The sequence below is a fragment of the Ictidomys tridecemlineatus genome, chromosome 10 (genome assembly GCF_052094955.1).
Source record: "Ictidomys tridecemlineatus isolate mIctTri1 chromosome 10, mIctTri1.hap1, whole genome shotgun sequence".
NCBI classification, from domain to species: domain Eukaryota; kingdom Metazoa; phylum Chordata; class Mammalia; order Rodentia; family Sciuridae; genus Ictidomys; species Ictidomys tridecemlineatus.
In genome coordinates, this window is record NC_135486.1 from 44977966 (window position 1) to 45114689 (window position 136724).

General features: G+C 39.4%; 1 protein-coding gene and 1 non-coding gene across 4 annotated transcripts; one reads left to right on the forward strand and one right to left on the reverse strand.

Annotated features, from left to right (window-relative positions):
• The first annotated feature begins 4955 nt into the window (after window positions 1-4955).
• Window positions 4956-89700, forward strand: Tgfb2 (transforming growth factor beta 2). 3 transcript variants are annotated; one of them, XM_021732985.3, is made up of 8 exons: window positions 4956-6755; window positions 20893-20976; window positions 57335-57498; window positions 80257-80389; window positions 80511-80621; window positions 82122-82299; window positions 83389-83542; window positions 86935-89700. In XM_021732985.3, exons 1-8 carry the CDS (start codon window positions 6410-6412, stop codon window positions 87091-87093), a joined length of 1329 nt encoding a protein of 442 aa, XP_021588660.1. In that variant the 5' UTR covers window positions 4956-6409; the 3' UTR covers window positions 87094-89700. The 3 variants fall into 3 exon arrangements, with proteins under 3 accessions (XP_021588660.1, XP_021588661.2, XP_013218146.1); XM_021732986.3 differs by having other exon boundaries at window positions 82237-82299; window positions 86935-87168; XM_013362692.4 differs by lacking the exon at window positions 20893-20976 and having other exon boundaries at window positions 4957-6755.
• LOC120887787 (U6 spliceosomal RNA) lies at window positions 68612-68713 on the reverse strand. The gene has a single exon (XR_005731110.1). It is a non-coding gene; the product is annotated as a U6 spliceosomal RNA (small nuclear RNA).
• Window positions 89701-136724: the final 47024 nt, after the last annotated feature.

Genomic DNA, 136724 nt, shown 5'->3' on the forward strand with positions numbered 1-136724 from the left:
AATTTTACAAAACTGTCCATTTAGCTGTGCTTATAAATTATTAACAAACTTTTGCTGTTTAGAAATACTTATTTACTAGTTTTTTCTTCTATTATAAAAATTTTATTAAGGTTTTCTTTTCTGTCATCTGGTATTTTTTGCTTTGTTTTCATTTTTAATTTCAGACCAAAGAAGCAGAAAGGCAAAGTTGATTGATATACATGGATTTGCTAGTGGAAATTGACACATTTTGGAATTGTGCATAATCTATGAAGCCCACTGAGATGATGACAAAAAAAAATTCATCTAAAGATCATACATCTTTAAAAAACATTTCTATTTTATATTAGTCATACTCAATTATGAAAACATATCTTTTTTCTCTTTCATATACCTTCTCGTTTCCTTCCTTTTATTTTTATTTTTACTTTTTTGAAATACTTCTCTCCCCGACCCTGCCCTCCACAACCTAGTTCTTGGTTCTTGCTTTTTAAGTGATCCATGAACTGTGAGGTGGTGGGTAAGTGAGGCAGGAGATTATGAAAGGGCATGTGTCAAACACTGCCCTAATCTGAAAGAAATTCTGTTGCTGGCTTCCTTTGTCAGCATTAGCATTTATTAAGCATATGTCTATATTCGTATGCTATCTCCCAACTGTCCCCATATGTTTGATTGCTTTTTCTCAGTCACTAAATGCTGTTTTAGTGGATGGATTTTACCAGGGGCAGAAATTAAAGGCTGCATTAATTTCAGAATATCCTGGAGATGACATAGGCCAGACTGCTGACAATTCGCCTCCTAATGTAAAACTTTCCTCTGGAATTCTCACAGACAACTGAAAATGCAGAGATATGAGTGACCGAAAAGCCACAAGTAGTAATCAATCAGTTAATCATAATCCTAGAGGGTGAGATGATGTTTCCACAGTGGATCATTGAAGTGTGATGCATTTATCTCTTTAAAGTCTTGCGGCCTACTGGCATGCTCTGCTTTTCCCTCTCCCTGTCTCTTGAATGTATCATTTATCTGTTTACCACCTCTGATCTCTTTAAGCCCTTCTCTTTCCAGTTAGCCCTCTGGCTATTGTTGCCTCCTATTTCTTTATCACCTCTCACTTAGATTAACCCATAGATAAAAAATAGAAATGTACTGGATTACTTTTCATGGGGAAATCACTAATCTTTCAATTTCGTTATTCTAAGGTAAAAATGACCCAGAAGAATAATTTATTATTCTGTAGATAATAGTTATTATTCCATAAACTTGTTTGTAAAAAAAAATGTATGCAGGGCATGAAAAAAATGGACTCCAAACATTGATTTTGGATTTTGGAATCAGATAAAGTTACAAGTAAGACTGTAAAAACGTTCAGTGTATTTTTCATATTAAATGATTATTTTGCATTTATCAAGTGTTACTATTTGATGAAAAATGTGATTCATTATGCGGCTAGGGTTATGGCTCAGTGGTAGAGCGCTTGCCTCGCATGTGTGGGGCACCAAGCTCAATCCTCAGTACCACATAAATAAATTTAAGAAAAAAGGTATTATGTCCATCTACAACTAAAAAATTTTTTTTAATATGATTCATTATAGTAGTTTCCTATATCTGTCCTCTGTACCTCCTGGTTTTAATGCCAGAAACTTTTGAGGAAAGCTTTTAAAACTTAGAAATGAAGTTACCCTTTGATGAGAATTAGGACTTATTAGATCAGATGCTCTTGCATGGCCCATAGGGGTGAAACTGCAGGTCAGGGATGAGTTTTGTTCAATCTCTTGTAGGAATTGCACATGACTGAAATGAGTAGACCCATTAATGAACAGAGAAGAGCTACTGGCTGAATAGCTGCACCCTGTCCTCTGTTCTGGAAACAAACAAATAAAAAACCCATTTTAGGGCATTAATTAATAAGAGAACTTAATGTTGAATGCTTAACCTCTCTTTGGTAGTCATTTAGCCTTCTATTTGCCAAGTGTGTTTTCTTGTCCTTTTACAGTAACTGGGTACAAAATACTTTAATGTACATATGATAATTAAATAATGATCATGTGCCCAAAGAAACTGCTAGGAGGAACAACCATGAAGCAAATTCTTATTGAGTTATTTCCTGGCCTTTTCATTCTATTTATGTTTGCTAAAGAGTGGAGGCCAGATGTATTTTACTACAAATTCCCTGACAATTGAAGAAGGAATAGGTTAAGGTAATTGTAAGTAACCTTTAATGAGCACATACTAAGTCCCAGGTATTTTCATAAGTACTTTTTCCACCTTGTGTAATTTAATCCTCACAGTAATGTTATGTGGTGCATACTCTGTAAATACTCACATAGCTAACAGTATCCAAGTAATTGGTCAAAATTACAAAGCCAAAAAGGGACAGGAATTTGAACCCAAGAAATTTTGCTTCTGGAGCCTGCCCTTTTGAACACTGTGCTCCTCTGCCTCCTTGAGGTAATCAAGACAGTGTATATAGTTTACTCTTTTAGAGTCCCTAGCACAGAATCATAGAAAATTTAGTGAATGATTTGCTTTTTGAATACAGAGATGAAAAGGCCTTGAGTTATTTAATAGATGAAGGATTCCTTTATGATAACCAGAGAGAAAGCTCTTGCAGTCATGCCTGTTCCACCCTGAATAAACTGCTCACCTAAGAGATAGAAAGGGGGGTCTCTTCCTCTCCTACACGGGGGACACTCTGCCCATTCCCCTCACCTGAAGAATTTACCATTCCCTTTCTGTCTCACCCTCCTGGACTTTGGGGAAATTAAAGCAGCCTCTTATAAATAGGTCAGAGGTCTTAGGTCTAAGGGGCATTAAGTAAGCAATATGTGTTCAACAAACTAAGCATTATGAACCAAGTGTGGATGTTTATGTTGGGAAGGGGGTGGTTATCAGAAGAACTTATGGCTTATGTTGTTTTCCAGAAGTATAGATGGGCTTTTGCTGCTCTACCCACACTCTGATCACAGTCCATGAAAAAACAGGTGCATCTGTGTAAATACCACAAAGGTAGTCTCTAAATACAGTGAGAGTGCTCACTGACTTGACGGGAAGCTGAACCCACATCCTCGATGGAATATGCTGACAGCTAACTCAGGAAGCCAACCATATTCCAAAGTGACATCGTACTCCGCAGCTCTTTTGTAGTTCCTGCTGTTTGTTCTATAATTGCTCCAGCCATAAGAATCTTCACTTTTTGTCTTCTATATAGCTTGATTACTGCAGCTCTCAGACTGAAAGGAATGACTTCACTTAAAGTGAAGGAAGGGCTTCACTATGAACCTCCATCTTCAAGGGAGTTAAGTTTACTGCACAATTTTCAGAGTTTCTTAATGTAATAATGAGGATTATGATTCTCTAAAAGGGCAAGAGAGTATCCTATATCTCCCCAACTTTTTGACCATAGAATTCTTGTTTGTCAGAAAGTATTCTGGGATCGGGGTTTCTTAAAAGTACACAATGCATAAGGATGTAGTGGATTCTGATGCAAAATCCAGCTCTACCACTTACTGTTTTTTTTTTTTTTTTTTGTAATTTGTTTTGTTTTTTGGTTGGTACTGGGGATTGAATCCAGGAGCAATTTGCCACTGAGCTACATCCCCAACCCTTTTATTTATTTTGAGACAAGACCTTGGTATGTTGCCAAGGCTGGTCTTGAACTTGCTATCTTTCCTGCCTCAACCTCCTGAGTCTTTGGGATTACTGGTGTACATCACGTGCCTGACTTACTGTGATATCAAACAACATATTTAACTTCTCTGTGCCTCAGTCTCTTCATCTACAAAATGTGGATAATAATATCCTACATTACTATGTGTGATGTATGTTAGCTGTTATTGTTATTATTCAGTCCTCTACTGATATAGGCCCCATACACATCTAAAGTTTAAATCCCAAAAGCTTTAAATCACAAGGAATTTTCTGAAACGTTTGAACTAGGGAATATCTGGACTAGGGAGTAATCTAGAGGTCTTGAATTTGGGGGAAAACTCAACAGAGTTTCCAGTTTAAATCATCTGTCTAGTCAGTATGGCCACAGAGTCATGCTAAAATTAAAATGTTGACTTTGAGCAACTAAAGGTAAAATAAAAAGGGAAAATTGAACAGTGGCAAGAATTATGCTTGTATTCATTAATTTGGACAAGGTTGAAGTAGAAAATGTCAAGTTATGAGTAGTGTAAAACAGTAGACATCAAACGCTTAAAATTCCAGTTTCCTGGATATAAACCGTGGAAAGAATGAAGTTGGTTGATAATGTCTAGTCTAGGAAGAAGAAGAGAAAGCCATACAAGAAATGGTCTAGGCAGCAAATTAAGAAGATGATATCCATGCCTTCAAAATAGTGAAACAAACATAACATCCTTTAGGTTAAAAAAAAAAAAGATGGATCTCTGTTTTCCAACCATCTCACAATCAAACGGAGGATTAGGTTGTAAACAACAAGCTAATAATTTTTTAAAAGGCTTCAGAATAACAGCCAGTTATGAAATCCACAAAATTAAGGATAGGTCAAGAATCAGACTGGAAGGCATGTTTTCAGGGCTAGCCTAGCCCTCAGTGCACTGTTGCTTCCTCCTGTGTGTGTGTGTGTGTGTGTGTGTGTGTGTGTGTGTGTGTGTGTGTACACGCGTGCACAGAATACAGAAGAGAAAACTTAATTCCAGAGCCAGCTATTCAATCTAGGAGGCTGCGAATGAACCACACTAAGTAAAAACGGAATGCTTGATATACGTCCTTCAATAGACACAGCCAAAATGCCTATGGACAGTAAATAACCGTAAATCACTGTTGTCAAGGCGCACGCTCCACTCTCCCTCCCTTCCCAACAACCGTCCCCATTTCCACACCCCCCTCACAGTTCGGGAGAGCTCGTGGTCTAAGTAACTAGAGGACTTCTGACTGTAATCCTAGCACGTCACTTTGTTGAAGGCAAACACGTGGTTCGGAGAGAACTTATAAATCTCTCCTCCCGGCAAGATCGTGATGTTATCTGCTGGCAGCAGAAGGTTCGCCCCGAGCGGAGCTCCAGAAGCTCCCGACCAGAGAGAGAGAGAGAGGACTGGAGGCGAGAGAGCGAGCCAGGGAGCAGAGCAAGGGCTCAAATGAAAGAAGCATTGAGAGAGGGATGGAGAACATTAGTATAACGGTCTAGGGAGCCATTCTGGGATAAAGTGAGGTGCTGGCCGGCTAAAGAAAGGAGGAAAAAGAAAGAAAGTGTATTTCAGGGCGGCAAGTGCCTATCTAACCTTAGACAGAAAGTCCAAGCGGGATAGAAGCCAGGAGCAGTTGGGGAAGGGTGGGAGTCCAAGGGAACCCCTACGCAACTCCCTTAGGAATAAAGCTCCGCAGCCAGCGCGTCCCTGGGGCTGCTGTTGCAGTCCGTAGCGGGTGAAAGCGACCGGGGCGGTTGATCGTCAGTTGCCGGGTTGGCCTTTGGAGCGAGAGGAGAAGGAGGAGCAGAAGGAGGGAGCTGGAGGCTGGACGCGTTTGCAGGAGGCGGCGGCGGCGCGGCAGCAGCAGCAGCAACGTGGAGTAACCGAGCGGGTCGGCGCGCGAGGGCCCGGGTGTAGGCCACAGCGCGCCGCTCCGGGAGCATTAATTTGCGGCCTCGGCAGCCTCTGCTGGCCCTGCGGCACCGGAGCGAGTCCCCAACGCGCGGTGCGAAGCGCATCTGCCTCCCTGCGGCGCTCCAGGCTCGCCCGCAGCGCGTGCACGCACACGCGCCCGCGCGGACACACACACACACACACACACACACACACACACACACACACACACACACACACACACACGTGCGCTCCTCTGCTCCGGAGCTGCTGCTGCTCTTGCTCTCAGCGCCGCAGTGGAAGGCACGGCCGAATCTCTCCTTCTTTAAATACATTAATTACAGCCCGGGTCAGCATCGGCGGCCCGCTCACAACGCTCCCGACGCCCCTCCCGACAGTTCGCCAGCTGCCAGCCCCGGGAACTTTTCATCTCTTCCCTTTTGGCTGGAGGAGCCGAGTTCAGATCCGCCACTCGGCACCCGAGACTGACACACTGAACTCCATTTCCTCCTCTTAAATTTATTTCTGCTTAATAGCCACTCGACTCTTTTTCCCCCCCCTCATCTCGTCGCTCCAAGAAAACTTTTTCTTACTCCGTAAAGTCAGGGTTCCATTGCCCATCCCATATTAATATTTCCACTTTTGGAACAACTTGCATTTTCTTTTTTTTTTAAGGAATTCAGGCAAGATACATTTTTCTACTCAGCATTGACTCGATTGTTTGCAAAAGTTTCGTATTAAAAACAAACAAACAATTCTACCCAATCTATGCTTTGAGAATTATTGGCTTCTATTTCTTTTTTTTTCTTCTTCTTCTTTTTTTAACCTAAAAAAAAAAAAACACTTTTTTTCCACCTTTTTTTTTTTTTTTTTTACAAAAAAAAATGCACTACTGTCTACTGAGCGCTTTTCTGATCCTGCATCTGGTCACGGTCGCGCTCAGCCTGTCTACCTGCAGCACACTCGATATGGACCAGTTTATGCGCAAGAGGATCGAGGCGATCCGCGGGCAGATCCTGAGCAAGCTGAAGCTCACCAGCCCTCCTGAAGACTACCCTGAGCCCGAGGAGGTTCCCCCGGAGGTGATTTCCATCTACAACAGCACTAGGGACTTGCTCCAGGAGAAAGCGAGCCGAAGGGCGGCCGCCTGCGAGCGCGAGAGAAGCGACGAGGAGTACTACGCCAAGGAGGTTTACAAAATAGACATGCCGTCCTTCTTCCCCTCCGAAAGTAAGTACTGTTTCTCGCTTCCCCAAGGCTTAACGCTGGCCCGGAGCTCTCAGAACCGCAGCAGCTCTGGGAATCGCCCTTCCCTCTCTGGGTCCGGGTTTGCTCTTTTCCGGTTCTGTCCTTCGTCCCATTCACCTCCCATCCAGTCGTGTGCTGGAGACCCTCACTGTCTGCCGTGTTTTTTTCTCCACCTCTCCCTTCCCCCAACGCCTCGGTCCTTTTTAAGGAGTTATTCTCCTTTGCTCTTCCCTGACATCCTCAATTCGGCCACCAGTTAGGAAGCAACCTTCTTCTGTCAAACTGTTGGCGTTCCCCGGAGCAGGAGTTAAACTCAGAGGATCTTAGTAGCTTGTTTTCTTTGCCCCATTGGCGTGGAGCACGAAGGGTTAAAAAAAAGTGGCTCCAAACTAGCCTCTCCGGAAGGCGCCCCCTTTCCGAGCCGACCTATCAGCTGGTTCCCCGGAGCCACCTCTATTGTCTCTCACTCCCCTAAAAATGTCAGCATCGCCAAAACAAAACCCGATTTGGAGACTCCTCGAAAAACCTTTCAGTACTTGATGTATCTATTGCAAGCTCTAGGTGTTTACATTCCCCCTAGGCAAACCCTTGTAATCACGTCCCCTTTTGACTTCACCTGGAGCGGTAGAAAGAACAGCTTCGTTTCTGACGTTTTTTAAGAAGGTTTTACTCCACTTTGTTTTTTCAGAATTCACCAACCATGCCTTCTTAAAATCGCTGGGTAGCAGGTCATTTTTCTTAGGGGTCTATCGTTGATCATTTTAAACCTTGAGCTCTGTACTCCTGCCCTTTCATAAGTTTTCTGCAGTGCCTTTGGTGCATTCCTAAATCTAAGACAGCTAATTTTAAAACAATAATAATGTTTATTATTATTATTATTATGCTTCCCTGAAAGCAGTGTCCTCAAAACTGGCTGGCACACACACAGTAGCACTGAGAGTGAAATGATTTATTGTGGAGTTCTTTGGGGAGGAGAGTAGTATAGAATTATCTCAGATTTCTTTAAAGAAAGAGCAACAGCAGCAGCAGCAGCAGCCAGTGATACCTGAAAGGGTTAAATACCAGGAAAAACTAGAAGAAAAAAGTGAAATACACTTCAGCATTTGAGTATTCCAAATCCTAAGTCATAAACTTTTCATTGGTTGCCCATTTCTCTCCTCCCCTTTCCATGCCCTATATACTTGCTGGCTGCCTTTGGGAAGTCTCCGGGTCTTGCCTAAATAGATAATACAGCCATCTTGGTAATTTTATCACCGAAATTCTAATTACTGGGTGGTGCTTTTCTTTTTTAATATTTATTTTTATTTTGACAAGTCTCAACGATGTGACTTGCCATGTCTTGTATTAATGGCCTTGGAATGTCTGCCCATATGTCTAACCCCAGTCTTTCTGGACACCTTTCTTTTGCTGCAGTTGTCTTCTCTTGTTATTCAATGGCAGAAAGAGATACAGGGAATCCTGGCAAGCAGGATAATTTTATTATCGTAATTATGGCACTGTCCACAACATCAATGACAAAATACACTCCACCCTGGTTATTCCCCTTGGGAAGCAAAACTCTCTATCTGGGATGGAGCCAAGGAGATATTAGGAAAGAAAGTTCATTGTACTTAGTCCAAAACCATTGAGACTGAACAAAGAGTTGAGTCAGTTTGCTCTCTCTAGCACATGCACTGGTTCTACTGGTATTTGGGGAGACAAGCAAATGTTATGTAGGACCTGGATAACTCATCCTTCAGTGTGTACATGCAAAAGCTCAAATGAACTGCCATGTGTTACAACACTGAGAGGTCTGATCTCACCATTCTATGGATGTGGAAAGAGCAAGTTATCCAAGAAGGCATTCATTCTGAGTTCTCTCAAGCATTCTTAAGTCTGAGAGATGAAGATGAGCTGAGACAGTCCAATCCAGGATCATGGTCATCAACAGATTGGAAAAATTCCTGGATTATTAGGAGGATTTCAGAATATGGCATCTAAGACCAGTGTGTGGGTTCTCCTTTCCATTCTGCCCTCAGCTTCCAGACAAATTAAAACCTCTGATGAGATCAGGATAAAAAATAGACTATCGGTGTTCAATAAACAAATACAGGCTGTAAAAAGCCTGTGGACTGTATGGAAGTTTAGGAGCAGAAAACCATATTAATAGCAGAGTTGTTACTACTGTGCAAGAACTGTGGATCATTTTATAGAAAGTAGGTTAACTGATTTTCCAGCACTTTCTAGTTATTCTGGAATACAGTGAACTCTTCCAAAAAAAAAAAAAAGTAAGAAAAGAAAAAAAATTACTCCACCATATTTTTTAAAAGCAAGTTAAAAGTACAGCGTTGGCTTTTATACCAACTTTCCCTCTTACAGACTTTTCTGCCTAGCTTTTAAATCGCCTGTCACTGAATTGCTGCAGGGAGGGTGTGCGCCTGTCATTTCTTGCAGTGGATCCGGTGAGGGTCACAAGTCTCAGAGATGAAGGCATGGGAAAGATCACTGGTTCATTTTTTTACCACCGACTTATTAGTGTTCAGGGAGTGACTTCAGCTCAAGTATTACAAATATGCTCTAATTATACTCAATGAGCTATATATCACTACAGATTGCTGATAGCCCTTTGTGGGACATTTTATGAAGTTCAGACTAAATATTTTTAGCAATGTGGAGATTTAAAAGTAAAAATATAAGAGATATTGTATATGCCCTCAGGCATATTTTGTCTTAAATATTATCCTTGGCTAAGTGTACTATATAAATACAGTAAATATGAATAGAACTGGTCAGGTGCCAAGCTCCTAGTATGAATTTTAGTCAAGAATGTATTTATGGGATATAAATAATACTGTGTCAACATTTAAAGAAGGGGTCTGATTAGTTTTGAATTTATTCATATTGATCTTTTCACATGCTGTTAGTTTAAGACTCAAAGTGGAGTTAGGCTAAGGTTTACTGATGGTTTGCCCAGTGGGAATTAAGTGAACTTTGAATAGTTTGACAATCCATTTGAAGTCAATTCAAAAGACACTGCACCAGGTTTTAGAAATTTAGAGAGTGTTGAATCAAAGTAGCATCTGTCTACAGGCTTGGACATTCAGAAAGAAAAAAAGAAAGGAAGAGACAGGTTTTCAGTTTCTTTCTCTCTTCTATTTTCATTGTAACAAATCAAGTAATGTTCCAACTATGGAAACCCTCACCTTCCCACCCCCACCATCTCTGCAGGGACAGTTGGCAATGTCTGAAGACATTTTTTGGTTGTCATGACTAGGGGTGGAGTAGTACTACTGGTATTCATTGGGTAGAAGCCAAGGATGTTTCTAACCTTCCTATAAAGCACAGGACTGCTCCTCCTTCCTCCATATATCAAGAATTATCTGGCCCCAAATTTCAGTATTGCCCATGGTTAGGAGCTCTGGAACCCTGGTATTTATCTTGGCCCACTGAATTCTGTTAGTAGTACCATTTTAGAAGTAATAACAAAAGTAAAAGATCTTTGTGACCAAATAATATTAAAATCAAAGCATTGAATATGACAATCAGAAAGTTATCTAATTAAATAGAATATTAATTAGACCATTTTGTATGGTGTATACTTGAATATTGTGATCTTAACATCACCTACATTAGGGACATTGACATTTTCCTTTTATTTAGTTAAGAAATGGTGTTGACCCTTCCATGAGTAGCCTCACTCAGCAACAGTATGATGTTAGTCAGAACACAGCAAAAAAAGAAGTGAGGAATTACCTTGGATTTTCCTTTCAAGTAAAATAAGCTGTTTTGTGTTAATGAAGAGTTGAATCGCCAACCTAGGGAACTGGAGAAAATAATCATTTTTGTTTATTCTATCATACTAATTTAGATAAACTAAAATATTCAGCTTAAAAAAATCACAATGAGGTTACCTTTGTAATTGTTTCACACAAATGCTAAACATTTAATACCAAGCATTCTGTTTTTCTATTTTCCTGTAATTTTCCTAGTGAAATTTTGGAATATAAAATGAATACCAATGACACTGGTTTTGGGGAATGTGACTTAGTCTTCTCTTCATGAATATGTCTCTCTCTATACAAATGGCTGGTCTGTTGGCCAACTGCCCAATGAAGGAAAATGTTAGCAATTGCTGGAATACAGTAGCATATTTGGTTTATGTAGTATTTTTGTTTTATTTTTTTAAAGGTTTTCTCATTGTGTTTGTATGTGTGTGTGTGTGTGTGTGTGTGTGTGTGTGAGAGAGAGAGAGAGAGAGAGAGAGAGAGAGAGAGAGAGATGAGATCAAAGAACAGACATGAACTCTTTGACTTCCAGAAAGATTTATTTATGTGCAACAGACCAAACTTTAATTCCTTCTCTTTTATTGCATCATTGCTTGTACTAACTCTGGTACCTAATTGTGGTTACATTTAAGTTAGGCCCCATTCTCCTCTTTCAGGATTTCCTCTTTTTTACTTTTCAGACTAGAAAAAAAAAAGTCCTCAGTTTTTAACCGAAACAGTTAGATAGTTTTTGTTGCCAACGTAGGCCAGCTGGCCTTATGCTTCTCCTGAGGAGACCCTGCTGGATAGAGGCTGGTCTTCAGAGAAGCTTGAGGGGTGTCCCAGGACCACCTGACCTCTTAGAAGGAACCCTGGGGTCCTCTCTGTCTCCACAGCGACCCCTGTGGACTACCCAAGGAGCTGCACTTTTTGAATTACAGTTTCTCCCTGGTGAAAAGACGATGATGTAACCTAGTCACAGCATCTTCCATATAAAGATATGAAAGAATGACAGATCATTTTTCCTAGAGGAAACGGGAATGTGAGAAAAAGCCTAATGACTCACTGTTGAACCCACATCAAATCTGGGTTAGAACTGAGGAGTTCATTGACTCCTAGGCCTTTGCCCAGAGATTACAACACACTTCAGGCTGCAATTTTATAAGGTTCCGGAAGATAGACTGGAGGAGCCTACCTCTGGGAGAGGTGTGCAGGTCACCACTTGGGTGTGACTCCGGCCTGACTTCTACCCCAATGTCACCCCTACCGTTCTTTGGAGGTTCAGGAGTAAGGTGAACTGCAACCAGGAGAATGTGCTGAAGATAGCCCTTGCTGCTCTCTTGATGGAGAATTTCCGGTCCTGAGGGGATCCTGCAGAGATCACTTGGATCTGCCAGATGTGCTTTCCCTGCTTCGGCAGCCCTTCTGCTTTAGGGTGTATTCCATTTTGCAGATTCTGAACAGCTTGATGAAACATGGCCCTGGCTGAGATAAACAAATATTTCCATTGTCATTTTGAAAGCACATGGTGTGCTTTTGGTTTTTCGAGTGTCCTTTAAACAAATAGTTTTTAACCTAGGAATTCGATGTTCTCCAAGTATTTTACCTTAAGTTTGATAATACATTAGGGATTCTTTGATGGGCTTGTTTAGACTGAAAGGCTTGCTTCTGTCATTTGTTTACATGAAATCTGCATCAGGCTCCAACCACTAGCTACTTCTGTTCCTCATTCATTTTGTTTCTTTTTCTGATGTCTGATCTCCAGAAATGGGTGTTTGACTGCGCTTCTCCAGCACCTTGCTGCCTGGATTGGCTGCGTGGCCTTAACTCAGCACAGGGCTTGCTCCTAACCTCTTCCTCCCAACCTGTGATTTGTCTTCTTGCTCTTTGCTATGATATGCATGAAAGTCTACTGCTTATACATCATGTCCCTGTTCCACACTCAGCTGAGTCTCTGGGAGACAGAAGCCACTTCACTTTAGTGGGCCATAGTTTCTTCACTGGGCCACCTGCTTCCTGGAGGTGCAGAGGATTGAGATGATGTTTACAAGGAAACACCTGGCACAGCTGTGTTGGACATGTAGCAGGGCTGTGCAGGGCAGCTCTTATTCACTGAATGGCAAACACCATTGGCTTTAAGATGCACTGTTATTTTATGTGCCACTGAGAAAGATGTATCACTCCAGTTAATGCTAAGATGGCATTGATGATAAAAGAAAATCTGGACTTTAGAGATACTAAAATGTGATTTTAAAAAAAATGACGCCTGGAAACTGCTTCCACTTCAGACTTCCATTCCCTTTTTTCTTTGTAAGTTCCAATCAGTGAATCTAGTTTCCTTGTTCACTCTAGTTTCCTGGTTCTTTAGGTGACCTTTGCTATTTATGGTCAGGGCACATAGAATGGCAGGGCTGGTAATCTACTATATGAGAAGGCCTTGAGAGTTTAGGCTTCTTTGATTCTGCTTTCTTAGATGACATCCAAAACCTTTCAAGGTCTGGCCCCACCTTTGCTCAGCCCCTTCTCTTACTAAAGTCTGACATGAAAATCACATTCCCACTATATCACCTTCTTTGGTTTACACAAACGAGCCATTTATTTTTATGCTCCTGAGCCATTGTTGTTGCTGTTTCTTCCACTGGGAGTATTTCTTCTTTTTTTTTTTTTTTGCATCACTGGGAATTGAACTCAGGGGTGCTCTACCACTGATGACATCCCAGCCCGTATGTATGCATGTATGCATGTATGTATGTATTTAAAGTCAGGGTCTCACAAAGTTGCCCAGGCTGACCTTGAACTTGGGATCCTCCTGCCTTGACTTCCCAAGTAACTGGGATTATAGGTGAGTGCCACTGTGCCCAGGTGAGATCTGTCTTTTATCACTTATTTAGTAAGATGTCACCTCCTTAAGAGGCCTTCTTTGATTTCCTAGTCTTGCTGAATTGGCTCTCATACTGCACCATCACCATCTTAAGTTTTATCTCTATCTCTGCCTCTTTTGTTCTTCATAATTTCTCACTGTGCTCTGGGCTGTCTTCTTTATTGGTTTGTAAATGTTCTCGGAATAGGAACTGAGCAGTCTAACTTCTCTGCACTCTTACAGAACCTCGCTTAGTGTCTTTGTTCAATAAATATTTAACAGATGAATGAGCACTAAGACTGAACCACCAGAGGATCTGAGTTCAAAGAGTCTGGACCAGGTGACATGGAACTGAAATCTGCTCACCTTCAATTTCAGGGAAGATATACTTAATGGGTATCACGGGCTAAGAGGCAGCCTAGGGCTTCTTGTGACCTTACATTTCCTGTTGCCCATTTTTCAGACCATAATGAAAATGATGGTGATGATAATGGTGAAAGCTAACCTTTATTGATACGTCCTCTGCAGAGATTTAAATACTTTATGTGTATGTTCTAGTTTCTTCATCTTCACAAACATCCCTTTGAGGTTAGCACTGATATTTTTTCCCTTTAATATCTGAGGACATGGATATTTCTATTTCTAGCAGTGATGTGTTATAGAAGTAAGGCTTTCAGTCACCACAGATAGAAGAAACCATAATGCAGAATAGAAGCCCTAATACAGAACCCAGAAAATGGAGAACATGACTTTTCTTGACCTCTTGAAAAATAATGCAGTGCATCTGGGACAGAATGGTGACTCTCCTCGCAAGAATTAAATTTACATGAGTTTGGCTCTATTTTCCCTACCTCTAACATATTCAGCTTTTATCTCTGTATTTGATTGATCCCCAAATTGGAGATTTATCAATTGATAAATTTTTGAATTTTTCCCTGTAACTTTTTTTCCCCCATAAATTTTTGACAGATTTGATTGATAGGACATTCCTCTAGTCTCTTTCAGAGAGTTGTGTTTGGGAAAGCAGGATGGTGCCATACATGAGCATGGGCTTCAAAGCTGGACAGATCCAATAAGTAAAGAAGGAAGAAGAACAAACAAGGGAATTGCACTAAAGGAATCTCAGAGGTTAAAAGGGAAACATCGAAGCCGAGAAGTCCTACTGTAGAATGGGTGTGGTGGTGCACACCTGTGATCTTAGCTACTCAGGAGGCTGAGGCAGAACCATCACAGATTGGAGGTCAGCCTGGACAATTTAGTGAGACCCTGTCTCAAATAAAAGTTTTAAAAAGGCTGGAGATATAGTTCCATGTTAGAGTGCCTGCTTAGCATGTACATGGTTCAATCTTCAGTACAAAAAAAAAAAAAAATGTCCTACCATAGTCACAATGGTTAAAAAGTGGTCCTGTTTTGGTTACAGATTGGCTCTGTCCTTGAGAGTTATCAGAACTGTCTCATTGACATTCAAGTTGCTTCCTGCAGAGTTCAGATCTGGGCTCTGCCTTTGTTGGCCTAGTAGCTGGGGTTGGAGCCCCTTCACTTGACCTGGCTCAGTTTCTTCACTGGGTGAAGATGGCGGTTATAAAGTCTTGGTGAGGAGGCGTGTGAGGAAGCACCTAATGCAGCTGCTCCTGGCCCTTCCAGTCCCACCCCTCCCCACAGGTTCCTTTTCTTCCTTCTTCCTTTGGCGAGAGTCTCTGTGGAGGAAGAAGCCAGGACATTTGGAGCCAAGACTGAGCCTGGTTTGGCAGCTGTGGCTAGACTTGGATAGACCTCATTTCACCTTCATTACCTAGCATTAGCCACAGCAGTTTCTGAGCTGTCAGGTGAAAAGGGCCTTAGCAATGGAGTGACATTAGGAGAAGAGGTCTCAAAGAGGAAGCGGCATGAAGGAAAGTGGAGGGACTGTACAGGAGAAATGAAAACCTGGGTGCTGGTATCAGAGAGCAAAGCCACCCTGAAACCTCAGAGCGTTGTTGGCAGGGCAAGGTGTTCACTGAGAACTGAGTTAGCTTCTGGCTTTGCTGGGGCTACCCAGGAACACCACTTCACTGATGTGAGAAAGCATTGCTGTCTGACAGGAATTGAATTGCTTGGATTTTGTGTCTCTTACAAGAAGGGAAAGCCTTATGGTGCTGAGAAAGAGATCCTCTGTGGACTGGGACCATCCCTTCCTCTGTTCTCTCAAAAATGAGCACTTGGATTTGTTATGCCTGATAAGTAAGAAATGTTTGGCTTAGATGTTCCTTTGACCACAGCGACTGAGAAACAGAAGGCAAACGGAAAATGCTTTTTGGATGTTGTGAAGCCCAAATTTTCTGAAAATAGTTTGAACACATTTCCAAGCCTCCACAGGCAGCTGTTTTCTTTCACACTAGCATGTTCCACACATCTCTGTTCCCTGGGAGAGGGTCCTTGTTGCCCCAGGAATTCCTGGGTCCTTGTGTGTTGGTAATGGGGGAGCAAGTTGTTCCCAAAGAAGTGACGCTGTGTTCTTGAAAGAAAAATCATGGAGCAGCTATTTGAGAAAAGGGGTTGCTTTCTTGGAGTTGTTGTTTGTTTCAGGAAATACTACAGCATCTTTCTGGTTTCATGAAAGCAAATGAAAGATGCTGGGACTTCAACCTTGGCTTTGGCCACCTGGCTTTCCCTGTTACCACCCTGACCAATACCACATCTGTCTTGACAAATTAGTTCACAGATAATCACTCATTCCTGACTTTAGGCTATTCTAGCCATCTTTGTTACCTCATCTTGTGAACAAGAATGCGGAGTTTGGTTGTGAGAAGGACACTAAAATGACCACAGGATCCACTGACCTTTGCAAAAATTTATCTGAAAAAACAAGATCATTGTAATTTTGTAGTGTGTTTTATGAGTACTGAAATGTTTCCTGTTGCCAGAATATAAATGGGAATATTCTGGAAAGTATAATTTAATTTTTAAATTTCGGATTCGTTTCAGTATTGGTTATTTCAATCCTTCTTAGAACAAGTTTATCAGAGATGATTCTGTCTACACCATTGTAGCTGTAACTTGGCATTCCTTCCATTGGAGGGATTCTTTCTCATACCGTCATTAGTTTCTTTCTGTTGACTTAGTCACATTTTCACTTCTGCTTTGACATCTTCATGGCAATCTCACTGGACTCATTTTTACTTTTTTAATAATGAACTCTTATAATTAAGCTGCTGGCTCATAAAGCCCATAAGAAAGAAAGGTCAATGACTTATTCTGATTTTACATTATTATTATTATTATTATTATTATTATTATTATTATTATTATTATTCCAGAGGCATTTCACCACTGAGCTACATCCCAGCCCTTTCTTTTATTTTTTATTTTGAGACTTGGTCTTGCTAAGTTGCTTAGGACCTAGCTAAGTTGCTAAGGCTGGCATTAAACTTGTGATCCTCCTGCCGCAGCCTCCTGAGCCACTGGGGTTACAGGCATGCACCACTGCATCCAGCTTGATTCTACTTTAGGAGGAGGAAAAAACAATCATAGACAGAGGACATTTTATTTCTTTGCAGAGGATGGATGATTTAGTGAAGGAACTGTCTCCTTGGATGTCTCTCTTTTAGGACTTTTTGGGCAAATCTTTCCACATCCAGGTGAATCATCCCTTGGTTCTTTTGGCTCCGAAATTTGGGAAGGATGAAGAAAGGAGTGCTTCTGAGCTCCCAACTTCTACCTGCAAGTGGCAAGGCAGAACCAGAACTGAATTATAGCCGTCCTTTTAGGCTGCCTGTCCATCAAACTCCATCACCATAGGTTGCTGGCACTGTCTACACCCTGTTTTATATCTGAGACACCTTGAGGCATTTTTTTAAAAAAAAATCTTACCTATTTGAAAAGTAATTTTGTCACTCATTTGGTCCTCTTTAGTATTAAACCTTCAGTTGTTAAATGTGTGGGCCATAGCCATGAACTAAGGTCTGACTTCCCACTGTTTTACCAACTAGACTTGAGTTTCTTTCTCCATGGAATGAGGTGACTGGTGCTCATTTGTCTTGGAGAGAGGTACATTTCAGAATTCCACTGTCAGAAAATAATGAAATAATGAAACTATGCATGTAGAGTCATGTCAAATGTCATTAATTCTTATTCTAAAATAGGGTCTCAAACCAAGTTGACCCCAAATCATTGTATATTTGGAACAGTTTTCCCTTTCTCAGTAATACTTGCTGGAAATTCTCTAAAAAGAGTTTAGTGTCAGGAAGAAAGATAGCATCCATGTTTAGAATTGTTAAAATTACAAGAGATGCATTGTGTTGTTGGAAGGGTTGAGAGGACTAGAGCAGGAGCTAATTTGACATAAAGTTTATTGAAGCAATTTTAGTGGGATTGAAGCATTTTAAGGAAATTTTTAATTCTGAGACAGGATCTCACTAAATTTCTGAGGCTGACCTTGAACTTGTGATACTCCTGCCTCAGCCTCTTGAGTAGCTGGGATTACAGGATTACACCACCACCACTGACGGCATTGAAGCATTTTTAATTCTGCTTAAGATATTACAGCAAGAATGGCTTTATTTCTAGCTAATAGACATTTTCACATTATATAAAACTGTTGCTTACTCAGAACATATATAAACCTTATGAGGAGATACTTTTTCCTTGACCCACCTAGATGGATTGCTTTGAGGTCAAATGATGTTTTATAAATGGCCTTTCTAACCTATAAGTCACAAAGACCTGGACGAATGATTCTCAAATTTACCATGCGAAAAATCAAGCATGGTGCTTATTAGTAAATGTAAACTCCTAAGCCTTTTTCTCCCACCCCATCTCCAAATTATTATTCAGTGGTTTGAAGTTAAGCTTCAGCAACCTGCATCTTGACAAGCAGGCCGGGTGATTCTCTCTCAAATGATTCAGAAACACACTCTGGAAACATTGTTGCTTTGTTGTTTTATTTCTGAGCTGTGTTGTCACAGGCAAAACTGAACCCCAACACTTATAATTCATATCAGAATCATTTAGTTATTTTGTAAATCACCTATACCAAATTTTAATTCTGGGACTCCTATTTTATAACTTGTATAACCCATAGTTGCCCATTTATTAATTATGAGTGCCCAGAGTCTTCTAAAAAGCACTTTCTCTAAGACTATAAATGTCTCAGATGTTTATAGTGTTTCACGTTTTACAAACTATTTCCCATATATCTAGAGCTTCACTGATCTTAAAAAAAAAAAATCCATTCCCCAATACTGCTTCAGTCATGTAGATGACTGAAAATTGATAACTTAAAAACTAAGGACTGCTTTCTGAGGCCTGAGTAGTCACTATTCGCATCTTTATGTCTTCATCCAATTCATGATCTTTTTTAAAAATATTTTTTTTAGTTGTGGATGGACATAGTATCTTTATTTTATTTATTTTTATGCAATGCTGAGGCTTGAACCCAGTGCCTCACATGCAAGGCAAGCACTCTACCACTGAGCTACAACCCAGCCCCAATTCATGATCTTAATTGCTAAGGCTCTGCTTGAAAATAAAACAGAAAAAAAGAAAGAAAAGAAATAATTTTAAGACTGCAACTTTATAGCAGAATGAAAGTAAACCAAAGGGGCATATTTAAGTCAAGCATGCTGGAAATTGTAAATGACAGTAGTCACGTCACCTTGTTCCTACCTGTGACCTGGGTGACCTAGGGCAGTGTCAGGGATCTGAATCCCATGGATAGAACTGTCCCTCTTCTGTACCACGGCATCCAGTGGCCTGAAGAAGGTGCTGTTTCCCAGGAAAAGGATTGAAATCCCCCCAAGAAATGCATAGGGCCATAGTTTGGAGAAAAAGTATTACTAACCAAGCGACTTACTTTGCATCTTCTACCTTCCTTTGGTTATTTTCTTGTGGATTTTTATTTAGGATAACTTTCAGCATCTCTTTTTAAAGACCAACTTTGAATGAGAAATCTTTGATTGCTAATCTTGTGACAAACAGTTTATACCCAGTGTAGCTTCCTGTCTTTGCTGACTGGTTATTTGAGGGAATATTCTCCCTATCAGGCTGTGGAGAAAGCTCTTAAAATAAACAGCATGGTTGCTTCTTGGTAGGAACATATGGGAACAGATGTCAGCTGGAAGCAGCATATGGTGGCATCAGGGTAGCAGAATGTGTTTCTAACAGCCCAGATGCTAGGCCTTCATTTCCATGCCACACTGGCCACAGAGAACCCTAATCTCAATGAAAGAGTGTGTTGGCTAGACCGCATAATCCATGTATGTGTGAAAAAGTGTCACTGGGGTCTTTGTAGGAGGCTGAATGTTGGAGATGGTAAGTTGCAGAGTATGGGAAAGGCTGACACTATCTATGTTAAAATTGAGTGATAAAAGGCACAGATCTGGCAAAAAAAAAAAAAAGAGAATTCCATGAAGCCTTTGTTTTTTTATCCAAAGAAGGGTTCAATTCAGGTCTGAATAGTGACAGTGTTACTTGCAGAAGATATGCCCTGCATATATAAAAGATGCATAGTTTCTATCTATGCAAGGAGCCAGGACAGAATTATATCATGCCAGGCCTAGGAGGACTCAGTTACATAGCTAATATGATTGCATTCCTTAATCATTTTTATTTGCCAGTCTTTTTTTAAATATAACATCTCATTCCCATCTTACAAAAACTCTCGGAGATAGCAGTATGTCTGCCTCAACTTGTAGGCACTGAAGTTCAGGTAAACTCCAGGGCTTGTCCAAAGATTCATGGGAAATCAATGATAGAATGGGGATTTTTAGCCCATATCTTCTCATCCAAAGCTCCTACTATAGGCAGGAAAGCCTTTGAACACTCAAGAATGTTTTTTTTTCTTCAATTTGAGACATTTTTTTTTTTGGTGTAGTTTTGTCTCTAAGAATCAGGTGGGAAATATCCAAATTGCTTTTATTTTAAGGAAAGTGAAGCTCAGAATTTCTGGATGTCATACTCTGAGGGGAGAAATGTTTAATCCATTTCAAAGAGCTCCAGTTTTCGAAACTGTAGCTAAGCAGCTACAACCAATATGCCCTTATACTTTTGACTCATTTCAAGTCAGAGTTTTCATATGCCAGTTAAAAATAATGACAGGTGGTTTTCAAGAACTCTAAAAATCTAGGCCAGCCAAAGAAACACCAGGTATTATTCTTAATGAGTAGGCTGTTTTTTTGTCAAAGAGGGTCAAGACCTTTCTTATTCATCTTTAGTATAACTCAAGGTATTTATTTTACTATTTTAGTTTATAAATTGTGCATTGTCATTTCAATGTTAGAGTGTGTTAAAGGGAAAACAGAATCCAGGAGTCTGATAGCTGGTTAAGGGAGGCCAGGAGATCTGGGAGACCAGAATCCAGAATCCTCTATAGATCTTTGTGTGTGATCTCCTGACCCTGGGTTGCAGGGACCTTGTATATTTGGGTGGGGGCAATAAGAACATTCAGCGAGTCCCTCTTCTACTTTGAGTCTTTGTATAGTTCTGTGTCGGGCCTCTCTTCAGTAAAATAGCTAATGACTGTGCTTTTTAAAACTCCTAGCTGTCTGCCCAGTTGTTACAACACCCTCTGGCTCAGTGGGCAGCTTGTGCGCCAGACAGTCCCAGGTGCTCTGTGGGTACCTTGGTGAGTACACTCGTCTGCTTTATTCCTCGTTTGACGTGGTGATATCAAGTCCGTCTTTGGTTTCTGTCTCCTGTGGGGTGTACATTAGAGGCTAAATAGGATTCTGAAATGCAGCCTTGTAGCTGAGTTTATCACAAAGGTGTCTGACATTTTCTAGTCAGAGTTTACATGAGAAGAGCTGATGAACAGCTTGGAAGATGTGCCATGACTTGACTGTAGCTTGTGAAAGTATTACTTGGGGGTAATGAAATATGTGTTCCAAGGGACACAGAGGGATTGGAAATATTGATCTCCTGATCCACAGAGAGGCTTCTCTGGAGAGTTGAACAGTATAGCCTGAATGTCAAAGGAAGGTTGTTTTTTCATATCTTGTTTATGTGTATGTTGCTATTCCCGACACATAGTAGTTGCTTAATTACTGTTTTTGTTCTGAACTAAAGGGGGAAAAGGAGATTTTCCTCTCCTTTGAGGTTTTTGCAGGAGGCCTAAGGGAGAGTTATGCTGATGCCATTATTTGTGACTTTCATATTGACATGTCTAAGTTGCATGAGAAAATGGACTGACAGGGGTCCATCCTCAGCTAATTGGACTTGAGCTTGCTGCTTGCTTGAACTATTTATCCCTGACCCTCACACAAAGTGCAGGCTTCTCAGAGCCAGTGCAATGGGTTAGGAAAAGGAGCACCAAAGCCAGAGGTCTCTACCTCTTTCTGATTTGGGACATAATTGTATTGCCACCAGCATTTATTGAATGCCTTCTGTATGCTGGGCAATGAGTCTGGACCTAAGAATAGAGCTTGAGTGATCCTAGCATTCAATAAATTCAGTGGCTGAGTTTTCCCCAAATCCTGCTTAGGAAAACAAGAAACAGACTCACAATCCTGGCATTAGTTAACCACCTGTATTTGAGGCCCTGAGAAAGTTTTAATTATGTTGATTGTAAATGTGGGAGGGCGGTGACCTGGATAGAGACAAAGGAAATGTTTCTATTTTTCTGATAGAAGCCTGGTTCCCTGGATATCCTATTCTGTAACTTACCGTGCTTAATCTTTCTTCTTAGGAATCAATATAGTTTATTTACAGTGGCCTATGCTGGGATTTCCTCAAAGGGGGAAAAAATGAAAGAAAAAAAAAAACAACAACACCCTGATTCTGTTGAGAGTACATGTTTATTTTACTACAGAAACCCTAAGAGTGGCTAGAAGCTGCTATATGAATGAAGAGTGAAAGATTTAATGCATGCTTTAAAAGCCCCCTTTTACCAGTTTGGTGGTTCATGTCTATAGTCCCTGCAATGGGTTGGAAAGAGGTAGGGAGGCTGAGGCAGGAGGTTTGCAAGTTAGAAGCCCCAGTAATTTAAAGAGGCCCTAAGCGACCTATTGAGAACTTGCTTCAAATTAAAGAAATAAAAATAAAAAGTTTTAAAAGGCTGGGAATATAAAAGGAAGGAGGGAGGGAGAGAGAAAATTTGAAAGAAAGAAAGAAAATTCAAACTCAATAAAGAAAGATAATTAAAAATCCCTTTTGTGAGACAAACTATATTTGAATTTGAATTTTATTTCACTCCTTAAACCCAAAAGTGGAATGTCCAGTTTTTCCCTGCCCATTGACTGGCTTGTTGGAAGGAAGAGAAGGGGAAAGAAGGAAGGAAAAATTTGTTGGAGAACCCCATGTTGCTAGTCCTCATCCTGATTCTTGTCATGTTGGTTGGGCAGGGAAGGCCAGGAGGGCAATCCCCAATCTTCAGGAAGTTGGGGTTTGGAGAGCTAAATGCCTCGTCCTTGGTCACAGATCTAGATGCTGTCACCCGTTCATTAGGTCCCTTTCTTCCCTCCTGCTGTGGACTGATTTCCTTTTCATCCCTCCCTCTGGTAGTAGAGAGGTCTTCCTTGGTTCTTCCGTTGGTTTTTCTTCTGAGAGTCTCCTTCTTACTTGGGGTGATTTTTTTTAACACCTTTATTTACTTGTTTATTTTTATGTGGTGCTGAGGATCGAACCCCGGATCTCGCACTTGTGAGGGGAGCGCTCCACCGCTGAGCCGCAACCCCAGCCCTTGGTGTTATTTTTTTTTTATCACTTGTTTGTTTCAAACTTCCCTTTTCCTTTGGGGAAAAACACGGGAAGCCCGCCTGCCCTGAAAAGACCAATCGTTTCTCCAAGGGTGTGGCCAGGTAGATGGGGCACGGCTCCACGTGGATTCTCATGAGTGGGAGGCTCTTTACTTCCCAGCCCCCAGCTGACCCTTCTCAGACCTTCCATGCAAGACAGTGGGGCTCTGCATGTCTTGTTTTGTCTTTCTTTCTTCCTTTCTCTTTTCTTTCTTTCTTTCTTTCTTTCTTTCTTTCTTTCTTTCTTTCTTTCTTTCTTTCTTCCTTCCTTCCTTCCTTCCTTCCTTCCTTCCTTCCTTCCTTCCTTCCTTCCTTCCTTCCTTTCTTTCTTTCTTTCTTTCTTTCTTTCTTTTTTTTTTTGTCTCTGTTCTTAGAAATAGTAATTGAGTAAAAATGTAAGTGAGCGTATGCCAGGGGGCAAGCATCCAGGGTCAGGGTGAATTTCTCCATGCTGAGTGTGATTCTGAACACTCGTTAAGTGGAGTGGGCCCATGCCAAGCAGCTCGAGGGCCATCCCTGTCACCTTGTGTGACCGCCTCTCAGTTCCAAGGAGATGCTGGGCGTGGCTGGAGGCATTGTGGAGCCTGTGGTGCCTCTTTCTTTCCTCCCTCTGTAACCTAAGTGTGGTTGATAGCTTCATGTCAGACACAGATGCTGATGGTGGCTCTGGGGCTCCATTGCCTTGAAATAAGAACAACAGGGAAGATGAAATGGCCCACGTCCTCACAGACCATGTGGTTGCACAATCACTTTTCTCTTTCTAAATTCATTACCCCCAATAATATTGGTGGAGGTTAGGATGACCTGCCTAAAGTTTCCTAATAAGATAGAGGAATCCAGGGCTGGGGTTGTGGCTCAGCCATAGAGTGCTCGCCTCACATGTGCAATGCCCTGGGTTCGATCCTCAGCACCACCTAAACATAAAAAGCAAATAAAATAAAAAAGATATTGTGCTCAACTGCAACTAATAGATAAATAAATAAATAAATGTTTTTTTCAAAAAAGATAGAAGAATCCAGAGGACAGGCAATAGAGACAGTGTCTCTACATGAATGAATGGATGTACAATCATGAAGGTGAATTCCACTTTTTAAGTACTTACTGAGTAAGAGGCTTTTAAGTAACTCAGTTAAGATGTAAAGATGTTGTTCAAAGCGTGGCTTGTATTTGTATCTCCTGAGGCATCTTAAAAGCAGATTCCCTGGCCCTGTCTCAGAGTCAGAATGGCTGGGTGGGCAGAGCTGGGGACTTTGCATAGTCCAAACAGACAGTGCAGGTGCTTCTGGCCTTGAGGATGTTTGCAGCTGTGTGAGGCAGCAGATGCAGGCCTGTTTACTTGTAGACATCCTGCAGGGAGGATGCAGATCAGTGAGGCTTCTGTTTGATCAGCTGGCCCTGTAAGCATGGGACCCTGAATCTACAGCCCTTGTGGAGTTTTTGCTAGGTGCTTTTCCTTTTTCTAAGTTCATCCAAGAACTGAGTTAGTCCTGTTGCTAATAGTATCACATAAATCCCTTGCTCATTGTTCATCACAGAGGGGGGACACTGACTGTGCAAGGAAGTAAAAAGGGTCATGTAGAGAGGGTGGCAGATGCCCAGTTTGGAGATTATGCAGGGGAGTGAATTCTTTCACCCAAGAGCCTTTCACTCCAGGCAATCATGGAGTGGGAAGGGGATTTTTGAAGTGAATATTTAATGCATATGTGACACATAGTCTATAATGTATAAGTTAATGTATAATTCCCTGGGGTAGTGTTTGGTCAAAGCACTGCCATCCTCTTTACGGCCAGAATCCCGTTCTGACACATTCCATGGGGTTAGGATCTAGCCAACAATGGAATGTAAACTCTATTATCTCAGCCAAACTCAGTTTCAGTGAACTACAGTTTTCTCAATCCAAATGGTGTTTTCTTCAAGCAGAAGTATTAGAGCAGGTGAGAATCTGACCAAGCTATTAATAAGTAAAGTTAATGATAAATGACTTGGTATTTGATTTGTGCAACCCTGGGCCTCCTGGTATTCTGCTGTGATTTTTGAACCACCCAGTATTTTGAATCCAACCATGCAGTATGAATATTTTATGATTTGGGTAGTGTGTGTGTGTGTGTGTGTGTGTGTGTGTGTGTGTGGTGTGTGTGTTTTGTCATCCTACCATTTAATGAAATATCTAGTTCTCCTAGGTGGTCTGCATCATTTAAAGCCTATGTGGCTATTAAAATATAAGAAAAGATAACTTTCCAACACGTCTTCAAGCAAAAGATCTCTCTATATTATTTAAAAATATAGATAGGGTTCTAAAATAAATGTCCAGTGCATGCAGAGATCTTTGGCAGGTAAAAGAGGACATCCTTATGATATACTAATTTATTCAGTGGTATTTATTGTGTGTCTACTTGTATCAGGCACTCATGGATGATAGGCATGGATGATATACCACCTGTGAGTAAAACAATAAAAATCCTTGCCTCTGTTGAGCTTATGTTCTGTAGAAGAGGGAAGAAAATTAATAATAGAGGTTAAATAAGAATGATAGCATTTGATGAATGTTATGGGGGAACGAGTAGAACAAGTTTAGGATAGAGAAGTGAATTATGATTTTAAATAAGCAGGCCGTAGAAGAGTTAAGGCAGCATTTAAACAGACTTGAAGGAGATCAGAAAGTTATGTGGGGAAGAGCGTTTTTGGCAGAGGGAACTGCTAGGCTATTTCTGGCCTGTTCTAGGATTATCAGAAGTGTCCTCAAAGATGAGATTAGAAAGATCATGAGTGACAATTCACGTGGGACCTCGTAGGCCATTCTAAGGTCTGTGACTTTTTTTTCTCTGAATAAGATGGGGAGAACGGTGGTTTTCGCCAAGGGCCCACTATGGCTATTAGATTGGGAGTGGAACTTAGGGTGGCCAGGGTAGAAGTGGTAAGTACATGAGCAGCCTTGGTAATGCACTGGCTGGAACTTGGTGACTGCAATTCTAGGTAAAACCACACAGGAATCTCAGACATTCCTTGTGCCGAGTTCTTTCTTCAGCAGATAGTTTGAGAGGTTCTTTATGTAGATTCTGTTTTTTTGTCTGTTTGGTGGTTTTTAATAGTCCTGAGTTATTGGCAACTCACCTCCTTCCTTTCTGGCAAGGAGTTGACGCTGTGTGAAAATAGTCCTGTAGGTCTCCGATCTTGTGCTGACCAGCGGGCTGTGGCAGCTGTTGGAGTTTATACTTGCTGTAATGCCTGGTAATAGGCCCCCTGGACTCCGTAGCCAGGGACACCTGGCACTAAACTCATAGGTGACCATGCTTTAGCCTTCAAGAATGACAAACTACCTTTCCAAGTCAGACTTGGAAGGATTTTTGGATCTGTCCAGCTATGCCTAGTGCAGGAAATGGAAGTGCCCTTGCCTAAATGTTGAAATGGGGTCATAAGCCAGGGAATTTGTAAAACTATGTCTCTTATCAGTCAAAAAGCATTTCTTTTGGAGCAGAATTTGCTTTCTAATTCTTAAGTTTTGCATGGCAAGAATTACACTGGGATTCATCCATCTGTATAAGAAATATTGATTGAATCTCCTGGGTGCCACATGAAGCGTAGATCCTGTCCTTGGGGAGCCTACAACTTAGTGAGGAAGTCCGGCAGCCCAAACCAACCAAACCAAAATGCCAACTCTGTGTGGTTGATCACAAGTGAGACATCTGAAAAGCCAGAAGAAGAATTGTTTAACTTGGCCCAGAAAGGTGAAAGAAGTCTTCTTGTGGGAGCTGATATTTGCCTCCTGAAAGATGACCTTTGAGATTGTAGTTTGGCCATCAAGCAGCAATAGGAAGCTGTTTTATGTTTTCTGGAAGGAGAATGTGTTAGTCAGCTTTTCATCTCTGTGACAAAATACCTGAGAAAAACAACTTAAAGAAGGAAAGATTTATTTTGGCTTATGGTTTCAGAGTTTTTAGTCCAAGGTCAGCTGGCTCCATTGCTTTGGGCTTGAGGTGAGGCAGAACATCATGGTGGAAGGGTGTGGTGGAAGAAAGCATTGGCTCCTGAGGGCCAGGAAGCAGAGAGAGAAAGAACAAGGAAGATGTCAGGGACAAGATGTATACTTTTAGGGCACATTTCTAGTAGTCCCAGCTCCTACAGTTCCCACCTCCTTCTGAAAATGTTATCAAATTATAAATCTATCTATAGATTCATTTACTAATGAGGGTAGAGCTCTTATGATCCATTGGCCTTCCCTAGAGTCCCACTGCTGAAAACTGTTTCATTGGGGACTAAACCTTCATTCAACACATGAGCCTTTGGGCAACATTCAAGATCCAAACCATAACAAAGAAGGTTTGTCCTTGCATATCGCTTCTTCCTATGTGAGCTTGCATAACCCCTATCTTGATGAATCATGAAACTGCAAGAAAGCTTAGTGTGGTCTTTGGAAAAATTGATTTATTTTTTAAGAGAATCTTGAAATGCTGGGTTTGGAGAATAGTCCAATATGTTTATGTCAAGTATTTATTATTCAAAGCGAATATGTTCAGAAGACATGCTTGGCCTGTTGTATATGAACATCCGTGTAACGATGTGCTGCGGTATAGTGGGACTCTGTGGAATAAAGCACTGTTTTACAATTTCAAGGTCACTTTCTAGGGCTTTCCTCTCAGTTTCAGTTGTATACAATAAAAAAATTCTCTCTTATGCATAGATTTTTCATTCATTCAACTTTGTGCGTTGGCTAAGCTTTGCTTATGTAATCTCCATTCTGGGACCCGGGCCAAGGGAATAGGCCCCCTAATCTGAGCATGCTTATCCCATGGCAGAACCATGAGATATGGTTGTTGCCCCAAATCACGTTCACTGGCTAAAGCAAGTCAAGTGTCCATGCCTGATTTTTGTTGTTGTTGTTGTTGTTGTTGTTGTTCATGCACAAGGGAGAGGTAACATGGGGATTGACCTAGAGAAAAGGGACAGCCAAAATTTTGAACAAATGATAGTTTACTATAGATAGTAAAGGAGATGGGAAAGAAGATTTCACCCCTGTTAAAAACTTGATATTGTGAGAAGGACATGATCAGAGCCACACGGTTGCTGTATTGGTGAAATTATGGGAAGCTTGATAATAGATATTTACTAAATACTTAGTAGGTTGATTTTATAAGGTCAATATAAATGTTAATTCCCTCCATTTTTATAAATGACTTGCCCCTCCAATATAGAGCAAGTTTATCTACATAAAAAGCACAGTTGGAAGGACCAGGTTTCTGAAGCAAGTCCTGATGTGTTATGTGAAGTTTATATATGTCAGGGAAAGTGAAACTCAGGCTCACCTCCAAAACATGTAGTGACATCCCTTAGCCTTAGGGTCTTAGATTGCCACCCTGGTTCTGACATGCCCAGCAGTATCTGTAAGATGTTGTCCACGGTAAGGATTCAGGCTAAGTTTCCATGAGAGTATAAGTCTGGAGATGTTTAACTGTTTGCTAGAGGGAGCATGATTTTCCTGCCTCTTATCTCTCTTGTGTGAGTCCCATGCCAACTTACACATCATGTACCGTGTCAGTCCCTAGAATGTTGTCTAGCCTGAATCTTGGTCCCCTGAAAGGGACCCAACAGGTAGATTGTTTGTCACACTCCTACCTGTTGTATCCAGTGAGCAAACTGAAAAGTAACCTTGTCTAGCATGGGGCATTTGCTGTGTGGACCCCAACACAGTTACAGCTCTCTTCTCTGACAGCCCCTGACTGTGCAAGGTAGCTTGATGCTTGCAAGTTCGTAAATAATTATCTCCACAGCCTATTCTTAGTAGCAACAGATGCTAAGCTTTTCCAGCCTGCTCTCAGGGTCAGTGGTGGGAAAGAGGAGAAAAAAAATGAAAGCATTGTTTTGCACATGGCTGGACATCTGTATTTCTGAATTGCCCTGTAGTGGGTATGATGCAACTGCTGGAGCTGTTTTGCTGAATGTGAACTTTGTCCACCAACTGGAGTCTAAATTGGTTTTGGATCCTTCTGAAATCTAAATGGCCAGACCATATTTTTCTAATATTCAGTTGGATTGTATCTTTGCTCTGAAGTGGAGCTGACTTCTAATGTGTTCACATGAGCAGCAGGGGTTGCTTCTCTGTTTTCCTGGTCTGTGTACTTGTTTTCCCAAGACTGCTACTTACTTCTTCCATTATCCATATTTGGGAGACCAGGAAAGTAGTTCCCTGTGGAACCCAGGCCACTGGGACTTCGAGGATGGTTAATTCTAGTGCTATTGTTAGGCAGAAAACAGATTGCTTTTCAGAAGTTAAACAGGTGAATCACCTAGGACAGCTAATCTATCAGGTATCAGGTATGCTGGTAGCATGGCAGACTTGGACTTGGGCTTTATATTTCAAAGTGTTTGGGTTCTAGGTTGGAAACTCCCAACTGTCAAGGCTGTGGTTTGTCTTTAGTGACTCTAGTGAAGAAGTATTTGACTTCACTATGCACCAAAATCACCTGGTGAACATTGAATGTATTACATATCTTATTTACCTCCAGAAATTCTGTCTCAGTTGGTTCACCTTTTTAGCTTTAAAAACCTCTCTAGGTGATTCTAATGCACAACCAGATCTGGGAACTTCTGTTTTGGGGATGTACATAGCTTTTCATAAAACTGTGTGGCTCTGTCTAGCTATCCATGTTTTATTTTGCATGAATTTCTGTATCAAACCAGCATCTATTTAAGTAGGGCTATTGATGGATGGGGAGCATGGATTCTGTCTTCAATAATAATATTACCGGTAACAATGCTAAACATCAGTTACTGCATAGTCATATTAGACACTGGATTAATCTCTGTATTAACACTCTACATAAACTCCACTGTCACTGTCAATTTTATGGATAAGAAAGTTGAAGCTTACAGACATTGTATTTAATTTCCCCAAGTTATACAACTGATAAACGATAGAGTCAGACCTTGAACTTGATCTGTCTGACTCTACAGCTCATCCTATTAATCACTCACTTAGGAGGATAAACTAAATTTAAATAATTTTTTGAAAGAATGAAATATCAAAAGAGGAGAATCAACCAAGTGAAAACCATAGTCATATCTGCATGTGTTAAGGAATCATTCTTTTCTAACAAAGAAAAAGAGTTGTGTTTGGATGTGTTTCTTTCCTTCTTATTATTTTTTTCTTTTGCAAATAATATTTTTCTCCTAAAAACATGTGGAACTTAAAGGCAGGCAGCAGATCCTGTGGGTTTGAATGCTGGTATTAGAATTAAGCAGTGGCCTCTGAGCTTAACTCAGGCACATTCTTCGTATTCCCCATTTAAAGAATGGAAATAGTTTCTTCTGATATGAATTTATATGGAGGATAAGTGCATCCCTGCAGTTATTCTCTTGCCCAGGCTGGGTAATAATTAGAGTATGCAATATAAAATCCTGGTGTTTTTCATTTGGTTCCCTGGACAGAACAACTGTTTTTTGTTTTGTTTTGTTTTCAAGCTGGTAAATCTGAGGAATTGCTTTTAACTTAGATGACTGCATTGATTCTCTGATGCCTATTAAAAGATTAGAATAGTACCAGCACCTATCATTGGGCAGGACTCTAGAAATTCCATAACCATTTCCTGGAAGACCTGTCAGTCCCCATACATAGGAAGGAATGTTGCAGATTGAGCCATCCAATAAATATTTGTTAAGCAAAGGACTGAACAGATTTTGCAAATATGGGTCACAATAAAAGTAGCATCCTGCACATTGCTAAGGACTTCTTGGGAGATGAGGGAGGTCTTAGTGGATTGTCATGCTCCCACTTTCTTCATGGGGGTCCCATGGCCAACTCTTAATTGCCTACCTGGAGGGACTCTGTATAAACCAAGCATAGCAATATTAATAGGCTTTAAAAAGAATCTCGTCATCACTAGCCTCTGTTTATATCTTTCAGCCTTGATGAAAGAATACTGACTTTTTCTTCCCCTAAGTAGTATTTTTCATATTAGAAGTTAGAAAAAGTTCAGTGTCCCCAGGGCACATAAGGAGCAGGAGAAAAACAGCTTGCCAGCTCATGTGAAAGATGAGAAGTTCGACTTCAGTGCCTTTGTATCCCCTGCTCTGGGGACACCTGGATGAGCCCCTGCTCCCTCTGTGAGTTCAAACTTCTGTCACTGGTGCTATAAAGGGACATTTAGGCCTGTGTTTGTGGGTCTGTAGCCAGACAGCACAAGTATTTTTAGGGCTCTTTTTGTCTCAATTTGATTTCTGCTTGAAACTTTAACACATACAGGCTGCACCAAATGACTTTTAAAGTACTCTCCGGGTAGTGTAGGAGGTTTGGATTAATACTACAGCCTTTAAACAGTTTTTTCTTTCTTTCTTTCTTTTTCCCTTTCTTTCCTTCTTTTTATTGCTAAATATCCAACAGGCTGAACGGAGGAAATTCAAGTCTAACCCTGGAGGGACCCCTGTTTAGTCATCTGTCTAGACAGACGGAGTTCATATAATAGGCCTCTCTGTTTCTTTTGCTTTGTATGACAGACGGTGGTCCCTTTCTTTCAACTTAGTGAAGATGTCAACCTTTGTTTTGTTGATCCCAACCTGCTGTTGATAAGCCAAGAAAGTGACTCAGCCATGAGCCAACAATGACTCTTGAGTGTGACAGGCTGTGATCTCATAGAAGACAAATACAGGTTTTGCATTAAAGGCGACTTGGGCAAAATCCTGACTGTGTTACAGGAGGACAGTCAGTTTACCCTTTGTGTACTTCATTTTTCTTTTCTCCAAAATGAGGATTAAGTTATAAAAAGAAAACCCTGCTCTTCATCTTTCTTTTAAGATAGAAGTGATCTGACATATAAAGATACCTTGCACATAGTAGGGGCTGAATAAATTTTAATTCATTCATTTGTCACTCATCATTTCAAGCCTTTAGCTTTCTTGCTTTCCTATTCTGAGAACCTATTGAAAAAATATGAATTCTAGCTCATGTTTTTAATATCAAGATGACATACTTTGAGGACAGCAAGTGATATTTTTTTCAAAGTTTAAAAATATTAAAAAGTCCTACCAGTTTCCGTGACAGGAAAATAATACTGGGGATATTGTTTAAAAATGTGAGGCATCTAAAAAATAGTACAGTTCATAAAACCAAAGAGAGGAATGGAAGTTGGCAGAGGCTGGGGTAGGGAACAGGGAGTTACTAATCAATAGGTATAAAGTATCAATTAAGCTAGATGAATAAGTGCTACAGCTCTGTTATACAGTGTATCTCTGGTAGACAATAATATATTGCACATTTAAAATTTTGTTGAAAAAGTAGATATCATATTGTTTTTAACAAAAACAATAAAAATGGCCAGAATAAGGCAGAATTGAATTATTTGTCATCTTAGGAGGGATGGAAACTCTCGAACTTGCCTAGAAGGACTGTACATATCAGTAACTTTTTTTTATACCTAAGTGGCATGTTAGTCATCTCACTTTTTAGTCATTTCACTTTTAAGTTCCACGTGCATTGACCCTAAAAACAAGGATCTAAAAAATGTTTAATTTTGTTTAATTCATTAACATTCACTGAGCAAATACTGTGGCAAGAACTCGGTGCCTCAACTAAAAAGATGAATTAAAAAAAAAAAAAAAGAAGGCTGGGGTTGTGGCTCGGTGGTAGAGTACTTGCCTAGCACATATGAGGCTCTGGGTTCAAGCCTTAGCACCACAATAAGAGTAAATAAATAAAGGTACTATGTCCATCTACAACTAAAAGAAATAAAAATAAAAACAACAAAAAAATTAAAAATGAGGTAAGAAGGATTGAAGCTCTCCTAAAACAAGAATTTCAGACTTCCCAATGGGAAGATGCTAGGATCACAGGATCCAGGTTTAAGTGGAGGTACTGCTGCTTCTAGAGACATAACCTTGGGCAAGTTCCCTTTTTAAGCCTCAGTTTCTTTTCTCCTATTCAAATGGGGTAATTTGGGTGAGTATATGATAAAGGACATACTCCCAATAACTAGTAGCCTTGCTTTCGGTATTGTTGTTCCTTGTTATTCTATTATCCCTGTCTTCCCATAGATTAGAGCCTATTTGTGGAGACAAATTTGTAAACCAACAATCCTACACAAAGAAAAAAAAATTAAATGCCAAATGGTGTTTACAATCAAAATACAATGGGAACACACAGGAAGGGGAGGGGGGTGGTTAATGAAACCAGCTTGTAAGGGAAACTACCCCTGATGTTCACAGAACCACATGTCTGTTTGAGCCATGAATAGCCCCAGTCTTTATATGAAAAAGGATATAGAAAATGCAGCCTGTTTGTCAGCTGTTGGAGGGCAGAAGCAAATGTGGATAGTAAAACTTCTCACATTAATGTATCGCTCAGGACATCTTCCTACACTGAAATTCCAATAGGATCCAGGGCTTTACGTGGCTTGTGGCTTTGGATATGGTACGTCTGAGTCATGTCTCTTTCAATACAACTGTAATCAATAAAAATCCCTTTGTGGTTAACCACAGGGCATCCCTGCGCACCACCCCCACCCCCACATCAGCGCTAAGATTCAATTTAGTGCTCCTCCCCCTAATAGACTTCACATCGGGAGGCACTTGGCACTTCTCCAAGTACAAAGAACAGAGTCCTACTCTTGCTGACCCCTGTTACTCTGATGTCAGACTTCACTCAATCTGGACCCTGGGAAGATGAGTCCAGCCTGATACCCCGGGTGGGGAGAAGCCCCCCAATTTCATGGGAACACAGGAGAGACACTTCCCAAGGATGTAGCCTGAGGTCCCAGAGAGGCATCCCCAAGTCCAAAAGTCTTTTCTTCTAACTCATATAGCTCTGGCCTCTTCCTATATCCTCTTTAAAGTGAAGGATGAGACAAGGGTCCTCATCGGCCACCACCTCCTTAGCTGTGATTCGTTCTGTATGTCCTAGTGTGTTGTGTTTCTTTTTCTCACCTGGAAGTGACCTGAGGCACAGCATGAGTGGTCGGTGCACAGGGAGGATGGGAGGAGAGGAGGCATGAAAGGCCTAGAAGGGAGCCTCCAGCTCCCAGGGTCTGTGGCCAGCACCCATCTGGCACAGCACTTCCTGAGCCAGCTGAGCTGAGAAGGGTGCCTGCCAGCAGAGTCCAGTTGTCACCCAGCAGTCCTTGAAGCATGACTTCTGCCACCTACAGAGGACAGCTGGCTTCTCTGTTAACCTTTCATAGCAAAAGCCCACTGAAAGAATGTGGTGTGTTTAACCTTATGAAAACGCTGCTTCTCTCTCTGTTCCTCCCTAAAGCACAAAGTTAGCATTCCCATGTTTCTTTCAAGGTTGTCGCTTGGGAGGAGATTTCATTTAAAAGTTCTGAGGTTAAATATCTGGAAATGGTCTCCTTTTTCTGTTCACACATCTGAGGGAGATGTTCTCTGAGTTTTGACATCGGAAGAGGGAGGCTGAAGCTCTAATCTCCTTTTACCATTGACCTTCACTTGCTTTGGTTGTTGACAAGAGATGGATCTAGAAATGTCCAGTTGTGATCCACTTCTAGTATTTACTTAGTGAATCAGTTTACTCTTTGTTAAGTACCTATTTCCTGCCTCTTTTCTCCATACCTGTATTTGGTCAATAACAACAACAGTAATAATAACAAGCATACTGCTTCTTGTCTGCAAAGTACTCTTCTGTGCATATTAGAGACGGATTCACTGGATCCCGGCAGGATTATCATTTTCTGCATTTCACATATGAGGAAACCAGAGGGGAGAGAGATTAAGAACTTGATGGAAGCATTAAATGGCAGACCAGTGACACCCCACCTACCACTGTCATCATTACCCACTTCTAATCATGTGACCTAAAGCAGCAGTGTGGTGCATTGGTTAAGGCACAGACTCTGCACTGAAAATGGCCCAGGTCTAAAAGTCTGCAGAAAGACATTGTACTCTAGAAATAGATTCCACCTGATCTAGATCAGTGTACTCTCACACCAACTTAAAAACCTTCATGGTGCACACATATGCCGAACTCCTTAGGGTCTGAAACTGGGAAGAGTAACCAGCCTGCCAAGTTCTCTTTAGATGACTTTTTTCCTTTCTTTTTTTTTTTTTTTAAAAGCTAACCCCTTTGATTAGCAAACAGTACAAATGTTTATAGAGTTGGAAGATTTTTAATATCTTTATTTGAATTGCACAGAGCGGCCAAATGTAATTTGGCCCCAGGCTGCAGAGTGTATGTGTCTGGGTGCCAAGAAGCAACTGCACTCCGCCTGGAGTGCCACGCATTCCAGACCTGTTACCTTGTAAGTGTAATATTTACCAGATTTTTGCTTCATCTGGAGATGAAGAGCAGAGCTGAATAGAGAGAGTGGGGGGTGGGTCAGGCTGCTGGGAAGGAAGCTCAGCGTTCAGAGGAATCCTTCAATGAGTAGGTAGCTGGGAAGGTGAACGAAGATTTGCCAGAAACAGCCTTTTGGTTGGCAACTCTGGTGTCTGGGAAGAAATCATAGAGGCTAATGTATTCGGGTGCTTGACGTGTGTCAGGCACAGTGCTAAATGCACCATCCTTTTTTATCCTCAATTCTATGAAGTAGACACTGCTCTTACCCTTTTTATAGACAGGGCAGGTGCTGCTGTGAGGGGTAAGTGGAGAATACCCAGCATCAATTCTGTGCTGCCTCAAGGTCTCTCTTTACTATAGTAAAAGGGGTATAGAGCAAGAGTGAATGCATCACCCTGAGCCAGAATGAGCCAGGGCCCTCCCTGCATCTTCTACCATGTTTCATTCCTTAACCTCCCCAATGGCCCTGAAGGTTAGGTGTTACTGATACCTTCAATATGAGAAAACTGAGGCCTAAAAGGTTAAGACATCTGCCAAGGGCTACACCGTTATGTGGAAGGGACAGAGTATGGTTTCGGGTCTGCTGAATCCTTAAATCGCTTCATGTTAATACACGGCATCTTCCTTTGGCACCACTGACAAGATCAAGCAAAAAAAAAAAAAAAAAAAAACCCTAAAACTCTGGACAAGCTCCTCTCTCTATGATGTTCCTAAAAGAAAAGGGGCTTGAGGCAGAGTTCCAGATGGTCTGTTCGGATCCCTGTACATCAATAAACAGCGCCAGTAAATGAGATCATGTTGGTAGGAGTGGTGTGTGTGTGTGTGTGTGTGTGTGTGTGTGTGTGTGTGTGTGTGTGTGTGTGTGTAATACCCAGGATCAATTCTGCGCTGCCCCAAGGTCTCTCTTTACTTTGGTAAAGATGGTATAGACCAAGGAGTGAGCGTACCACACAGGGCACGTGTGCACACACATGCAGAGGGGCATTGAGGGCTAGAGCAGAGAATTATTTTCAAATGGAAGAAATCAGCAGTTGCCAGAGAAGCACATGTGCGGTGTCCTATGTTTTTTTCCCATCATCACTTCCTCTGATGAGTAAAGATTTAAGAAGTGCCTGTGGGTCAGCAAAGGAGGGAGAGTGAATGCTGATTTCTAGTTCTTTCCTGCCTTTACCAGATGGGGGCCTCCATTAGTATCCTTAATGTGCCTGAAAAAAAAATTTTTTTTAACGTGTTTGTGTGAAATGAACTGCTGTGTTGAAAAGGACCCCTCCACCCACCCTGGCCCCTCCACCTCTTGCAGTGCCCAAGTCTGTCTTCCAAGGAGGCCGGAATTACAAACACAAGAGACTTCTTGCTCCAAGGCCCCTTGCGAGGGCCCTTATTCAGCTACTGCTCCCTTTGCTTTTGGAGATTATGCTTTGGTTGAATCTCACCCAAGAACCAATATTTTTAGTTGAAGCTGGAAAATTATAAAAGCAAAGGTGTGAAGTGAAGCTGTTGGGTGAGTGCTGTTTGTGGAAAGACAGTCACCCCCAGTGAGGAGGACATGTGCTCAAGACACAGGCTCGGATTCCAGCAGGAACACCTCCATCAAGGTGCTCAGTGATGGGAGGCAGACGAAGTGGTAGTCGTAAGCCATGGGTGGTACCTCCACATTAAAGTAGACAAGTTGTTTTTTTCTGTAGAAAATGGGATTTTCCTCTACTGGCTTTCATGCCCCTGTGTCAGGTTTGGACATTAGGACAATGGAAATTATCCAAAGGATAATTTTCCATCATTTGAAATATTAAAGTAGAAGACAAATGGATTGACGTGCTTGTAATGAACAAGCCAGTCTTTGGGTAGAGGAGTTGGGTTTTGGAAGACAACTTGAACTCGTCAACTCCTGCTCCCAACCTAATGCATGATCATCTTCAAATGCCACCTCTGGTTTTCTTAAACACTTGAATCTTCAATGGGCATTCATTTATAAGCACTGGTGATATGTGGAGGTATGACATGCTTTTCCTTTTTTGGCTACTTATCTTTGTTTTTGAAAATAAATGTCCATGGGGATGAGGAGGTTGTTGTATGAAATATGCCTACTGCACGTTGTTCTGGGAATCTTCTTGAACAAATAAGTTTTGCACATGCCTGTATTCCCAGTGGTTCAGGAGGCTGAGGCAGGAGGATTGTGAGTTCAAAGTCAGCTTCAGCAACTTAGTGAGGCCATAAGCAACTCAGGGAGACCCTATCTATAAATAAGGTATAAAAAAGGGCCGGGGATGTAGCTCAGTAATTAAGTTCCCCTGGGTTCAATCCTCAGTACCAAAAAAAAAAAAAAAAATCTTAATTGAACACCAGATAAGAAAGAAAATGAGAATAAAAGGAAAAAAGAAAGGCAATTCCCAACTAGGAAGCAAGAAAACTGTATTAGAAGCTCAAATTGTTGGATTCTGTCCCTAGATATTACAGGAAAGCACTAGGATCAGATTTGTGATGAATCAGGGGTTTAATCTGAAGTCTATGAGCATGAATGGACCTACATTGAGGCAGGATCTGGAACTTCTGTTTTGTCAACGTATAATCCTACAGGGATTTGCTAGTGACCTTTAAGAAGATCCAAAAAACAAAACAGGAAAACATGTCTTGTTTTTTAATGCATTGACTATTGCAAATATAAACCCTCATTCAGAAAAATACAGCATTTAGAAATACAATAGCAGGTTTGCTAATTTGCCTTTCAGAGGTCCCTTTTCATTTTCTTTTTTGATGGGGAAGTAGTTATAGGAGAAGTAAGAATGTGAATGGCAGGAGGGTGAGGTGTCGCAGGCAATATCACACAGGCCCCTATTGGCTTCAGAGGCAAATAAAAATTCTTACCAAGAACTGGCAGCCCTTGCATAAGTCCTTCATCCTTTATGCTTGGGATGTTTGGGAGTTTTTTTACTGGAGGATTTAATCAACCTGTCAGAGGACTCACAAGATTCAGTGACATGTTCCATGAGTCAGAGATTAGAAGTTGCAACAAAATCAACGGCTGGCTTCTGAAGAACTTTCCATGAAAGGCATTTTTCAAGAAAGAAACATCACCTTTGGATTTCCCCATCCCCAAAGGTAGAGAGTAAACACATCCTGACAGAAAGCACCACATTCCCAGAATCATTGTGAAATGACACAAGCGTGTTTTCTCTGTCCTTTTCCTTCCTTTTGACATCACAGTTTCTCACTTAGGAAGATTTTCTGGTTGTTGTAGCAGTTCCGTAAAAATGAGATATAGAGAAAGTTGACTGGGTTTGATTAGATTATGTAAAGTAATTCATGGTTTTCCCCTTCTCTTCTACAATATCTTGATTCATTAAAAAGAAAAAAAATGGAATTAAATAAATAGCATATCTATTTTGAATGTACTGGATGTGTGTCTTATTTTTAGTGTCTGTATCTTGCCACTCATTATTTTATAGGGTTGGAAGTTACAATCTTTTTCCGGTAGATAATTAAAATAGCTATCTATATTGGAATAGAAGTAGAACAACATGAGAATATCATGACTGAAAAGCATTAGCAGGCACGTGGGATATTGGAAATTCTTAGAAAAACAAATATGTTAAATGCAGTCTATGCTATTAAGTGTTGTAAAACAAGATTTTGTACAATACGCATCTTACTTTTGAAGTGAAGTACTAAAAGTAGTCCATCATAAGTCACTTCTACTCTGGCTCCACCACTTATTAGCTCTGTGACCTTGGATAATTGTTTAATTCAAGCAGGATGGTGTCATACAATGAGAATGGACTTTGGAGACAGACAAACCCAATAAGTAAAGGAAGGAAAATAAATAAAAGGGAATTGCACCAAAAGAATCTCAGAGGTTGAAAGAGAAGTGATAGCATCAAAGACAAGAAGTTCTACTCCAGGTCTCTGGCAGTTGTTAAAAAGTGGTCCTGTTTTGGTTAGCAGTTTGGCTCTCTGAGTACAAGTTATCAGAACTGTCTTGTTCTCCTTAGCCTTGGTCTCCTCACCTGTAAATGGAAATAAAAATAAAATCTACCTTAGAGTCCTGATGAAGCATAAACATGAAAATCCAAGTAAGACTCAGCTGCTGTATCGGCCCCTTACATATCGAAAGGTTGGCTTTCCAGGTAGTAGATTTAACAACATTCCTTTGCATCACATCATCCTTCCTTAGGTTCAGTAATAGTCCACTTACATTCGTAGGGTCTGCTCAGAACAGAACAGAAGGTAAAACTAAAATCCGTTAAGAATGGATGGTCACCATGAACTTGGAACATGACCTGTAGGGAGGATAGGTGAAGCCACAATGTTTCTGACAGATGAAATGAATTGGCTGCAGGTGCTTCAGAGGCTTCCTGAGAGCACATTGCATCCCTATGCAGTAATCATTCATGGGGCTGATGATACGGTGATCTCACATCACCCCCTTGAGAGTGGCCTGGGTCTTATGCATTGAAATCTGAAGAAACCTTTCCCAGTTTGAGCTGAATATGGTGAGTAGGAAGCGTGCACATTAGAAGTTAGGACCTGGATTTGATTCTTTTTTCCTCTTGCTTACTCATACTTTTGGTTATTAGCTCTGAACTTCAGTTTCTTTATCTGCAAAATGGGAGATCTCTCTCAAAAGTTGCATGGAATTGGATAAGATCATGCAAGCAAATGCTTGTTACTTTGAATGACCTCTAGGGGAAGTATGGGCTGCAGATTCTTATTCAGTAGGAGTAAGTTTGAGTGCAGTGATGACACTTTGAACTTATTTATCATTACACATTTAGCAATAGTGCTTTCACGTGCATGATTGTATTTGAGTCTGGCCAGCGCCTGTAAAGTGATCCCCAGTTCACAAGGCACCGTGAGGTTATGGACCTTCCCTGAAGTAGCACAACTTCAGAAGCTAGTAGGAAATTCTTCCTAAGAAATGGCAATCTTTGGTAGAATGCCCTCTTTCCTTTGACAATGTGATTCAGGAGATTTTTACCAAAGATTTTAATGTGACTGCAGGTCAGAACTAAAGCCAAAGTCTCTTCACTTACCTGAAACAGACAACCTTGAATTGGGAGCTAGAAAATGACACACGAAGTAGGGCCTGAGCTGGTGACAGGCTGGTGAAAACGTGCAGTCACGTGGACCTTGTAGCATCTCCTTCAGAATCTGAACTATGCTTTTTATAAGCTTGGTCTTTGGACTCTGATTGCTGCTTGGCGCCTTCTCATATTTTTCCTTTAAGGAAAACTGAACATTCAAACTGTTAAACTGGTGGATTTGTCTAATAAACCTCAGTATCACAAGTCATCTAGTTCTGTCACGAGAAGCCAGCTACTCCCAGGGATATCCTTAGCTCCTTTGTAGCTGGTTGTATGAAAAGGATGACCTGATGGGAAGCTGTTCTGGGGTTTTTCTAATCCTTGGTCTTTGAGTACTGTAGAATAAACCTTTATCTGGAGGGGAGGGGACATGGAACAGTGGAAAGTATGAGTTGGGGTCAGAGAGGCTTGGTTTACAATTTTCAGCCACTTTTCTGATTCAGCTGCATGCTATTGCACAAGTAAGTAGAATCTTAGTCTCTCCATTTATACAATGGGAGTGGAAGGGATTGGAAATTCTCTCAATAAGTAGCATTGATGTGAGATAGCCAGATGTCACTAAGGTTGAAAATGAGATTTTGTCCAAGAAAGCGCTCTGTAGGTTGTTTTCCCATATGGGTCCTGCTAATAACAATATTGTTGCAAGTCTCCTTATAGATACCTGGTATATTAGATAACCCAATGGGTCAGTCTCTCTTATTACTCTATCAGTGCTTTTCTAAGACATGTCCTACTGAATAAGGCTCATGTCTGCCCACAGATTTCTGATACTAATAGTTATAGGCTGAGGAGCAGAAGCAGAACCAGTAGCCATCTTGGTTTGTTGGATCCTATAAGGCAGAGAAGGGATGGTTCTCATCTACAAGGTTTCCAATACCCCTGCTGTCTTGAGTTTTGTGATCTTCTCTGTATTCCTGCTTAAAAGTTTTATGGCATCGAACTCTGAAAGTCGATGTGGTCTTTCCCCTTTTGTTCCCAGCATCCTGCTAATAATGTAAGTTTATAATTATTGAGCATTTCTATTTTATAGTTATTGTCTCATTTAATCTTTAATAGCCATCCCTAGAGGCAACTGCCAACACTATGATTATTGTTTAAAGATACAGAAGTGTGCACTGTAAGTGCCTCTTCTTCAACTACTCACATCTCTTGGCATAAACACCTAAAGAGGTACCGATGATATACCATATGAAAAAGTGTTGTCAAGACAGAAGGGAGAAATCGATTCTGGCAGTACATTCAGAAAGAACAACACTTTGCTGGACTTTCAAGGATAAACATAATATGGCAAATAGAGAAGGTTTCTGGGTAAAGAACTAACCTAACATGGGTGTGGTGGCCTGTCAGCACTTGGCTTCCAGGATGTCTTTATCTCTAGAAAAGTCATGCCTTACACAATTCACAATAGCCAAATTATAAAACCAGCCTAGGTGTTCATGAACAGATGCATGGTAAAGAAAAAGTGATACACACACACACACACACACACACACACACACACACACACACACACACACAACGAGTTTTATTCAGCCATAAAGAAAAATGAAACTATGTTATTTGCAGAAAAATAGATGGAACTTGAGACCATTATGCTAAGTGAAGTAAGCCAAACTCAGAAAGACAAGGGTCATATATTTTCTGTTATATGTAGAAGATAGAATGGGGGGACAAAGGAATGAGAGTAGTGGAGGGAGGGAGAAGTGCTGGAGAGGGATTTTGGTCAAATTATATTATTATCTTGTGTGCACACACTGATATGTAACAATAAATTCCACCATTATGTATAACTAAATACACCAATAAAAATGTGGAGGCTGCATCAGGGTAGAGCTTTTGAATGTGGGACTTCAGGAACCTCAGGGCAGGCAGCGTCTCTCCCAGCCTGAGATGAAAGAGTTTTTTCCAAGTCGATCATTATTTTAGACAGGAGGGGACTGAGGTGGGTGGGGTTGATGATGCCCTTGGTGGGATCTCCAGAGAAATCATACCACCCTATCTTAATACTCGCTTCTGAAAAGCACCTCACATAAAGCATACTTCAAATCCCTTCATGGCCCAGTGGTTACTGTACAAGACCCCTTTGCACCTGACCTTGTAACTTCCTTTTACCTACACTGGACTAGTGGGGAGGGTATTCTGATTGAAGGTTGGCAAATGCAATTGACTCTTTGTTGACTGTCTTTATATATTGAGCTTGTAAAATGCCTTTAGGATTCTAGGATCTTTCTCTGAGATATTTAAAAGGCTTGAACATCTCTGTCTGTATCTCCTCTTCCCTCTTCTCCAGTCTCCACCCACCAGTATTATACTACATGGAAATCAATGCAAACTGGAAAGTTTATAGAAAGCAACACCACATGTTGGTGTCCTCTGCAGGAATAGAAGCTATAGTTAGTGGACCTGTGCACCCGCAGAGAAATGGGTGTGGAATTAGACATAGTGTATTATTATAGTAGAGCTATGGAATATGCAATAAAAAGAGTAATGTACAGTCAGTTGGCTCCAAAAGAAAAAAGAAGGAAGCGAGGGGATCAGTTGGAATTTTTAAGTCTGTGTTTGGGCCACACCAGTTGCCTCTGTGAGGGAGAAAGGTATGAAGCTTGTCCCTTCACACATAAGGACAATTTTATTTTATTTTTAAAATTTTAACAATAAGGTTTTTTTAAATTAATGCATTATAATTATACATAATCATAACATGCAATCAATAATATGTTGTGTATAATCAATAATTATATGTAATTACTATTACATATTCATATGTGCACACAATGTAGTAATATAATTTTAAAAGTACAGCATGATTTTTGTCACTGAAACTGATGATCAAATATCATCTCTATTATTACGACCACTACTGTAGCTGCTTGTTGTCCAGTCTCACCCTCACCCACCATGAAAGAAAGAGCAGACATCTGTAGACATCTCTATTCCCTGCTGAAGTATGGAGACCCTGGCACTCTTTCTCTTTCTCTCTGATTCTCACCTCTAGGTCGTTCCCAAAGTACCAGTTACAGAACAGGTCCATTGTGAGCTTCTGCCTGAACATAAATCACTTTCTCCATCTTGGTCCCTTTCAAGCACTGTCACTCCCCCCCAACTCCTGTGCATTTAGACACAGATGCTTCTGTACTTGACACTAAAATAGCTATTCACAATAATAATGAAGAGAAAAATGCTCTCACCAGAGGATCAGAGCCAGATGAAAAGGCAGCTTGATTTTGAATGTTGTTCTCTTTCTTCAAGTTAGAATATGATGAAGGTCCTTCTCAGCCTACTCCATTTAGATGGCATGTTGTAATGGGCTGTTTTGTTCCCTTGGTTACTTTATTCCTTACAGGGGAGTCTATTCCCAAACTTGATGTCAAAAGACCATCATTGAATTAGCACTTAGAAGTCTAGGGAATGGAGCCTGTCAAGGCACTCACTGTGATCCCAGGGACTTGGGAGGCTGAAACAGGAGGATCACCAATTTGAGGGCAGCCTTAGCAACTTAACCAGATCCTGTCTCAAAATGAAAAAAAATAGAAAAAAAAAAAAAAGACTGAGGATGTAGTTCAGTGGTAGAGCATACTCTAGAGTTGATCTTAGTATTGCAATCAATCATCACTCAATTAATAAAATGTCTAGGGAATCATTTAAATCAAATCATTTCTGGGCATGGTAGCACATACCTGTAATCCCAGCATCTCGGGAGACTAAAGCAGGAGCATCACGAGTTCAAAGACAGCCTTAGCGGAAGTAAGGTGCTAAGCAACTCAATGAGATACTGTCTTTAAATAAAATATAAAATAGGGCTGGGGATGTGGCTCAGTGGTCAAGTGTCCCTAAGTTCAATCCCTGATACAAAAAAAAAAATCAAATTATTTAGCCTTTGCATTATGGTTTTCCCAAGGGAAAACTGAGTCTGATACTATGTGATTTGCAGAGTTTTCAGGCTCAAGTAAAATGAAGTTTGTGGAAATGCTTTGTGCAATGTAGATCCTATGATGATCCGAGGGACTGTGATTAATATTCATTGTCATTGCCTGGCTCAACTGTTGGAAAAGGGGTTTAATTGTCTTTGACCTTGTGATATGTATTGAGTTCCTATTGGGTATTAAGAGACAATTTTCTGGGCTGGGAATTAGGACACAGCATTGAGAAGATGGTAGATTCAGCCCTTGTGTTCAAGAAACTCACAAAATGCGTTGTCACCTAATATAGAGTTGGCACTCCCAGTACTGCCCCACGAGTGTCCTGGTTTGGAGATCTAAAAAGGAATTCCTGAATGTAGTAAAATAGATATGTGCAGACCTCCTCCTAGCCCTCTATGCCAGAGCTACAACCAAGCAGTCACACAGCTCACTCTCTGTTGAAGAGAATCCTTCATGGAAGAAAAACACTGAAGAGAAGTGGGTGGGGATTTTCAACTGTATGACAAATATATTTTCTTTATTGGTAGCCATTCAGCACTTTTACATACAAATACAGAATTAATTTATTCAGATGAGATTATTGACCTGGCTTTCTTTCTTTCTTTCTTTCTTTCTTTCTTTCTTTCTTTCTTTCTTTCTTTCTTTCTTTCTTTCTTTCTTTCTTTCCTTCCTTCCTTCCTTCCTTCTTTCTGTTATATTAGGAATTAACTTCACTGAGCTATATCCTCAACCCTTTTTCTTCTTTCTTGTCTTGAGGCAGAGTTTCATTACATTGCCAAGGCCAACCTCGAACTCACGATTTTCCTGCCTCAGCTTCCTGAGTTGCTGCAATTACAAGCATGCACCACTGTACCATGCCTAATTTTTTTCTTTAATTTTTCTGACACAAGGAAATCTTCCAGACAAATTGCCAAGTCTTTAAAAGTAGTATAATGAAACCAGTGCTATATGGCAAGAAATGAACATCATTAGTGATATAACTCATAGGCCCTGCCACAGTAAAATTTATTCCACTGACTTTTAGGGTGTACTTATAGCCCTGTGCTGACTTTGTGTGGAATTTTCAGAAATATATCTTTGTTTTATATTTGCTTTATTCTGGTTATATGTGTATGTATGCTCCACTCTGGAACTCTGTGAATTCGATTTGCTTTCACCCTAACACATTTATAAAGCACTGGCCTCATTGAATATGTTATTAAGGTGCATAGGAAGAACATGGGCTTGGGTCTAAATGAAGGCATTTGTGTTTTCTCATCTACCCAGCTGCCTGTCAGAAGAGAGAACAGGGGAAACTTCAGAAACCAGCTGAGTTTTTGACCCCTGCTGCAAAGCCATCTTTAAGGCTTCTCAAGAAAACAGAGAGTACTGTATGACCGATCTAAGTGTCCCCAAATAGAAAACACTCATTCTCTCTTAAGAATTACCCTTCCATTCTCAAAATTACAATGCCTCCCAACTTTGCTGAGGTATAAAATAAATCCAGACTAGTTGGAATAACTCTTTGAATGACTCTTTTCAGTCAGCTTCCGCTCACAGTGTCCCTCAGAGCAGATTAAAATTTGGACATTTTATAGCCTCTGTACTCAAAAATAATGAGATTGAAGCACAACTGTAGGGCATTCTCTCAACTAGTTCAATTAAGTGAGAATAACACATGCTCACACACTTTAAAGGACTTAGCCATAGTCTGGGTTTGCAATGGAGATCCTTAAAGACTGTTTTCCTTCCTCACACAAACGGTGGCCCAGTGTTGCAGAACAGAAAACTGCCTAGCACCCAAATGAACACGATTTCTTAAAACAAGCATAACACCCCTGGCCCCATTCCAGAACTCATTCATGCCACAGTTCATCTGGATTCCTATAATTCCTGTACGTTCCCATATCTTAATTGCCCATACCTGTGTTGCCAGTACAAACAGGATGAGAGAAGAGTGCACACCCTTAATGAATCCATCTACCAACCCTAAGAAAGCTCCATTACTTGAAATTCTAATATTCTTTGTAAGGCCCTGAATGGCAGTCTACTGAAATGCTATGGTGATTAGTAGATAGTTAAAAATTTCTTCTGAGCAATTCTTAGTTTCTACCATCTTTATATTCCACATAGAGAGCTACCATTTAGCATGAAGGAAAAAATCAGATCTTCTATTCAGCTGTTTTTTGAAGGAAGCATATTTGGAAACTCTGATATCACTCTGAGAGTGCTGATTAGGGGAGGATGGACATTCATGGGTGAGGTGGGTGCCAGAACCTTCCTCAGCCCTGTCTCGTGAGCCATTTTCCATGGACACAGCTGGCCTGCAATCCACTGTGAAGATGTGCCACTGGGAGAGCCAGAAGCCTCATCATGGTGATAGGATGTGACCATAGATCCTCCAGGGTCACCCTTCTTATAGTCTTAGCTATTCCCCCTGGAGCTGAGTCACACTGTGTCCAGTGCAGGTACAGAGAAAGTGCTCAGAGAAAAGGATCTGGTGTGGATTTAGTTTGTATTCACTCATAAAAGTCCTAGAAACTTTGTGGCCTATGTGTGAATTTGGGGGATTGAAAGAAATAGATACTAAAGATCTTCTTGGTCTTACAACTCTGTCTCCTGTAATATCATTTAACAAGTAAATGCATAGATTTACCATATCAGACCTCAGACTCAGCACATTTGGAATGAGGAATCAAATCAAATAAATATACATAGAATAGTGGTATATTGTGAATCTTGCACAAAAAGAAAAGCCTCAGATGATGAAATCTGTAAAAGAGTGAAAAAGATTTGAAATAAATAGAAAGTTGATATGAACACAAAGGCAAAAGAGGGGGTGCAGGGAAGGGAATAATTGATTGTTAGGGTACGTTAATCAAAGTAAAGTTCTACAATGTGGTAGTTGATAGTCCGACTCTATTCTGCCTTAAGAATTATATTCATATTTAAGTGTCCAGTTTTAAGATTGGAGTCAAGAGAAGAACAACCAGAGAAGGTGAATCACTTTCATGAAAAACAACGAAAGGAAATAAGGCTTGTTTGCTTAGAAAAGTAAAGAGATGTGGAAGAGAAGACATGAAAACTGGTTTCAAAATTTCTAAGTAGGATCAAATGGAAAGGGAGTAGATCATCTTGTGTGGGAGTACTAGAACCGTTGTGTGGCCCTTGTAAATAAGCAGCTCAGCTCACGTGAGGGAAGAACTGTTGTGCAGATGGAACTGTCAGAGGCTGGAGAGGACTGGCTGAGCTCTCAATTCACTGCCCCTAAAAGCCTTCTGGGAAAGACTGTCTTTTATTATTGAGAGAAAATTATTGTAGGAGTTAGGTACCAGTAACAAGGAGAATGCACCTAAATAGGTGCCAGGCAATTCCTCTGGGTGCTCTCATTTCCACTACATTGAAGAGTTGCATGAGAATGAATTTCACTTTATTTGCTTTACTCTCTTAGGCTGGATAATCTAGACCATCTATTCCCCTTTATGTTTGCTCACTCCCAAACCATGAATTTAATATGTTAGTAATAACAGCCCATGCCACTTGGTTAAGTTGGTAAACAGCTTACAATCCTAGCAGGGTGTGCCCTGCCACTTATTAACTTAAGCTTTAGGGCAAAGCAACAAATCAACACAGTGCCTCAAAGTAATTAGGCGATTGCATTACAAAAGAAAGAGAAAGAAAAGAAAAGAAAAGGCCACAAGCAAGAAGCTTACAAAAAATACAAAGAAATGCTCCCAGTAGAAGTCACTTATTGATCATTATGCATCACAGCTATAATTTTGTAAAGATTAGAGAAAGATTTTCAGGCTAATAAGGAGCCACTGTACCCATTAAGTATGTCAAAAATCCACACCAATCGTTGTAGAGCTGCAGGGGAAGTGCATTGGATTCTGGACAAGGGAACAACAGAGTTTGTTTGGGATAAGAATACTTTTGGTGCAAGGATGAGCAAGAATGTCCAATGTTGAGCAAGAATGTCAGGGTTTGTGCATTTTAATCCATGGCTTGCCAGCGTTTGGTGTAATCCTGGAAAGTTTTGACTCCTTAGTTTCTCAGTCTGTAAAAAGGAAGAAAAATAAAGTATTTCCCAAGTTTAACTCATTCAAGACGTCAATGCATGTGGCTTTCCTTTTATTGACCTTGCTTAGAGCCATTGACAAATTCTGGAAAAGCTGTATGGATAAATGTGTGGTAGGGTGCTTGGCTCTTCAAACACCATTAGTGGAACAAAAACCTGACTGTTTTGCCCCCAGGATATCAAAGCACAAGAACATAGATGGAAAGGAAGTAAGAAAATGAGGAGAGAAAGAATATAGAAAGGAAGGAAAGACGGAGAAAAATGGAGGGAAATCACTTTACGTGCTTTAAAGAATATGGCAGAGACAAGCTGCTTCAGTATCTGGTTCCAACTGTGAGGACAGCCTGCCACTGTGAGGCCATTGGGAAGGGATGTTTCACATTCATGGTTCACCTACCCACAAAATGAATCCAATCATATTCCTTTTATTCTTATTGTCTTTTGAGTCTCCTCTGGCCTCTCAGTAGAAAGAATCAGCCTGCCCTTGAAGCACCCAAAGCTTCACTGCAAAACCCGGCACACTAACCAGACTGCCTCCACAGCCCTGAGCTTGCTGAGAAATGGGGAGGAGCTAAAATCAAAATAGGTGTCTCCCTGTTAGGTGGGAGTTTATGGGGATGATGGAAACTTTGGAACAGAAACTAGAAACCCCATGTCTGTCACAGTTCAAGAAAACCAAACACCATGGGCCAGAACCACTGTTATTTTACTTTTTTTGCACCGTGTAAGAAGGGGCCCAAACACTCATGCTGACAGTACGCACAGTCTCAAATAGCAGCTCGATGAAGGCCAAGTCACAAAAGTTGATGCTGACACAATTAGGCTCACGATTGCCAGAAGCATGTCAAGTTTGACACCAACCCCCTCTTGGAGACTCCCACTTTAAGTCGCAGATGCTCTGGTGCCTTGTTACATTTAATAGGTGGGATGGCCGGAGAGAAAATCAGAAACCACTGCCGATGCGCTGTTTATTTCTCAGTCATTTTGTGTTAAATTGCTGTGACTTGAATGTCAGCAGTGTTTGGGATGTGGTAGTGAAATAAAATCCATATCCAGTGTGCCAAGACAAATTTCAGAAAACCCCAAAACACAATTGTCTTGGTTTCTTACTGGCTGTGTCTGTGCACACACAAATAGTAGCTCGTTTACTGCCCTCCAACCATTTGGTGGGTTGCTTGTCTTGCTGCACTCTGGGGGATGTCTAATGAACCCCAAACTACTCCCCTCAAAGCTGGGGATGTCAGGAATGAGGGGCCAACACACTCATTAAGCGTGTCAAAAGTCCGCGCCAGTCACTGCTGAGCTGCTTGGAAATCAGTCATTTCTGGAAAGACAAATGGGGAGTTTGTTCTGTTCATTCGAGGGGCTTGGGCAAGACAGCCAGGGCATGCTACGGGGACACAAATGTGTGAAGGTCTGAAAGATACAGGGCAATCGTGGTCTTAGCAAATTATGTCTTGTGGGGGAGCATTCACAGAGTGGAGCACTTCTAGCTTTCAAACCAGGGCTGTGTGTTAAGGAGTATCAGTGACAATACCAAGAGAGTCTTGTGTTGCATTGAAAGGTCAAGATGATCTCAAGTTGAAGAACAGCAGCTTTGTGTCCCTTTTATTGTAATCATGCATCAGTGTGTGCGTTGGTGTTTCTGCCTAGAATCCATTCATGCCTTCCACTCAGGGGGTTCCTCCTTAGAAAAGGCAGGAGATTCCAGTGAAAAAACACGGGCTATTGATGGTGAAAGCCCAACTCATCTTGACCTTAGCCAAAATGATTTCATTTTCCTCATTCTTAATTTCTGTATCTTTGAAATGGAATTTCAAACATCTTTGCTGAGATGAAAGCTATAAAGCTGTTATATAATGGGAAGAAGGTCTTGAAGTAGGATTCCAAGTCTGCCCTGAGATCAGGCCAATACAATTGATGATGGGAATGGTGGAATGGACATACTTTATGAGTTCATGATACTGGATAACTGGATGTGAAGCCTGGCCAAGTTCATTGCGGTCAGACTATCATTGTCTAGGGCAGAAGTTCTCAAACTTAAGTGTGAAAAAGAATCACGTGGTATTCACCTTGTAGGTCTTGGATATTAATATGTTTCCCAGGTGATTCTGATGCAGATGGTGAGTGAACTGTTATCTAACAATGGAATTTAGAGGACAAAAAACAATTTTTGGAGAGCTTCAAAATGAGAATATGTGATGGTAGAGCTGAAACTGAGGTGGAAGGCCCTCTGGCTCAAAATCCCAATAGATTTAAGAAATGCAATTGTAACTTTAGGGAAAGGTACATCTTGCGAGTATGTGAATTACTCCAGTGAGGTGAAGCTCACTCCCTTGAAAGACAGTCCCATTTTTTTTTTAACACTTCTAAATTATTAGCTATTTCTTTCAACATTGAGACTAAATATGATTCCTTGAACCTACAAAAAGTTAGACTTTTCCATGTGCAAGCCAAGATTTTTGAAATCCCTAATGGATTCGATGCCCCTAAACCCTCTCTTCTCCAGGCCAGGCATTACCATCTCTTTTCAGTGAGCGATGTTCTCAGTCCTGGCTGGATGTTAGAATCACTTGAGGAACTTAGAAAAGTCCACCCTAGTTCAATTAACCAGACCTTTGTGGATTCCAATCCAGGCATCAATCTTTTCAAAGTCCCCCTTCTACTGAAGTGTGCAGGCAAGGGAGACTGCTATGCAAATCCTAAGGAATCCTGCTTTTCTATTTTGTGAGCTTCAGGACTCTTGGATGTCTAAAGCTTCCTCTTTTCTCTTTCTTATGTTTTATTTTCTTTTGTGTAACACCTGATCAAAAGTTTAGATGCCTTTGTCCTTCTTTCTTCTACTCATTTTTTAGGGTACCTAAGAACCTCCCAAGGAGTTAGCTAAACTGCAGAACACCATCCCCACTCTTTGTGAAATACTGTTATATAAGATTCCTATGTCCACTCTAATCCACAGGAACCTGCACTGTGTTGTAAGACTCTTGCAGCTTTTCTCCTAGGGGTGAGACTTGCTTAGATTTGAAGATCACATGGACAGTGAATGCACCAGGCAGGAAGGTACACAAAACCTCTACGCCAATAACAATCCCTTTCATACGCACATCTTCTTAACTATTGACCTATCTGGCTTAGCTCAGAAACTCCCCAGGTACACCAAGATCAGTGCCAAATTTCCCTTGGAGATTCTGACTTTGAGAAAGCTGTTGTTAGACATTAAGGTCACTTTCTTCTTACCTCTTGGACTCTTCTAATCTGCTTTTGATTTTTACCTAGCACTAGTTTCACCAGTCAGGAGTCAACCAGTATCTTTTATCACAGTGGTTCTCAGTGAGATGTTGCATCCCCCTCTCCTGGATGATTTGCATTTATCAAAGCTTCCTGGGTGAGGCCAATGCTGTGGGTGAGGAACCTCACTCTGAGAACCACTGCCTTAGCGAAGACAGCAAATGCTCACAGATCATTGACCTAAGCATTTCAATGTGTCCCACCCTTTTATTTTCCTGCCAATTAATGGTATAACCAACCAGATAGGGAATAAAGGATAGGCGTATGATTGAAGCATTGCCCTGCCTATGGACTGAGCTCTGAACAGTCAGGGATAGTTCTTGAAGGCACCACATCTACATTCTCTGACCGAGCCCATCTCATATGGGTGATGTTAAAAGACCTTTCTTCACTTTATTGTTTTTTTTTTTTTTTAAGTAGTCCTATAGGAGCATTGCAGTGAAGGTGGAATTGCATCCCAGCAGAGATGTTCGCTGGGAAGATGGGAACCTCTTGTTGCCCCTTATGGATGGATAAGGCTTTCATAAAACAGGTGGGATACTAAAGGACAGTGTGGAGCTGGGGAGGTGTGATACTTTTGGTGACTCATTCCTCTCCATGCAGGTGAGAGGAATTAAGAGTACCCCAAGTCATTTATGTACGGCCCAGGACACTCAGTTGCTTCTGCTTATTCTTTGCTCTTCTAATTAAGTCTATGAGGCAGTAAGAGAGCTGTCTCTCTTGGGGGCATTCACAGAAGCTCCAGTGTGACCACTTGGCAGCTTTGCTGCGGAGTGGGACAGGAAGGGTCCTAGTGGAAACTTTGGCTAGGCTCAGCACTCCACATTTCAACCTGTTTGCCTGTATAATCCTAACAGTATGATTATACCTACTACTCAAAATACAGATGAACAAACAGGTTGAGAAAAGCCAGGTGATGTCCCTGTCGTCACGTAATTATCAAGCACTGGTTGATTTGGGGTCAGAATTGAGATAGTCTTAAAGATCCTTTGCTGTGTTAAGATCTTCTAACTCTGTGTGGCTGCAGCAGGCTTGGGTTCAAAATTTCTTCAACATGAGAATGTGAGGCCTCTTGTTCAAAAAGTGAGAAAAATGCTATTGGAGATTCTAGAATATGTATACACTTTTGCTTTGTTTCATGGTCTCTCTCTCAACCTGTTGTTGCTTTTCTTCCCTCCCTCTCTTCCTTCCTTCCTTCCTTCCTTCCTTCCTTCCTTCCTTCCTTCCTTCCTTCCTTCCTTCCTTTCATTCATTTTTTTTTAATGGGCTATTTGCTATTGTGCTCCCTTGGGCATGAAAATACTACTCACAAGAACTTGGGGCCTGTCCCCAAAATTGGAGTGTCCAGCCCACCAGCAGTTGGATCTCTCCTGACACCAGTTATCAGCCTGATGCTTCATGAAGACAGACATCTCCCTTTCCAATGAGAATGCAGCTCCTGCTCATAGGATTTGCAAACTGTGCACTGGGATGTGCTTGGTGCTTAGATTAAGAGTCAGGGAGCAGCATGCTCCTACTGAGATGCCCATTGAATGCCCTGAGGCTCTGCCCGCTTCATGGGAACAACTACCAACATGCCCTTCCATGAAGTGGCATGGATTTTGTGCCTAACCCTGATCTCCCTGGAGGGCAGAGGATGGCAGTGGTCACTGGGTGGCCAGGAAAGGCCGGAGACAACAGCACTAAAGACTAGGATATAGAATGCCCGGAGGTGGATCAGCATGAAAACTGAGTCTCTAAGCCACTGTAGTGCTCCTTAGTCCCATAAAAACTTCAGTTGCAAAGCATTAATTCAGAAGTAAAATTAAGGATTTCAAGATGGTGACCACAGACCATTGAACTTATATGTGGAGCTGAGCATGGGAATCCTATGTCCCTTCTCCGGTCGAGTGCCCATGAAGCCAGCCCTGAGCTGTAGAGAACCAAAAAAACTATAAGTGAAAATTCTAGAGCCAAAGGTGCTTCTATAGGGAAAACAAATAAGTTGGTAAATTATTTGAAACAGACACAAGTCAGTATATATATATATCATGTCTATAAAGTTTGTGATTAAGTTCTATATTTAGGTTTTCTGTATATTATTACTTTGGAAATTAATGACTGGTTAGATTTCCTTGTTATTATTATGATGTATTTTATTCTTTTTACATTTCTCATTGTCTCAAATTTGATTTATCAGGCACTGAATGTGGCCAGGTTTGAGGTGAGGGGGACACTACTCACTTGATGTCATTCTAGAATCTTCTATGTGCAAGATTTTCCCTGAGAGGAAGGCACATGGCAAAGCATGAGAGGAGGACCAGAATTGGCCTGCTGGAATGAAACCAAAGGGTTGAAGGAAAATCAGTTTGATTGAACTAAAAAAGTGGGTCAAAATTTGGGAGGAAGAGGCGGGCCAGGATGTGAGTGTGGGTAAGTTGGCAAAGGTCAGGCACAAGTACCTGACCACCTGGCAGTGGAATCAGAACCGGGATTGGAATTACAGAGGACATTAGAGAGAACTCCCATTCCAGAGGGGGAAATGAGTTCTTGGAGGAGGCAGAGGAAAAAGCTCCATCCCTCCAAGACAAAGTGGGCGGGTCGGGGCTGCACTAGCCATTAAACACCTACCCTGCTGCTCTGGCACCCTAAAGGCATGCGCCTGCTCCTCCTGACTGGTTGTAGAGGGGCCTCTTTTGATTCGCCTGCATCCTGCATCCAAAAGCATTTTTGAAGTTAGGCAGGGTCACAGATAAGGACAGAGTAATTCATAGCAAAAAAATAAAAATATAAAAAACAATTTTTTTTTTTAATCCAAATGAGACTTTTGGCAAGTTGGTCAAGTCCATCAGCCAAGCAAGGACCTGTGGCCTAGAGAAAGCGACAGCAGGGGACAGCTGGGACTGTCCCTTGGGAATGGGAGTTCTTTGGTCAGCAGTTTTTATTGTGGTCTTGTGTGCTGGCGCAGGGAATGGATAAGGCGGCTGCTTCCTCCTGGCTTGGTTGCTTTCATGTGGGGTTGCTAGTGGGGGATGCTCAGCTGTCCTTTCACTTTGTGCATTAACTGCTTCCATTTATAAAAGCACCCCAGATGCAGGTTTGTATTGTTCGGCAGTTGAAATATAAACTGCTTAAATGGTTCTGAGAAGCCGAGAGGTGGAGGGCTGTTTGCCCATGTGGAGGGAGCAGAACAGAACAACCATACTCAACCATCAAGCTACTCCTGTAAATATTTGCAGACGCCCCTTCAGAGCTTCAAAAGCTTAGGACAGGATCATTGGATGATTTGCTTAGAAGAAGAAGAAACAAAATTGACCTCATGCTCTAAGGCAGCCATAAAAAGGAAGAGTTGTATATGGACAGAAGACCACAAAGGGGAAAAAATTGCTCAAAGTTTAATAAACACAAAAGAGAATAAAAATAAATCTCAAGAGCACTTATTTACAAACTTGATAGAAGGATAAGATTGAGGCAGGCGGGCGTGAAAGATGGGTGTTTGGGGGAAGTAGAACAGGCCTGTGAGGGATCCACAGAAAGAGAAGAAAATGAACGAGATGTTTACTCTTGCTAACAACAGGAAGCACGCTAAATTAGCCTTGCTCTTCCAGGATGCTCTTTCAAAGGATGTTTGAAACTTCTGCTGTCTAATGCTGAGGATAAGTGAAGATGAATGCAGACACTCTGGCCTGCAGAAGGTTCTGGCCAAGAGGGTGTGCAAAGCCAGAGGGCCTGGCCCCAGCTCTGCCCAGCCCTCTCTGTCCAGGCGTCCAGCCTGTTTTGGGTTGAGCTGGTTAGGATAGGACCAGCCTCTCCCGTCATTGGGGTGGGCATATTCTAGGGGAGAAGCAGATTTCTTTCTTTTCTGCAGTACCTTTTCAGACTGCTATGCTAGGGGGCTCCAAAAACCTTCTGTTAATACCAATTTCTGCCCTCCTGCAACTGCCCACCACCTATTTCGCAGTGGCAATGGCTGCAGTGGCTCATCGCTGTGTCTGCATGAATACTTTCTTTTCTCTGAAATCTGGATGCTTTGGATTTTTGGGGTTTTTTTTTTTTTTGTTTGTTTGTTTCTGCAACTTCTGGTTCACTAGCTACAAAGCCTCAATTCACACAGTGGTTTTATGAACCAGCATCAAGCACGGCATGGTTTGAAATTCATTTCTTCTCTGTGAACTTGAATCCGGAGATTATCAAGTATATGGGGAAAAGAATGAGGGGAAACTGCCACAAGGGGGAAAATCTAGAGCTCTTTAGATGAGGAAACGTTTCGTGTGTTCTTGGATTTTTTTTTTTAAAGCATAATTGTCAGGGCATGGATTTCCCAAGAAATCATGAAAGGTGTTCATTTCTATTTTAAGCTCCACAAGAAGGCTTGTTTATTTAATAAGCTAGCATTGCCAATAGCCAGATGCCTGTGTCCTTCAAGACTCTCATTGATGACCAGCTATGCAAACTGAAGCTCTTTGGTGAACTTCATGTTTGCAGAGCACTGTCCTGAATATGTGGGGAAAAAAGAAAGATCTGGCAAATAAAGTCTGTGCCCTTAAGATTCTTAAAATTTCTCAGGGGAAAGCAAGATAAACAAACATGATGCAGAAGTAATAAAAATTTTGCTTGTAAAGAAACAAACAACTGTGAATGATCATTTTGTCATGAAGCTACCTAATAGAAGAAAGGGTAGAAAGAAATGGAGCTACCAGATTGGATGGAGTCCTCTGGCATAGGGAAGCTAGATTTGCCCATTTGGGAAGAAGATGGTAGAAACATATTTGTCAAGTGGTAGGTCCAACGTTGGTACTCAATAAATGAATGCTGTCTTTGAAAGCTTAGGGCTAGAGTTGACCTGCTTTTTTGGTCCTGCTATAGCCTCACTTGTACATTTAAAGGCAATGGCAGATTATTAAAAAATAATAATAATAACAGCAAAACTCTAAGCAACCCATGAGCTTGAAATAATTGTGCACTCTCTGCAACTCTTTTGCATGGTTCAGATGGAGGGAATTTGTGCTAATTCTTATTATTAACTAGGATTACCTTTCATCAACAGAATTATAAATAATGAAGAATTTTAAGACTGGATTTGGTATAGCCAGCTTGCTAATATGGTTCTGTTTATTTATATTTCCTCACCATAACTTGGTCATACGTGTAAAAAACCAAACTATTGTAGCCAAAAAAGATGAAATACATGGGCCTGGATAAAAGTAGACTATTTGGATGCCAAACTTTCAAGGAAAAAAAATACATGGGCGAACTGCTTGCTATTTTCTTGGCACATCTGATTAAAGTGTATGCGAGGCCGACAGCTCTCTCCAGGCATCAACTGTCATGAACTTGGTCCAGTTCATAGCCATCTAGGATTTTCCACCACTCCGTGAACCTTCAAAGGACAGGGTTAGCTGCACGCCCTCCAATGTAGTTGGAAGTAGTTTGTTAATCTCTATTAATCTGCTACTCCTGTAACCAAGTGCGCATGTTTATTTTACTTTTTGTTCTGGTTACATTGTTAGTGGTAGTAAATTGACCACTAGCAACGAAATCATTCTGTAGATTTTTCCCTTATGGTTTGGGGTGGGGGGGAACTGTCTCACACCACGGTCTTTTTCGAGAGCAGAGTGGGTTTTATCATTTAATGATTGCCCTAACTCTTTGCAGATGCCATCCCGCCCACTTTCTACAGACCCTACTTCAGAATTGTCCGGTTTGATGTGTCAACCTTGGAGAAGAATGCTTCCAATTTGGTGAAAGCAGAGTTCAGAGTCTTTCGTTTGCAGAACCCCAAAGCCAGAGTGCCTGAACAACGGATTGAACTCTATCAGGTAAACTTCTGTTTGGGTCATTTTCAAGGGTAATTAGTTTGAGATTTGCAGATAAAAGACTTTCTACTCTCTTAGATTTTCTTAGCTGGCATAAACTCTACTATACATGGCGGTTGTGATAGAGAGCCTTCTTCATTATTACTGTGAGAATGATAGCTTGGTCCTAATGGCTCAGGAAGGGCCCCAGAGTGCACTATCAATCTCTGTGCACACTAGTTTAGTGGCATTCACACTACTTCAGTCCCACCTTTGGGATGCTTTAGGCCAAGAGCCAAACCCCTCATCTGGGCCGTCAGAGACTAAGGCTAGATTCCATCCCGAGGAAGAAGTCAGCCGACCTTCTGCTTCTCATGCTGTATCTCTCTCTTATTTTCCTCTTTCCTTCCATCCTATTGTATTTTTTGCTCCTTTTCTTCTTTACTTCCTCATCTGTTTACTAATTTCATTCAGTTTCCTTTTTTCCCTCTAATTCTACTCACACTCTTCAATCCTCCCTCCTCCGCCAAGCCCCTCTGTTCTCCATAATTTCATCTCCTCTCATCTTCCTAGTAGAGTTGGCGGGGCAGCTGGGTCAAAAGATGATGACCACGGGTGTAGATCCTGAGGTCTCAGGCCTGTTCTTCAAAGCCCGTTATATAGGTGGTGTCTACAAGACAGTAGCTTCAGCATCACCTTGGAGCTGTGAGAAGTGTAGAATCCCACACCCACCCCAGACTTATTGAATCAGAATCTACATTTTAAGGAGAATCCCCAGATGATTCTTATGCACAATGAAGCCCAATTCAACAGACAGTTAAACTACAGCATGATATCTTGTGCATAGTATATGCCCTGGAGGTCCACCAGGGAGCTGACGTTTGTGTGAGACCTCCAGAAGAATCTTCAGATATATATTAAAACAGGATGAGGGGTGGTCATTCTTGGCAGGAAAGGCTTGTACTAGGGACCAAATCCAGGGCCTCCTATATACTAGGCAAGTGCTCTACTACTGAGCTATATAATCAGTACCCAAATGACACAGGTTTATTTAGGGTACCTGGCACATGGTGCTCAGGACCTGGAGATGAGGAGAGAAAGATACTGCCCTCCAGGCAGAATATGAGAGGGAGACTAAAGAGAATTAAGAGCCCAGATCTGGAATCCCCAAGGTCAAGGAGCAGGTATGTGTGACAGTCTGGTTAAAAAGTAGGCTTATTTGAGGAAGGTGAAGGAATTGACAGTCGTGTGTGCATTCAATTATTTGGAAATTTGGATAATGAAGATAAGAATTATATTTATTATGAAAATGGGAATTACCCTACATCAATGTTGTAAATGAGATCTCAGGAACCGGTTGAATGTTTTAAAACAGTTTTCAAGTACTAGTTGATACGCGTGCTCATGAAAAGTAATTCTTACTTTATTAAAACGGGTCTTCAAGAACTTATGCTCAGGGATCTTTAAATCTTGATGTGTCTTCTGAGAGAGCACTATGAAGTGTGACAGATGGCCAGGCCCCGGGCTTCTACTACCAGTGCAGTGTCATGGTGTACTTGTGTGTGTTTAGAAGTGTGTCAGACGACACTGACAACTGTCTTGTGGAGTTAGTGCTACCAGGGGTTCTTTCTACAACTCTATCCTTTCTCTACTTGACAGAGACACTGAGTCACAGAGAAATGAAGTAACTGGGCCAGGGTCACATGGCTAGGGAGTGGCAGGTCTGGGATCCCATTCCATCTCTGGCTTCCAAAGCCCTCCTGTTCCTCACCACGTAACTATGCTGTTCATGGACAATCTTTCCCTTCCTCTTTCCCTCAATAAGAGCCAGAAGAGAAGAAAAATAAGGAAAACTAGGCCAGAGGGTGGAGTGATGTTTGGAAGAGGAAGCAAAGATGGTTGCTGTGAAAAGGAGCCAGATTAAGGGTAGCCAGATAAATTGCAAGGTGATTCAAACAAACAAACAAACATGAGAACATCTCCTGTGTCTCCTTTTTCCCTTCTTTTTTCAATTAAAACACTCAGTTTCTGTCTGGGCTGATGACTGTATTATGGATTATTCTCTTTGATGCTGTTTCAGTTATGTGGCTTCAGTAAATTGAAGGCAGGGTCTCTTAGTTCTTGTTGCCTGCAACATAAACTGCTAAATCACTGTTATTCTTTGATATCTTTGGCCTTTGCTCTGATGAGTGGTCTCTGCCAGAAGGCTTGCTGATGACTTCCCTTCCTCCCAGAGGCTATCCTGGCTCTAAGAAGGGATGCATCCAATGAGGCTGGTAAAATTAGAGGAATTTGGTGAGTTCTTAGTAGATGTGTCCCCTTCTGAGAGATTTTTTGCAATATTAACTACTCCATGACACAGGCAACCAGACACACGTGGATTTGAGTCTCTCAGTTGGAAAGGGTACAGCCCGAGATGGAAGTTTTTAGTTCTAAGAGGCAAGGACCTGATGGTCATTGTCACAGAACACCTGTAGGAGACAGCTCCAGCAGAAAATTAAGAAAGAATTGAACCTTCTAATCTGTCTGGAACTCACCTTGCAGCAATATCACCTCCTGAAAATAGCTGATGTCCAGGAAATGAGTTAGAGAGGTTCTTGACCACAGCAAAGCCCTCATACAGCTGAGTTATCAGGAAGGCAGCTGAGCCCTTTATCCACTTCTGACCAGGTGGATGGTCTCTAGGACCACAAGAAGTTAGAAGTATGGAAGAAGGGAAAGCAGAGGAAGATACCCTGACAGCCACAGAGATGATCCTTTAGAGCTGAGATTTTGCCAGTTGCAAACTAACTCAGGAAATCAAGTCATGGAAGCAATGCCTGTTGTGGACAGTTTTGCTAAATCTTCCACTGTTGATAGTTAACCTCTATTTTATCTCCTTGGCTCCCTACCTAGTTTCTGACTTCTGCTTCTGGCTTGTTTATTTGGAGTCTCACTTTTGGATTGTTGTTTACCAACTTTCCACTTGCCTCCAGCTCTTAACTAGAGGTCTTTGCAACCTTCAGTAATAAACTAACTCCCTTTTGTAGTCCCAGGACAGAAATTGATGCCTGTGATTACAGCCTTGAATTATGAAGGTGAGGTTAAATTATATTCAGGAAAATTGAACACAGGTAATAAATTTTAGAAAGGTTTATATCCAGAATTGCTGAAATATTACTTTGGAAAAAAAAATGGCTTGGTGCTTAAATGGGCAGATCTCCAACTATTTGGAAAGCTTGACTGTTCTGAAGAACAAAGTCTCTAAAGTTTCTAGATGTCCTTTGATTACTATATTACCTGACATATAGTTGACATTCTACTCCCTAGAGGAAGTTAGGGAGACTGTGAATCAATTCTTAGGGTGCTGAGATAGTTGTATGAGTGATTTATTAGGATTTCTTAGATGATTGATTTCACAGTTTTCCATGTATGCAGCTGTGTGTGAGCATACATGTGGGCACAGGTACTTCCTCATCAAGTGTGTCTTTTATGAGGACTACCCACAGTTCTTTCTGGGAAGAAAAAGGACAATTGCTTCTGGACAGATGCAATTTCAACAAGCTCTCTTGGTGATTTGGATGTGATCCTTCTCTCCTTTGGAACTGCATCTTTCCATTCTCATTTGGAGAGCATTGGGAGATTGAAGACCTATCCCAAATTTGGGGGGGTCATTCTGTCCCAAACAGTATTTCCTGGTACTCTTTTTAGAGTCATAATATTAGCTTGATATCCTAAAGTAGCACCTCTGAGAGTGAGCTCAGGGTTTGTCTGTCTGGTCCCAGGCCACGGAGGTCTATTGGTTCTTCCTATCTGGGAGTTGTTGGGACCTGAGCTTTGGATGAAGTTACACTGAGCTTGGATAAAACTAAAAACTTGGGAATTCAAGGTTTTCACAACCTTCTCCTCTTTATAAAACAGTCTGTCAGAAAGGTAGTAAAATAGAATCTTACTGTCCTACTTGGTGTAACCTCTGTCATGTTAATGAATCCTGACTAGCATATACTTCTATGATCTGGATATGGCTTCAAATGTATGCCAATAATGTAGGAACTATGAGAGGGATAATGCCCTTTCATAGATGCAGGCAAAGAGGAGAGAAAACACAACTTTTTCCAGATAGAAAGTATCCTTGCTGGGTTTTTTTTTTAGGTTTTTTTCTTTTTTTTCTTGTATTGGGGGATTAAACCCAGGGGCACTTAACCACTGAGCCACATCCCCAGCCCTTTTTGTTATTTTTATTTTGAGACAGGGTCTTGCTAAGTTGCTCAGGGCTTCACTAAGTGGCTGAGACTGGCTTTGAACTTACAATCCTTGTGCCTCAGCCTCCTGAGTCACTGGGATTACAGACGTGCACCGCTGAGCCTGGCTTCTTGCTGTGTTTTTAAAGCTTTATAACAAAGGCAGCCTTTATTGAAATATGCTCAGATAAATCTCCAATTCTCTGGGAGTGGTTTCAAACCCACAGGTCAGTACTGCTTAGCCCATCTGGAAATTCGAACACATCTTTCTTTGATTAAGTTGCCTCTATATTTATGATTAAAATCATGACTGGAGTTATAAGATAGAGGGAAAATACAAAGGCAAATCTTTTTCAAGTTGAATATCACTTGCATGATGAACAAGGACACCTGCTACCTTGGAGTGTGATGAATTCTCCACTGTACAGTGAAGAAATGAGGCCTGGAGAAATTACTGGCTTGTCTAAGCCAGTAATTGGTGTCCCTAAAGAATTGTGTCCCTAAAGAATTCCTTGGGGCTATTTAATAATACCTATGCTTAGATCTGCTGCTCTGAGAGGACTTAGAACTCTGAGGCATTTCTAGTTTCCTCTCACCAAACCATACCCTTTCCACACCTATTTTCAATTACCTTACCGCCTCCAGGGTAGTAGGATTCATATCACTGTTTGGTTATGTATTTGCCAAATTAAAAAAAAAACTATCCAAAAATTGTATGGTCTCAAATAATGCCCATTTTATTTCATCTCATAATTTGTTTATGAGTCAAAAAATTTGGTCAGGGCTTGGCTGATATACTCTTTAGTTCCGTGTCACTTTAACTGGGGCTACTTGGTGGCATCCAGATGGCTGGTTTGAAGGATCATTGATGACTTTTCTCATATGCTTGGAGCTTCTCCTGGATGGCAGGAAGGCCGGACTCCGCAGGGACCCTCATTCTCTCTTCTGTCTCAGGGTGTTTCTATGTGGCTTCCATGGAGGCTCAGGAGTCTGCTTTATCAGGTGGAAGCGGCCAATCCTCTTAAAAACTAGGCCCAGAACTGATATTACTTGCACTCTACTGATCAAATGAGCTACAGGGCATCCCAGATTCCAAGGGAAAGGAAACAGACCCCATCTATCAATGGGGATTATATTAAAGAAGTTGCAACCATGTTTAATGCCTTCCCAACCCACTGTGTAACGTGGAGTAACAATTGGAAAACCCAAAGTGAGCATCTCCTTGTTCTGTCACCATACCTGCTTCCAGTCATCTAGAGATAAATCAGATTGAGCCTTTTTGTTCAGGAGCTGGTGGAAGAACAGATCAGTAAGCTATGACTCAACAGTGTAGTCTTTTCACCAATAAGACATGCCCACAATACTCTGAGCAAACTCTGGAGAACCCAGAGAAATGCCTGAGATCCCATTCTGGTAAGTTATATTCATCTGGGTTGGTTTTGTTTTGTTCTGAAGTATAATGAAACAACTGAGGTTAAGTACTTACAGAGAAAAGAGGTTTATTTAGCTCAGTTTTAGAGGCTGAAAATCCAAATAGCATGGCACTGGCTCTGGTGAGGATTCCCTTGGCTACATTGCCTTGTGGCACCATGATAGCAGGAGCTTATGCAAGGGGGAAAAGATAGATCACATGGTGAGTTAGGAAGCTAGAATAAGGGGGCTAGGTCAGTCTGGCCATCTCCCTCTTAAAGTTTGCCTCATAAAAATTTTATTACCTCTCAGCACTGCCCACAGTGGGGTCCAAGCTCCCAATACATAAATCCCTGGGGGACATACTCAAACCGTATCCAAATCATAGGGGAGTTATGAGACTTGGGGTTAATTTGCCATTTTGGTTAGGTTCCTTGAGTGGACAGACATAATTCAAAGAGGCTGAGCCATTGATCTAAATCAAGATTCTTTTGAGCCCAACAATATGTATTGCAGGGATATTTGAATAGATAGAGAAGTGGGTTTGGTTAATTAGAGTGCATAGGATTGTGTTAGGACTATCTTCATTGTGCTTCAGTGTGTTTGCTACCTTTGGGATTTGGTGGCTACCTCTGTATTCCCTACTCACCCTTTATGAAGCAGGCTGGTGTGGTGTTTGATGTCATAGGAAATATGACCTATGTTTTCTGAGGAATTCCTGATTCACTTTCCATTTATTGTGAGAGTGAGATGAAACAAGGTGTATGTTTGCCAGGTGGAAAGTGGGCACCCAACATATGTTTTCCTTCCATGTCACCATCTTAGATTTGACTTCTGTACCTGCCATTCCTCCAGGGGAAAGTCTTTGATTGACATATCAGTGAAAATCAGTTACCAGGTCATTTTTAAGATTAGCTTATGAATTCCAGACGGCTGAATAAAATTATGCAAAAATAACTCCTGGAGGAAGCACAGTGGTGTACTGAGTTCATATGTCATACTGCATCAAGAGAAAGAGCTAGCAAAATGTCACCTTCTCATGTGAGGCTGTTATGGGGCCACAAATGCTGGCACCAGACAGCTTAATAGAAGACACTCTGCTGGTGGGTGGCTGTTCTTCAGTAGAAGACAAATGTGCTGAGATGAAACAGTCTCAGTGGGTTTAGAAAAAAACCTGGATTTCTTGACTGTGGCCTTCAAAGACTCTGGCACTATTCATTTTTATAGAGAAGTAGGTCACCCAGCTTCAGCACCACCATAAGCTTAGGAAGGGAACTCCCTTCTCTACTGATCACTCGATCAGAACTTTGACAAATGAGAGTAAAACAAAAATCTCCTCCTGCTTTCTCTGACCTCTTTCTTTCCAGTGTGGCATTTAAATCCCTGTTTAAGTTACATTTGAAAATAACCAGCTTTTCCAACGCACGGAAATCTCAGTTCTAGAGGAGGCTGGTTGCAAGGATCTCAAACAGTGGCTAAATCCTAAGTCATTTATATCTATTTATTTTTTTGGCCTCAAACTGTATACTAAATGGATTTTCAGATTTGAGGATGAAAGGGTGAATTGAAGTTTATGGAGCAAATAAGTAAACAACAATTTCAGTAGGGAAGAGTGAATTGCCCTTAAGGACATTCTGTATAAACCACCTCTGCAAAAGACTTTAAAATGTGCATCTCTAAGGCTTTAGGGTGAAAGTTCAAGGTAGATGGCTTTTTAAGAGACTTTAGAACTAAAAGGTGAGGTTCTATCATGTCAAGGATCACAGTACTACTGGGTTAATGACACTCTCCCCCACTACACATGCGAGCGCACACACGAACAGTGATACAGAGTTGAGCTTTCGTTCTCATATTGCCCAAAGGGGTGTAAAATAAAAAGAGGTCAGCCAAAAAAATTGACTGTCTGTTAAATTAGACTTGCAAAAAGTGCTACCCACCCCCCCAAAAAAAAGAATTATACTGTGCTCCTGTTTTATGGAATTTTACGGCATACAATCCCCTTAATACTGAATCCTAACCTGGCGCCACATTGGAGACATACACAGCATAGAAACCACTTTAAAAAACCACAAGGTATAATAAACACTTTGTTTGTACAAGGCTATTAATATCTCGGGGGTTTTTTGAACTGATCAGATGGCATGCTTGCCTCTTAAGGAGATTGGGTTGTTACCATTTGCAGTAGATTATGAAGTTACTTAGAGTCTCTGTTAACTCTGTGAACAGATGAGACCCCACGAGTAGTGTGAATAGAGAGTCCTTCTCCCACTTTATTCAAAGAAAAGTAGCAATGATGCAATAGTAGCTGACATTCTTATTCTTTTTTTAATAGTGTGACCCAGTAACTATTGATGATTATTGATAACATATATAGTGCTTACTATGTGCTAGGCATTATATTGTAAGTGCTCTCTCTCTATATATAAATACACACACATATCCCCATAGTGATTTATTTAATTTTTAGAATAACCCCATGAAGTAGGTACTGTTATTACCCTTATTTTATAAATGAGGATACTGGGGTAGAGTGATGATAAGTAACTTTCCTAAACCATGCAGCTAGGAAAAGTCAGAGCCAGAACTCCGACCCAGACAGAGCGCCCAGGGGCCATGCGCTAGACCACTTCACCATATTGGCAGAAGGAAGCCTGCAGAGTTGATTCCTTGTGGGTGTAAGGCATGGCTTTGCCCCTTTGGGAAATCTGAGGAAGCCCTTATTACTGAGGCAATTCAAAAAATCAAATGAAATGCAGACCAAAGCATCTACTTGACAAAGATTTTGAAAGGCCTAGGGAGGATGCATGGAATCTGCTAGCTCAGTGTCTGCCTTCTCAACACTTACTGTTGTTATTATTATCCTTACAGTTTCCAAAGCATCCAGTTTGAATTTCTATACAAAACAATATCTTAAATTTAAAGTCTGTCTAAAATCTCTTAAAGAAAGCTCACCTTGTCCCCTATTGCTTTAGGTCTGAGTTCTTGGTTGCTTTCTCAAGAGTTTGCTTTAGGGTCACCTTAAAGAATATTTTTCACTCACTGCACTCATGGTGGTCTCATTCAGTTGCTGATGAGCAACTCGGGGTGAGAAGAGAAGAGAACTTGCAACCAATAAGTCCTGGTTTAGCTTTCTACGTGTGTGTGTGTGTGTGTGTGTGTGTGTGTGTGTGTGTGTGTGTGTGTTGGGTGCGGGGGAGGGGGGTTTACTGGGGTTTGAACTCAGGTACACTCAATCACTGAGCCACATCTCCAGCCCTCTTTTGTATTTTATTTAGAGACAGGGTCTCACTGAGTTGCTTAGTGCCTCATTTTTGCTGAGGCTGGCTTTGAACTCCCAATCCTCCTGCCTCAGCCTCCCGAGCTGCTGGGATTACAGGCGTGCACCACCGCACCTGGCCTCTACCTTTTTTACTTACTAGCTTTGTAGTCCTACAAATCACTCATCTCTCCGAGCCTCCGTTTTTCTCCATAAAATAGAGATAGCAGTTTTGTCTAGTGAGTTACCATGAGGATAAACCATATATAAAGTGTGGCACATTCAATACAGAAGCAGTGGATTATTATCAGAATCTGTCTTGTCCTCTAGAACACGGTTTCTATCTCCCCTAGAGTTGGCTCATGCTTATGGAGCTACTCCATGACAGTGGCAATCCATCTCCGATTGCACGAGGTCTGATTCATTTCCTGTTATCAGTGGAAAAGAGCACACTTACGGGAGCAGCCGTCATTTTATTATTCTGCTTGCTTTTTCAGGTCTCTAAGGGGAGCCACATGGGCTGGGGGTTGTGATGTATCTTGCTTTTCTTTTTGAAGACTGACTATAGAGCGATTGACCCCAATGGTGATGCTTTTTACCTCATTCCCTTGTCCCATAACTACTTTTTTTCTACTCCGCCATCCCACAAATGGACTGGATTCTTTGTCTCTTGAATCGATTTTCAGTAAGTCCCCACCCACCACCCATCCTGTTGTAAACGTTCGGTGTGCCCTCTTTCTTTTCGGTAATTTCCACTAGGGCAAAATCTGTTCCAAGGCAGGATGTGTGCTTCTTCTTTTTTTTTTTTTAATGCCACCGATGATCAGAATATTTTTTGCCACTCCTGTGTTCAGAAGATCTAACACATTCTCGAGAGAATTCTTTCAGCAGGGATGAATATCAATGCTTGAAAGGTAATGTTGATTTTTTTTTTTTTTTTAGAAAATTGCCAAGGTTCTAAGCAAATAGTTCAAGCAAATAATTAAATTGATCTTCTAGTATTTTGTTAGCTATATTTGAAATCCAGCCACTTCCTGCATCTCTGTTGCTTCCTCCCTCTCACTTGGGTTATTCCAATGGCGTCTTAGTCCGTCTCTTGTTTCCCTCAGAAAGCAGTCAGCAATCCCTGAGGAGATGTGGGTCATGTCAAAATCCCCTGTTCACTGTAGTCACCCTACTGTGCAGTGGAACACTGGCCCCTGATCCTTCTATCTGGTATAAATTTACCAGCCTCCCTCCCTCCCCAGCTTCTGCTAACCACTGTTCTACTCTATTACTATGAGATCAACTACTGTATATTTCAAAGCAACTAGAAGAGAGGATTTTCAATGTTCTCATCACAAATCAATGACAAGTGTTAGAAGCGATGGATATATATGCATTGCTCTGAATTTATCATTACACAATGCACATGCATCAAAACACGGTACCCCATAAGCATTAAGAACTAAAATAAAACTTCTTTTAAAAGCCCCCTGTTCTAATCCCTACAGTGACTTCATATACCACAGACTGTGCCTTATGCAGCTGCCTCCACCTGTCCCTTCTTTGCCTGCTCTTTGACTGTAACCTCTCTGACTCATGCGGCTTCCACTTGCTGACCTCTTTGCAGTTTTTCAAACACCCCGAGCTCATTTCTTCCTGAGGCTTGTGGCCAATGTTCCCTCCATCCACGGTGCTTGTCCCCAGCTCCCCGCCTGGCTCACTCCCTTCATTCCTTTTGGTCTCTCCTCACATGTCTCTGACTCAGGGGGGGCCTTTCCTGGCTCCCCTGTATGACATCTCAGTGTCTCTCTGCCCAGCATGTCCAACCCCATTCTCCACTGTACTCTTCTCCTTGATACTTTTCTTCATAATTTGTACTTGCTCTATCCTTAGGCGGTTTATGGTGTTATCCCCACTGCTAGAGATAAACTCCTGAAATGGATCCTGTGTAGTGGGTGATTAATAAATGTTTTTGAATGAATTTATGGAAAATTTCAAAAGATTCAAGTACAAGGAATCTTGTGAAAATAAATATGCAACTTCATGCAAAGGGTTTTTTTTTAAGAATTTTTCTTTGTTCTTTTTAGTTGTACATGACAGTAGAATATATTTTGACATATTATACATACATGGAGTATAACATGTACATGGTGTGGAGTTTCACGGGTCGTGGATCATATTTGAACATAGGAAAGTGATGTCAGATTCCTTCTATGGTCTTTCCCATTCCCATCCCCTCTCTTTTTCCTTCACTCCTCTTTGTCTAAAAACTATGGAGTACTTCATGGATTTTTGTTTGTCCTTGCACAGTGGCTATGCTAATCTTCTTGGTATTGTTCCAATTTACATGTGCTGCCAAAGTGAGCACCATGAAGAAATTCTTTTAAGAAATGTTACTCGTTTATTATGATTTGGAAATTCTACATTTAAAAAAAGATATGGGTCAATATTTATGAAGAAAGGAATGTATATATCTACCCATTTTGTATTATTGATTCATGGCCAATTCTGGTGAAATAGATAATAACAGCATAAAGTTACAAATTAATGAAACGGATATTCTTGAATAACTACTATGGTTTAAATATAGTTTATTCCCTAAAGGTTCGTGTGCTGGATGCTTAGTCTCAGTGTCACAGTGTCAAGAGGTGATGGAACCTTTAAGATGTGGGGCTTAGTGGGAAGTAATTAGGTTATTAAGGTGCTGCCTCAGAAAAATGTGGTTTATTTCTGACTTGTGGGTGAGGGTTGTATAGTGCATACTGGATTAGTTACCTGAGAGCAGGTTGTTATAAAGTGGCAACACCCACGTTTGTCCTCTTCTGTTCATGCCACTCACCACTATTGCCACCAGCCATGTTGTGAAGTAGTAGAAGCTCCTCAACCCGAGATCAATCAAATATGACTGCCTAAGCTTCGACTGTGAAACCACGAGTCAAATAAACCTCTTTTCTTTTAAAGTATCCATCCTTAGGTATCTTATTATGATAATACAAAATGAACTAATATAGTAACTCATAAGCTCTGTATATTTGTAGAAAAACTATACAGTTTCATTATTGTATAGTCAACTCTCCCTAAATTAAAGTGTTTGGCTGAGTATTAATAGGGATTTAAATTTAGTACAGGTCCTACATGTCTTAAGAGCTAGGAGAATGGAAAAGGGTGTTCGAATGGTGTTTCCCAAGCATGTGTATATTGAAGTCAGAGTGGAATTGGAAGGTGAACAAATAAAGAGATCAGAAGATGTGGCCTCAGAGAACTCTCAGACTTGTTGTAGAGACTCCTCCCATGACAGAAAACAGCTGGGTAATTGTCAGAATCCATAGTGTGTGATGGAGCTGCAGGGATTGAGAGAGTTCAGCCAGGAGAGGAGTGTTATCATGTTGGCTTAGTTTTCCTTCAAATTTTGCCGTTACACATTGTGCAACACAATCTCTTTGCCTGCACTGAGGGACTTCTTCCTGTTAAGTCTTTTTCTCTGCTGTGTTGTTTCTGCATGATGGTCTCATGAACTGCGATTGAGCTGCCACATCTGAGAGACGGTCTATTCACACAAAGGACTCCTTCATCCTCTAGACCTGTGAAATGAATTCCCTTATTTATGCACACATGAATGAAAGCCCATCTGTAGAGAATGGGGAAAAAAAAGAAGGAAACAATATAGAATTATAAGGTGTTTCATCACAGAAGAGAGACTTTCTTGTATGTATGTGTGTGTGTGTGTTTAGCTTGAAGAGGTATCTAATGACATTCCCATAAAGATCATTAAAGATCTACATATGCTCTACTTTATCATGACTGCACATTGGAATGTATAATATAGATACTTATCAATGTGCATAACTATGTTCCGTGAAGAGACTTAATATGGTGACCCAATAATGTATCTATCAGAGTTCCAAAGAGGCTATATTTTTTACTTGCTTCCTTCTTCTGAAGCTCATGTATATTTCATGAGGACCGACTGTGCAAGCTCTCAGGAAGTTCTTGCCAAGTATATTTAGGACACCTTAGGTGCATTTCTGAAGGAGCCATGGCAACTGCAGGACATGATGATGGCTGAAGTAAGGTAAGTACTGGGTCTGCTAAGCTGCTTCTGAAGAACAATAGTGCATTATGTTGGTTTGTTAGGCAGCTCTGAAGTGGCCCATGTGGTCAAGCAGGCTACACTCAACAGGAAGAATGAACTACATTAGTGCCAATGCAGAATAAGCAGTCTTCCCCAGTTCTGGTTCTCCATAAGGCCCCACTTTCTACTACCAAAATTTCTCTTTCTTGATTTTTCTCCCCCATTTTCATTGCCTTCCTAAGGTGGGATAAGTAGAAAGGATAAAATACAGTATAAAATTGCCTATGCCGACTGGTGATCCTGCCTCCTTGACATACCTCACCTCTGTTGGGGCTACATGGATGCGTATAAAATGCCAAGAAGTTTTTGTCTATCGCAGTAAAAGACTGTCCATGGGCTTGTCACTTTGTAATGAAGTCTGTAAGTTGATGAGAATTTACCAAGCAGGGGCTGTGTATGGAGCTGTGGAGAAGACTGTGGGGGTAACAAGAAAGAGAAAGAACATTCCTTTCCCTGAAGGACTTCACAGTGAGACTGAGCATTTAGAACACACTCAACATAGCATAATTTGTGAATACCCACTCTTATGGGGTAGCCAGACCAAAAAAAAAAAAAAAAAGATTAAAAGGTATGTTGATGTTCTGATTCTCAGAATGTGACCTTATTTGGAGATAGGACCATTGCGGATGTAATTCGTTAAGATGAGAGTCATATTGGAGGAGGGTGGGTCTTGAATAATCATATGACTGGTGTTCCTATAAGAAGAAGATCATGTGGCCGGGTATGGTGGTGCTTGCCTGTAATCCCAGCCACTCTGGAGGTTGAGGCAGGAGTATTGTAAGTTCAAAACCAGCTTCGGCAACTTAAGCAAGGCCCTTAGCAACTTAGTGACACTCTATCTCAAATTTTTTTTTAAAAAGTGGGGGGAGGGGTTTTCTGAGGATGTGGCTCAGTGATTAAGTGCCCCTGGGTTCAATCCCCAGTACCAAATAAAGAAAGAAAGAAGGCCATGTGAAGATGGAGGCTATACAAAGATGAAAGCAGGGACCAGAGTCGTGTGGCAGAAGCTAAGGCGTGCCAAAGATGGCCAGCACACAACCAGGAGCTGGAAGGAGCAGGAGGGAAGGGCCCTTTCCTAGGGACTTTAAAGAGAGCATGATCCAGCCAACACCTTGATTTCCAGCCCCTAGATCCGGGAGAGAGAGAGAGCATTCTCTCATTTTAAGCCACCCAGCTCGTGGTACTTTGTTACTCCAGTGCCAGGAATCAGATTCATCAATAGCTTGGCCTTGCCTGACTCCTATCAAGCAAACTCTTCAGAACCCCAAGTAAGCAAGTTCAGAAAGGGCAAAAGGCCACTCAATAGAAAGTGAGCACCTTTAGGTGCCCCCCTATCTAAAGAGCCAGCATATCTCTATTACCTGGACTGGGTCTCTCAGTGCTCAGGATCCCTGCCAGTCTTAACAGATGTTGATATGAATTTTTCTATCATATTCTTGCTCCAGGAAACTCCCTGACTTCCCTGAACTGGAGTAGATGTCCTGCTTCTATCCGCTCATTGTGCCCTGTGAACACATGGCTTTAAATTCTTAGGGAGATGTTTGTATTCCCTTACTATTCAGTGAATTCTTTTAAGAACAGGGACCATTTCATTGTCCTGTAATTTAGGTGTCATGCTTTGCTTAACATCTGGTCTTTAATATTTGTTGAACCACATCAGAGAAACTAAGCTATCAAGTAAATTCAAACAAGTGAAGAAAGGAAAACTCAGTGCATACTAGATGCTCAGCTGTTATGCTGAGGATGAATGAATGACTAAACAGATTAACTAAGCATGTTAAGTAGTTCAGCACCTCTAGCTATCATCATTTACTATGTTTCTGTCATTATTATTTTTTTATTCCTCCACAATCAATGAAAGCCTTCTGGAGTAGGAATGTTGGTGTGGTATGTTAAAGTATCACTTGTTCCTCCCATAGATAAGCCCAAGAGTGTGTTCAGGGGTGCGCTTTGTGTGTCTGTCTCTGTGAGTTAGGATTTCAGTAGTATTAGGATTTCAACTCACAGAGTCAGTTTCTTCTAAGATCAAATCAGTGAATATATATTCCTTATCTGCTAGTGCCAGCAAACTAGAATATAAGAGTGTGTGGAGATTTAATTAAGTTTTCGTTTCTGCCCATCTTTGAGGAGCTTAATATTCCATTGGAGGAAATAGACATTTATATATATAGATAGTTCCCCTCACAGTATGTGCAAGGGGTCAGATATCCGGCATCCAGGAATTACATGGGGAGCTAGGAAAAGAAGTCTGACTTTAGTTTATACCGAAAGTAAGCATTTCATTGAAAAGCTGGAGTTGAAGTTTGAATTTGAAGAATGGAAAGTTTTCTCTCTTTTTTTTTTTCTAATTTGGTCAAAATTTTTTAAGGTAAATATCAGAGGTAGGAGAAAAGCATTCTGATAGGGTTACTAGTCTAAAGACAGATTTTAGAATACATAATATTTGTTTTAGGGATATTATTTAGCTTAGGCCTTCCAGAATGAAAGGTGAGTCTAGAATGAGAGGTTGGTAGCCAGTTGTATATTATATCAATTATACTATATGCACTAAGCATTAAAAGCTTCTGGAAGTTTCCGAACAGGAAAGGAACATAATTATAGCAAACATTATGAACAGCAAACACTATGATTGGTACGTTGCCTATTCTGGGACATTCAATGATCTCAACAATGTAAAAGGTGAGTTTGAAAATCAGATTCATCAATAGCTTGGCCTTGCCCAACTCCTAAGCTTCTGAACCCTTCCACTATGCTAACAATCTTCAAGGGCAGTTGGCACAGCCCTACGGATTCTTCAGAGAACCTAAGGGGCCACTGAGGAAATGGAATGAATAGTCAATTGGCCCAGGTGGGTGGACTCCTGGTCTAATTAGTCCTCACAATACACTTCAACTGGTGAAATTCAACTTTTCCTTTGCTGTATAAAACCTGCCACCGAGTGTTAATTAAAGAAACAGCCAACCAGGAAGGGAGTAACTGAGGATCTGGGAACAGGTTCCAGTTTTGGTCTTATGATATTTAACGTTGTCATCACCAACCTGATGAAGACATTGGATACACAGTCACTAGTACTATGTGGCTGCAAAGGCTAGTTTACCTTTGCAAACTTAAAATTCAGAGATCATGTAATAAAGTACAAAATTAATACAGACACACATATTGTTTGCATTTGCTTCTGAGAGAGAGAGAGAGAGAAAAAAAAAAAGAGAATTACATAAGTATGGACTACAGTAGTGGCATTCAGAGTGGTCCCTGAACCAGCAGCTTCTGCCACATGTGGGAACATGTTAGAAATGCAAATTTTGGGTCCCAACCTCATTCTGTTAAACCAGAAGTTCCAGGACTGGGCTCAGCAACCTGTGTTAATGAGCTACTCAGATGATTTGGAAACAGGCTAAACTTGGAGGCCAATCTTCCTTTCCTGCTTGCCTTCCTTTATTTCTTCCTCTTTATTACCTCATTACAGAAGGGATTTGGAAAATCAGACATAATGACAGTCTGTGTATAAGAACAAAAAAAATTGCTATGTCTCAATGGTGTGATGCAGATACTGCCAAAAGTAAATCATTTGCATTAAAAGTATTGTTCAGAACAAGGGAAACAGCAGTTACTCGGAGGATATCCTCCATATACTGCTAGACTTTATCTGGAGTATGTTGAGAAACTAATTTTAAGAAGGATATGGAGAAAGGGCTTGGCAAAGATAGTAAAGCACCTTGAACTTGTCCTGAAGGAAGCAGTTGAAGGACACCACTGTTGTGATTGGGACCAGCCATGGAGAGGAAAGAGAAAATGCACTATTGGAAAACCCCCTGGCTGGCATTAAAAGGGCCAGATGTTCATCCAGGTTCTTCTTGCTGGGTTTTGCACCCAAGTGATTCAGGCTTCTTTTCCTTTAGCTATAGAATGTAGAGACTAAAAGCCATCATATTTAACCCGTGGGGTTTTTGTGAAGACTGAAAGACGTGAAGATGTCTGAAGAACTACAGTGAATTGTGCAAGCATGAGGCGATGGTGCTACGATTAACTGAGACCACTTGATGGGAATTTCAAGTCCAAGATCTAGAAGAATATGATCAATTTGAATTGTCCAAAGTGGGATGACCTTTCTCATAAAGTAGAGAGTTCATTGTGCTTAGACAAAGACATATTAGAGAGTGAGTTGTGTTGGGTTGGAGCAGATGGTCTCTAAGTGCCTTTCTAATGTTGGTGATTCATGTCACTGAAGTTAATAACTCTGGGTCAAGCAGATCTGAGGGAATCGTGCTCATAGCCAGCAGAGTGAATGTTTAATTCAACATGTGTTAGTCACTCTGTACAAGTCACTGCAAACACTTAAAATATTTAAGTACATTTAAGGATTAAATACTGTTGAAGTACTAAAAACATTAAGTGCATTTAACACCAAGATGGACTAATACTAATTACCTTGATGCCAGTTTTTTTTCTACAGAACTATTCTTATAGTCCCTTTCCATTAGAAGTCTGATAGAAATACATCCTTGGTCTCCTATAGGACTGTTAGTATCTGATTATGAAAGGTTAACATTGAATTCCAATATTTTCATGTAACTCTGTGATGACTCATAGGAGTGTAAGTGATGTCGCTGTTGGTGTCTCAGCCAAATCCTGGCTTGACTTATACCATTATTTCTTTAAGTCCAAGGTTTTCTCTGGCTATAATTTTGCATCCAGATTTTTACTTCTTTTTTTTCACCCCCAAACTATTGGGTAATATGAGTGACTTTCACCTCTATTCAGTCTCTGGCTGGCTGCTTGCCAGTGGTGGAGAAATGAATGAATCCTTTTGTGTAAGGGTTTTGTAACTCAGTGAAGAGTTTAGAGCCTTTGCCAAAGGAGATATGTGAGTATTTTGCACAAGTTATATATAATATTTATATACTAGTAATGTAAGTTCACCAGTGTTGGAACACCTCTGTGGGTGGCGGCTAAGCGAGAGACAGCTAAATCTCATTTTCCATACTTTAGAAGCCCTCCTTTCTAGTTCAGTCAGGAACTGTTGTTGGTCAGCTGTTTAATTAAAAAAGAAGTTAAAGTAGCTGAGTATATAAACATAAGAGGAGAGAGACAGAGAGATGCAAACCTTAAAGTTTTGAACTTAGAACAAATGTATGTGAATATATGTCTATATGCACATATGTATACACACACACACACACACACACACACACACACAAACTTACATACTGAGGTTGAGTTTTTTACAAAAGGCCAAGAAATTTTCTTTGACATAGCGGTGCCAACTGCTAATGTGTGCTATATTTTTTTGCATGAACACATTCATAATGCATCATCTATGATTTCTGGTTTTTAATTAACTTGAAGTACATAGAAGCTTAAGAATAATTGCTGAAGAGCCTGAGTACAGGATTCTTCTAGATTTTTATCCTATTATTTCTTTTTTGTTATGTATTTTATAGCTATATCCCTCACACCTAAAATTAGGGAAAAAAATGATTGTGGTAAAACATAGAATAAAAGCTACATTTTAACCATTCTTTATACAAGTCAAGAACATTAACTATGTTCACAATGATGTGCAGTAATCATCACTATCCATTTCCAGAATTTTTTTTAATCTTCCCAAATAGAAACTATGAACTCTTTAAACAATAAAGATCCATTACCCTGTACTCCCCGTCCTTGGTAACCTCTATTCCTCTATTTCTATAAATTTTGCCTGTTGTAGATACTTATGTAAGTGAAATCATGCAGTATATATCCTCTGTGTCTGGCTTATTTCAATTAGTTTAATATCCTCAAGTTCTTCTTTGTTGGAGTCTGTGTCAGAAATTTTCTTTCTTTTCATGACTGACAAATACACTACTATATGGTATACTGCATTTTGTTTATCCATCATCTGTCAGTGTTATATTTTCCCCCAGGTTTTGGCTATTGTAAACAGTGTTTCCATGAATATTGGTGTAGAAGTATCTGTTTGAGTCTCTGTTTTTAATTCTTTTGGATTATGCCCAGGAGCAGAATTGCTGGATCATATGATAATTTTATGTTTACTCTTTTGAGGAACTGCCAAATTGTTTCCAAAAAAAAAAAAAAAACCCCACTTTCTCTTACATCAGTTTGTCTTTGTGAAGAATTTCCATGACTTTCAACCTGGTTTTCACAGAAGCAACAATTGTCTTTTCTTCCAGTCCTGTATTAATCATTTAATTAACTTTTATCATCACAATAACAAGTCCAAGTGTTTAGAAATGCATACAATTAATATTCACTAAGTGTACAACTCAGCTGGCAAGACCAGCGGTGCTTAGAGAGTAAGTTTTCAGCCTTGACCCCAGTGTGCTGTGGGTACCAGCCAATACAAAGAACAGAACATGGAATGGAAGGAGTCAACTGGCTAATCAGGCCAGTTCAGTGCTTACAGGTGAAGAAAGCTTTTGCTACTCACCTAAATTGACCTTGTCATGATAAAATGTGTAAGAAATTATTATGGAAGATCTAGGAAAAAAAATCAGTCACCCTGGAGAACGGCAGACTGTGAAGGCTAAAATAGAGTGAGAAGTTGGCTGATGTGGTCAATTTTGTATAAATTATTGAATGTAAGAAAAGACTAATGAGCAAGAGCAGCAGGTTGATTTCCCAGGCCACTTCCCACTGCGGGTGATAAATGAAAGAGAAACAGGGGAAAGGGAGTTGTACCTATTCTTAGGAAAAAAGATAGCTTTCAATTAAGATTCCATGCTAAGATGTGATTAGAATGTGTCCTCGACCATTCCAAAGTGAAATCATGAAGCTATAGAAGGAATACTTTTATATAGCATCTTCCATCCTTGTTAGCTACCCAAATGATTAAAGGCTTGAGAATTGCCCCTCTAAATATGGCCTGAAGGAACTGGGTTTATTTAGCTTAGAGAGAGAAAGCAAGCATGCTGAGGGGGACTTAATAATAGTCTCTGAGAATATGAGGGATATTCTCTGAGTGATGGAAAGCAGCTGTTTCCTGTTTCCACTAAGGACTGCATAAGAAGAGTGGAGTTAAATTGCAACAAGTGGATGTAAGGACTCCTTGTCCATAAAGTTCAAGACAATAAGCCCACAAGACTAAAGTCACTTCTCTGCTTCAGAACTATAATAGCTAACTCTTTTGGGGGGCGATTTACATGTAGCCTGTTCCTGAATCTTGAACTAGTAAAACATCTAGATGACCTTTCACCCTTTCAGAGTATGAAGTTGTTCATTGTCTGAGCTGGCTAATGCCCTGATTGTGGAGGAAGCCATTATCCTCAGTCTTTCATGATATTTAAACCAGAAAGAACTCCAGTCTCTTTGCTCCCCTTTGTTGTGTTTTCAGAGCAGGATAATCCAGATTTATTCCTTCTCTATGAGGTAAAGAATTTTCATAGACTTGCCAATATGTATTTTTATTGTCCATTTGGTCATGATTTATTTATTTAAAAGAAATGCAGTGTCTTCAGTGATATTGAATATTATATATATGTGTGCGTACATATATGTCACATATGTCATGGGCATTTAATATGTGATACACTTATTTTGATACATAATTAAACTATTAAATCATTATGTCATATATATATATATATATATATATATATCACATAATAATGAAAGCAATGTTTTAGGACCATAGAAAATATGCAAAACATTATGTAATAGTGTATCACTATAGGAGATCAGCTAGGAGAAAAATCTAAAGACAGAAAAAGGAATTCTGGGTATGTTATTAACTTTTAGCCAGTAAGACAGATGGAAATGCCTGAGAATTTCTTCTCAAGCATTATTTTTATCCTTCCTATCCTATGTTAGTTTAATTATGCCATTTATTCTGAAGTGGATAAGTAGTGTCTTACTTGCCCAACTGGGAGTTATTTCCAAGGAAAGCTTTGATTCCCAGAGGACTGACTGATGTTAAGCAAAGTTACAGCTTTATGTCAGCATTAACTGTGTGTACATTCCACCATGGTATATTTTCATCCTGTACTGACATCTATTATAATCTTATTTAAAGATCTCTGCCTTTATTATTAAATGTGTTCTGCCATCTGGAAAGGGGTCAGGGTGAATCATGATCTGACTTTGACTTCCCTAACTTTTTTTTTTTTTTTTTTTTTGGCTTTCCAAATTCCAGCACTGAAGTAGAAACATGACTTAGAGTTGCTTTGTATCCTCCTTCTGTGCTTGTTCACTGTGAGGGACTGAGGGACTTACTTCACCCCCCTGAGTTTCTGTTTCTTTAATCTACCTTACAGCAATATTTTGAGGATTACATTAAGTGAAACAATGTGTGCCAAACCCAGAGCCTGTTGTGCCCAGCCCTCGAGTCATGTTTATTTGCTTCTTTAATTCACAAAAAGAATCATTTGCCTATTGAAGGATCATGATTGCTTCTGGATTCTCTTTATTTATAGGGGTTCTTTGGACCATTGGGGCAGGCCTGTAGAATATGATTTGTGAAAAATTCATGAAGACACCCAAGAGTCCAATCATAAAATCTCTTTCCTCTTTTATACTTTCTTAATCCAGAAAAAAAAATGGCTACTATAATGCCAAATATTCTTGTGTTGTCAAATCACCTGGAAAAAATTGTGTCTACACACTGACAGGGAAAATGCATTTTAAAATCAATAGGAAATCACGCTTTTTTTTTTTTTTTTGCTTTGCAAGGCTAACAGAGAGTTAATAAATTATTTAGATCTTCAGAGAGTCATTTAATAGACAGTGATTCAACTGAGTCCTATGCTTTGAAATGCTATCAAGTTGAAAGCATGCTCCTTGACTTGGAGAAGCTTGTGAACTTGTAGAAGAGACCAAACCCATAAGTATGGGTATGAAGAATTAGACTGAATGTAAGAAAGGACAGGGAAAGCAGATCCTAAGCCCCTAAGTACTGAGGAAGCAGAGGCTGTAGATTGAGGGGAGGATTTACTGTAGCTCTAGGAGACTTAGGATGGTGGATTGGTTCATAAAACATTACTGTTTCAAGATAGAATTGTTGAAAACCACCACAACTATTCACTTCCCATAGAAACCCAAGAACTTGCTGCAGTTGTTCTTTACTTATTTGAAATCAACATTTCTTTCTAAAGTCTCGGTTTTGAGCTGATTTGCTTTCAGCCTCTCAGAGGCACACTGTGCCAGATTGCTCCTGCCCAGATTCATTCTTAGGCTGTGGGATATGGAATATCTTTATAAATCATCACAAGTCATACTGAGAGTAAAAATCCCAGCTAGAGGCTTACCTCAAAAGCTGAGGCAGGACACATATTTTAATGCCAATGGGTTTAGGAACCAAGGTTAGGACCTTGCTGTCTTTGGCAGAAGATTTATAATTCAGGGACTTTGGAGGGTGAGCGTTGGGTTTTCTGAACGGGACCTCTCCCCCGTCCCTCTCTGTACCCCGGCTCCCCAAAAATTAAAGAAATAAGGAAGCAGAACAACAAAACCATTAACTTAATAGCATAGAATTTATGGCCAAAATCTCACAAAGCTTATGTCAGCAAAGCAAAATAATTACTGCCACTTTCTTTTAGACACTTGGCTTTATGGTTCCCGTCACCTTTATCATAACATGCAGCTGATTTAGTAGCTCTATTTTTCATGGCAAATGGCCTGGTGTTATGTTTTTATGTATGTGGCCATGCTTGAGATGACAATACGTGGACACACTGGTGTGCAGCTAAATTTAGATAATGAATCAGGATAATGTTAATGGTTTGGGTTTCGTCAGGCTGTCGGTATGCCAACTGAGCTTTGGCTCTTGCCTTGTCTCCCTCTAGATCCTCAAATCCAAAGATTTAACATCTCCAACCCAGCGCTACATTGACAGCAAAGTCGTGAAAACAAGAGCAGAAGGCGAATGGCTGTCCTTCGATGTGACTGATGCAGTTCATGAGTGGCTTCACCATAAAGGTTATAACCACCTTCTAGTTTTCTCCCTAGATGTGTCCCTAAGTTATTGTAAATCGAATTGCAGATTTAAAAGCGCAGATAATATACTTACAAATGACCTCCTTGACTTAATGTTTTCCAGATAGGAACCTGGGATTTAAAATAAGTTTACATTGTCCCTGCTGTACCTTTGTACCATCCAACAATTACATCATACCAAATAAAAGTGAAGAGCTAGAAGCAAGATTTGCAGGTAACTGAAACTGTGTGGTGGGGGAGGCCTTGTGTTGATAATCTCATGAGGATAAAGTCACTTTGCATGGTTGGATGAAGTGTGTTGGCAAAAATATGACTGGAAAAAAAGTATAAGGAGGCAAAAAAGACTAGAAGAAAGGGATTGCTTCCCAGTTTTCATACTCGGCAGTACCCCACCATGACTTGGTCAATACTAACTGATTGGCTCGTTGACCCTGAAAAATATTGACTAGTCAGTTAAACTCTTTATTCTTCATTTAAGCAAAGCTCATTTTCCATCTATTATGATATTATAGAACTATATGACATACACTCAGTGAAATCCATTGATAAGTCCCTAAGCCAAATATCAGAAACCGACAACCGTTTTTCATCAGAGAAAAGAGTCCTCTCAAGCTTCAGTTTCTAAGCCTTAACTTCCCTGTGTTGGAACAGTCGCCCTTTTCTAGCCTGTACCCAATATTTCAAGTTTCTTCCTTATCAGACTTTTATAATAGCTGATAAACACAAAGCAAGGCTTTAGATTTCCCATGCCTACCTTTAAGTGAACTAACCAAAAACCAGAGAGAATAAGAAGATGCCAAGGGCTTGGGTCACTTGGTACATTGGATAATGAGTCACTGGAGAAAGAGACCAGAGGGAAGCCTGTGCCCACGTGCCAGTGCCACATCGGCCTGCACTGCCAGGTCAGGGAGCTGATTTCTCTTCCCTCCTAACATCACCTGGGACCTCCATCCACTTTTAAAAGGCTACAGTGGCCCCCTGCTCATGGAAAAATGCTCCCAGAGGTTTCGAGATTTATTTCAGTCTCTAACCTAGTCATGATTCTCTTGAGTGTGGAGATTAAATGCTTAAACTGGCAGTCTCCTGAGCATGCTTTGGGGAGCTCAAGTTTCTAAATCTCAGATGGAATCAGGAAAGTGTTGAGGATGCCATAAAATAAATGAAAAAGCCCTTTCTTTGCAGCTTCCCAAAATAGCATTAGGTAAGGGTGACTTCTGTTTCACTTGAACTTATTTCACTGCCATGGAGCTAAGTCTCAGTTTAGGCTCATTAGGAAAGTCTTCTGAGTTTAGCAGTCTTAGGAAGAATGTGAGCCTGCGGGTGACAAGGCATGTTCTACGGCTGCACGTTCATTGGTGGAGGGTTTGAACACAGCCTACACTGAGGATCGACTAAATTAAACTGCCTAGGTTGCTAGTGGCCATAGGTCAAAGTCTTCTTCTGCTGTGACTTCCTAAGCAACAGCCCTGCCTTTGATGCTGTGCTGCCTTCTGACAAGAGACCCACATACAAGTGTAGTCACCTGTGGTAGTCCTATTATGCCACATCTGTTTCCATGGGGAATGACTATAGCCAGCCAATGCTGTCATGGTGGTCATCACTGCTATTTGTGACTATATACAAAAGAAAAAAAATATATATATATATATATATAGCTGATAATATATGATGAAGGTAAAGCTAAATGTTTATTACCCAAATGCATTTTTTCAAGGTATTGATGGCACCTCCACATATACCAGTGGTGATCAGAAAACTATAAAGTCCACTAGGAAAAAAAACAGTGGGAAGACCCCACATCTCCTGCTAATGTTATTGCCCTCCTACAGACTTGAGTCACAACAGTCCAACCGGCGGAAGAAGCGTGCTTTGGATGCGGCCTATTGCTTTAGGTAAGAAAATGGAAATAAAACCGAGCACCCGTCTGCTATACCTTCTTCTGCCTTTACTTTTTCCTACAAATTGACTTGAGTTGAACTCATAGACTGAGGACAGTACAGCCCTGGTATCTTGTAATACTGTTCCTCTCGGAGGCTTTGAGCAGTTATTTCTCTGTTGTATTCACCAGCCCGTGACCAAAGAACAAAGGGTGAAGGGGGAAAACTAGCCCCCTATGATGATCCTCCAAATCCCTCTGACGGGCTTTGATGCTGAAAAAGAAAATGAGCTCTCTACCCTTCTTCCCAGAGAAAATAAATTCATTCTAGATGTGTGACGTTGACTCTATAATTCAGGAAGACCTACCATCTGTGTGACCTTACACTTCTCTTCAGAATGCTTGTGGTCACATTTTTTTTTTTTTTTTACAGAAACAGAGATGAGATAGTAGAGAGTGCCATTAGCTACAGAATCTTACAGAAGTAGGGGAACAGGACGAGAACTTATTTCTCATCCTGTGGTTTCCTATCCAGTTTAGTAAAAGGAGAGTTGTGGGACGATGCCAGGTCCTCCATGATAGCCGTGTCAGAGGTCACTAGGAGAGTGGCATTTTTCACTTTCAGAGCCTGTAATTGCATGCAGCTTTTCCCTTGATTTCTAGTATATTGTGATCAAGTAATGGGTGGTAAAATGCAGGATATATTCTCAAAGATAAATGCCTTAGATGGTTCTCTGAAAATAACTGTTGTAATTTGTTTTTAATGTAAAAGGGCAATAGAGGCTAGCTAGCACAACTGCCCAGTGGTGGTTAGAAAGGAAGGTCCCTTTCAACCACTTCTCTACATAAGCATTTGAGAGTAAAGGTTTGACTTTCTAGGTCACAGACAAGGGAGTCAGGGGATAGGACTCATGAGGTCATCCAGCGGGTTATCACAGCATCCTATCATGAAAGTCACTTAAGATTACAATAAGACCACTAACACCTAGCCTAGGCTATGTGGTCATTAGCTTCTTGTTGAATAAATGAATGGATCATTTTCTGGTTTGGGATAAGGCAGGTGGGAAATCAGCTTTAAAATCTCCACTGATGTTTCTTTCAACAGAAATGTGCAGGATAATTGCTGCCTACGTCCACTTTACATTGATTTCAAGAGGGATCTTGGGTGGAAATGGATACATGAACCTAAAGGGTACAATGCCAACTTCTGTGCTGGAGCGTGCCCATATTTATGGAGTTCAGATACTCAGCACAGCAGGGTAAGTGTTTGGCTAACTCATCTCCTCTGTTCTAGGCTGTCTGCTATTGTATTTTTAAATGAACTGTAATGGTCTTTATGCCCTTTGGCCATCATGTTTGCCTAGGTGCTGGATAAATCTTTTTAGATGAGGAGAAATGTAGGCTGTAGGTAAAATAAAAAAGTAACACTGATCCCTTTCAAAAGCAGATCACACCTTCTCATCAAGATCATAATCGACTTGAAGAGAGTTTTGTTTCTTGTTGTTTATTTTTAACAGCTATACATATAATTAGGTTCCCCATTCCACACACACAAAAACAGTTTGAATCAGTATACACATAGTGTCATATATAGCTAAGGTGTGAAGGGACCCAGAGGTCCATCTAAAAAAGTATCTGTTATCACCTCCATTGGGGACTGGCATAATAGAAATAACACTGAAGACTGCAGTTGGTGCTTTGGTGTATGATTTATTGTAGTAGGAGAATTAGAAAGTCCTTTAACCTCTCTGAACCTTAAATTTCTAATCAGTAAGAAGGGACTTCTATATTAAAAGTTTTTTTTTTTTTTTTTTGGTTCCAGGGAGGGCCTTACCCATGAGCCACATCCCCATCCCTTTTTATATTTTAGTTTGAGACAGGGTCTTACTGAGTTGCTTACGTTCTCGCTAAGTTGATGAGGCTGGCTTTGAACTTATCATCCTCCTACCTCAGCCTCCAAGTTGTTGGGATTATAGGAGTGTGCCACCAAAAGTTATCCTTAAATTGATAATGCTGAACTGGAGAGTTGTTGTGAAATACAAAAATGATACATGTGAAATGATTGGAAAATTAGCATAAGTCTTTCTGAATACAGCCCAAAGTTATCAAGAATCTGCATATATTTAGTCAAGTTATCACCATCGAGATAGAGGGCTAACTCAGAAGGCAGGTCCAAGTTTGGATGGTGTGGGTTCCCAAATCCAGATCAGCAAAGTCTTTTTCTTTATAATAATGCTATTTGTTCATATGCTTTTTCTTTCCTACATCCTTCATGATATAGGATGATAGAGATGGAAAGGACTTCATAAATAATCTCGTTCAAACCTTAACATTTAAAAAAAAAATCAGACTGTTGACTGTGTACATGACTTGCCCAAGATCAAACAGAAAATGAAGGACAAAACAGGGCTTGGAAGGCAGCCGTCCTTTTTTATATAACCAGGCCTCTATTTGCTCTGTCTTACTGAGTATAATTCCTAAAATGTGGCTTCACATGGGGGTTTCTATTCTGCTCTTTATGTGTCTGTAAATCTCCCTGTTAAAGCGGCATTAGAAAAATTGCCTTCACTGCAGGGTAGGAAAATGAACCTGCTGCCAAAAAGAGCACAGAATGCATTCAGCTGAATTCAAGAGTTTGGGGGGTTATCAATTATTTTAGACAATCTGTGTTATAAAAATTCCTCCTCGGTTCTCATGAAAAATCATGTGTTAGTGGAATACGAAGTATATTTATTTATAAATGCCTGCATAGGCTGGAAATGAAATTGACAGATATGGTTCCCCTTCCTTCAGCTGTTTTCCCAACTCCCCTGAAGGCTTTGGCACTCTTGGGTGACCACGTGCTTGCCCATGTGAGGGAAGCTTGCTCATGCCTGTCCCTTTGTCTGAGCTCTCTGGCCAGGCTACTTCATCTGGGCTGCGGCAGCAGTAGCTGTAATGTGGGCACGGCCCAGCTGCCAAGTAGAAACATAATTCTCCTCCCCGATACACAGAGGGAGTGTGTGAAGGCTGAGACCAGGCTTGTTTTTCAAGGAGAGAGGAAGAATAACTGTCATGGTCACAAATATGTGGTTTGGACCGTTACCCAAGACACCAGGGGTAGCTTAATAAAGTAGTCAGTGTTGCTGCACTGAACAGATCTTGTGTCTTAGGATGAAAAAATTGCAGTGAATCTCGAGGAAAAGGTCACTTACTGTTTGACTAACACATTAATGGCATCCTTGGAAATGTCTCTGTGTCATCAGTGTGGATCCTACATACTTCCATTAGTAAAAGCCATATACTCTTTGATACAAAATGGGGACAAAAGTACAGGGCTAACTACACAACTTTGTCTTCATTCCGTTTTAGAACTGGCTGTCCACTCCTCCCTCTCAGCCACTACCATTTATCATATGAAAGGTTAATGGAAGGTTCATTATTATTTTTTAATGTACTTTCTGGTTGTACATGGACACAATACCTTTATTTTATTTATTTTATTTTTATGCAGTGCTGAGGATCGAACCTAGTGCCTCACTTGTGCCCGGCAAGCGCTCGCTCTACTGCTGAGCCACAACCCCAGCCCCATGGCGGGTTCACTATTAATACTGCTTTTAAGAAAAATCTAAGAAAGTGAATAATGAAGAATGTAGATTGCGTTTGATGCCATTCTTAACATCATTGCAGTTATGAAGCAACAGTAAATGAAAAGACTTTTAAAAATGACAATTTAGGCCAGGTGGCATGGCACATGCCAGTAATCCCAGTGATTTAGGAGGCTAAGGCAAGAGGATCGAAAGTTGGTGGCCAGCCTCTGTAATTTAGGGAGGTCCTAAGCAACTTAGTAAGACGGTCTCAAAATAAAAAATAAATAAAAGAGCTGGGGATGTAACTCAGATGGAAAGTAGTGCCCCTGGATTCAATCCCCAGTGCAAAAAACGAAAGAAAAACGACAATTTGGTGACATTAAATTGTCCTGCAAACATAATTAACAGAAAGATTTTACATTATATAAAGGTGTCCTTTTCTATGCCCAAGGGTAAGTTGAAGCTCTAATGGCAATTTTAAACATTTTATTATTTTTTTCTTTTTTATCCATGTATCTATGATCTCTTCACCTAGCATACATGTATTATTTTGTCCAGTCAAGACTTACTAGGGCTAAATGATACAAAGTCTACAGAGTCCTCAACCTCAAAAGATCTCTTAATTTTCTTGGGAATTTAAAACATACACTCACAAAACAATTTCAGTTAAAAAGTGGTTTAGAAACAAGACCGCATACTGCAAGATATGGCAAATGTATGTGGCCTCGATCAGAGTAGGCAAGTTGGGAAATTAGGAAAATCTGCAGAATGAGTAATTTTGTCCAATCTGACTTTTATAGATCACTTGTTTAAAATGCATGAAAAAAAAAAAGCATCTAGTGCAGAAAGGGTGAGTTTGGTGATTGCTAAGGACACATACCAATCTGACCAAAATTTAAAGTAAAAAAACAAACAAACAGTAATATACCCCAAATAATTAAAATTGCCTACTAAGTGCTTTGGCTGATAACAATGTAAAATGGTTGTTGAAAAGATAATATGGCTTTTCTTCTCTCTTTTTTTGTTTTTGCTTTTATTTTGGTCTTGCCCTGTGGTATCACTCCTTTCCTGTGTCTATTCAGGTTCTCAGTTTATATAACACCATAAATCCAGAAGCATCTGCTTCTCCTTGCTGTGTGTCCCAAGATTTGGAACCGCTAACCATTCTCTACTACATCGGCAAGACACCCAAGATCGAACAGCTTTCCAATATGATTGTAAAGTCTTGCAAATGCAGCTAAACTTCTTGGAAAAATGACAAGGCAGAAATCATGATAACAACAGCAACGACCATGATGATGCTTGTAACAAGAAAACATAGAGAGCCTTGTTTCATCAGTGTTAACAGATTTTGAAAAAGCGGTACTAGTTCAAATACTTTGGAAGTTTGCGTTCTGTTTGTTAAAACTGGCATCTGAAATGAAAAAAGTGAAAGGCCTTATTCTACATTTCACCTACTTTGTAAGTGAGAGAGAAGAAGCAAAATCTTCTTTTTTTTTTTTAAGAAAAAAATAAACACTGGAAGAATTTGTTAGTGTTAATTATGTGAAAGAAAAAAAAAACCAAAAAACAGGAAAATCCCATTAAGTGGAGTTGCTGTACGTACCGTTCCTATCCCACGCCTCACTTGATTTTTCTGTATTGCTATGCAATAGGCACCCCTCCCGTTCTTACTCTTAGAGTTAACAGTGAGTTATTTATTGTGTGTTACTATATAATGAACGTTTCATTGCCCTTGGAAAATAAAACAGGTGTATAAAGTGGAGACCAAATGCTTTGCCAGAAACTCATGGATGGCTTAAAGAACTTGAATTCAAACGAGCCAGAAAAAAATAAGAGGTCATATTAACGGGATGAAAACCCAAGTGAGTTATTACATGACCAAGTGAGTCTGCATTAAGATAAAGACCCTGAGAACACATGCCGTGTACCAACTGCCAAAGGAAGCTTCGTGTAAGGTTCAAACACTAAAAAGCCTGTTAATAAGAACAGAATGAGTCTGTAAGATTTTTTTTTTTTAATTTTCCTTTTAATTGTAAATGGTTCTTTGTCAGTTTGGCATACCAGTGAAATGTTGAAATGTTTTGACATGTACTGATCAAACTTAGGACCTTCGAGTATTGCTGTATAGCTATGCTACAGTTTTTATTTTTTCTTTGTTTTGGTATATGTAACCAGTCCTGTATTATTAAAATAGATGGGCATAGAAGCCAGCATAATTGAAAACACATCTGCGGATCTCGTTTGCAAACTATTAAATCAAAACATTAACTACTTTACGTGTAATGTGTAAATTCTTACCATATTTTTTATATTCTGTAATAATGTCAACTATGATTTAGATTGGACTTAATTTGGGCTCTTTTTAATGATCATTCACAATTGTATGTTTCCTTTAGCCGGCCAGTACTTTTGAGTAAAACCCCTAGATTTTGACTTGCACTATAAATACATTTTTAAAATAGTATTTGCTCTACTTGTGCTTTGTGTATTGTTCATTTTTATGACATAAGCTACCTGGATCTACTTGTCCTTTTTTTTTCTTTTATGAAAAGAATAGATTTGAGTTCAAGTGGTCTTCCTTCATCTTCTAAGCATAATTCATAACCAAGTCAGTTAGGAAGCTTCTACTTTAGGAAAATGGGGATATAGTGAACACATAGATAAGTGAGGGAAATGTTTTAGTTTTAATGAGGGTTTAAAGATCTGAACTCAGAATCTTGGACTGAGTTAAGAAAGGGTTCTCTAATTTGACTTAATTAGTGTTTTCACAGAATTTTATTATTACTTTAAAGAGGGCAATTCGAAGAGAACTTCTTTTCCTTTAAAGTGAGATTTTTAGTGTTAACGGGAAATTGAAAAAAATAGACATTTTATTTGGTTTTTCAAAAGAGGGAAGAGTCCAGGTCAGCATTAGTCATTTCATTCATTTCACTGAAGTTAAGACTTTTATAGATGTTCTTTGAAGGTTAGAAAGGCACAAGCCAGTGCCTCCCCTGATCAAAACATTCTTTCCTTCCTCTGAATAAGAGTCACCTAGAGCTGAGGCTAACACTTACTTTGCTTTAATAACTGAGTTGCATCATTGCAGAGGAGGTACCTCGTGTTAGGTTTGTAGGATATATTTGTCACTTATTCAGGTTTAAGATAAAAATGTACAGGTAAAACAATGGAATACTTTCAGTTTCACCTAAAGGGCAGCAGAGTGAGGCATGAATCCAAAGAGAAGTTGATTGGTATGGTGTGCTTCTTTTTTGGAATTTCTCACCATGAATTCAAATGAAGAATTGGATTTTGCAAGTTTGAAAACTGGAAAAGCAAGAGATGGGATGCCGCAAATAGTGAACAATCCTTGTATTGGGTGGAACCCAATCCCAGATTTGACTGTGTGTAATTTTTTTTCCTCTTCCACTTTTCTATTAATTCTGTGTAAATCACTTTTATTTCTGCAGGTATCTTCCTCTCAGATAAAACAACATTTTGTTTTGTATTATTTTGTCTTTCCTTATGAATGCACTGATAATATTTTAAATGCTCTATTTTAAGATCTCTTGAATCTTTTTTTTTTTAATTTGGGGGTTCTATAAGGTCTTCATTTCCCATAAGTAAATATTGCCGTGGGAGGGGAGGGTGGTGGGAGGGAGTCGTCGGGGAAGTGTTAGTACGTGGGTGGGGACAGCAGTTTGTATGTGTTAAGCAGCAGTACAATTTTATGGTTGGCATGGTTAAAAAGATGGAATATAAGAATAGCTGTTTTGTATTTTGATGACCAATTATGCTGTATTTTAACACAATGTATGTCTGTTCTTTTGTGGTGCTCTAGTGGTAAATAAATTATTTCAATTATATGTTGCTGTGTTTTTCTATTCTTAGTAACATCCTTGAGACCAGCAAACACCCGTGATGCATGGTGCACTGAGAATATTCTCAAGCTGGAAAAGTCAGGTCACTCCTAAAGTTGTCCTTTGTACTTTTTTCTTCTTCTTCTTAAGAATATTTGCTTCAGAAATGTCATGCTACAGCTCAAGAGCCAGGACATATCTATCAAGGACTGAAGAAAGCCCTGTGCAGTCTTTTTATTCTCTTATTTATTGCTATTTGGTAATTGTTTGAGATTTAGTTTCCATCCAGCTTGACCGTCTACCAGAAAAAATGCAGAGAGATATTTCCACCATGATTTGGCTTTCTGGTTCTATGTTCTGCCAACCCCAGGGCCAAAAGAACTGGTCTAGACAGTATCCCCCGTAGCCCCATAACTTGGATAGTTGCTGAGCCAGCCAGATGTAACAAGAGCCACGTGCTCTTTAGAGTTGGTTGTTGGGAGCAGCTTACTCCTCTCTCAGTTTCATCCGTACCACTGTGCACTCACGTGCGTGTGTTGCAACACACACACACACACACAAAAAAAAAAAAAAAAAAAAAAAAACACACCTTATTCCCTCAAATTTCCCTGGCTGTTACTTACAAGACCAGACTTCTCAAGTGAGTTGCAAGTCTCAATAAATAGAACTAATAAAAAAGTAGTTGTGACTCAATCTGGTTTTCTTGCCTTAGTTAATGAAAGAACTAGTTTGTGCCTGTTGTGTCTTCTGAGCATCACACAGAAACAAACCACCTAATTGAGTATTGAAGCATATAGAAAATGTTCCCTTTTCTGCAATCTTTCTTGTGTTTGATCATTTAAATGCAACTCGTAGGCAGAAGAAGTGTTCCACTCTCTCAAGGTAGTTCATCTTCTGTATAGAGTAAGTAGCTGGTGCCAGGCCTATCGCTCCAGCTCACCACACATTTAATTGCTGAGTGAGGGTGGAAGGGTATTTTAGGATCACAGTGATGCAAAGAGCCACCTAACAGTTGACCCTGTGGTGCATTTCTTGGCCACTCTATGTCTTTGTCAGTTTTGTTGTTGATGGTGGTTGTGCTGGGGGTTGAACCCAAGGCCTGATACATGTTAAGCATGCAGGGCTGCACTTGGCCCCACCATTTCTTTATCTTTAAATGAGGATGAGAACATCTGCCTGGCTGAATTTTGTCTGTTTCTTTCTACGCCCTTGTGGTTAAGTGAATGAACCCCTGAAAAGTACTTGTCTTGGTGTTTGGTCTATAGCTGATGATCCCTAAATGGTAATCTCAATGATATTTTTCAGCCTGTTCTGGTTTTAGTTTCTTTCAACCCTGTTGTAATGAGCATTTAATTGCCAGTGTATGGCCTAGGTCTACACTTCTACACTTCTGCATCTTGATACTGTAACCTTCAGATCCTTAGCTCATGAATTGATCAAGCCATCAGTCATTCCTGAAGATGTTGCCTAACACTGTATGTTAATCTTCTGGTTACATCATGGGCAAAAAAAAAAAAAAAAAAAAGTTTTAAGTTAGAGTGGGAATGCTCATTTTAAGCTTTGCTTAAATCTGAAAAAAAAAAAAAAAGAATCAAAAAAGGGATAAGGTATCCAGTTGCATGACTCTGTCCCTAACATGGTAACAATTTTAGTGTCCCAAGCACATAACAGACACTGCTGTCTGCTAACTGATTAAATCTCACATTTAACCCTAAGATGTAGGTCTTTGTAATATAAATCCATTTTCAGGGAGGTAAACAGATGAAGCATGGTTACGTTAATTGGTTCAATAACATAGTTTGTAAGTAGAGGGTCTAGGACTCAATTGTACAATACACTAGCCACATGTGGCTACTTGAGCAATTTCAATATGGATAATATGACTTGAGATATGCTAGAAGAATAAAATACACACCAGATTATGAAGACTTAGTACAAAAATGTAAAATGTAAAATGCCTCATTTATAATGCTTTTTATATTGGTTATGTGTCTAAATAATATAATTTTAGATATATATGGGATTAAATAAAGTATATTATGAAAATTGATTTCACCTGTTTCTTTCTCATTTATTTCATGTGGTTATTAGAAAATTGAAAATTACATCTGTGGCTCGTGATTATGCCTTCGATTTATTGCTATTTAGATGGTTCTGGGGTAGCATTTAAAAGCAGCTGTGTTTAGAAACAAAAGCTCAGCCATTCCTTGAAGCTATATTTCCAGCCTTTGTTTCTGCCGTTGAACCATTTCAGGTCATACTCTACGAAGCTGCTATTTTTGTAGGTCAACACGTGTTGAATAGTGGCAGTTCTCTAGGGTGCTGATTGACAAAGGTCGTAATGAAAATTCAAATCTCATGTAAACCTCAAGGGTTTACATAAACCCGAACTGCTGTGTCCTGCTAAGTGACAGTACAACCTACTCCTAGGCAAGCTGGGCCATCGTACCAAAAATCTTCACTAATGTGCTTGTGACAACTTTTCCAATCATGTTTAAGGGAGAACTCACTGGTGTTGAGATGACATTGATTTTCTGGAAATAAGCTGGGCTTCTTCCTCACGCTAACAGCCCTAGAGGTATGGATCCAGGCTTTTATTCCTGAAACTAATATCTATAGGTATGGATCCAGGCTTTTATTCCTGAAACTAATATAAGTGGAGATACTTTCTAAAAAAAAAAAATCAAAATTTAAAGTACAAAATTTGATTTGGAGCCTTCAGGAAGAGCCCACAATGAATCTCTGTGCTTTATTTAACAAATTCCTTTGTTTCTATGAAAGCTATACCTGTGATTTTAGCAAAAGCTAAATCCTGAAGCTGCTGCTTCTTTTTTTGTACTAGAGATGGAACCCAGAGGTGCTTAACCACTGAGCCACCTTCCCAGTCCTTTTTATTTTTTATTTTGAGACAGGGTCTTGCAAAGTTGCTTAGAGCTTCACTAAGTTTCTGAGGCTGGTCTCGAACTTGCCATCCTCCTGCCACAGGCTCCAGAGTTACTGGGATTACAGGTGTGTAACACCATGCCCAGCCCCACACTTTTTTACTTACCTACTAAACTGATTACTCTGTCCTCTGGCCCTTTTCTTGCCTCTGTCAATATATTCTACTTGCTAAACAAAGAAAAAAAAAACAAACCTGATTTTACTACCATTCCAGGTCAGAGGCAATAGAGGAAATATTTTTCTACCTCTTTTGGAACATAAGAACTAGATCCTTTGAGGTTGGAGAAATCATTAATACAAATATTATCCTGGGATCAACATATATGAATACTTGAGATTGCAAAGGGAAGGATTTTCAGTTGCCTTTTTTCAAATGAAAATATTGCTTTAGGTTTTTCCCTAATTGAATCTTTATTTCCCTGAAATACTGTGTCCTTTGGTTTCTTTATTTCAGCAAGTAATGGCTGTTTGGAGAAGGGATGAGTGTGTTCCTGTAATTGGGCAGAGACCTAAGTAAAAGGAACAGAATGTACTGAGGGAGACTTTGTGCTGTGTGATCAAAACTAGGAAAATCATTCAGCCTTAGAGAACAGACATAATTAAACAGAAAGAAAAAAAAGAAAAGCGGTAAAGAAAATGGCCCAGAATAATCTCTTAGGCTTCCCCCACGAAGCAGAATTTTTCTCTCCTGTAGGTGCCAACCCCACTGAAAGAACACAGATGTGTTCTTCAGGTGACATCACCAAACTCTGGCCAGCCCTAGAGATGGAAACCCTCTCCTTAGGTCCAAATCTCCATTCTGAATCATATAGAAAGTCCCAAATCTCAGGATGTTGGGAGCAAACAAACTAAGAAGTTATGTAATCCGATACTGCTCGAAAGGCAATGTGAAGTCATGCAGTTTGGCTTGTCCTCAAGCATGGGTGTAACACTAATTTCTTCATTTGAGACAAAATTAAATTAAACAGTACAGAAAATGGAACAGAACTTTAAATCAAGTGGTAGTGGTTCATTTAGCGAAGGATCAGATTTCATATCATGTGGGCACATCTTCCTTTTTTGCTCATGGTTCTGCATAGCGGCATTCAGATTCCTACAAAGGTGAAACATAAAAGATGGCCTGAGATTCCTAAAGAAGTCCCAGGGAGATCCAGCAACCTTTGGAAAATTGTCTCCTTGTTATACACTCTAATAGTCAACCATGAGGAAGGACTCCTATAGAGTTTGTTACCCAAGGACATAGAAATGTAAATTGTAAATAGATATGATGGAATCAAATAATACATAATATATTTTCCAGTTTATCCCTGGGTGTATATATAATTTTAAATGTTATATATACATGGTGTAATGTGGGAAGTAATTTCAACCCAAACATGGTGGCAATGATTATGATTTATTTACTTTTTATCGGGGACCCGGAATAGTGAGATTCATGTGGGCAGGATGGAAGTGGAGGAGAGAAAGGACAAAGAGAGGTGGGTGAGGAAAGGAGGGGGAGACACTGAGCACCCACTCTATGCATTCTACAGCTTTAGTCAAGACTGGTGTCTGTAGACTAGACCAAAGCACCTAAGTGAGTGGGGAGAGAGAAACAAATTGTTCAACCAGGTTGAACTTCAAGCAAAAGGATTCAGACCAGGAATCCTGCTGTGTCATTGTCTTTCAGCAGTAGTCTGCAAAAGCTGAAGTGCTAGATGCATCAATGATGTTACCTGGTAAAGGTGCTCCTGGTCCTGACCCTGCCCTGCTGTGCTAGGTTTCAGGAATAGCCACACCCTCCTCCCCCAGGAGGCTCCCTCAACACAGTGAGTGATCCCAATCCCAGGCTTCCTACTCCGGATGATGGCTCATTTAACTTGTGGTTCCAGCAACTTAGTACACAGCTTAATTCATGTAAATTTTTTTTTTTTTAAATGTGTTTTGGAGGAAAGGCACAGATGGGTTTGTAGCTTCAACTCCACCACTGGCCATATATGGGACTCAGTGAAATCTTTTTTTCATTGCCTTCTTCAATAAAGCAAAAGCACTGGATTAGGTAGCCTATAAAGTCCTTTGCCTTTTTCTTTTTCTTTTCTTTTTTTTTTTTTTTTGTCTTGTTTGGTTTTTCTTGATTCTTAGGTTGCCCTCCTGTGTTTTTCTCCAATTGCATCAATGAGCAGGAAGCATCTATTCTTAAATTCACTCATTCAACACATTACTGGGCATATCCTGAGAAAGTGGGGAAATAAAAGCTGTACAGACCTCACGAAGGTTATGATTCCTTGGTCCCCTTCTTATTAACGAAACCCTAATCCAGTTGCCTCCAGTCCCCTCTTTGCTATTTCCTTGTGGAACTCATACCTGATTTCCAAGAAGAATACGTATTCTTCCTGTCTCAGGTTGGGCATGAAGTGAAAGAGAGGTAAAAAATTTCATTTTCTGGTCTTCGAACCCAAAGCAGTACACAGGGAGCTGTAGCTAAGGATTTCAAATGTGCCTCATCCACACCTGTATCTTATCCATATGGCAGAATCATGGTCTTCAAGTCTATGGTGTGCAAGGTGGAGGTCTTGAAGGAGGTGCTGAGTATTTGTGGCATGTGGGAATGGTACAGGACACTAACCTGAAATGAAACTTTGAGGCAGCTGCAGAGGCCCCCTCTTCTTGTGATCATGCAAGAGAGATTTCAGACACGTGGCTTAGAGTAACAGGCGTAAGTTTATTAGAAGGGATAGAAAAAAGAAAAGGGGACACTGTTGGGTAAGAGGAGAAGGATGGTGCACTTCTCGTGCTCTCTGGATTTATTGGGAGCCATAAGAAAGTTTCTAGGGAGTCCAACCCAGGTCCACTTCTTGACTTTTGACTGAGTATAGGAACGGCACAGGCGACCTCTTGAGAAAGGTTGTGGTACTCACAGAAGTGGAATCAAGTAAAGAGAGTCCCCCTGTTTTTGCCTCAATTTCCTGTCCCATTAATTGTTTTATTAACCTTTGAATAGGCCTCAGCAATCGTTTTTTTGTGTCTTAATGTATTGGTTGCAAATGTTATTGGGGGTTGTGACATAGCTTCTGTGATAAGAGAGGGTCCAGACCATCTATTAGGGTGTGACCTGATTTTGAAATAAACTTTTCTTAAAGGCATGTAATTTATGGCTGGGGGAGATTTTGACACTCCAGGTTCTCATCTTCCAGATGCTTATCTGTCAGATAGAGCCCCCTAGAGTTTTCAATTCATTGTCCTTTCCCTGCTCATACACTCCTGGCTGACTAGCTACCTAACAGGAAGATCATGAATTACATAGTCAGAGAAAAGTCATTGGCAGATCATATTTTTCAAAGATGCCATAATATACCCCATCCCATATGCCCATCTTATATCATAAAATGGACACTCCTTCCACACATATGCAATCTCTCTATTTCCCTTGGATCTGGCTGGATTTGAAACTACAGTGGATGTGATGCTACAGGATATCTAAACTCAGATCATAAAAGATAATATAGCTTTTGCTTGGTTCTCTTGGGATGCTCATTCTTGGAAATCAGCTGCTCTGTTGTGAGGAAGCCCAAGCCACATGAAGAAACCATGTTGAAGTTTCCAACTAACATCTCCAGCTGAGATCCCAGATGACAATCAGCATCAACTGCCAAACAAGTAAATGAGGAAGCCTTCAGATGGTTCCAGTCACAGCCACTGACTTCCTGAATCTGCTCAAAGGACTTCAAGCCAGAATTGCTTAGCTGAACCTAGTCAATTCCCAGAACCCCAAAATGTAACAATAAAATAATTATTGTCGTTTTTAAGCCACATTTGGTATGATGGCTTACACAGCAATGGGTGAAATAATCACTTTATTTACCTTTGCAAAAATTGATTAAACCAAATCAATGAGTAAATAAGAAAATGTCAACAGATAATTTATATGGTACCACTTAACTTAAAAATAAATTTCTTTTTGAGTGAAATTGGTCCATTCAGGAACTTCTTATATTATCAGGAACTGTACTGTAACAGTGGTCCACTTTATGCTTTGGATATAGCCCTTGCTACTCTGCCACTGCAATTTATTTTTAAAACAGACATATTTCTTTTTCTCTTCCTTTTTCCCTGCTCCTCCCTAATCTCTCTCCTTTTCTAATCTCAGGGGAAACAGGATTACCTTTCTTCCCCATTTTAGGCAGATTTATCTGTACATGAGTAAACACCCAACATAGGAAACATAATAATCCAGACTTTGGGGATGGTACCAGAAGATATCAGACATGATTATCTCCAAATTAACAAGTGAATTACAACTCCAAAGAGAACACATGAAATGCAGCCTTTGAATTACCTCTTTAAAAGCCCCCTGATCCTGCTAATGGGCGGAATCAGAGTTTCTGGGACTGGAGACTCATGTGTTTCCCTTTTGCTAGCAAAACAATAAAATTTCTTTTCTCCTTTTTCAAAACTGTGTCCTCTTTTATTGGATTGGCATTAGAGACAAGGATTAAGCTTTTGTTAACAGTATGAGTTGTTAAAAATTCAGAAATCTACAGTCTCTGTTCAGGTGAATCTCATTATCTTGTAAGAGATAATTATATAAATAACTAACATACAATATGGAAAAGCAATTAATTTATCAAATATTTATTAAGCACCAACTATGTGATAGGTGCTCTATGGGTATTGAAAATGCAATGTGGTTTGAGGGACAGGAAGGAGATCTTGTAACAAAAGTAAAAAGCTGGTCTAGGTAAATCTGATGCAGTCCTGTGCCAGAATTTATCAACTATATTTAACCAAATAAAATATAAATTTATGAGAAAGTATTCACAACAATGGGGCCATTTCAGTGAGACGTGAAACTGCAAATATTTAAAAGAGTGTCAATCAGAAGATGAGCATCTATAATGTTATATGATAACAAACTTCTCCAGAAATCTCCATCTTCTTGGCTTCATTCTCTGGTACATGATGCTTATTTACCCATCTAGCTCTCCAAAAGCAATGCCCAGCTCTCTAAAAAGAAACATCTTTATTTCCATTTCATGCACGGTGAGGGCACTGTTGGGTCTCTTGGGAAAATGTCAAATATCGACCATGAAATGTTTAGAAGATCACAGTTTGTTATTTTCCAAAAAGATGTACCCTGGGACAAAAAGGAGAATTATTTCTTCACATGATGGTGCCTGAACTTCGTAATGGAAGTTTGGCAAATGGGGTGGTCTGTGATCCATCATCTCAACTAGACATTTCCTGTGGGCCTGAGTTTTTTCTATGGGAACTTTCATGAAAATTTCTCTCCAAAAGAGTCCTTCCCTGGGGGCAGTTCTTGCTTGTCTCTTCCCAACTGATGGAGACGTCTGGCTTTGAGATAAGTCCCAATCAACTCAACTTTATTGAAAAAGTAGCAATTCAATTTTGCCCCCCCCCACAAATTAAACCAACTAGTTGGTTAGTCTTAGGATGCCAAAAGAATGTTTATTTTTTTCAACAACTCTTTTTGTGTTGACATGTGCACCTTTAATGAGGAATGTTCCTGATAAAATAGGAATATTACCTGAGTTTATGATTATGAAATGAACATATCCTCCACTATATTTTACACTTTGGCTCAAACATGTTTTCCTATCTGCCTGGTGCAGAGGGTGGCAAAGTGAATGAGCAAAGAGTTAGTTTGTCTGCATGGCCCAGGATTTTGTGCTCAGTTGGTTTAGGGAAACCAGGTTATCACATTTACTTCTCAAGAAAACAGACCCAAAAGAATGTGAATGCTTGACCTATACAGTCCCAAGATAAAATGTGTGAAAATGTGAATTCATAATGCTTGGCACATAATAGGTACTCAACAAATGTCAGGGTCTTCCCCTTCTCCCTAATCACATTATAACCCTTGCCTCATGGTTTTTAGTGGCAAATCTCCCCTTAAGACAGCTTCCAGACTTTCTTCAACCCTATTCCAAGGAAACTTGTTTGACAGCTATTACCTGGCCTTCAGGCAACACTTGTAGAAGTTGCTCATCAATTAGGAGGTGCACACCAATGTGAACCTGGGTCTACAGATCCCTCATCCAGCCTCACAGCTTTCCAATTACCCACTTCTTTTGGAAAGCTGCCCTAGCTACAACTGTGCCAAAGTCCCCCAGAGGGTGATTGGTCATTATCTGATGTCCTTGGAAGGAGGAAGCAACGTGCTTTTTTTAAGGGGAAAGGGAGGCAGCAATTTCTGACAGCTGTTGAGGCTTAGGCCTTCTGGGAATTTGCTCAGCGAGTTTTATAAAGGTTGTCTGCCCCTTACCATGGTGGAACACAATTGCTTTTAAGGAATGTTTGGATAAAATATTTTCCAGGCACATTTATCCCTCTGAAAGCCTATGTTATAGGTGACAGCATTCCAATTTTGAGGCATGACTTGTGCCAATCCACACAGGCAATGAGTGCTGACACATTCCATGGGCCATTGGTCAAGTCCTCAATAGACCAGAGAGAAAAAAAACCCACAAAGGAAAACTTGACCAATAATGGGGACTAACTGGAATCATGTATGGAAACTTAGAGTGAAAATTTCTTCCCCAACTTGTCTTGCTGGGCTCGTCTACTATCTTAAACCATTTCTCTTGCCTGAACCTCTACAAGTCGTGGTGTTTTGGATGCTGCTCAGCGTGACAGAACGTGACTGACTGTTTTGGGGCTATCCTTGGTCATGGCCTGCTGAAGCTAAACCTGAAAAGTACATCGACTATTTCTAAATAATAGTTTTTTAAAAAACCCTATATATTATATATAACAGTAAAAGAAAATACTGCATTAAAAAAAAACAGACTTATGATAAGACAAGTAGAAATTACTAACCCAAGGACAAACTGTTGTATGTGGGTGACTTAAGTTTTTATTTTGAAATATCGTTCCATCTTAAAAGCAAATGATTATGTACTTGATTATGCAAATGATTAGCCTGAAGAGAAGATGAGAAACGGTTGTCACGGGAGCATCTATATTTTTTTGCTAACAATTTAAAATATAACCACTACTATGTTCTTAATGGTCTCATATATTAAAGGCCATATAATAATTCCTCTTATGGCCAACTGCTAAGTAAAATATTAATCTTTCCTGATGTAATAGGAAGCTCTCTTTAATGAGATTATGAGAATACGAAAGCCTAGATTATCCAGGTTCACTGTGGCTATCAGTGAGCTCTAAGCTGAATTTTATAGTCGATCACAGGTCTCCTTTTAGTTTTCTAGGTTGCCAGGTAGAATTTCTTCTCCACTCTCTGCTGTCCCCGAACCCCTGCTCTGTTTTTTCTCTTTTTGCTGCAATTCATCCTTTCTGGACTTAGACAAGGCATAACAAATTAATAAAAGGAAAGATTAACATCGATGAAGAGACAGGTAGCACAAAGCTTAGTCCTCGCATGAGTTGTTACAATTTCCAAATTAGAGTGTTTTTATTAAAAGAGTTTTTCCATTGTTTTTTAATCTATTCCTATTTCTTTTCTTCTATTTTATCTGTATTTCCTACCTCCATTTAACTCTCCCTATTCTCCCGTATGATCACAGTCTAGTGAGTAACACAATCATAAAAGTTAGTAATTCTAGGGCCATGAGATGGGGATACCTTCTGGAGGCAGGAAGGCAACACTGAACTTTTCTTTTTCTTCAAATGTAAAATAAGTAAAAGTAAGCATATCTTTTAGGATTACAGATTATCTTATAAAATAACTAGCATAGTTCCTGGCACATTGAGAAAAAAAAGTCTCAACAAATAGCAGTATTGATACTTATAGCACTTATAGATCTGTAAATTAGATGATCCTTTGTTTCAAGTGATGTTGTCAGAAAAGTCCTGAACTGCAAACCATGAGACATCATTTGTTTTGGCTTTAGCTGTGCTTCTTACCAGATATGTGAGCAAAATAGATAAATCACTGAATCTTCATTTGGTGGAGTGGATAAAGAGGCACTCAGCACAAGTGTATATACCTCATATTTAGTTTAATATGAGAAAGTAGAATGAAACATAGTTGAGGAAATAGAATGAAACAAGTAAAAATATTCTTACATTATAGTCTAATACAGTGTATCTAAAATATTATCACTTCAAAATGTAACCAATATGAGCCTTTATTATTGAGAAATTTTACGTTATTTTGATTTTTCATCTTGTCTTCAGAGTCTGAATGAAGTTGTGTATACATTGTGAGTCAGACCAGCCACACAGCAGTTGCTGGTGGCTACCATATTGAATAGCACAAACTCAAAGCCTATGTTTCTACACTAGGAAATAGAAACAATAATTAACACTCAATACCGATGAAGATGTGTGAAACAAACATCTTTCTGAAATGGGAGTGAACACATAAACATGTTTAGCTTTTAAAAAGAATTTTGACTGGAAAAGATTCTTATAAATATTATATACCTTCAATGATGCTACTGTAGGAAATTATCCTAATAAAATAATCCAAATCACTCCAAGCACAAAAATATTAAATACAATATTCCTTGGAATTATAGAAAACAAAAATAATTGAAAGGCCCAACAATATGGAATTGGTTGAATAAATAACTTGTATAGCATGCATCACACAGTATAACCATGTAGGATAATATTACATAGTGGTAAAAATCACTCCTTATTAAAAAGAGATGGAAGTATTTTAAAGCTGAGTTTTGGTGATACTTGCATGACAGAATAGATACGCTAAAACTCACCAAATTGTATATCATGAGAATGAACTCATGATATACAATTTGGTGAGTTTTAGCATATTTGTATGCAGTATAACATGCATAAATGTCCCTCAATGAAGCCTAGAATGTTATGAAGAAATATTTAATGAAATGTTAAGTGCTTGAAATCATTGGTTCAAATTTTTTCAAAAATTCTACATTTAAAAATACAAAGACATATGAAAAATTTTACAGTAGGCAATAAAATTTGGTGACAAAATTATTTTCTTTTTGTGTGTGTGTTTTCCTGTACTTTCTATAAAAATATTTATTAGGTTTTCATTAGAAAATGGAACTGTCACAAAATTATGTTTATAAAGAATGTCTGGTGTCATGTAAAAAAATACACCTAGTTTAACTTTAAGTGATAGGAAACAAAAGTGTATGTATGAATGACTAAACCTTGAGAAGAGTAAACAGTTCTACCCTGAGTTGTGGTGATGCTTGCATGATGGAATAAATATACTAACACATACCAAATTGTATATCATGAAAATGTTATAGTGCCTAAATTATGTGTCTCCAATAACTGTATCCATTGCTGTTAGTCAGTGCTTTGCATTCATGCATACAATAATTCTAGAAGACAGATCAAATTATGTACCCATTTTCCAGATGAGGAACATGGGCTAAGGAGAGGTTAGGTAAATTGACCAGTCACTCAGGTCTTAAGAGGAAGAGCAAAGCATATAAAATCAGGCAATGGTTTCCAGAATCTATTCTCCTATCTACTAATTCAATTCAGCACAGAATAGTTTTTACTTAAAGTTCCTGCCTCCATGTGATGGAAGAATAGTTCTTTCTGTGTTGTTTTTATAATTTTCACATAGTAAACATGTATTACTATTATATTACAAAAATTTTTATTAAAAGATAAAACAAGAAATATCAACAGCCTAAGCCAGATAAACACAGCTTATTCTACAGGGTTTGGTAAGGATTAAATATAAATATAAGACCTTTGTCTTCACTCTGTAAAGTAATACAAGAGTTTCACTAGGACTGTTAGCACAGTGTGGGTCCTTGATTGCTGCCGCTGACTTTCTGAAGAGCCATGAGGCAGAGGGAGGGGATGTGGCCCAAAAGGGAAGTACGTGGAGCTTACTTAGGCAGGTAGCCCAAATGGCGGCTTGGCCACTGCTATAGCAATGACACCAGATGAAAGTGCATCTAGGATATTTAGGGATAAGATCCAGTAGTTCCAAGTCCTGTTGCATTGAGAATAGGGTCTACTTCCCTTTTGTCTGTTATTTGTCATCTGAAAAGGGTCTTGTTCTGGAAGCATTTTATCCATTAAATTTAGTCCCTGTCTTCTCTTCCTAAAGTGGAATCTGTATCATTCAGATTGTTGATTCTCTATATTCTCTCTTGGAATTCTCCTGAGCAGGACAGGAGTAAGTGCAATATGTGAGATCATGGCAGCAAAGGTGACCTTGTCTGCAAATTGCAAGTGTCCTTCCTTGCCACAGAAATGGGATTCCAAAACAGATCCAGCCAGAGCCAGCTGAGGAGCTTCACAGAGTCACAGCAGGGTGTTCAGCTTTATACATAGTTGTGGGATGACTCACTACCAAATGCTTCCTAAAAGAGACTCCTTAAGTTACGGTAACATTTTAGAATGGTATTTATAGTGCCAATAGAAAATAGGAGGGGCAAGTTATTTGGAGCATTGCTTCTTTCTGCACACCCCTGCCTCCCTGCCAGCTATTCTCTCTCTCTCTCTCTCTCTCTCTCTCTCTCTCTCTCTCTCTCTCTCTCTCTCTCTCTCTTTTTTTTTTCAGTTTCCAAGTCTTTTTTGTCCCTTGACTGAAGGCAGAGCCTGCAAGGGACAGGCTTCCAATGCCCAAGGGGGCTCTGCAATTGACCCCCTCACTGGCAGTAAACAAGCTCTCAAGGGTTCTCATTATATCACCCTCTCACCCAAACCCCCCGCCTTAGCCTCTCAAACTGGACCCTCCAATCTGTTATGCTCCTTCCAACAACTCTGTTCTCTGTTTAGTAACAATTCAGATGTACTGTCCTGAAATGAGTGGAAATGCCAGAGGTTATTTGTTCTGGTTTCCTTCCACTGTGTATGCTCAGTTTCCGTGGCTGTCCGTTGGTTACCTAGGATATGGCTAGGGGAGGCAATGGATTGGCCGGGAGGTTGGATGGATTCCCTGAGAGGCTGCAGAGCAGGGCTTAGTGGTCAGTAGGATGCCCTAATTGAGTGCCTGATTATCCATTCACTGACCCCTTCTGGACTTGCTCACAGTGTCCTTCCCCAGGACTCTGAAAGTTTTGCATACATAGCCTTATTTTGTTTTTTCTTTAACTGGTTGTCTAAATTTATGTATCTGTCTACCACTAGTCTATGGAATCCTTTAAATCAGTGATAATATGTTAGTCTAGATTGCATCAGCACAGTTCAAAGCACACAATCGGTGCTTAATATACATAGGTCTAAATGAGCTCTTTCTCTGTGTATTGTTGTTTTGTGGGAGTGAAGTTTGAAATAAGATTTAGCCTTTTGTTAGTCTGTCAATGGTTTTTATGATAAATAAACCTAATGTTTATTTATTATCCACCTATTTGTCAGGACCCTTAGATATTTCAATTTGTTTAATTTTCTCTACAATTCATTGATTAAGTGAAAATTATTGTTATCAGCTTACATATGAAAACATCTAGTTCAGGGACATTAAGTAATTTTACCTACAGTCTCTGCTATTAAATGGTCAAGCTAAGATTTAAGACTCTAGGTGTTTTATTGTTTCACTTCTCCTTAATGCCCCCCCCAAACTAGGTTGTTAGCTTTAATATGTATGCTTTAATTGTGAGAATTAAACTGGGAAAATGTGGTTTTGTGAAAGAGCATACTCAAAGAGTTTATACTGAAAATAAATGCATAGCTAGACAAATTTTTTGAAGTTTATTCTATGGAAAATTCCAAACATACACAAAATTAGAAAGAATGGTACAGATTCCCCATGTATCCTTTATCTAACTGACTATTTCATCCACATTTCTACTCATTTTCCTCTTCTTTCCACTGGATTATTTTGAAAGAAATTCCAGATATTGTATCAATTGACTAAGCTATTTTAAAATCATTAACATGATGTGCCTACTCCTGGAACAGGAACATGTCCAGACCATTCTGATAAAGCTTACTAGAGAAATTGATTCCCTCTGGAATCAGCATCCACTGGGCTGCTGATTTTTCCAAAAGAATAGGGCCAATAGTTTACATTATCTTCAGACCCCATAGTTTGTTAGAGGATAACATGTGTCCTGGATTAGTTGGAAGCAAGAGATCCATTAAATGTACTCCATATTTAGATTGATTCACAGTTTGAGAATAGGCATGCAATTTTGCATGTCCCGAGAGGAACCTCAACAGAGTGCTCTAGATCAGCACAAATGAGTTAAACTTTCAAGTGTTATTACTTTATTTTCCATTGCAGATTTTATATGTAATATCACGTAAGGGAACATTTTCCATTCTTTTCAATGGACTCTCTGTCCATTTCTCAGAGGCTGGTTGTTGGTAGTAACAGCAGGAAGGATAACATCCACAGTATTTTCCCATTACACCCTCAAGAGTGCAAGACTGGGTTGGAGAAAGAGCAAACATTTAAATGCTTATAGGCAAACTTGCAATCACCCTAGCATTTTTTTTAGAAAGGTTTTATGAGGAAGCCTTATCAAGAATGGCCTTTTATCCGAGGGACATTGTTTTTTAATTATATTCTTCATTATGTTTTGGGTTAGGATTGAAACTAGAGGTTCTGACAGTGGGATTTCAGGAAGAGGTCTGAGAGACATGTGTGTGCACACCAGCCTAAGAAGGTGGAGAGTGGTGTGTGGAGGAGATAGGAAGGGCACATCCACCAGGATGAGAACCATTTTGGAGTCTGTAGCTTTATATACTTTGGAAGCTCAGGTCTAAAAATAACTCTCATTTGGAACGGTTGTTGTTTATCTGTATCCTGGGTTTTCCCATTCTTAAAAATACCCTGACATGCACATAAAGACTGTGTTCCAAAGGCTAATGCTCTTTAATCCTGAAGGGAGTGGTGAGTAAATTCCTTATGTATCAATCTCAGAATAGGTCTTGGAGCTATTCAAGGGTATGCCATAATGTGAGTGATTTCTCCTTTTTTTTTTTTTTTTTTTTTTAAAAAAAAAGAAGTAAATGGTCATGGATGGAGGAAAAGAGGAGTAAAAGGAAAAGATGAATAAAAGCATTTGGACAAAATAAATATTATCCTTAACATTTGTGGAGAGCTTAAAAGAATTATTGCATAGAAATGGTTTTATCTGAGAGTGGGGTGGGGGAAGAAATTGTGTGAGAATATTTTCCCCTTGTGGCATTTCCAACTGGAGTCCAACCGGAAATTCTGAAAATCAGGGGAAAATGAGTCTTATTTCTTTTTCTTTTCTTTCTTTTTTTTTTTTTTTTTAAGGCTGCTTTGCACTCTGAATTTTTTGACTCAAGGGATTCTGATTCTTTCCTCTGCATTCGAGAGTAACAGGCCTAGGTCATGTCCAGCATGCCCCCTCAACAGAATCCCTTTCGTGTATCTGTTTCCAACAGAATGTCTGGCAACCAGACTCTCTGAATCAGCGTTGTTTCTGCACGGCTGCTCCCACTGCGATGGAGTCCAGGCGAAGAGCAAAATAAAAAGAATTGAAACTAACTCAACAGGACTGGTGAAGGTTTCAGAGAGATCCCAACTTCCTCTCGGAATTGACTGCACTCCTCCATGCTCCTCCATGTGCCTGGGCACCACCCTTTAGGTTGAAGGATTTGAGCATTATTTCTTCACAGTACCTGTTGAATGGTGAATTAAAACAAACAAAAATTTAAAACAGTGTTCATCTGAACAAGTTGGAAAGGTCAACTAGGGCTTGCAGTGTCTTTGTTTTTTTTTTTTTTCATTTTGTTTTGTTTTGAAAGGATGTATTTCTGCATGACTCACTGAGTTTCTCACTTCCGGCTAGAATTATTACAAAATCAATCTGGGAGACAATAAGCCTGCAAAAGACTTCTCTTCATGGAGTATGGATGGACCCACTGTACCTTCAGGCACTCCTTTGCTAGTGGGCCATTCCTTAGTCCCCTCCAGGATCACCAGCAAAGTAAAAACCTGTCCATATCTAACAATTTCTTCCTCCACTGAGCCTTGGTGCATTTTGGGAGAATCAGTGGCTACTGGGACTTTTCTCTTATGCAACCTTACTGGGAGAAAATAATCACTCTGGAAAGGAATTATATAATGGATGGTGATAACATTGCTTATGGTGATTGTTATTTTGAAATGTTCTTTTTTATAATGTATTTCAGGCACTCGGTTTAGATTTCAAGTTTTCAAGAAAAATCATATATATTAAGAGAAAAATATCCCTGCCCTCAAGAACCTATTGTTCTGGTAGCATTTCTATAGTCATCTTTGTTCCTATAGGACAAATTTAGATGTCTTCTCAAACATCTAAGAAGGCATGTCAGATATTATTTAACTGCCTCCTGAGAGAATTAGTTGTTTGTGGCCATTCCCTCTTTATATTTGGTGCCATTTCAAAGAATAATTTAACTAATTTTTTAAAACATTCACAAATATAGACTAAAGATGGGACCACTTTAATCATTTTTCAAGACATTAGTTTAATTGCAAAAAAAAGCCTTAACTATAATTATATATTACCGTATATGCAGTCCCAGGCTCCCCTCCCCCCACTGTCCTGGATGCTCTCTACTCACATGCTTGTGTTGGTACCTCAACACTCTGAGTGCTTAGCCCAACTTCTTTCCTGAGCACTGATGACTCCTCTCAAAGGATTACTTGAATAATTCACTCAGGGGATTGGTCATTTTAACCCAATGGTTAAAATCTGGAGAATTTTTTTGTTTGTCACAACTTGGTTTAAAAGGTGCTCCTCACATGTTGGGTAGAGGCTAGAGATGCTGTGAGACATCCTACAATGCATGGGGAAGGCTCCTACCACAATGACTTACCTGGTCCTCAATGTCAATAGTGCCTCCATTGAGAAATCCTGCCTTAACCCAAGATGAAACTGAAGTAGTTTTCTTCCTAAACCACACTTTTCCCATTAAGTTTCCATTGAATCCTATTTATGCCCTCCTTTGAACTTTACTACATATAGTCATGTATTACATGGTACTGCTCTTTTGAATTGCGAATATTGAACCGAGTGTTTTTTTTGGTGGTGCCGGGGGATCCAACCCAGGGCCTTGTGCATTCGAGGCAAGCACTTTACCAACTGAGCTATATTCCCAGCCACAGATAAATGACTGTGTCTTCAGCAAATGATTGAATCCTGAAGTTTGAAGATGATACACTGGGGTGATGACAAGGCTTTCCTAAGGAATCCAGATAAAATTTGGGCAAAAAAGGATGCTCTTAGAGACTTAAACAAATTAAGCACACATATAAGGGGAGAGGACAGCATGTCTTTATTTAAATGGGCTAAGATTAATGATAATCTTAACCCATTTAAATAAAGCCTTGCAATACAGAAAACAAGAAATAATAGAAAGGATGACTTAGGTTTAGGCTTAGAGGGCTCACGTTGCTTAATTTGGGGGATATAAATAGCTATAGAGTGTTGTTTCCTGGTAGATGTTGGGAATTTCATTGAACCCCATTTTCACTCAGATGACACAATCCTTAAGACCTTTCCCTTCCATTTGCTTTAGTTCCAAGAAACATCCATATTAATAAGCAAGCTTCTCATGTGGGCAAATGGAAATGTTTCCATCAGTTCATAGAAAGGGATATTGGATAAGAGAGGCCAGCATTGAGGATGCTGGACATAGTTATCCCACATAATAAACTAGTAAACTCTCCTTTTTGTTCACATGTAAAATTCCATGAACTTAGAGTATGTCTCTTCAAACTTTTATCCATGCCCTGGGTGATTGATAAGGTCCATTTGCTGGACCGAAAAGTGTGAAGGACAGACCCTGGTTTTGGATCATTCACCAAAGCAATACCACGATGAGCACTACTTGACCAAGAGTGCCCTTTGTGATATCCCTATTTCTCCCCAAGCCTTTTGTTCCATCTTCAAATATCTTAATATAAGATTTCCATTTCCATCCCAGATCCTTTTATTTTCACTTTTTTTTAACTTCCAAAGTTCTTTGAAATTTCCCTTCATACTTTATTTAAAAATATTCTTATGGAGGGAAAAATAAAACCTCACACAAAACTTCTTTCTAATAAAGGAAACAAAACGGGAAAGTCAAATTGCTTTTAGAACTTTTTTATAGATCTGGAAACACTGAAGACATTTCATCATTAAGAAAGTGTGACAAGTAACGAGTACCATTGACTTAGGGTTTCTCAGGGACAAACCAAGAATAGCAAGAGGTCTTTCTTAAGAGACTCCTTATTTGACTCCATTTTTCTGAGAACAGCTAGGACTAATTAGAAATAACTTACAGCTTGTATTAGTTACATTCAAGCATTTGTTAACAAGCTCTCATATGCAAAACAAAGATTGATTTCAACTTGATTCGTCACTCTGGTTCTTTTTCCATGTTCTGCTTACATCTTTCCATTTAACTGCAAGTGTCTTGTTTAATGTCATTAATTAGCAGAGGAAATATCTCGAGTGCTCCACCTAATTATAATCCCAGTCATGAATGCTGGAGAAAATGTGGCTTTTTACTAAAAAGAAAACAGTCTAGAACAATGTTATGCAGTTTATAAATTCCACCGAACCACTGTACAAATAAACAATGCTACTGAATCACACAACAAATCATCTCACAATTAGGCCACACAAAACCAGCTGGTTTACAAAGGAGCCCGTGAGCCAAGGAGGAAAACTTTGAAGATAAATATTGCCATATGTGAAAAGAAAAAAATAAAAATCCCAACAAACCTTAATTGCATGGAGCTTCATTTTCAAATGTTATTTGCCGTGGGAATAAAGGATTTCGTGTTGTGACCCATGACTGTTGTAAGCATCCTCTACAGTGTGGGGGATAGAATTACAGATCTGATTGGAGGCAATGTAGGCCTACATACATATGAAATGTGCCTCCTCCTTGCTTCATCTCTTCCTTCTCCCTTCATTCCATTGGCATTTCTTAATACCCAACATGCATGATCAATTTTCCATTAATCTGCGTGAATTCTCCACTTGTACCTCAATTGAAAAAAACAGAATGTTAAATGCCAGTTGGCCCCTCAGAACTGAGTTAGTGGATATCCCCAGAGCATAGACCCATTTTAGTATTTGTCAGAGTTCAACAAAAGGCTCCCTAAATTTGACAATCTATCCCAAAGCCAAGCATTAATGCTCTTTGGCTTAACTACAATTCTTAGATTATTTTGCCTTTGACAGTAATGGCAGTTCTTAGATTATACTCGTCACTGACAGTGACTGCATTTTTTGAAACTTATCTCTAATTAATGTCAACTAATAGTCATAGTGGGACATTCACTATAGGAAAAATAAGAGAAATCCCAGGGTGTTAGAAGCCTAGCTAGTAGTTCCAAGATATGCAGGCCATAGTCACCATTTATGAAGCCCAGACACTGAAAGACTTAAAGAAAGATTCTAGGAAAATCTGACTCTACTTTTAATATTTATGAATGCTATACTTTGCTTTATGAAAGAAACCGCTCATTAGTATTATGTGTAAAATATTGATAAGCATAGTTTCTCTTTATTCATAAATGCACAACTTCATAGGAAACTTTCTTTGGTCCATGATGGATGAAGTGACATTAATATCAAAACTGTATCAATGCCATATTTGCATTGTTTCCCACGATAAGTTCTTTTTTTCTCATGCTTTATAAAAGAAATGTTTCTTTCTCCTTTTACTTTCTCTCTCTTCATAAATTCAGCAATCAAATATGCCTGAATCACATTAGAACCTCCCAAAGGAGCAACCAAGCTTCTTGGATAGTTATGTTTCGTAACATCTATCAAAATACGATGCAGAATGTTTCAAGGTTGATGGTGGGATAAATGCTGTATTTTTTGAGCAATTACCATAATAAATTAACACATTTTATTTTAGGAGTTCTGAGAATACAATTCAAGAGACTGAGTATTTTGTTGGGTTTTACAGTGAGAATGCATCATGAATAGAAAAAGTTGGAAAGCACCTGTTTACTTAAAGAGGTATTTAGAATTTAAATTATGTATAATTTGGGAGATCTTTTCTCCTGTAGTTACTAGCCATAGGTCATTATCTCCAAGGGTGTTCATCAGGCATCCTCCATTGTCATCTTCTCAAGAATTGCTTGGATCATTGCTCTTCCATTAAATCTAACTTATACTTGAAATCAGGAGTGTTGATTAACACCATAAATATCTGTTGTGATGGTGAAGAGAATGATAGTCATTTGATGTTTCCTTCTATATCAACTATGATGGCTCCTGTTTGTTATGAACTCCAATAGCAGTGATTAAGATCATGAGTTTAATTAAGATCATGGGCGCTATAGGGACACACATATTTAGCTCCTAAAGTTGTACGTGTGTACAAGTTACTCCATTATTAAGCAAAAGTGATATAAATGAGATCGGTTTTAAAGTCAATTGTATGTACAAGGGCACAAATTCTCATGGTCCATCCTCTTGTTGATTGGTTCTTCCCCCTCAACACAAACATATTGTCTCATAGTTGGGTGGGGGTGGGGGCATTCCCTACTATTGGTTGACTGAAGAAGGAATCCATTTGGACCTGGTTTATAGACAATTTTTCATGATGTGCCGTCCTTACTTAAAGGTAGAAAAATATAGTGTTACAGTCCTATTCTGGAGTGGTCCTAAAATCAGTAATAAGGAAGATATGTACCCATGGGTAGAACTCCAGGCAATATATCTGATTTCCCATCTTGCTTGGGAAGATAGATGAAAGTTTTTTTGATCTATTCATCTATTTGACAGGTATCTGGGTTTATTCCATAATTTGGCGATTGTAAATTGTGCTTCTATATTCATTGAAGTGGCTGTATTGCTATAGTATTCTGATTTTAGTTCTTTTGGATAAATATCAAGGAGGGGTATAGCTGGGTTTTATGGGGGTTCTAATCCTAGTTTTATGAGAAATCTCCATACTATTTTCCAGAGTGATTGTACTAGTGTACCTCCACCCCCCCACATCCTTGCCTGCATTTATTATCATTTGTATTCTTGATCATTGCCATTCTGACTAGAGTGAAATAGAATCAGTGTAGTTTTGATTTACATTTCCCTGATTGATAAAGATGTTAAACGTTTTTTTCATGCATTTTTTGACCATTTGTGTTTCTTCTTTTGAGAAATGTATGTTTACTTTCTTTGCCCAGTTATTTATTGGATTGTTTGTTTTTATATTGTTAAGTTTTTTGAGTTTTTATATATTCTGGATATTAATTCCCTATCAAAGTAGCAGCTGGCAATGATTTTTCTTTCATTCTATAGGCTCTCTTTTCACGTTTTCAATTACTTTCTTTGCTGTGCAGAAACTTTTTAATTTGATGGCATCCCACTTATTGATTCCTGATTTTATTTCTTGAGCCTTAGGGGCCTTGTTGAAGAAATTGGTGCCTGCACCTATATGATAAAGTGTTAATCCTATGTTTTCTTCTAACCGTTTGCAAGGTTTCTGTTCCAGTTCCTAAGTCTTTGATCCATTTTGATTTGACTTTTGTGCAAGGTGAGAGAGATCTAGTTTCATTTTTCTACATAAACCTCTGTAGTTTTCCCAGCGCAATTTGTTAAAAGTCTATTTTTTCTCCAAAATAAGTCTTAGGCAACTTTGTCAAGTACAGTTGACTACAATTATGTGGGTTTGTCTCTGTGTCTTCTAGTCTGTTCTATGGGTCTCCATATGCCTGTTTTGATGCCAATGTTGTGTTGTTTTTGTTACTATGGCACTGTAGTATAATTTTAGATTAGGAATTGTGATGCTTCCTGCATTACTTTTCTTGTTTATATTGCTTTAGCTATTCAGGGTATCTCATTCTTCCAAATGAATTTAAGAATTGTTTTTTTTTTCTAATTCTATGAAGAATGTCATTGGTATTTTGATAGGGATTGCATTGAATCTGTATACTACATTTGATAGTATGGCCATTTTGACAATATTGATCATGCCTATCCAAGAACATGGGAACTCTTTTATGTTTGAAGGTCTTCTTCAATTTCTTTCTTCAGTTCCATAACTTTCATTGTTGAGCTTTTTTATCTCCTTGGTTAGATTTATTCCCAAGTATTTTTTTGAGAGGTTATTGTTGAAGAAATAGTATGTTTTTCCTGATTTCTTCCTCAGTTGAACTGTTGGAGTATAGGAAAGCTATTGATTTATGGATGTTGATCTTGTATCCTGCTATTTAAATAGCTCCAGAAGTCTCATACTGGAGTTTTTTGGGTGTTCTAGATATAGGATCATGTCATCAGGAAACAGAGATAGGTTGACTTCTTCTTTTTCTATTTGTACCCCTTTGCTTGCCTTTTCTTGCCGGATCACTCTGGCTGTTTCAAGGAATAGGAATGGTGAGAGTGGATAGCTTTGTCTTGCTCCTGATTTCAGAGGAAATATTTTTAGATTTTCTCTATTCAGTATGATATTTGTTTTGTGTTTGTTATAAATAGCCTTTATGATGTTGAGTTCAGTTCCTTTCATTCCTAGCTTCTCCAGTATTTTTAACACGAACGGGTGCTGGATTTTGTCAAATATATTTTCTGCATCTATTGAGATGATTATGTAATTCTTGTTCTTAATTCTTTCTAAGTGGTGAATTACATTTATTAATTTGCATACGTTGAATCAACCTTGCATCCCTGGAATGAAACCCACTTGATCATGAGTACCACAGCTTTTCTATATGCTTTGTGCATCCATGAAGTTGGAGGATTAGAGATGGTGAGAGGCTAACAAGAGTTTGGTCTCATCCTCATATAGAATGTCTTCATGGATTTAATTTGTCCTTTTCTTCCCTTCTTTCTTCTGTGTCCTTTAGATTAGGAATTGTGATGCTTCCTTCTTTCTTCCTGACTCCCTGTCTTTCTGACTTCAGGGTTGGTATCAGATACAAAAGCAATAGCAGTACATAAACAGTTTGGCTGATCCCCAATTGTGTAAAGTCAAGTAAATATTATACTTGGTGATTTTCTCCAATTGAACCATAGCTAACTGACCAAGTTGGAATCCAATATTTGCCTCTAGCCCTAAATATGATCTTAGGCAAACATCACTAAGTTTAGGTTTTTTTCATTTATAAGTTGGGAGTAATATTAACTACCATATAGAACTGTTGAAAGGATTATATTACCTAAGATCTGATCACTCTGCAAGGCATATAGGAAACACTCACCAAGTAAGTACTACTATGTACAAAACCGACTTTGATTCCAAATGGTTTTACATGGTATCAAGGAGTTTGGGCACTGGAAGAAATTTTAAGAAATCAGTGGAACCAGTAACTTGCTCTAAAAAAGGCCAAATTTCTCAATCTTTTTGAAGGATAGATCTTATACTTTTTAGTTTAATGTTGCTATACTCAATGTAATTTATAATATATATGCTAGAGAGAAACTTAGTGTTTGTATCTTTAAAGAAAAGGGTTTTAAAAATATTAGATTTTATAATTCAAATGATTATTATTCTTCAAAGTAATTTCTCTGAGTCTTTTTTTTATAAATGAGGAAAATTGGAAAAACTTATTTCCAAAGTCTCTAGATTCTAAATTCTGAAATTTCATAAAGATTAGTCAACTGGGTGGCTATTCATTTATCCAATGAGGATTCCTTTGCTTTAAAGATTATTTTGGGAAATGTTTTTGTTTGGACATTGTCTTCAGAATTATTTTTTGAAGCCCATCCAGAATAAAGGTTGCATTACAGTATAACCAAATTTAGTTTATGACTCAGATTAAATTTGAGCTTTGGCATTAAAGAATTTTAGACTGTTTCTAAAGGCTAAATTTGTCAAAGGATAAAGATGTACCATCACTGAAGATTTTCCAATAGACATTACAGAAAATATGATTCTGAAAATCTTTTGGGTTAAAATGTTATATTGGCATATCATTTGTGTTTACTTCAATATTTACCTTTACAAATCCAAGGAAGTGAAGACTTAGTATATGCTCTAAATCAACGTATGTTAAAGAATTAAGAAGTTCAAACTCAAATCCTGGTTCTAGCACTTAATAGCTGTGCTCCCTCAGGAAGTCACTTCATTTGAGGAAGTTTTAAAAACTTGATTCACAAGATGGGAATAATGTACCTAATCAGTCCCCTCACAGAATTTGTGTGAAGCAAAAATGAGATAGTAGATGTGGGAATGTTTTGCTCATTCAAAAGCATCCAAGGCTATGAAACAGGGGTTGGCAAACTATGACCTATAGGCCTGTAGGTCAAGTTCAACCACTATTTTTGTAGATAGTGGTTGAGTGAGCTAAGAATACTGTAGATAAACATTTGTACTTATTTACTAGTAAGAAATAGTAACTTTTTAATCTTAACAATGAAAAATGTTACCACTTTCCTATGTCCCCCCACAAATTCCTTTCTCCTTATTATTAGGTCTGTATGACAAAAAAAATTGTACATTATTATTATGTACTGAATTGTTGATTTTTAAATTAAAATATTGTTACATTTTCTATTTTGTTAATTTTTAAAGTTCTAGAAAAATTTGTCTTTTCCTATGCAATCTCTTTTGACTCAGCCTATGAGGCCTGAAATATTTATTATCTGACTTTTCACATAAAAAAATTGTTGATCCCTTCTGTAAAGAATTGTGCAAAGAGATTTAAAATAATGTAGCCATTGTTCATAAGTAAAGTTTACTGTAAACAATTTGCTTTTCTTCCTATATTTACTAAATCCTCTATGTTTACACTTTAAATTTGTGTAACACAATATTCTTTCTTACAAATGGCAAAAAATAGATTCTTTTTTTTCTTACAAGAGAGATATCTGTTACTTGGCTAAACTGTAATATTGATTTTATTTTTATGATTTGAATTACAAAATTCCAAGTTGGTAAAAATTTGAAAGAAAATAAAAAGAGAATTAAAAAAAATCAAAAAGATTCTGAAGAAACAAACCAAGAACAGAGATGGTGCCTTGCCCGTGCTCTAAAAGAACATCTGAGAACCTCTGGGACTAATGGACTTTGGGGAACCCTCAGAGTATAGAGAGATGGAGGTTTCGGTTAAGACACCAGGGAGCTCCATGCAGACAGGTGTGAAAGTAGGAAGTCTCTCACTTGCCACTGATGGGGAAAAAAAAAAAAAAAAAAAACATGGCAGTTCTAACTTCCGGCAGTAAAATACCTTTATGACTAGAAAAGTTTTAAACTACAGAATTAGTTTTGTCTGGGAATGAGTTCAGATATGGTGTCCTTCTTATTGGACACATAAAATGCCACCTGTAATCTTTAGGGGACAGAACTTCCCTTGTGTGGCTTTCATGACACATGTTGCTGTCTTTATGTAAGAAACAGAAAATAAAAAGAATAGGGAGAGAAATGGAGGGCAAGGAACCAGGAAGGAAAAAGGTTTCAAATGTAGACCACTTGTTTTTTTCATGTTGTTCCAAGTTTTCTTAGGACATGCCTGAAGTATCTTTGTTAGAGATTAATTAGGTAAATTTGGTTTTATAAATGATATGAGCCAGAATTGCAAAGGTGGTGTTTCTCTTCTCCTGTGAAGAGGAAATGAAGGGGAGATGAAAGAGAGAATAACCTTTACCTCACAATTTCCCTTCCCCTCCTCTTTGGGTAAGCCACATTAGTCTCTCAGTAAAGGTACTTGGAGAAACTTGCTAAAATTTTCCCTCATGCTTGAAATTTACTTACCCTGGGTAACAGGAAACGTGGAGTCTTGTGATGTAGATTGTTATACCAGATGGTAATCTTAGCACATGCTATTTATGTAGATCAGCCGTGTGTGTGAGTCATCCATTTAAGGCTGACCTCAGCCACTGTGGAACTAAGTTTCATACCACTTACTAATAATTGATAATAACAGTGCTGATTATGCATCATTGTAATGCATACTTAATGAAGCCATTGCCTTTACACAGTATTAAATCTGGAATTATTTCCTCTTCCTAAATAGTACTGTATTCACACCTAGTCTTATTGTTAGATTGCTATTCCTTACCAGCAAGGGCAGGCACAAAATTTAACTCAGTTAAATTATTATTATTTCTTTTTTATTTTTCTTTTCTCTTTCTTTCTTTCTTTCTCCTTCCCCCTCCCCCAGTACTGGGGATGGAACCCTGAGTTACCACTGAGTTACATCCCCAACACTTTTTGGTCTTTATTTTGAGACAAATATTTGCTTAAGTTGCTGAGGGGCTTGATAAGTCTCCGAGGCTGGCCTTGAACCTGCAATCTTTCCTACCTCAGCCTCACAAGTTGTTGGGATTACCATCCTGTGCCACTGCACTGGCAACTCAGTTAAATTAGATAATCAAGCTATCTGCCATTTGCTTTATACTAGTTGTTCCATGCTCTCACTACTCTGACTTTCTTTTAAGGTAAGTGCTTATTCTTATTCAAGGGGTTCTCTTCTGTGATTTGAGTTACTACTTTACAGATTAAAGTGAATTTGAGGGAAATGATAACCTACAGTAGGGTTAGTCAGGGTTCTCCAGAAAAACAGAATCAATAGAAAATATATATATAAAATTATTAGAGGGGATTTAATAGGTTGGAGCTCATAACAATTGCCTGAAGAATCCACAATGCTCATCTGCAGGCTGGAGAACTCGGGAAACGGGTAACTGCTTGGCCCAAGAAGTTAGAAGCCTCAGAATGAGAGAGGCCAATGGAGCAGCCCCAGTCTTGGGATGAACATCTGAAAGTCCCCTGGAGAACCACTGGTGCAAATCCAAGTTCAAGAGCTGAGAAGCCTAGAGTCTAATGCCCTTGAGGGACAGCAGCATAAAAACTCACCATTGATAAGGATACCCTAAGCTGGAGTAGCCTCCACTTCTGCTTTTGTTTGATTTTTTGGTCCCATCCAGGTCCCCACCATATGGGATGGAGCCTCTTTTATTCAGGGTAGGTCTTCCCCACTTAGTTCACTAACCTATACACCAGTCTCCTCTGGAAACACCCTCACAGACATGCCCAGAAGTGTGCTTACCAAATCTCCAGGCATCCCTCCGTTCAGTCAAGCTGGCAACCAAAGGTAACTATTTTAATACCCTTTCTCCTTATCTCCCACTTCATCGGTGGTCACTTGAGCCCTGGGTAACAATTCCATATTTATTTCAACTTTATCTGGTAGTTTCCGATATGCCAGGTGGTAAGGGCTGTGCAAAGAAAAACTCTTCAAAGTCGGGAAGTATGTCTTCTTTGCTTCCAACTATCCATTCAGCATTCCTGCCTTTTATCTCTCCTTCCTTTTCTCCCGACTTCTTTTCTTGCCCCTTTCCCTTCATTGTGCCTAGCACGGAAATGTTCTCACAGAGTCGGTCAGTATCTTTTTGGCTTTGCAACAGTCTGCCGACATTTTTCTAAGGTGACACGTGTCTGTCCTTTTGCTTTCACGGGTTCTCTCATTGACCTAGGATGACACTCTCTTGGACATCCAACTTCCCCTCATCATTCACAGAGAACAATGTGTCTCTTCTTGGCTTTCCTTTCCTTTGCCAGCTGTGGTTGACTTCTAAAGGTGGTGCTGTGTGAGGCCTTGGGATAGTGTGGAGATTGAGTGTCACTGCTCTCTGACATGTTTTCAGCCAGGCTTTTGCGGTTCCTTGACTCCTCTAGTCACATCATCACATTCTTCCTCCAACTTTTCAGAGTGGGTGTCAGTAAAAGCATGGTTTCCCCAGGCAAACCTGGAAGGTCAGCCCACCTTTCCAGAGCTCTCCTGCTTGACTCTAAGGGAGACAGGCCAACATCATTTTTTTTTTTCTTGGTTTTTCTTTTGCAAGATGTAACATTTCAGATCCAACATCATCATGATAAGAACTCTAAGGTTAATGTGATGATGTACATGAACTTGTTTTCTCTAGGCCTCTGTGTCTAACTGCTGCATTTTGTGACTGAATTAGGATCAGAAAAACAAAGTTCATAAGGGGTTTTACACTGTAAGACTTTCCATGGTGGTGACATAATGGTTAAAGATGAAAAAGAGGCAAGTCCCAGTGAGAAATAAGCAGAATTGTTTTTCCTATTTCAGATGACATTTAGGGAATGAATTATTACCAAGATTGTGTTGTCAATAATACTCAGTCCTAATGTAAAGATTTAAAGTGTCCCCCCATTTTTTTTTTGGTACCAGGGATTGAACCCAGGGACACTTAACCACTGAGCCACATCACCAGCCCTTTTAATATTTTATTTAGAGACAGGGTCTCACTAAGTTGCTTAGGAGCCTTGCTAAGTTGCTGAGGCTGGCTTTGAACTCAAGATCCTCCTTCCTCTGCCTTCCGATCTGCTGAGATTACAGACATGAGCCACTGCACCCTCTTTTTTTTTTTTAATGCTAAGTGAAGCATACAGCTATGACATACTTGGGATTTTCTAGAGCATAGTCTTTTATCATTAGGGACTTGTTAGACACAAATTTCCCTAAGGGCCACTGCATAACCTAGGAGAAACCTCAAGCTCTATCCAGGCATTTCACACTCTTTCTCTCTGGCTTTGTGGGAAGCACTCACTTTCCCCTCAGAGGAAACAACTATTTGACAGTTTACTAAGGTCTAAGCAAGCCTTATCTGATGCAGCCTCAGCTCCTCTGGGAGGGGCAGCCTCCCCAAGGTCAGCACCACACATTGGTTAAGAAATGAGACTTTGGAATCAAACCAGCATGGGACTGAGTTCCAGCCCCAATGACTGTGGCCTTTGACAAGTGAGCAAAACCTCTTCTTGCCTTGGATTCCTCATGTATTAAGTGGGAATAATGTAGCACCCATCTCATAAATTGGCTGTGAGCATTCAATGAGAGAATCATGAAAAGTACCTGGCAGCAACAGATGGTAGCTATTTTTATCTATGATCCACTAGGTAGAACAATTTTGTTCTCTCCCCAGTCTGAAATGGATATGCCTTTACATCATCCTTCCTGGCGATTCTTAATTACTCATGTCATGTGACTTTTAAATGCCCATCATTAGCTTTCTATCAAGCCAAATATCTATAAAGCTACAGCTTTATAGCTACAGCTACAGGGATTACTGTGATTTAAGCAATCTCTGCAGAGCTTGTGTCAGAATTTCTAGATCGTCAGTGTTCAGAACAACTGAAAAGCAGACTATTTCCAGTTGGTAATCATTTCTAGAATGACAGGTGAAATTTAAGAAGTGAAGACCAGAGTCAGGAGAGGTTTTAAGACTCAGATTCTGATCCTGTGATCTATAACTGGGGACTCCTTAGCCAGAGTAGAAACTCTTTGAAGGGCTTGTTGATTTCTGCAGGGAGAAAAGTGAGGTTAGAATTTGCAGTGATATAAAGTAGGATAACTTATCATATTGCTTTCAGGGCTTACCGAAAAGTCCTATTTCTTTCTAAAAATAAACTAATCTCTGAAAATAATGAGCCTTATGGTAATCTCTACATGCAGCAAGCACCTATTTAGTGGCTAGCAGATCTTCTCTTATACAAATCTCACACTTCACAGGTAGATTTGCATTTGGATTACAAGGCGACTGTGATAATCTAATCAAGAAGAAAATTCAACCTTCACAAAAATTTTATGCAGGATAAACTGCATAAAACTTCAAGAGACTGCATTTGCTCCCTCAGTTTTTCTTCACTACAAAATTGGGTTGTTTTGCTCTTTTCTGAAATATTTTTCACCCTTTCACTAAAAATCTAAACATGAAACATCATTGTTATAAAATATTGTAGGAAACAAGAATTAGAAAAAAAAAATTTTTAAACAGTGCTGGGGATCAAAATCAGGACTTCACACAAGTGAGGCAAGCATTCTACCACTGAGCTAAGTTCTCTGTCCAATAGTTAAAAAATTCTTTAATATAATTACTACAGTTTCTATTTTAAATAATGATTTGTTAATTAAAGATTCTATGTCAATAGATGTCAACATAATGACTGGTCAACACGATGCTCCTGTCAAAAAAATGCCATAAGTTCAAAACCTTTTGTGGGACAAAACATTGCCATTTAGCTTCTTCCACAACTGGTCTCAACCAAGCAGGGTTCTTAAAGCAATTTAGTTGTTAAGCTGCTAGAAAGGCATTTCCATTTAACAATGACAATATTAATTATTTTGCTGTTTTATTTGCAGTTCCTTAGCCCATATCATGGAAGTTGGAGTCTGAAGGGGACTTATATGTGAAGCTTTGTCCTTATCTAACAGCTAAAACCCCTGCAAGCTGTCTGTAATTACCTCTGTACTACACTATAGTGCTGCCCTTTAAAGATAAAATGAGAGACAAAATTGCAACCCATGTATGCAATTTTTAATCTCCTAGTAATCAAATAAAAAGTAAAATGAAACAGTTGAAATTAACTTTAAGATCTGGGATTGTGGCTCAGTGGTAGACCCCTGGCCTCAAATGTGTGAGGTACTGGGTTTGATCCTCAGTACTGCATTAAAAAAAATTAATTCAAAAAATAAAGTTATTGTGTCCATCTGCAACTAAAAATGTTTAAAAAGAGAGAAATTAATTTTAAGACTATATTTTATTTAACCCAATATGTCTAAACTAATATTATTTTAGCATGTAACCATTATCACAATTATTAATAGATATTTTCTATTCTCTTTCTCATATAAAGTCTTCTGGAATTCTTAATGTGTTTTACAATTAAAGAATATCTAATTTACTACACTTCAGAGCTTCATTAGCCACATGTGTTTTATGGTTACCATGTTTGTGTTGGACAACACCATATTATATAGTCCCAAAGTACAGTTCACCCCTTTGGGGACTTTGCTCCCCGCAAACCAATGTATTTCTAAACAGTTCTAGATATTAGCAACTTTTCCCTTGTGTTCCACTGAAATCTCCATATTTTCAATTTTACTCTTAGTCTTTGTTCTACCTCCCTGATCATACCTTAAATACTATTGAAATTCTACATTGGCATGCAGTAGAGGCAATGTATCTTGAAATAGCTCTATCATGTTCTCTTCTTAAACTATGGTTTTCTGTCCTTTACTTTTGAAGTTGTATTTTTTTTTTTTAGATCAGCAATAGAATATTCTATTTAGAGCTATGACATGTTACCTAGCTAGTTGGTCCATTGCTCTGAGTGACAAAATCTGATTTGGAATAGAATTCTCTCAACTAACTTATCAGCTATCCCTCCCACTTTGTTGTTATCTGTATATGTTATCAAAATACCACCAGCATCCTCATTTCATCCAGTGATAAATATGTTGACTCAGAAAGGGTGTGAGACTAAGGGTGGTCCAGCTTGCTGTGGGAGTCCTCCAAGGTCAAGTGCCCCCCATAGTCATCCCACTGAGTTTACAGTCATTCAACCGGTTACAAAGTCACCAGCCAAGCGGTAATTTCAGCCCTCATTTCTTTATCCACTCCCCAAGACATCATGACTCACCTTGTCAGCTGTCTTTTCCAGACAGTTAAAGTTCTCAGATGTCAGAACAGGAAATAAGTTAATATTTTTTGCTTAATTCAGTGAACCCCTAGAGGGCTTGGTCTAGAACAATCACATTTTTCTTTCTCAAGTTTCTGTCACCTTTCATCCTCTTTCATACTCTTCATAGTTTCTAAAAATAATTGATAATGGCTCATGGTTCTCATTTTTTGGTTACCTTATCCCAGGGACATTATAAAAAGCAGTTGATCTTTATACTATTTCAGCATTGATTCTTCTATATTAATATTTACTATATTCTATGGGTCTGAAATTATTTTCGAAACCTCTTGTCATAGGTTATAAGACTTGTTTTTTAAAGTTTCTATTGTTAGCTTGTGAAAGATGGCTCATATGCATGTGGGGTGAGTGTGTGTGTGTGTGTGTGTGTGTGTGTGTGTGTGAGAGAGAGAGAGAGAGAGAGAGAGAGAGAGAGTTATTTTCCTGTCAGTGCAAATTTCTGAAGTCAGAAGGCTTTGTAATCAGAACGATAAAAATATTTATTTCCTGGGTCAGAGGCAGAAAAGAAAGCAATTTTCTTTCTTTCTTTCTTTCTTTTTTTTTTTTGACCATAGAAAGTATGATTTCTGAGGGTCTTCTTTTTTCTTTAACCTTTTTCTTTCTACTGATTCACTTTTTTTTTTTTTGGCAGTACAACTTGTTCTATTATCTCTTCCTATTATTACAACTTCCTGATTTTCTTTAAATTAAAGGAATAGGCATCACATTTTTTTCTTTTTTTTTCCAGTAACATGGCCAATGGATCTGAAGCTTGTTTCCCACCCCCCCCCAAGCACAGAAAAGCAAGTGGATGTCCAGTGAAATAATACTTATTTCTTCAACTCCTTCTAAAGTTGGGTCTTACAAGTGGTCCAAAGCTGGATCATATTGTCAGCTCATCATTGACTATATTGGGTTTTATTTTTCTGTTTTTGGCTGTGTCTCATCCATTGTTCTGTAAACTCCTAGATGTGAGAGGCTATATCTTATTAATCTTTATATACTCAGTACCTAAGTGTGAGACACTCCATAAATACTTAACAGGCACTTCAGAAATATTGTGCCATAAGTGAATAAATTAGTGAATGAGTCACTTATCACTTATACACAAATTCTACTGGAATGCTTCCCATTGCCATATACTAGCTACTTTGATAGTCAACCGATTGCTTTGTTGGGTAGCTCTAATGATAGAAAGATTTTCTTATTTGTATTAATCTATATCCTACCTCAGAACTTCCATTTTCCCATAGAAAATATCTTCTCTTTCCTATGTATTTCTAAGCATTTAACTGAGGGCTTCAGGCCTGACAAAGATAGCAATTTTGTTTTCAACAGGAAGTACTGTGCTTATTCCTTTCCTTGTTCAACATCTTCATTCCAGTGGCATTCCAGTGGCAAGCTTCTGGCATGCCAACCACACAGGTCATTTAGGGAGAAATCCAAATTCCATTTAGACACATTTTTAACTCCTCTAAATATTGTACTTTCTCAGGCTTCCAGGGAGCCAGTGTTTATCACTAGATGAGTACAGTTACAGAGAGATCAAGAACTTGGTTTATTCTGGGTCACTTCCATTATAATGGCTTGATTGAGGCCAAGCAGTCCTGTTGTTTCCAATCACTTTCCAAGGTCTTAGACTTAAATTTTTCTGTTGTGTTGCCCTCTTTCCTGGGATAAATCCATGTGCCTAGGCTGTGACTACTCTTTCTTTATTCTAGGTCAGGAGAACTATTGCATAGCACTTGCTTTCTCCTACGTTCACTGCCAGACGATACAGTATGCAGAACCCAGCATCTGACACTCACATTTGGCCCAGGGCTGGTTTGTGAATCACATGTCAGAGCAGAACTTTAAATCTCATGTCCAACACAAAGAGAGACGATGCCAATGCTTTGAAATGTCTTTAAACACAAAATATGTCAATCCAGTGACCCTTTGACCCTGCCCCCTCTCTCTTCCCTACAGTTTTTTGAGATGTTTGGAAGTTGTGTCATCTTTGTTTATGAAATATGATTTTAGGATAAAGGTATGTCAATATTGTGAATCTGCAGTTAAAAATACTGCAAGGAACATGAGACCGTGATTATACCAGCTTTGATCACACTGATTCCACTAATTAAAAATTCCACTGAGGAGAGTGCTGTGGAATCATGTAAACCCTGTGAATTACCCAATAATGATAGAAATATTCAAGGCATTAGTGATTAATGAACAGATGTGAAGAGGCAATGCAATCTTATGGGAAACCATTTCTAGTGGTGATGTCACCAAGGAACAATTTGCAGACATAATTACTAAAAAATTATCAGAGACTTCCTTGTCAAGTATTTTGTATGTTTATAAAGCTGTTGGTGACTCATTTTAGAAGTCTGGGAGACTTATTTGATTTGGAATCAGGATTTTATTATAGCTTAGCTGTTATGTAATAGTTTACTCAGACTGATGGGGAGATATTCTTCCATGTCAACATAACTTGTATGTGTGCAGTGAGACTTCCTTGTAATTATTTCAGCAATTCATATCTGAATGATTTCCCATATTTTCATGCTTGGAATATATGCTTAGTTTGTGAAATGGAGTTTAAGACATGCTATGAGATAGATTAATTATTCAATAGATGACCATGAAATCTAATGGCTTAATACATTAGAACAAAGTTTCTTTGAATTATAAAGTTGGTAATGTCATATGGAAGGGTTGTCTTCCGTGTTCCATACACTCAGTATATGAATTTTTGTCATGCATATGTATACTTCTCAGCACAATGAGCCAAGTTCTTCCATGACTTTACTGTGGTCAATTCCATAATTAGCTAAGCTTTACCCACATACTCCAAATTCCAGTGCTTGAGTGCAAAGTCATCTGGGTACATCCAGTTTTTATGTTGGCTGGGAAACTATTGTTTGATCAACACCTCTAGTTGCTAACTAGAAGCATTTCATTTGGAGTTTCCAAAACACTAATAGCAACCAGATAGACATGTGTCTGTTCCTTGCCTCAAATTTTAATGATGTTGTTGTCTCCAGAATAACTCCAAAAGAAACACAGCCTGGAAATATGGTGCTCTCCAAGAACAGTTGGGTGTTATCTTTTCTCTGAAGGGGATGAAGTGGAGAAATAATTAAATGGGGTAAGGAGGAAGGGCTCTTATATTCTCTTCCTGGTTCTTTAGCTTTCTAGCTCCTAGTGTACCATTAGTAGTTTTCTTTTGTTTCCCTCTGTGAAAGTTTCTTTATCTATTGACTGAAAGAAGTAAAATTTAACCATGAAGCTATATAATTTTCTGGATATTTTGCTTATATACAGATATGGGTCTCATTTAAACAAATTTAAATGGATTTATTTTGTCACTTGACATCCTAGTTGAGAATCCTTTCTGTCAATGTGATATATGTTAGCATGGAGAAGAGCAAGGGAGAAAGGATAGGGTAATAGAGAATAGAATTTGAAACTGCGGGGAAAAAAAGTAATGGGCTTGCTCCTTTCTTTGGGTGAAGGGAGGTTAACAAAATATTTTGGATGTTAGCTACATAATTTTTAAACACTACCAACAGAAATGCCTCTGTTTTGTAATAATGAATAATGAAGAGTACTTTATGATCCAGAATAATCACAGTACAAAGGCACTACTTCCTCTTGGCTGGTTTTTTAGTTTACTATAAACAAAGCTTCTATTTTAATTCCTGAAGTACACATTGTCACGCAAGATGGTGTCTAGAGGAAGGAATTCTACTTCCTTTTGGCATCTTTTGGAAATTCTCTGAAGCAATTGTGCAGCTCTGTCATTTCATGGTATATATATCTGTAAGTTCATGTAACACCACATGGGATAAGTCTGAGTAAGAACAAGTGTCCAAGGACCGACAGGCAGTGTTAGGTAAACATAGTCAGGAACTCATTCAGTTTAAATCTTCTGGGAATGGGTTTGTGAGATGAGTAGCAGCGCAAACACCATATCTTAGGAGGTGTGAGAAGAAATCCAGTCATGGAGTTCAGTCAAGAACAGAAGGAAATCACTAGGTCAGCATTGGAGACAGCCAGGAAAGTTCTGTTTTGCTTGTGAGTATGAATGCAACGCTGGTTGTTTGTGGATTTCCACTGGTCTGTTTGCCTGGATGTTGCTCCTTTCTCTCTGATGATCTGGAGAGAATTCACTGGCTCCCATTTGCACTTAATCTTTGCTAGAGCACGGACAGGAAAAACACATGGAAGAATAACACTAACCATACAAATGGCAGTTAGACTTTATGGAGTCTTTGCTGCTTGGAGAACATTTGACTAAATGGTTAAATGAATTATCTCATTGAGTCCTTAAAAGAGCTTCATGGTACATGATGCTTCTCGACTTTCAATGAAGTGACATCTCAATAAACCTATTGTAAGTCAAAAATAGTTTAAGTCAAAGTGTATTTAACACACCAGATCTACTAGACATCATACCTTATCTAGCCCACTTTAAGTAGGCTTATAACACACCAGATTGAAGTTGGACAAAACCATTTAACATGAAGTCCATTTTATAATAAACTATTGCGTATCTTGTGTAAATTTATTAGCTATGGTACACTGTAGAGTGTAGCATAGGTTGTTTACCCTCGTGAATGCATGGCTGATGCAGAGCTGTGACTCAATGGTGCTGCCCAGAATAATGAGAGAATGTTGTACAATGTATTGCTAGCTCAGGAAAACATCAAAATTTAAAATTCAGGGTGCATTTTCTACTTTATGTACAATACTTTTACATCACCATGAAGTAAAAAAAAAAAAAAAGGTGTCTAATTGTCATAAATGAGACTGTGTATTATCACTCTCATTTTAACAATGAGGAAACCAGGGCTTAGAGAGTGACTTACCATGAGTCACAATGCTAATCCATGGCAGAAGGGAATTAAAACCCAAGTCATCTGACTCCAGAGCTCATGCTCTTCAACACTACTCTTTAGCCCCTTGCATTTGAAATTTGAAAGACCATATGCCAGGAGAGATGGATGTTTTGGCCAAAATAGAGAAAGAAATTGAAAAAATTAATCTATGACTTCCAAAAGCATATCTTCCATGTTGTATTGCTAAATTCCTGCCTTTTACTCCCATTTCTAATACCAGTGCTCAGGTCACCATTGCATCTTGTCTGAACTTCTTTGAAAAATGTTGCTTTTGCTATTTGTAATATTATTATATTTTATAAATATGGAAAATAAAGAAAAATTAACATCAGAAAAAGATCACCCCAAATCTCCCTAATTAGGGATAGCTATGTTTCATTTTAGCTATTTTCCACCCAAATTTTAGAGTTATAAATATACAGATATATATATGTGAATGTGTGTGTGTGCAGGTATGACTCACAACTTTTGAAATTAAACTTTACAAAATAGACATTTTCCCCATGCTCTCATAGACCGATAAATGTATTTTAATGGCTGTTGGATATTCCAAACTACCACTATAATCAGTCCTTAGAGTAATTTTTTAAAATTTTCTACTTAGTATAAATAATTTAATAATAAGCAACTTTATGCATAAAAGTTTCTTTGGCAATATCCTCTTATCTCCTCCTCTTTTCTATCTTTCCTTACTTATAATCAAAATAGTAGCTGACAGTTTTCCTAAACTGCATGACTTGGCTTAATGCACACCCACAACACGACTGGAGCCAATCTAAATTCTTTAGCTTCATATCTGACCGACTTTGAACTCTGATTCAGGCCAGCTTTCAAGTTTCATCTTTGACTCCTCCCCCGTTCTAAACTCCAATCAGACTCACACCTGCAATTCTGCATAATTGTTATTGCTGTTCTCATGGAGGAAAGTTTTCTTCTTCTGACTGTCTATAAACTCCTGCTCATTGACCAATCTTCACTTCACATTTCATCTCCTTGAGGCTCTTTCTAATCATACTAACTTGTGGTGCTTCCCCTGTCCTCTGAATTTTATGTCAGGTTTGACTGTCTCTTTCATTGTTGTATTCCCAGGGCCTAGAACAGAAAGTATCTGGACTTCAGGGTTCAAAATGTAGTTGAAGCAACGAATGGATTGTTTCCATCTTCTATGTACTTCTTGTGGTATCTATGTCTAGCAAATTCTATGCATTTATGTAAGTACTTCACTATCAAATGAATTGATCTGGAAATCCAGTAAATGCTTCTGGATTTTCTTGCACACAGGAAACTACTAGTTTGTTAAAATTTAGACTAAAATTGTAATTACAAGTATTTTTTTGGATTAGCTAGTATCAAATGTTGCTAAGCTGATGCTATAAAAGACTTTTGAAATATTAGCATATTTCCTGAAGTACAGAACCATGCTGATGTTATGAGCTTCCTAAAATCATGAAACACTTCTTTAGTGTTAAATAATTATGGCCATTGGAAGTTAGAAAATAGTCTTACGACTTCTGATTGCAGTGTTCCCATTTTTTATTCAAGGAAACTGAAATTAAGGAGGTCACAACTTTATGCAGTTAACTACATCAGGAGTGGGAACAGAAGTCTTTCCAAGATGGCATGTAGCTGCCATCATCTTGGGGTAAAGATTGAAAAAAGTGAAGGAGCTCTGGGACTTGCCCTCATGAAGGTTATATGGTAGTGCAATAGCTATTGGCCAGTTCATTTGCTAATAAGCATAGAAGAGATATTTCCAAAGGAAATCAAGCAAGATTCAGACACTGAACAGTCTGGATGATTCAAAGGTGAGTATTAGAGACATCAAGGAGGGTGATGATGGAGAAGTGAGCTGTTTTTAAAATAACCCCATGCTTTGTCATGTCCAGTCAGTGAGCTCACAAATGTCTGGTACCTTCTTTCACTTGATATCTTCAGCAGTTAGGATCCAGGGTAGCTCACATTCATGAATGTGTGTTGAATGAATCAATGGTCTGATGAGAGAGTGGTGGTGTCTAAGCAAAAATAGATCTGTTGAAGAGAGAGGAGAGGGGGGTGGAGAGAAGCACAAAAGAAAACCCAGATAAACAAACATTTATACTGGCTTAAAAACATGTAAGGTATTAAGACTCTTTGTTAACTACATCTGGCTTGAACAATTGAACCTGAAGAACTTAGATGTGAAAAACAAGAAGATGAATAAACCACACAGTGTGGGAGATCATATATAAGCTACGCAAAGATAACCTTTTGGTATGTATTTGATCATTCGTTTATCCGGAGTCCACTTAAATGTCATTTGGTCGGAGGCAAAAGTGATAAAGTAACTGCCTTTAAGGAACTCAGGTAATCCAAATGTATTTTGATGTCTACTCAAAATTTGTATTTTCTATAATATAAAATAAAAGGAGAAATGCTGAGTGGAAAACAATTCAAGGAAGTCTGGCATCTTCTTTGTTGTTCATAATAGGTATTTGAGGGTTCTGTCAATTTGAGATTTTGTCCCTTGACCTAGGAATTTTAAAATGATTCTAGAATTTCCTCTAAACAAGACATCTTTCTTGCAAAGGTATTTGTTCATTTTAGGAATGTAATAAGTGGTAACTGCCCCTCCAGCAAATCTAATGTCACAAACCCTGCAGGACTCCTCACTGAGGTTGAACACGATCAGTCCTTACCTGGGTAAAAGCTTATTTGCTCTTTGCCTGCATTACTTGCAGATCAGTTAAGCAAACCCACAGGTTTGTCATGATTTGGGTATGAGGTATCATTCTACTTCGAAGGGCCTATGCTCACAGCAAGCAACTTGGAATGATACTGAAAGTGTAGATTGAGTCAGAGTGTTATGTCCTAGCTAAAATCAACAATCTGAAAATTGGTAACCCATGCCTGGGTCTGTAAAATCAATGTGTTTTTCTAAACACTATTTCATTATTGTTGATGTCTCCTATTGAAAAAAATATTTTGGATATTTTGATTATGTCATATAATGACTACGTAATTGAGATTATATAAGTGAATGATTCTAAGCAGGGATCGTAAACAAAATAGTTCTCTGGAATTGCATTAAGCAGTCAGAATAGACACTAACCACAGACAACTGCTATGTCTGTATTGGTTGGATATCCTCTATTTTTCTTTTTTGATTTCACTTATCTATTACCCCAATTACACCTATATACCTGGTACAGGTGATGGTCAACATTATATAACACTGAATTGCACTTAATGTCTCTTATGCAGGTGAATATCAACTTTAAACACAACAGTATTTTTACTTATTTATTTTTATTTGTTCTTTATATATATATATACATATATATATATATATATGTATATATATGTCAGTAGATCTATTATACATACATGGAGTATAACATATTCTAATTAGGACATAATAGTATTCATTCTGACTCTATCAATTTTTCCTTTTCTTCCAGATTATTTTTAATATGCAAATATGTTGTGCTAAGCCTTCCTGCTTCGAAAACAAAGCCCAAATCGAACAACAGAAAACCACTTTACACATTAATATTCTCTGTCGACTCTATTTCTTTTCCTTATAGCAAAATTCCTCAAAAGAGCTTTTTCCACAGTCATTGCTTTACTTTCCTCTTTTCCCACTTGGTCTTGCTTCCTTCTTTCTTTTAAAAATATTCTTGTGAGAATCACTGAGAATATGCTCATTGCCAAATCCAGTGGGCACCTCTCAGACCTCTTCTCCATGAAGGTCAGTGGCATCTGGTGTGATGGTTTCCCTGTCCTTATAGAAGCCCTTTCCTTTCCCTTCTCCATCTTTGTTAGATCCCACACTTCTCAGCTTAGAAATGTTGGGGCCCTTCAGGGTTCAATCCTCCACCTCTTCTCTATGTTCAGTGCATATGCTTTAGGTGGTCTCACCCAACTTCCAGACTTCAACCATTCCCTCTGCACGTACTCCCTATAGGGAGGCCTTCCTGGACCCCCTCTGCAGTAGCAACCACGGTCTGTCTTTGTCCCCTTGTCCTGCTCTGGTTTTCTTCATACCACTTATCATCACTTCATATCTTATTACATATATACCCTATTTCTAGATTTTGTTCTTTGTCTCTTTCACTAAAATGTAGCTCCAGGTGAATAGAAAATACACAATTTACTCCTGTTACTGTAATGCCTAAGAAATGTGTCAGGCATTGTGTATAATTCTCAATATATATTTGTGGAATGTGTAAATGACTATACACAAACAGGGACTAAAAAGAGCCTTTTCAGTCTCTGTGAATATATGAAAAATGACTTTTTTTTTTTTTGCAGTGAAAGTTTATGTTAAAGCCAGATAGGTCAAATCCAGCCACACTCATTTTTTTTTCTTTTTCAGATTATCTGGGGTTCCATGACACAATAGATGAGTAGAGACTGAGAGAGTGTATGACCTGCAAAGATGAACTTGCTTACTATCTGAAGCTTTCCAAAAGGAGGGTTTGATCCTTGGCTTATCATGCACGTTCCAGAGGCAGCATAATGTGAAGGATAAGAGTACAGCTCTGGAACCAGATGTCCTATGCTCAAATGTCAGTTCATTCCCTGACCAGCTGTGGCTTTGCTTAAGTCACTGGAACTCTCTCTGCCTCAGTTTCCTCAACTGTAAAATGGAGGTAACACCACCAGCGGCCATACAGGGTAGTTGTGAAGACACATTGTGTTCATAGGTGCAAAGTAATTAAAACTGTCCAGAAATATATTACTAACCTTACTGTGTGGTGACAGAGTAATTGAAACTGGTCCGAAAGAATTAAGTGGAGTGACATCTAAGTGTAAGGATGTGTATTTAATTTATCCCTGGGGGTACATTACAGATGACTAAATATTTTTCTCCCTTTTGCTGGTTCATTCTGTTAAATCTTAGGTTAGTTGGTATAAGCAGATACATTTTCCTTCTGTTACAGATGGAAACATTTACACGCAGACTATGTTTTTTTCTTAGCTAATCTTTGTGGGATACACACAAAAAGGAAATAATTGGTGTGTGTCATCTACTCTGTTGTGATGGAATTCTGAGAATAACTCAGTTGAAGTCTGTCATCCAGGCATTTTGTGTGCATATCTACGAGATGATATGTCCAATGCTCCTTTTTCCATTTGACTGTTCACATAAGGTAGACAGCATCCCAGGCATCCTAGGATGACTCCCCAAGCATCTTCGTACATTTCCTCCTCCAGTCTTGGTTTCACACTTGGATCTCCTGTGTGATTTTTTCTTTCCTGCTCTTCCATATCCAGGTCAAGTTCTTTCTCTTTTACAATGACCCCCACACCCACAGTGAATTCTCCCTTGTGCCAATGCCTGTGACCCATTTACTTGGCTCCATGCAGTAGATAGCATTTTTTAAAATTGTGTTAAAAACATCCTATTTTCACAAAGGAGTACTATTTGGTTGAGGCAAGTGGCTGAGTCTTACCTTTGGATATGCTCAGCACACAGAAGAATGCCTGATGCAAAGAATCAGCTCAGCAATGAGCTGTTATTGATGGCAGTTCTCAGTGTGATTTCTAAGGTCCTATAGGATGCAGTCCTGGGCAACATCTCTAGAACCTCTCACATCTCCGTCTCACTTTTCTGTGCTCAAGCTACCACACTCCAATCTTCTGTGCTTTGTTCAACCTAATGGGATTTCTTATGTCTGAATTGTTCTTTCTTCATCTGGGCCTTGTTAGATATTAATATTGTCAGATATTAATTCAACAGTCACTGCTTCAAGGAAGCATCTGGAACAGTCCTTCTTACTCCCAACCAGGATTAAATTGGGGCTTCTCTCTGCCTTGCTCCACTTTTACCTTCTTGGTGCCACTGTATCATGGTTTACATCATAGACCACATTCTTTTGTAGTTATCGGGTCAATGTCTATGTCTTCTGTGAGAGTGAGTCCTCCATTAAAAGGAACAACGTCTGCTTAGATGACTTTTGTTTTTTGTTGTTTTTTTTTTTTTGGTCTAGCATCTAGTGTAGTGTTTGACTAATCATTTTGAACAAATGAGTAGCAGAATAATTGACAAAGCTAAAAGAAGAATTAAACTTCTGCGTAGTGTGCAAATGTATTCAATGAAATTTTGTTGAGTCTCCTCGATTTGCCCACTCTGAGCTGGGTAGTGGTGATGAAGCAGAAACAAGGCAGATTAGAGAATAGGTGAGATTCAAATAGATGACTTCCCACCTTAAATCTTTGTGTAGTCCAATGAACAGCTAGAGCTTCTTTCTTAGTGATCCTGGCCTGATTTCCCAGATGGACAGAAAGAGGCAATTTGTGTCCAGAATCATGATGTCTTAATATGGTCATTAGTGAGAAAGTACTGAATCTGCAAAACTGAGGTTTCCTACCACATACTCCCAAAATTACTATAGCTAATTAATAACTTTTTTTTTTTTTTGGTACCACAGATTGAACCTAGGGGCACTTAACCACGGAGCCACATCCCCAGCCCTATTTTTTTTTTCATATTTTATTTAGAGACAAGGTCTTGCCGAGTTTACTTAGGGTCTTGCTAATTTGCTGAGACTGGCTTTGAACTTGCCATCCTCCTGCCTCAGCCCCCTGAGCTGCTGAGATTACAGGTGAGTGCCACTGGACCTGGCACTAATTAATAACTTTGTGTGCGAGAAGAAAGTTTTGTAATTGGCTTATGCCTTTCTTCTCTCCACACTAACAATAAGTCTAACAACATCAAATGCTAGAAATCTCATCACTTTTTCCCCATTACTCATATTTTCCTAATTCTTTGCCTTCATACACCTTTTGTTATTTTTGAGTTTTATTTGTGTAATGCTTTCTGTTTAGTTTTATGTATACGGTATTCTTGTTTTTCCTTTTTCAAGCTCCCATCTTGTTAAAGCATGGAAAATCCAGTCATACTAGGAGCTATTAACTTATGATAGTTTGTTGATTTCCATTTCTGTTTGTTTTATTGCATTGTCTGTTGTTACAGATGGGAGACAAAAGTTTTATGGAATCTAGATCCACATCTATTCTTTTAAGTGCACAGCTCCATTGCAGAAAGGTGCCTGTGTCCCATATGTAAGCCACGCATATCACAGAATTCCACAACACCGAAGAGAATCGGGGATAATCTTCTAATCCCCATATTTTGCAGATGAGAAAACTGAGACTTGTGGAGGTTAGATAACACATCTTCAGAGACAGCCGATTCAGGTCTCTGATTCCAATTCCATGTGGTCCTTCATTTCATTGTATGACTTTATATTACTTATTGTAATCCTTAGGAAGTGCTAGATTTCCCCCTTGCTAGTAATGGTAGACCTCTGACAATCTATCAATCAATCAATCAATATTTAAAAAGGAAAAAACAAACAATAAACCAGTGCTGCGAAAACCTCCCTGTGTGCTTTTGTGTGAGGAGGTCCATTTCACATCATTTAGAGAAAGGAGATTGTATTGCAGGTTGCTCCTTTGTGGCAATTTAGGAATCATTCCTCTGTGAGAAGCAGATCCGCAGTGGAGCCGATGATTGCCTGGTATACTGTGATTGATGGATATCAATTTCCGTTTACATATCTCTGCTCTATGACATCACCCACTTGGAGACATGACTCCAAACATGTGAATTTGGCTAAGGGTGGGAAAGATATTTCTCAGTCTAGTTCACTGACTCAATAGCCATTGCATTTTCCAAATCAAGATGATTTTTGTTTCTTTGAGTTTTTTTCCTCAGGTTGCTACCTTCAGCCTGGTCTGGAGGCACCAGGAACTCATTCATTTTACTGCTTGAGCATGCCCAGTAGCAACTTCCGGGTTTCATTTGTGGCAACCCTGCTTTCTGGTACCAACTTTCTGGCACAGAGCAAAAGAAAGCCTTCCTGAATGGGTAAGTTGGGAAAGCCCAGCACCTGCTTTGCCTTGCTATTCTCCTCCCCAGCACCCTGGGGATCACTGCTCTGCAAAACAGGAGCTGGTCTGTGCTGGCTGCCAAATGGAGACCCCTGATTAGAATAATGCCCAGCAGGTTTCTGTTTTGTCTTCCCCTTTCCCACCCTTCAACAAGCTGGGGGATGGCTGATTCTAAGACCTGAGCATTTTAATTGTTATTTTTAAATTGAATCATCATCCCTGGGAAGCAAAACTCAAGATACCAGGAAGACTTTTATAACCCACTGAACTTAATGAATAAGAGCCATCTTATGCAAAGGGTGGACAAATTTATATTAGGGATGACATATTCTCTATTTTAACCAATAGCAGCCAGAGCAGGCAATGGGAGAATGTGATCGGTAGTTCAGTCATAGTGGATGATTTTAGGAGCAAGCAGAAACCATTTTAGATAGGATTTGAGGTTTAGGCTAGTTGGACCTTTGATTTTTTTCAGTCTCTTTAATACCATTAATAAGAGAGTTGCTTCTTTGATTTCTTCTTTGTTTTTATTTTGTTCCTCTTGCACTGTCTTCTCTTGCTTCTGAATCTTAAGCGGATCCTGAATTGGAGAATGAACAACTGCTGTACAGAAGTTCACAGTCACCTCAAGTCCTGCAAAAATGCAAACAGGGTAATTCCTGCACAAAATACTTACTGATGAGACCAAATCCACATGCATCTAAATGTACAATACGTGTCCACTGAAATTGGTTCTCAATGGAAAATCCCAATTTGGACTGGGACTTTTAAGAATTCTTTAAAATAGGTTCTATTTCATCTTGAGCAGTGAACAGTTTGGCAAGAAAATGTGATCTGAAGAGTGAAAGTTAGACATAAGTAGGTTAAGAGAATGACTAGGTGTGTAAGGAAGTCAAAGGAGTAGGAACACAGAACATGTATGTTTTGAAAGTATTGAACAGAATAACTATATATAAAGCTTAAAGTATGACAAGATAAGAACAAAAATCAAGATAGTGTTTTTATCATCCAGAGTGGCCCAGCTATAATGCTGGATGAAAAGGTAGAAGAATCTCAAAAAAGAACATTGCATATTATGTCGATAATTTTTGTGTATTTTAATCTTTTAAGAGAGAAAAAAAAATACTTCCTTTTAGAACACAATTTGATGGGCTCTGGTTAGAATCAAATGAAACAGAGCAAAGGATACTTGGAGACACTGCAAGACCCAGGAGTTTTAAAAGCACTTCCTCCTACCCCCATCTCCATCCCTATTAGAAAAGAAAAAAGAAAAAGAAAAAAGAGTTGGGAGATGATCTCATCTGATCCTTTGAAGGACTGCTACTCAGTAAGGAAGAAGTCCTGGGCAGTGTGAACCAGTTTAAGTCAACATTAGAGATGACTTATGCTCTGAGCATTCAGGGAGGTTGGAATTCCCCACAGTCCCACTGGTAACCTTGAAAGAACTGTGCTTACAGTGCCTGCCTCCATTAAGGCAGTTAGAGACTGAGACTGTACATGGAGTGATGGTGATGATATATATCAGTCATTAGTCTTTGTCCTCTGAGATGAGCCTGGAGCCTTGCCATCCAGGAAGCTAATGATTAAATGATTTTCCCTTTTGGGACCTTAAGAGAAGAGGAAAACATTGGTGTGTGACTTCAACAGATTCTCTGATTTATGGAGTGCTGATATTTGATTCAAGAGGAAGAAAATATAGATTTATACACACACACACACACACCTAATACCTAGGTATAAATGCACATGTGTGTATGTGTGTGAATATCTGGAAGAACTTATAGCAATATGGAATTATCATTTGGCAAAAAGTTCTTATGTATACTATTAGAACATAAGTTTTCACTTTAAAAAAACAAGTTTTTTTTTCAATCACATAATGATTACTCACAAAGTTATATATGAATGAACTAGTAAGCTCCTATAGTTTCTTTAAGATGAGATTATTTTAAGGAAATAAGAATATTTTATTAATAATAATTCAAATAGCCCTTATAAACAGTTCTCTAGTGCTAGTAACTGAGCTAAGAGCTTTGCATAAAATAACTCATTTAAATCTTCTAAAGGACCTAT

Excerpts from the sequence above, each read along its gene's own strand:
- Tgfb2 (XM_021732985.3), top strand. The coding sequence starts at position 6,410 with ATGCACTACTGTCTACTGAGCGCTTTTCTGATCCTGCATCTGGTCACG. Across the intron at positions 57,499-80,256 it reads AACGGATTGAACTCTATCAG|ATCCTCAAATCCAAAGATTT; the intron begins GTAAACTTCTGT and ends GTCTCCCTCTAG. Across the intron at positions 82,300-83,388 it reads GATGCGGCCTATTGCTTTAG|AAATGTGCAGGATAATTGCT; the intron begins GTAAGAAAATGG and ends TTCTTTCAACAG.